Genomic DNA, 107,980 nt, shown 5'->3' with positions numbered 1-107,980 from the left:
AAAGCCCCATTCAGAGGGCCCAGGGCTGGGGACAATGGCTGGGCCAGGCTGAGCCCTCTCCTCCACTCTTCCACCAAAAGATTAATACTTCAGATGGGCTTCCCGGTGGCAGGCAGGGCTAAAAGGAGAGCCCTCCTGTTTGTCACTGGGCATTGTGCGAGTCGCCTGAGAACCAACCTCTTGGATGGGCTTGACAAATGAGAGCCGCCATTGACAGTGAACAGATTGGGCCTGCCACTTTTGTTTTGATTGTGGAGCTGGTATAATCAAGTTATTTGGGCCTCGGGGAGTTTTTGTTTCTTTCTCCAGATGCTCTTGACACTTAAGTCCCACCTTAACAGTCTTTGCTGGCTCAGCTGTGATCTGAGCCTGCTCAAGTTTGCCCTCTTGTTTGTTGTTTCTATTTGTCATACTTGTATAGAGGGTGGAACAGCATGAGGAAGTTAATGTCCTTAGGGTGTGGGAATCTTTTCATGTGTCCCAGAGAAGGCAGTGCAGGTGCAACAGGTGTAGGTGTGTGTGCTGTTGTCACAGCAGAGCCACAGTGCAGAGTTATTGTAAAGTTTTTCAATGCGGACGTCCCCAGGTACACCTGACCTGAATAATGTGTCGAAAGAGGCAGCCCAACCAGAGGACTACAGTAACCAGAAACCCTTTTAGGTAAATGTCTGGAGGTTGAATTCTCGCAGCTTAGCTGTGGCCCCCACCCCTGACGAAACCTTTCTCTGGAACCCTGTGAGCGCAGCACAGGTGTTTAGCCCCCAGCAAGGCAGAATTTCAGGTTAAACTGTAGGAACGCTGCCCCGCCTTCAGACTGGGAGCTGGAAGTGGCCGCAGAGTACACAGCGTCACACCTGCACACCTGTGCTCCTGCTGTGTGGGTGTGTGTTTTGTTAGCGTGATCACATCACAGGATTACACAACAGGAAATATCCTACCACAGAATCTCGTCAGAGAAGAAAGCACGCATTCAGTCAGCATTTTAGATGCAAATGGAATATTTTTCAGCCCCATAGCCAACTGAAACCGACCTAAAATTATTAATTTTCCCTTAGTAACGACAGAGCTATTGTTTTCATGTGCTGCAGCCTCAGGCCTGAAGCAATCTGTCCTGTTGTCCTCTTGTTATTTGCTGAACATCAACCAGCCATTCTCACGGTAAAGGAATGTGTCCTTCTCATAAACATACATCGACCCCCCGCAAGTTCCATCAGCTTCATTCCCTTCCCCTGTTCCCACTCATTCCTCCTCTCTCCCCCGGGTGCCCCCTCTTTTACCCCAGTGTGCATTAGCCTCTCATCCACGCCCCCCACCCCTGGCAACGCCAGGTCTGCGTACAACTGCCAGTCTCCCCGTCCCCTTGGCTGCCCAGTGAAGATCCTTCTCTGGTTCCCACGTAGAGCTGACAAACACACAGCTTTTTAAGACAAGCACCCTGCTTTTTACCCAGGGCTCTCTTCCAGGAACCTGCTTGTGTGAAACTTTGACGCGGCAGAAGGTGCCCTACTTTTAAACTTCATTCTTCTCCCTGGGATTGTTTCGCAGAGTTTTCAACAAAGGGGGAAAGAGCCTAAGTGTGGGTCAGCAGGGGTGTGTGCATATGTGCATCCAGGTTGTACTCATGTGTATGTGTTTGCGTGCACGCTTGTGTATATGTGTGTGTGCACGTGAGGGGAGGGCTTTTGGATTATAAAGAGGAAGTGAATGGGAAGTACACACTCAGTGACAAAATAAGAGGGAGACATTCCTTTGCTGCCCCTCCCCTCCTCCTCCGTGTTCCCTCTTTCTCCTGTCTCCCTCCGCTGTGGCAGGGCCCTGGGAAAATCAAACAGGTGGTTTGTGCCTGGCAGGAAAGCTGGCTGGGCCTGGGGTGGGCAGGCCTACAGGCTGCTGGGGGCTATCAAAAGCTCTTAGCCCCAGCTTTAGGCCAGCACTATGAATGGCCCTGGGCTTCATTATCATGTGAATTCTGGGAACTGCCCTGGGCCCCCAGTAACACCAGTGAGCTGCCCATATGGTGTTCGCTTGGCAACTAGGGAGATCCAACACTCCCCCTCACCCTCACCCTCCCTTCCAGTCCTACTCCTCAATCCCAGCACTTCTAATATCAAGGACAAGGAGACGGGGGAGGCAGAGCCCTCAGACTCACCCCTGTCTTGGCAGAGGGGGGCTAAAGAGGAACTGGACCACACAGAACAGCACTGCTCAGTCAGTGGGCGACACTGCTGCCCTAGGGGGCACTATGCTATAGCACACCCAGCGCTGGGTCGATTTAACTGTGAATTACCATTAAAGACACATTGTTAAGCTGTCAATTTAGCATCAGAAGTCCTAGCTTTGGAAGATAGATGTGTCAACAGCCTCTCCACTCCTTGAGGATGCTCCTAATCTGCTACCCACATTCCATCATACTGTTTCTCACTGAACTTGAATGATTGCAAAAAAAATGACAGAGTATAATTCAGCCATTTATTTTTGTGAAATTAGGTTTCCAAAGTTAATAGAAGGTTTGGTGAAGTTGATCACTCACAAGGCTAGTCTTCAAGTTGGCCACAATAGCTCTTTCAGTTGCTTTCTATCTAATCCTTAATAGTTTGTGCTTTAGATAGTGTATTTTTGAAAGTTCACCTTTTACCGCATCTATAAGAATTAAGAGGATAAGTGATAGCATGATGCTGCTAATCAAATGTTCAAGTTCATGGCAGTACAATTACAAAATGGACAGAACAAGTAAGGTTTTTTTGGAAGGGTTTCTGTTAGAAAGCTCTCTAAAAAGAACATGGCAGCACGGCTTAGGTTTGCAAAGTTTAATCTGGACAAACCAAAAGACTTCTCGAACAATGTCCTTTGAACAGAAGACACTGAACTGGAGATGCACAGCACCAGATTTGGAAAAAAAATGCAATATATCATCACAAATACCTCATACCAACTGTGAAACGCGGTGGTGGACAGGTGATGATTTGGGCTTATTTGGCAGCCACAGCATGATTTGTTTCCCCATTTTTTTTTAAAACATGCCCTGATAGTTAAAATATTAAAACTGAAAGAGGGTGTACTAAAGTTCCAATTGGAAGTTAATTAAACTGAATATTGCATGCCTGCCAGTGCTTTTGTGGGTTCTTTTGACTGTTTTTCATTTCAAAATCACACATCTGCTGTGAAGCTCTTTGAGGCAAACTGGTGATTTATGATATTGCGTTATATAAATAAGTTTGATTTGACTTTTTCAATAGACATGTTTTTATCATTAACTCCTGCCTGATAATAAAACAGTCGCTTAACTGTCGTTTGCTTTTCCAAAGCGGTTTGTGCTGGCAAGTGAAAGTTGGTGGTGCTCCATTTTTGACACTAGAAAGGTCAACAAAGTCAGGACGGTATGCTATTTGTCACCGGTGTTAATTTCCAGAAACAATTCATGCAGATATATTTTGTCCCTGTGAGCAAATCCACGGATGATATGATTTTAAACGTCGGTGTAACAAGAGCTTTGTTGAGCCGTAGCAACTAGAACTCTCAAAATAAAATTTCCTTCCATTTCCATCCACTGTATGATATATCTGCATTAAGATGGTGTACGTGTTCTGCCTCAAAGCAGCCAGATAGCAGCGACATAAATGAGATCCATCTGAGGTAAATAACCGTGTGAGTCATTTGATTTTCCTGGCTGAGGATGAGGACACTTCGACAAAGGAGATGTCACTTAACAACAGAGCAGGAATGCGGCTGCAGCAGTTGGCCACCTGCGCCATAGTGCAGCAGGACTACGAGGAGGAAGTGTGTGAGCAATGTCGGTTATATGTGCCACATGATCTCATGCTGATGAGGACACTTTGGATGGCTCCGGCATTGTTCATTGTGATCACTGAGGTGTATTTCTGTGGGTTTATTTGTAAGATTAGACAGAGAGTTCTTGTGTTGCACATGTGGACAATGTGGTCAGCTTACTTGACAGCTTGCACCTGTGTAAAAGAAGGCGAGGTATGGAAAACAGAGGAGGGCCAAACAGGGAGGAGGGAAATGTATGTGTGTGTGTGTGTGTGAGAGAGAGAGAGAGAGAGAACGAGAGAGAACTGAAAGTGTGATCTGACTTCTGAGGAACTCTAAGAGTGATTCATGCTGTTACACATGGAGCGATTCACTCCCTCTGCAGCTGTGCTGGCCACATGCTCAATATGATTTCACAACATCTTCCCTGTCCTTGGAAATTCTTTTTTTTCATGCAGACCTCTCACCCCCTTCCCTCCTGTCAGTGTGCTGGCGCTGTTCTCCTGACAGAGAGGCAGGTGCACAACTTAGTCATTCTTCTCTTCCGTGAATGGCTCAGTATTTCACAGACGATTCGGCTAGAGAGACTTGACCGAAAAACCCTGTCAGAATCATGTGTTTATCACACAGTAGGCTTGAGAGTGCAGTGGGTGATGGTGTTGTTGTTATCACTCAGCTTACCACCGCTCCCTTGCGTGTCAACAGCCAGCTGGGAGCAGAGCAGAGACCAAAACCTGGGTGACTCAGCATTTCTGCGTATTGGTTCCTGCTTTTGCCCATAGTGATTTTGTTTTCATCTTTACAGCATGAGCCTTTCACTTTGGTGGATTTGATCCTCTCCATGTCCAGTTGTGACCCAGGGGAAGTGTCTGTGGGATCCCACCCAGAATGATGTGTGTGCCGCAGTCATGATTCACTCCTCAGCTGCCCCCTGACCAGCTGCAGCAGAAATACAGGCAAAGTTCAGACTGCTGTTTACAACCAACCGCGGTTTAGAGCAGTGGGGAAAGGAAAGCCGCTTTCTCACTCAGAGGCCGTAGTGATACCGTGTTCAATTATCCAGGTAACATGATTGTTCCGCACAGATTAGACTGCGCTCACATGAGACTTGGCCTCTGCAATGCTTGATTTGTCAAAGCTTTGATGTTATTGCATGGTAGTCCACTTCAGGGCAGGGAGTTAAATAGCTTTGCTGCTGAAAATTCATTTAAACTAGATCCCATAGCATTATTTATGTAAGAGGCTAATAGAATTACATATTTTATCCATGGTACCCTAATCCTGGTTATATGTATGTATATATATATATATATATATATATATATATATATATGTATATATATATATATATATATATATATATATATATATATATACACACACACACACACATTCATACATTAGTTCAGTGTATTGCAGAAAATGTTTTCGTATATGTGACTCCTTTCTTGATTTCATGAATTGTTTACGGCAAAGATCCAGTCTTTAAAAGCTTTTCCATTTAATTGGAAATATCCTACCAAGATGCCTGAAGTTTGAGGCAGGTCCAAACACCAGGCAAGGCAAGTTCCAGTATCTACATTTAGAACACATTGGAGTCAATCCCAATTTAAATTCTGAGAGGAAATCTGAAGTTGCCTGGAACAGCTCAGTCTCAAAAGAAAACATAATGTGGAAGATATGTTTGTTCATATCTTCAAAATGAAATAAATTTGAAATTAAATAATGAAATGCAAATATATCAGTTGGTTGTTCTTATGTTTAGGGAAGCATTGACCCTTGAATATTAGAGAAGCATAAGACCTAACCATGCAAGTTATTCAAACCCCCAACTGTGTTTTAACCACTAACCCACAGCGAAATAGAAAACAGAGAGGACCGTGGATGGATCTCAATCTTGTAGTCTCTTGGAATAGGAATTAGTAGACTAAGAGCCATTTCATTTCCTCATAGATGTATCTGTCTGCATCGCACTCACCTGCTGCAGACAGACATTTTTCTACATAGACGGACGGATGGGCAAATTCTCCAAAAAACTAAAAATGTATTGGCTCCAGAGATGACACACTGCACATTTATCAAATGCTGATTGGCAGAAAGTTAGCTTGAACAAGTTACAGATGTGTGGGGCCGACAACAACTGACTTCATAGCAAAGTGGATGAGGCCCAAAAAAAAGCACAGGTGACAAACAACTCTGCGCAGAAAATTTTTTCTTATTTTACACTTATGTGCGTTTCCAAAACAGATCTTCGCCCACTTTGACTTGTCTATGTCTTTTTCGTAGCAGACCTAAGGTAAAGAGGACTAACACAACTAAGCCAACAGCTTAGATTGTTCCAAATATTTATGACACTGGCCCCATGTGGCAGCAAAATGCAATAACACGTAACCATGTGTTTGTGAGGCACCGACAGAGAGCGTACGGAAACGTATGATCCCTCAACAGTCCTCCAATCATGTGAAATGTGTGTACATTTTCATGTTGCAACACATTACAGAGGAACGTTATCGCATAGCAACACATTGAGAGACACTGAACATATGCATTATTACAAGTGTAATGGCGATGTAGTCCCACGAGAAAAGGTGAGCTGCACCTCTGTATTGAAAAAGGGAAAAGTCGGGAAAGCATTTTCTATTTTTCGAAGCTGAGATTTTCTCTCCCAGTTTCCTACCCCAGTACCTTTTTGGGTAATACTCCATCTCTCCATGAGGACACTTTCTCAGCATGCTTGTAAAAGTACTGATGGAGAAGGCAATATTCCAGAAATAAAGATAAAACAGTTTCTAATTAATTAATAGTATTGTAATTTTCTGTTATGTTCTATCTAAAATTAAAAAAAAGATAAGAATTACCCGTCTAAACTCAAAGTTGGAATGCTGAACTTCCAGTTATTTTGTGTTACAGCCTTCTAAACCCTGGCTGTGTTAACTACTAGTGTATTGTGACAGTTGACTGATTTTGCTTTCTTTAGGTGAAGCAGATTAATAAGAGAGTATCTTGTCTGTGAGGTTGATGTTTGGCCAAATCAAGGAGGCGTCTTTCGAAACTCAAGCTATCACATGGAACTTGGAACATCTTGGAAATCCAAACTACAACACATTTTGATATCAGTTACAGTTTAGATCCCTTTTGTTCCAGATAAAATAGCCAAGCTGGCCATTTGGGTGGAGCAGAGAAGGAACTGTGACTACTTTCTGCAAAATGATAAATAGTAAATATGATAGAGACGCAACAATTGAGAAAAAGGGGACTCTCGAGGGGAAATATAGTAACAGGTTCACCAGTTTTTCAGACAAAGCAGACCTTAACTGAGAGTTGAAAGAAAGTGAAAGTGCAACAAGTGATTTATCAAATCCTTGCTGTTCCCAGGGAGTTGCTTGTGAGGACATGACAACAGCGGGGTATCTAATACTTCTTTGGTAATGACAAGTGCTGACACCTGGCAACAGTTTTCTGCTCAGATCTGTACTTTTCCACATTTAAGTTGACATTTTGGCAGTTTCTGTCAAAACCGAGTTTATATTTATTAAATATGTGCATTGTTTTGTTTTGTCATTAGTCTTTGGTACGTGTAGCTCTAAAGTCTTGAGACCACGTCCAACCCTTGACAGTAAAATATCTTTGATAGTTGCAGGATACGACAATTGCCCCTTCACGTCTCATAAATTAGTTCGAGAATATCTTTCTTACCTTTAATAATCTGTAATGAATATACTTTCTTTACATAGATTTATTTATCTATGTAAAGCACTATATCCTTAATCCCCCTCTCCACCCACCCGTACACACATGCACATCTCTTATCCCTCTTGGCGCCAAAAGAGCCAGCAGGAGAAAGTGAAAGAAAGGAGAATAGGCCTTCGATAGGCGAGGAATGAGAGTTGAGTTGAGGAACAAGTGAGTGAGTTGGAGAATGAGAAAATGAGAAGGAGAGACAGCATTGATTCTATTCTTTGGGGCCTTAAAGACATGTTTCCCTCAGATGTTGGCTCTTCTTCAGATGCTAATGGTTCACTCTTATTCCCAAGCTGGGCCTTAGCATAACAATGCAGTGGAAGTGAAAGAGCTAAACCTCTGCTTTCTTTATGAAGCCAAAGCTGGGCTTTTCTCGTGGACTAATGCCCCTTTCCCTCTTTGTGTTCCCACTGAAAAGCCTGTGGAACGCAAAGGCAAGGTGATCACAGAGTTTACTGAAAATGAGACTGAAACAACACATGTGCCTGGACTAAAAATGCATTGCTGAAGTCACTGAAAGCCACGAGAAATGACCAAATATAGAGCTGTGAACTGACTGGCCCTGAGCCAAAGTACTCACTCTCTTGAGTATGATGACAGCAGTCATTTTGAATTTTATCAGCTTTTGCTTTTAAAGCTGCGCTAAATTATGTCTGTTGGAGGACTCCAACCTAAATGTTATGACTTTGAGTCCCGTGCTGACTCCAAGATGACAGAGTCCCATCTGAAAAGCAGTAGGGAGTCTGAAGGGTTTTTGGATGAACCACATTCTGACCTTGATGAGGCCCTGGCAGATAGGATTGTAAAGCCCTGATAACCTCTGACAACAAACACAGAGCATATGTTTTTTACTTAATCATTTATCAGGGAAGAATGACGGTGATGATACATAAAGGACGTGCAGGAGGACACAAAGATACAGCAGGGTGCACTGGCTGCACAAAGACAAGATGACACGAACTTATCCATGTTTGTGCAGAGTCAAAGTTTTACTTCATATTAGTGTTCCGCCTTTCCTGCAAAAGGTGATTCGTGTGAATTTTAGAGTAGTTTAATTGAACTGAAACATCAACCATTTCATGTTTATCAACTCCCATAATAAAGGATCCTCTGAAAATGCATGTTACACTGACATTCAAAAAGATTTCACCATTTTTAAATCAAGAGTCTGCGTGCTGAAAATGAATGGGAAATAAAATGTAGAAAAGAAGATAAACGTCACGCATTAGCCAAGTTTGATTTAGCTTTTTACCACTTTACTTTACTCCCTAGCAGAGTGTACAAACATGCGCATTTGAACTGCTTCCCAAATTCCAGGTCTTAACCCACTGACACCTCTGATGCCCTCAGTCTTTTCCCTCCATCCTTGCAGCTCCCCTTCACCCCACCTCTGCTTTCATGCAGATGAGCAGTTGGTCCAGGTGCAAAACAGAGAGGAAGTTCACACCTCCTCAGCACAGCAACACACTATTTACATGCAAAACACCGAGCTAAGTCAGAGATGTGTGAACACAGGTGTGTGTGGGAGCGAGACATGGTGGGGATGTTGTTGCTGCGGGCCACTAATCTGTTTGTCCTGACATACTCGTGTGTTTGCTGTGATGATGCTGTTGAATGGCAGTATTGTGTAATTGGATGCTTTGTGGAAATGCATTTTGGTTTTTCTATTGTAGAACTGCAGAAGAGGCAGCTAGTAATATGGCTCGCACAAACAAACACAAAGCCTGTGTTCGCTTGTGCTGAACTGAGCTTTTTGTGCTCTCTCATTTGTGTGCGTATATATATATATATGTGTGTAGGTTGACAGGAAGTCAGTGGTGGCACCCAATGTCATTTGAAGCGGAGCGCCTGGCGCCACAGCATCAGAAACATCACTCCCTGGTGCCAGGCTCGTTTTTTTAAGCACTCAGTAAATGACACACAGCTGGCGGCACAGAGACAGCCGTCACTGCCGTCACTACGCCCTAATCTCTCCCTTTTTCCCTCTCTTTTCCTCCTCTCTCACTCTGGTGTTCAGCTGGGCTGCTTCCCTTCCTCCTCCCTCCTCCCTCCCCTCAGGGTCCAGACTTCATGGAGCCGAAGCTGCAAAAACGCACTTCCTGGAGCTGGCGCTCACTTCCTTTTCTTTTTGTGTGACTTCCTGTGCTGCCTCTGTGATCAAGCCGGTCAGAGCTGACTCTCTGGGAGAGACTTCCTGATGCACAGACAGCTGGGGAGATAATTCTCCCTTTCTGCTTTCGTCAGGAGTTTTTGTTTTTTTCTCTCTCTCTTCTTCTGTATCTCCAGAGGTCTTTTTCCCCCTCTGAAATGTTTTTCCCATTCAGCCTACTCTGTTACGCTGCAGGTTTATCTTGATACCATGCATAACGAATCCGAGCTCCCAGAGATGGATCATCTTCTAAGACCTCAGACCTATGGTGGACAGTTTCACAGGAAAACGAGCCTAACAGATATCTTAGAACCAAGTGATATCACACCAAGGCCAAAAAAAGTATAGTTCATACCTGCTGCTCTGGAGAAAATATCCTACATTAAAGCACCAGGCTGTCCCATCCATGAGGACTAATATTCACCTCATCCAGCACCTCACCCTCCCCTCTGGCTAAGAGTGGAGGAATGCATCTGGTGTGGGTGTGTGGGCCCGGATAGCGAGCAGAGACTGGCTCTAGAGGGTACGCCAAGCCCAAGAACTGGCTTCTGTGATGGGGCAGACAGGACAAATCACAGATAGCCTGCAAAGAGGAGGCCTCAGTGGGTGAGCAAACACATGCCTGCAAAGAGAAACAGGCAGCGATGGAGGGGAAATGAGCATTATGAGTGAGAGTGGAGGTGGTTTAGGAGCGAAAGATACTTTAGTCATCGATGCCATCTTGCAACACCTCCCTCATCATAAATGGTATCTCCACTTGTGTTGCAACATTATTATCCTGGGAGATCATGCGTTGCCAAAATGGAAGTAAATACATTTTCTGCAACCTCTTTCTCACTAGCATATGCTCACCTTATGCTGCCTCTTTCCTGTGTGTCCATCTGGTCACCTGGTGACAGCAGGGTGGCAGGTCTGGGGTCAGGCCAGAGTATGAGAGGGCAACAGTGAACAAGTTTAGCCAAGGAATAGAGGGCTGGTTTGTGGGATTGTAGAAAACCTGACCTGAAGAGAGACTGCAGGCTGTAAGAGCCAGTATGCCACTTCAGCCTCCCTTTGTGCAGAGGCCAAACTGCAAGAATCTCCTTTCAGCCGGAGGGATGTGGCTCACAGATGGGCTCCGTACGCTCAGCTCTATGTTTTGTGCAATGGACAAATGGCTTTGGTGTGTTGCTCGTGTTTGCAAGGCTGCTCTCACACATTTGAGGATCTCTCAGGGAACAACCTGACAGGGGCAATAAATAGTTAGTCTGGATTACTGGTGTTGTTTCACCTAAACACTCAATCTGTAGTCAAACAAGGCCAATATCCATTGAAGTGGGCAACTGCTTAAGGTTTATAGTATCAATGTGTAAAAGAATCTGAGCTATGCAAACAGAGCAGATACTTAACGCAGCCATCTCTGGAGAGACAGTAGCATTTTGTGGCAACCTCTGGCAGTTCCACTTTACTTTGTCAACTAATTAAATTCAAAAGGTGTGATCAAATCTCATTCTGAAACATGCACTACCCCTAGTCTGCCTGGATCAGCCTGGCTCGGTGAGTGCTGAATGACAGGAGAACACTGCATCCTCTCCACACGTCCTTTGGTCCTAAAGCAACTGCTGGGTTCAGCAGTCCTCAGGAGCTCCACATGGCCGCAGACTGAAAACACAAACAGGAAGAGGTGACATCTGAAAAAGCAAATGCTGCGACTGTTTGTTTGTCATCTCACTAAACTGAGTAAAGTTTTAGTGAAACTCAAGTCCTTCTCAGTATTCAAGACATTCACTTTCATGATTAAATATTTTATGTCATGAAAATTCCAGTTTGCTCATCATTTCTTTGGCTGTACCAACTTCTGTCTATGATTAATTTGGCATGTTTGAGCAGGATACAGCTGGGGTAATTATCTAAAAAAGAAAACAGAAAGGAACCCTTCATATAAACCACGTTTTATCTGTAAATGTGTGTCAACAATTACTACAACCAAATTTTGATTTTCTTTTTGCTTCAAATCGTATAAACATGAGTTATGAAAAATTTGAATAACCAATTCAAACACTTCCAAGGTATCAAGCAGCTTAGCCCAAATGTTTTTTCATATAAAAGGAGATACTTTAGAGGAGCCCAGGGATGAATGTGTCATGAGCTCAAAATAACCCAAACCCTTTTTTTTCTTCTCTTTTTCTTTTCTCTGTGTCCTCCCTCCCTCCTCCCCTCCCTGTCCTTTTTTTCTCCTCTTTTGGGAAACATGCCTTTCCCAGCTACACAGCCCCCACAGCGCAAGGCCAGGCCAGGAGCACAGCTGGCCAGACTTGGTGGAGCCAGTCGACAGGCGCATGGAGCGCAGCCCGCCCAGGGCCCGCTTCCTCCGCAAACATGCCCAGGTGTGGGGCCTCTGAGCTGGGCTTCTGATCTCCACCAAACAGCACTTTGTGTGTGTGTGTGTGTGTGTGTGTGTGTGTGTGTGTGTGTGTGTGAAGGGATGAGGGATCAAGAAGGCAAAATGGGGGGGAGGAAGAGGAGGGGGGTTGTCATGGGGGGTGGAGGGGGTGTCCCTGCTGAAGCTGTGTCAACATTGTGTGCTAATGTGTGTGATTGTGTGCATCTGTATCTGCATGTGTTTGTGTTTCGGGAAGTGAGGGGTCACCCCTGGGGGAGACAGTGGGCAAAAACAATTACTCCAGCATTGTAGCTAAATTGTGTCTGAATTGTTCGTCCCTACCCACAGCTGGCTGATGCCAAGGGAGAAATCACTGAGTGGAGACGTAATTACTGTGCAGTGGCTCGTTTGAAAGATCCAACACTGCTTATTAGCATATAACAGAGAAATAAATGGTCACCTGCAGGATGAGTACATGCTCATACAGAGCTCACATGGCTGTTAAAAGAATGCAATCCAGCTAAGGTTACTGATTACTTTTCACTCCATAGAAAATAAACCTGCAACACTAGCTAACTAACAAAGATATACAATGAAGACTATTAATCTCTGTTAGTCAGAAGTGTTGAGTTCTCATGCCTTTGGCTGTTTGCCACATGAGCACCTACTTGGCTGATAAAGTGGCATTAGCACAGTCCTGCAGGGTTTCTTCCACATCTGTTGTGTACTTTCTGTTGACTCCAAATTCCTGTTGTACATGTTGAGCTGCCGTTTTAACACTCTTAAACAGAAACACACTCCTGAACGCATCCCGCTCAGGCCACAAAGCTTGCCTGACTAACTTTCCCATAATTCACTTCATAAATCACGGCTCAAGTGTATGCTTAAACGATTTCAGATTGCGACTTAACAGTAACATTACCTCTTGCTGATCTGAAATGTACCCCCACCACCCTCTTCGACTCTAAGCCTTTATTTTACTGTGTAACAACTGATGGTGACCTCACACTGGCCTGGTTGACATCCAACCCAAGCATTTAACTTTATAACCAGATTCCAGCATGCATGCACGCCTTTGAATGCATGCACACACACACTGCAGCAGATGAAACACAGTCTAACAGGAGGCGTATGAGTTGGGGTCAGATCAGATAAGGCGAGGCCAGACAGCCTCAGATAAGCTCTTTGAATGGCTCTATCTGCAGCGTCAGGGAGACGCTCTCCCCTCTAGCCGTTTCACATGATGACTGCTAGCCAGGCCACTGCTGCTGGCTTGTTTGTGCCCTAGCCCTGCTACTAATTAACTGGGGAACCCAGGGCCCTTTGAGTGACTGCCTCATCTCCCGCAACCCCCCCCCCCCCCCCACTCAGGATTGCTCATGCATGCATGCTAACTGACACTAGTGTAAATACACACACATAGACACAGAGACGCCTATCTTTTGTAGACCCCAAGAGGATCTGAGATGGTGTAGGTGGCCCCCTTGTGGTACAAAATGAAGGTTGTAGATAATAGTAAGTGAGTTCCCTTTGGTTTGAAGGTTTGACTGACTCACAGTGGTTCAAATCTCAGCTGGGCCTTTTTGTGTGGAGTTTGCATGCTCTCTCCAGCAACTCTGGCTTTCTCCCACAGTTGAAAAACATGCATGCAAGCTTAATATGTGATTCTGTACTGACTGAGAGAGAGTGTATGGCTGTTTGTCTCTGCGTTGTTCCTGCAATAGACTGTCCAGGGTGTACCGTGGCTCTCACCCGATGGAAGCTGGGATAAGCTCCAACCCTCGCATGACCATCACATGAAATGGGCATGGAAAATGGATGTTTAGATGTTGATTATTTTCTATTATTTTTCCTAGCATCAGAATCTCACACAATAATGGCAGAACATTAAGCGTTTAATCATTGAAATCAGCAATCCCTGTCCAGGAGTATTACAGAAATTCGCTCAAAAACATATGAGGGAAGTAAGCGGTCACACCTAAATACTAAATAGATATATAAATAAATAAATGCTGACTTACCATTTAAAGTTGCAGTGTTTTGGATTTTGAAAAATGAGTTGACAACTGTTTTAAAAGATATCACCCCCCCCCCCCGTGCGCCTCCATGTTGCGACAGTAGCTCACAACTAAACTGAAGTTCAGTTTAAAGTCAACTGTGCATGTAACTACAATTTACCTGCTTTCATGGTAAAATGAGAAATAAGTGTGTAACAAAGATCACTGTGGGCATGTGCATGGGCATGTGGAGGTCAAATCTTTGACCATCTGCTCAGAAGACAATCATTCTTGTGCCTGAGCCACAACTGTCCCACAAATTCATGTGTGTGTGTACTACACAGATGTGGAAACAGTTTTAACTAAACACCACCATGTAAGTAATTGCCTGCTACTCTGAATAGACAAACGTAGATACTGAAAAAAGATGGATGGATCAATATGGTTCATTGCGCTGAACATGTTTTGAACACGAGCAGTAGAGTTTTTAATATTCATACAGTTAGACGATGTAGGCTTTGAGTCACTGTGCTATTCCAAAATGTTTTCCATATGTCTTTTGTTTGAATAACAGTAAATATAGCATAGCATTTTATAACTCGAAGTTGGAGATTGTGGGCCTTCCCTAAAACAACTCATGTGCCTTGTTTGCTTGTGTTTTTGGTCAGTTCCTGGAAGCCTCCGGAAGAAGGATGATTTTATTGATTTCACACTCAGCAACTGAGCCAGAAAATCTTTCCTGATTCCGAGAAAATGGGGAAAACTATAGACCTCCTCAAATCTACTGTATCACGGAGCTGGCTATCAATGAGATATCAATCTATGTGCTCACGTTGTTGTCGTCATTGTCCAATGTAAGCTTCGGATGACAGTGCGGTCAGAGGTCTGTGCTGTGTTTTAGCAGCGTTCCCCTCCCTCGGTTCCAAAGGTTAAAGCTGGTGCCAGCTGGTTTTTCCTGCAGCGTCCCATTGAGGGTCCTTGGCTTGATGCTGAGAGACAAGAAACGAGGAGCAACTCAATCAAGATGTTTGAACAACTATTAAGTACAAGTGCACGCGCACACACACACATATTCTGGAAACGGAGTGTGTGATCTCTGCGGTGAGTGGAGTCACACAATGAGTGAGAAGAGGCATGTTTAAGAGGATCAGCTGGGATTTGTGTGTATGAGACCATGTGAATAGGTTTATTTGTCTGTTTCAGTTACCATGTTTGTGTCCACTTGTTAGGCTAAAAACGGTGGCTTGCTCACCTGTTCACACACACTCAGGGGACAGAGGGGGAAGTGGCCTCTTTTCACAAAACAGATGTACACACTGGCCTCTAATTTTTTTTTTTTCCCCTCAGCTCACCTGTTTGTTCAGAGGATGTCTGCTGACTGATCAACCAAAGCACAGCGCCAATGTTTCCACGCTACCTGTTTGAACAGCTGAGTGTTGACTTTAGCACTTCGAACAATAGCTCAGTATTGGTTTGGATACACACGGTCTCAGGCTTCTTCTCCATGTGCTCTTACAGCTGCCGTGGGTTTGGATGCGTTAAACGCTGCCCAGTGACCCACTGAAAGATGCGTTTCCCTTTTAAATAGCACACTTTGGTCTAACAAAGTACAATAAGAAATCTGGTTTTAAGTGCATGTTTGTGGTCTGCATTGCTTACTATATATGGGCTTGGCCTCTCAGTCCAACATCTAATTATGTGTTGAGCACTGATGGGAAAGGATTACATGCACACACAGACTCACATCCAGCAGGAATCTGTAATTGTGTGAATATACTCTGTGGATATTGGAGTGGATGTGAAGTTTTGGAAGCAGAGTGCTATTGAAGGAATGCCCTGGTGCCAGTGAGACTAGGGAGCAGAGCAGCAGATGAGTTGTGGTGGAGCTAAATGAGGAGGGAACTGCATTCCTCTCTGATCTATAGGCAGCTGTGCTCTGGTGGGCATCACCCATGTATGAACACCTACGCACGCGTGAAAAAAAAAGCACATTAAAATGAGAGACAAAAAAAAAACATGTAAATGGAAAAGAGTTGTAACTTTTTAAACCTTTCCACCTCATAGCAGAGATGGAGGCTATTATAGGCGCGGCACAGCGGCCTCAACGGCGTCCGTCTGTCGCTGGCCGGTCTGTTTTGGGGGTCCGGGTGGAGGGGTTTTGTGGCTGCGGTGCTGCCTGAGGCCTGGCTGGGCTGATTTACAGGCGGCGTGGGGACATGTGCCGAGGATACTCCCAGAGCAGCCTGGTGGGGGCCAAAACAGCCACACTGCTGCCTGCACATCTGGAGTCTAGACTGAGTGGCTCTGCTGAGCGCCTTGCTCCCTCCCTTCTTCCACAGTCATCCATCCATCCCTCTGCCTCAGCTGCGAGCCTCCCCCTTCCTCTAACCTCCAAACTCAGCCCTCATCCACTGTTTGTGTAGCTGCCAGGGCTCCATTGAAATTTAAGATCAGCTCTCACTTTTACTTGTCTCCCACTCACTTTTCTTCTCCTTTGTCTTCAACTTTCTCTTCGTTGCTCAAACTTTGAACATGTCTGATGAAGGACAAAATAACCAGAGCAAACAAAAAAAAAAAAGGAGAGCACATCATTGAGCGCATGTGGAAGATATCATTGAGGGGATTGTTATTCCTTTGCCTCTGAAAGCTAGAGCCAAGTGTTCACAGGGGGACCCCTCCAGGGGTGTTTCAACCAATTGAAGATCAGGCTCCCAAGCCAAAGAGCGGTCATATAAACATATTTGCTCTGACATACATAATAAACAGCTGTGATAAACATGATACCTTGCACTCTCTCACACACGTAGCCTTGTTTTAATGGTGGCTCCTGTTGGTTTCTGTCAGGACAAATGTTCCTTGTTCCATTGATGACCTGGTAAAGATGAATACAGTCATCTAATCTGACACTCCTGCACTCTGTCCTCCCCTCCTCTACCTTCGTGTTTCTAACATAAACACACACATCTTGTTTCACCACTTATATTCACCATCCATTACTCCTTATTTAGACACAAGTTCTTTTCTTCCCATCTTTGTGACGTAATGCACTCCCTAGCCTGTTGGCCTAACTTTAAAAAGTCGTTCAAACTTTGTGGGGTCCATCATTTTAGGTCTGACAAATCTGTTGGACACAAGTGCAGTGGTTCCCAGTTTCTGACCACACTATTACAATAAAACAAGCTCAAATAAATTAACTTACACAGGCAGGGGGGGAACCTTATTGTCGGTGGGTTTTATTTATTCATCTATTTTATAGTCTTGCATAAATCCCATATGGGCATGCTCATTAGGTTTGCATGTGAGAACATAATGTGTAAACAGAGACATATGCGTTATTGCTCATTACACTGACATGATGGATGAATCTATGAGATAAATACTGTGTGTTTTTGGTAGATTGGATGGACTGGAGGGAAAATTAGGAGCTAACTGGGACACGAATTGTTATGCAAATTATGGATTGCTCCTGAAATGGGCTGTTTTAAATTTTAGGCTTGGCTATCCAGTACAGCATGAGTCAGGCTTTCCCTGTTGGCACAGGAGCTCAATCAAAATCTCTTTTAAACACTGGAAAGTTGCTGCAGAAACTGCTTCTGTCAGAGGATTCCGAGAGGCAAGCATCAAAATGATTTACTGTGGGGAAACTTTCTCTCTATGTAGCCTACATGAACATGAGCATTTTCTTTTCTGTTTCTTTACAGCTGTGTTCACTCTATAGCTTTTGCACTGTGTTACACACTGCATGACACATGCTGCGTTCAGCTCTCTTGAGTTAAACAGGTCATAGGCGGCTACGTGATACTCTCCAAGAAGGCCTAAATCTGACTGACGCCTGCTTCGCTTTTCTCCCCTGAACTGGAACAAATTATGCGGCTTCTCTGGTAAAACAATGTAATATTCATTTTTAGCAAGAAGTTCAGGAAAGCAACAACTACAGATTGCATCTGGGTTGGTGTTTGCCTACTCTGGAAGCCATTAGAAGAAATTATTTTCCTGATCTCCTCTCGTTCTCACGTTTCACTCTGGCTGATCCTTGTACACCCTCTCAGCACCTGTATCAGCTCTGGTTCCCACCCTTGCTTTTTGTCACAGGGCGGGTTTCAGAGGGCGATGGGAGATGGGAGAAAGACACGAGATACAAGAGAGCAAGGGAGTTCTCCATGAAAGACAAAGAGAACAAGTAGTCCCAAGTGCTCGCTGTGACCTCAGCTCTTCAGATTACAGCTCTTCAGGTGCAAACTGTCGGTAAGGCTCTCACCTGCGTCAAGGCCACAGGGCTTGAGCATCTCACATGACAAAATTCAAAGAGACACATTTGCTGCTCTGTGAGAGCCATGCTGTTTATAAGTTCTCGTCAAGTGCCCGCTGAAGTGCCAAGTTGACCCTCATGTGAAGACAAACTGTGCTTTCCTCGACCTAAAATACCTCCTACTGGTCAATGAATACAATACTTTATTCAATTGTGAGTCTTAAAGACATTATTTTTATCTTCAAAAACAAACAAAGCACAGCTGAGATACTATTTTTTGTCCTATTGACAGCCACGAATAGACCTCAATGCCAAGTCATTTACGGTACTATAAACCAAACTGAGAGGCAGCTGAACGTATTTTATAAGTTCAAGGCTAAGTGCTGAATCAAACTGTCCCAGGGAGACCCATATATATTACTCGATGAATGCACACGAGTCCAAGAGAGCATATTAGCTTTGGTTTTCAACTTATGAGTCTGCAGAGCTGAAGAAAGTTGTCTGCGACCTGCCGATTCACAACAAAACATCAACTGGCTGCCTGGGCGTGTTGGTGTGTTGAGACCCGCAGATTGGCACAACAAAGCGTGTGAATCATCAGGCGTACCTGTGCAACAACATTGTCAACACAAGTCTGCCCAACGCCCCACAGGGAGAGGCTCAACAGCCACAGTGCAGCACACGGGCTGGTATTAGCTATATTTGTGTTCAGAGAGTTAAGCAAACACAGGCAGGTATGAAGAAAAAAGCAGTCGGACTGCTGCAGTAAGTGGAAAGTGGTGTGTATATGACTTCTGATAAAATGTTGATGATGTTGTAAAAGGAGGTCGGAAGAGAAGCAATTACAGGGTAATAACTGGTGAAAATAGCCGTCTCGAGTTTGATCAAATTAGCAGTTCTGATAGACAAATTTTCACTTGTAAATGAAAAATGTAAACAATAAGAGTATTAAAAGCATTTTTGATCAATGCAGTAGTCTGGCTGCCAATGGTTTTTTTAAAGATATTTTTTGATATTTCAATATGATGAATTAAATGCCTTTTGAGTTGGAGTTCCAGGCTTCATAGGCTGTGCCCAAGCCTCTGGTTTCAGCCTTCAGTGGGATTGCCAAACCATCATTTCTGTAAAGACTCATTGGAACCCTGATATAGTTCCCATTGTTCAGAAATCACTTCTTGTTTCTATCATGGCCACTGATTAGCCACAGATTCACCGTTGCTGATTCCAAATAGCCCATATGCTCATTTACACATTTTTCATTTTAGAGGGGTGGCTTTCTAGAATAGATCTAACGCGTCTGCCTCATACTGTACAGTGCTGCAGCACTTCCTGTCTTCTTCTGTTTGAATTTCTCCATGTTTACTTAGTAAGCTGATTAGCCAAAACTGGAGAATCGCAAGGCAACTAGTCTTTGCTTGTATTAAGGGTGCAAAACTAGCTAACTATACAGTCATGCAATAACAGTCCTGTTTTCATCAGCTGTTTCTCAAGCTCATTTGGATGTTGTGCAAAGCAGGATGACAGAAAAGCCTAAATTGAAAAGAAATTTAGTTGGCAAAAAGGTGAATATAGGCTTTGACATGGAAAACATTTTACAGATCAGACAGATCACATGAAAAAATAAGTCTTCCCTTATTGAGACAAAAAAAAAAAAAAAAACATGGTCAAAACTTGGTGACATGACAAACTATGCACAATGCATCAAACTAAAACAAAAAAAATCCCTAATCCCTATCTCCATGTTGTCTCTCATGTGGAGCACTGATTACTTTTGTTTAGGACTTCTTGATAAAAGTTTTGTTTCTGGTAGTTTTATCACAGTCATGCGTAAAGAACCCCCACCTTCTGTCGATATGATGTAGCCTAATTTTTCCAAATCAAACAAGATTACGTAGATGATGTGTTTTTTTTTCTTTTTTTTTTTGACAATTAACGTGATATTTCGGGATGGAAACACACTCACTATGGTGTGGACAAGTGAGGGAAGAAAAGCCGGGGCTAAAAACAAAGTGTTTCAAACCGTTCAGGAGCAGTGTCCTCTTTGAGAGAGAATAACTCCCTCCGGGCACTGTTACTCTACAGACCTTTTACACACCCTACAAAGCTGTGAAACACCGAAGGAAAAGGAAACACCTCGAAAGCATCTCATGTCCTCCTTTTACTTTTTTTACACAACATTCAACATTTTCATAGTACGCCATCTCACTTTGCTTTTTGAAAAAAAACTGAAATTGATGAATAGATGTGGCTCAATTTCAGTGGAGATTTTAGTAGAGTTAAAGTTTTTTTTAGTTTTTAAGAAAAAATCATCTTGAAGTTTGTTTGAGATACTCAATGAGAAAGTTATATGAAATCGAAAGCGTGGCGTCAGAGTCATGCTCTGTCAGGTAAAACCTCGCTGACTTGTCTTTATAGCACTCACTCCACTGGGCCATGTCAGAACAGATCGTATCTGCCTGTGTGGTGCTGTCTGCCAAACCAGTCACTCATAGCGACCACGTAAAGTGCCTTTCAGTGCCTCAGCCCCAGTTGTAAACAGCTCCAGTGTGTTAACTTGGTTTGTAACAAACTACCTTAACAGTTATTTTTACGGCCGTGTGATGATGTCGGGAATGGTCTGCTTTCTACAGGTGGCACTTAACCTTTCACTCAACTTTCCTCACTCCCCACTCTCTTTCACTTATAGTTAGTCTAATCTCACAGTTGATTCACGTCGTTCAACACGCAAAGCCAAACAATCTGGGCACTATCCATCATCCAGCTGTTGATACAATCTGCGATCTCACCAAGCCTTTGTCACACTCACTGTAATACCTGTAATGACAGCTCGGTTGGTGGTGATGACAACAATTCACAAAGACATATTTAAAGAGATCATGGGATATTCTCCCTGGCCGTACCCTGTCGTTAAATCTGCAAAGGCTCTACTATCTTCATGAGAAAAGTGACTACCAACACCAAGAGTGAAGCCAGCATTTTCTCTTTATAAATTTTCCAAGAAGAAGAACGGCTGAGATGGAGCGTGTAGTTTGGAAGAGAAGCTGTTTGTGTGTATGAGGCCTCTCCTCCAGGAGCTCAGTGCCTTTGGGAAATAATGAAAAATAAACACAGAGCCTTGATGTTGACTCAGGGAGAAGTGATCCACAGGTTATTACTGCGCTCCTCTTTCTCCTGCTCTCCCATGGCTCTTGGATGAGTTTATGTAAGCTAAGAAGACCCCCCCCCCCCCCCCCCCCCACACACACACACACACACACACACACACACACACACACACACACACACACACACACACACACACACACACCCGCAACCCCCTCCACACACACGCTCTTTGGCCTTCGGGGCAGTGCAAGTCAGATGCTGCTGTTATGTCTCATTTACACCTATTGCTTAGCAGCTATAATAGATCAATTCTATCAATACAAACCATAATCAGGAGCACAACCCACTTTCCAGTAATGTAGCATCAACACAAAGAGATTATGGACCAGCTTATTGGACCCTTAGTCATACAACATCCTGAGGGGAGGATCTGCCAAAGAGATGAAGGATTTTTCTGATTCGTGTTCTTCATTGGAAAAATGGTGTACCTACAAAACACAAGTCTAGAAGCTAGACCTCTCGCCCCTGTGTGCTCTTGAGGCACTGGTTCATGTGAAAATGCGTACACTGGTTGATTGAGACTGTTTCAAGCTATAGGCTAACAATTATGTCACAAATGCATTTGTGAGCTTTACATTCTTTGCCAAAAAGTAGGATAATAATCAAAACAACACTAAAAGAAGGGTCATGGGAGGGAATAGCTTTCCCACAAACCTTAAAGCTGTTATTCACACAGCGGAGTGCAGCATAGACTGTACAGTGTACTGTTGTTATTAGTGGGCTTTTATCTTAATTTGACCAAAAAAAATTACTCTTTTTCTTCAGTCCTGCTACAAGAAAGTACACCAGAGTTTGACCTGCCTGCCTGCCTGCTTGCTAGGACTTGTGCCGCTCATGAGATGACGACGCGAGCTGGTGGCGCCATCTTGTGTGTCAGACGGGTAAGTAAAGATTATGGAGGACGACAGTGTGTCTTTATTTAGAAATTCTACCTGGTATCTAACGACCGATACGAAATGGTCAGTGTATAGCCTATAGCTATGATCATTTTTAAAACCAGCGTGTATTTTTAGCGTCATAAAAGGAAAAGCATAGGTGTAACTCATTAATAGTGGACAACGACTCACCAATTAAAGAGCAATATTCAAATCCAGACGTCACAGAAAGGTTGTGGCTGCAGACACAAGTCCTACTTCTGGCAGGTAAGCTTAAAAAATACAATTAAATAACTTAGATAACACGATAGCACTTATTTAGTATACTTTTAAACTCGTCAAAATGTTTTTTTTTTTTTTTTTTATAAACGTTGTCCTACTAATTTGAAACTGACCCTTATAATAGTCGTTAATTGGTTTTTAATCACAGCGGATATCTCTAAACGTCACAGCATTAAATGCACAGGTGTAACCGATGATGGCGAGTGCGTCGCGTGCTGTTGGGCCTTCTGGTTCGCTGTTACAGTTTACCGGGAGGCGCTGAGCCATCATCAACGTTATTAATTACACCTGTGCCTTTCTCCCTGGACCACGCCAGACGGTTTTTATTTAGGAAGAGTAGCCAGAAGATGTCGCTAAGACACAATGCTACCCCGGACCAAAAAAAATAAATAAATAAATAAAAGGTTTCTTCGGTAGAAAGCACGAGGGAATACAGCACATGTTGCTTCTTCACTTAGCTAAATTTAGACCTTTCACTGTGCAAAATTTTAATTTGTGGTGCAGGACATACACCTGTAAATAAAAATCCTTTCCTCAATTCATCCAACGGCAGCCAATCAAGTTATGCTCCATTGGACAGATCAGCTCAATAGATATTAGTAACATCTATTTCTCAATTTTACTAACACAAATGGCAAATAAAGTAAACTCACCCGAAGCACCATCACCCGTGTTGGTGGACATGGCTGATCTGTCCAATGGAGCGTAACTTGATTGGCTGCCGTTGGATAAATTGAGACAGGGATCTATTGCTTTCTCCCTGTTTACCCGGATGTTGAGTCTGGTTCTTTTTCCACAGAATTTTTTGAAGATGTCGATTATTTTTTTTTTTTTTCCACTGATTTTTGTTTTTAGAAATTGATTTTTTTTATTTTTTATTTTTTTATTTTTTTATTTTTTTACACTGTTGGTTTTTCAAATTCAAAGTCTGATTTTGATGCTGTAAAAATTCAATATTAGAAATTGTATTCAAACTTTGATGGCACAGAAAAACTTCCATAGATAACGTATGTCCCAGTAAGATGTTTACATGTCCGTACCCAGAGCTAGTTGTTTCTTAATTCATACATGAGTTCATCCAAGGGCACATTTGAGTCCATTGGGATTTACACAAGCCTGTTAATTATATTGTGACAAACAGCAGGTTTGAGAAAAATTAGGCAAAACTATGCAAAACTGTGCGAGTAACATGTGCTGACGCAGGGGGACGTTGTTTACCTCCTACTGGTTTTATCCATATCTGTGCAGTTTGTTACTGTAGATTTGTGCCATGAAGGGAATCGCTTCCATCCGTCTATAAGGTTGTGAATTTGTGATTAATAGTTTGTGAATGACGCTTGTTGATTCAATGGACTGAAGAAATTATGGACTATTTGCCCTGGGAAGTGCATTTCTTATCTCTTAAGTAAGGAAATCTTAAGAGCTGATAAGCCTTCTTTCAGACTGCCCTGAGACAATCAGCCACAAAAAGGTCATTCACTCCCTGAATTATTCTCTGATATCCTTTTATAGATGCCCTGTGGCAAATTGTAGAGTGAAGAGGCTCTGCCTGACAGAGGTCTTAACCAAACAGGAACACAGTGAAGCTGTTGAAGTCATCCACAGACAAGATAGGGATGGACAAATAACTTGCTGGAGATCTTTACTTCAGAAACTGGACCAATGATATAATGTAAAATGCTGCCTTACAAGTTGAACCGCAATAGCGGTAAGATGTAAAAGTAGTTTTTTTTTTTTTCTGAGAAGTGGCTGCTTCTAAAGTGTTGGACTCTAAAAGTCAGTTCAATTAGCTCCACATCTTGTTAGATAATGCATCACGTTTAGTTTTGCTTCTTATATGTTTAGTATTGAAGGCCATTTGTTTGAAATTGCATGCAGCCACAGCTGTCAGATAAAGAGGTAGAAGTGTGAATTTGTTCAAAGTTGAAACATATAATGAAACTCGCCATACTTCACAAGTGCTTATGCACAGGATTCTAGAGATCTTTTTTCCCCTTTTTCCTTAGGATAATGGTAAAGAGCCCACACTTAGGCACAGGCACTTTATAGTACCTATATAAGCTTGACTGGATCGTACAAGCACTTTTCTGTGTTTCTCCTTCACCCATTCACACAGAAATTCATGCAGTGCTTCATTATACACATCTTGCTGTTACCATACTCACTTAAGTTTCGCTTGGTTTGCTGTGAGCATTTGTGTTATTTCTTCTGAAGACTGCATTGTGTAGTAGCATGCATTTACCAATCAGCTCAATGCGTTTAATGTGCATTCCACCTTTTTAAGTAAAATACAATTGGATATTCCATATTGCTACTCAGAAAATCTGCTTTCACTCTGTTCAAGGCGAGACTGATGCAGATTTGTTTGCTTATATTCCTGTCCTGTTTCTAAGGTATGAAGGAGAAATGGTGGATTAAATGAATGCCTCGGCGAGGGCAGCAGAAGCCACAGAGCCGAAACGTTATTATTGTAAGGGGACAGGCATAGTGGATTACGCTGTTGTCACTCAGCTGATCTCTTGCTATGTGAAAACACACACTGACATGGTACTACATCATGCCGGCTTGGTTAGCATGAACAATCAAATGTGGATAGGAGCATCTTGACAAGGAAGTCTGCTTTTCAGCTGATATAGCCGAAGATTGTGTGAAAAGTGCTACCCTCAAAACCTGAATAAAATATGCACACATTGTCAATAGTAAAATGCCATGTAACTAATTGGACTTCTCCAAAGAGGCCTTTTTAAGATGATAGATGGGCTCCGTGTAGATACCTCAGGAGGTAGAGCTAGCTGTCAACTTGTCGGAAGGTCAGTGATTTGATTCTCTGCTTCTCAAGTCCAGAATGTCCTCGAGCAAGATACTAAACCTTAAAATTGTTGTGAACTACTTTGGAAGAAGTTGCACCATGGCTGTGTATATGAAGGGAGGGAGTAAAGCACTACTTTCTTTCACATTCATAGTGGTCTTAAACAATTGAGTATGATACTAGAATAACATTTATAAATTCAGTGTATTTACCAGTTAAAGGAAAAAATGTTATTTTTTTTAAACCTGGACCTTATTTCTGGCATAAAATAAGTTCATCTCCTCACTTATAACAGTTTGGTGAAAGTCGGCGTCCTTCGGACAATATTTATATCTGTGTATATCCATATATAGGGGCATTGGCCGATGCCCCCGTTCACTCCCGTTATATATATATATATATATATATATATATATATATATATATATATATATCCATCCATCCATCCATCCATCCATCCATTATCTTCCGCTGGTCCGGGGATCGGGTCGCGGGGGCAGCAGCTTGAGCAAAGAGACCCAGACGTCCCTGTCCCCGGCCACTTCCTCCAGCTCTTCTGGGGGGACCCCGAGGCGTTCCCAGGCCAGCCGAGAGACATAGTCTCTCCAACGTGTCCTGGGTCTTCCCCGGGGTCTCCTCCCAGTGGGACGGGCCCGGAACACCTCACCGGGGAGGCGTCCAGGAGGCATTCTCACCAGATGCCCGAGCCACCTCATCTGACTCCTCTCGATGCGGAGGAGCAGCGGTTCTACTCCGAGCCCCTCCCGGATGACCGAGCTTCTCACCCTATCTCTAAGGGAGAGCCCAGACACCCTACGGAGGAAACTCATTTCGGCCGCTTGTATTCGCGATCTCGTTCTTTCGGGCACTACCAACAGCTCGTGACCATAGGTGAGGGTAGGAACATAGATTGACCGGTAAATCGAGAGCTTCGCCTTCTGGCTCAGCTCCTTCTTCACCACGACGGGCCGGTGCAGAGCCCGCATCACTGCAGACGCCGCACCAATCCGTCTGTCAATCTCCTGTTCCATTCGTCCCTCACTCGTGAACAAGACCCCGAGATACTTGAACTCCTCCACTTGGGGAAGGATCTCATTCCCGACCCGGAGAGAGCATTCCACCCTTTTCCGGCCGAAGACCATGGTCTCGGATTTGGAGGCACTGATTCTCATCCCAGCCGCTTCACATTCGGCTGCTAACCGCTCCAGTGAGAGCTGAAGGTCACGGCCTGACGACGCCAACAGAACCAAATCGTCCGCAAAAAGCAGAGACCCGATTCTGAGGTCGCCAAACCGGACCCCCTCGACGCCCTGGCTGCGCCTAGAAATTCTGTCCATAAAAATTATGAACAGAATCGGTGACAAAGGGCAGCCCTGACGGAGTCCAACCCTCACAGGAAACATGTCCGACTTACTGCCGGCAATGCGGACCAAACTCTGACACCGGTCATACAGGGACCGAACAGCCCATATCAAGGAGTCCGGCACTCCATACTCCCGGAGCACCCCCCACAAGAGTCCCCGAGGGACACGGTCGAACGCCTTCTCCAAGTCCACAAAACACATGTAGACAGGTTGGGCGAACTCCCATGCTCCCTCCAGGATCCTGCGGAGGGTGAAGAGCTGGTCCACTGTTCCACGGCCAGGACGAAAACCACACTGCACCTCCTGAATCCGAGATTCGACTATCCGGCGGATCCTCCTCTCCAGTACCCCCGAAAAGACCTTACCAGGGAGGCTGAGGAGTGTGATCCCCCTATAGTTGGAACACACCCTCCGGTCCCCCTTTTTAAAGAGGGGGACCACCACCCCGATCTGCCAGTCCAGAGGCACTGCCCCCGATGTCCACGCGATGCTGCAGAGGCGTGTCAACCAAGACAGCCCCACAACATCCAGAGCCTTGAGGAACTCAGGATGGACCTCATCCACCCCCGGGGCCTTGCCACCGAGGAGTTTTTTGACCACCTCGGCAACCTCAGCCCCAGAAATGGGAGGTCCCACGTCCGAGCTCCCCAACTCTGCTTCCTCATCGGAAGGCGTGTCGGTAGGATTGAGGAGGCCCTCGAAGTACTCCCCCCACCGACTCACGACGTCCCTAGTTGAAGTCAGCAGAGCCCCGCCCTCACCATACACGGTGTTGACGGTGCACCGCTTCCCCCCCCTGAGCCGCCGGATGGTGGACCAGAATCTCCTCGAGGCCGTCCGGAAATCGTTCTCCATGGCCTCCCCGAACTCCTCCCAAGCCCGAGTTTTTGCCTCAGCAACCGCCGAGGCTGCGTTCCGCTTGGCCTGTCGGTACCCATCAGCTGCTTCCAGAGTCCCACTGGCCAAAAAGGCCCGATAGGACTCCTTCTTCAGCTTGACGGCCTCCCTCACCACTGGGGTCCACCAGCGGGTTCGGGGATTGCCGCCACGACAGGCACCGACCACCTTGCGGCCACAGCTCCGGTCGGCCGCCTCAACAATGGAGGCACGGAACATGGCCCATTCGGGCTCAATGTCCCCCACCTCCCCCGGGACATGGTTGAAGCTCTGCCGGAGGTGGGAGTTGAAACTCCTCCTTACAGGGGATTCCGCCAGCCGTTCCCAGCAGACCCTCACAATACGTTTGGGCCTGCCAGGTCTGACCGGCTTCCTCCCCCACCAGCGGAGCCAACTCACCACCAGGTGGTGATCAGTTGACAGCTCCGCCCCTCTCTTCACCCGAGTGTCCAGGACATACGGCCGCAAGTCCGATGATACGACTACAAAGTCGATCATCGAGCTGCGGCCTAGGGTGTCCTGGTGCCAAGTGCACATATGGACACCCTTATGCCTGAACATGGTGTTCGTTATGGACAATCCGTGACGAGCACAGAAGTCCAACAACAAAACACCACTCTGATTCAGATCGGGGGGGCCGTTCCTCCCAATCACGCCCCTCCAGGTCTCACTGTCATTGCCCACGTGAGCATTGAAGTCCCCCAGCAGGACGAGGGAGTCTCCCGGAGGAGCACTCTCTAGTGCCTCCTCCAGGGACTCCAAAAAGGGTGGGTACTCTGAACTGCCGTTCGGTGCATAAGCACAAACAACAGTCAGGACCCGTCCCCCCACCCTAAGGCGGAGGGAGGCTACCCTCTCGTCTACCGGGGTGAACCCCAATGTACAGGCGCACAGCCGGGGGGCAATAAGTATGCCTACACCTGCTTTACGCCTCTCACCGCGGGCAACTCCAGAGTGGAAGAGAGTCCAACCCCTCTCGAGGAGGCTGGTTCCGGAGCCCAAGCCATGCGTCGAGGTGAGTCCGACTATATCTAGCCGGAACCGCTCAGCCTCGCGCACCAGCTCAGGCTCCTTCCCCAGCAGAGAGGTGACGTTCCACGTCCCAAGAGCCAGCTTCAGTAGCCGAGGATCAGACCGCCAAGGTCCCTGCCTTCGGCTGCCGCCCAGCTCACATTGCACCCGACCCCCATGGCCCCTCCCACGGGTGGTGAGCCCGTGGGAAGGGGGACCCGTGTCGTTTCTTCGGGCTGTGCCCGACCGAGCCCCACGGGCACAGACCCGGCCACCAGGCGCTCGCCGGCGGGCCCCACCCCTGGGCCTGGCTCCAGGGGGAGGCCCCGGTGACCCGCGTCCGGGCAAGGGAACACGGCGTCCAAAAGTATCACTCATCATAGGGGTCTTGTGAGCTGTTCTTTGTCTGGTCCCTCATCTAGGATCTGTTTGCCATGGGTGACCCTACCAGGGGCTTAAAGCCCCAGACAACATAGCTCCCAGACTCATGGGGGCACGCAAACCCCCCCACCACGGTAAGGTGACAGCTCAAGGGGGAGATGTATGTATGTATATATATATATATATATATATATATATATATATATATATGTATATGTATATGTATATGTATATATATATATATATATATATATATATATATATATATATATATATATATATATATATATATGTATATATATATACGCGGAACTAAGTAGCGTCCAAAGGACGCCGACGTTCACTAAACTGTTATCAGTGAGTAGATGAATGTATTTTATGCCAGAAATAAGGTCCAGGTGTAAAAAAAAACCAAAAAAACTAACTTCTCCTTTAAGGGCAGTGTTATTGTTCATGCTGGCTCACCGTCGCAGTCTCGTGACATAATGATGGACATTAGACTTGTCCAAAATCGTCCTTTAACTCTTTCGGTGCCATTGACGTCTATAGACGTCAATTGCGTTTTTTAACGGAGCGGGCTGGGGGACAATCTAGCGGAGTTTGTCACTAAATTTTAGGCTTGTAAACACTAAACAGAGAATATACTGGCAAAATTACCCGCAAGGTGGCAGCAGTGCCACTTTGCACAAAAAAAAAGAAAAGCTTGTTTTCTCTGTTTTTTTTGGTCAAACAGCTGTTTTTGGTGAAACCAACCTATGTTCTCTATCTGTCTATTACTAAAGGACTGAAAATGGTAGAAACAAACTTTTTTTTCCTGATGAAAGAAGAGTCTACTCTTTCGTTTGGTAATTTCGGTGTGTACATAGTCATAAGACACACTTTTCTGTGGGTCTTGGAAAATCAGTCAAAATACTGTAAAACACTTGGCAGTATGGGTGTCTCTGCACTGAAAATGGCTGGCAGCCAATGAGTTAAGTTATTGGTAATTGTTGTGCTTCCAATGATGACAAATGAAAACAAAAGGCTAAAAAGATCAAATCTAGCATCAACCAACAGATATCATGCTTTCAAATTATCTAAAACACAGCCCATAGACTCCTATAAATATCCGGATACATCTGAGTACATTCCAGAAGATGTAAAGCGATTACTTCTTTAAGAATAATTAGTTATAAGCTTACAGTATGTTTCATATTGTAGATATTACTCAACATTGGATGACTATGATTATGTGAAGCAGGTCCCTCAGTGGCCTCATGTTTGAGTGGCTTATTAATTCAAATCATCTCAACAGTAGATTTATCTTGTGCACACTCTGTTGGTGTCCTCTGCTGGTATGTCTTTGTCTCCTCCCCATCACTCCTATCCATCCATCCATCTGCACCCCTCTCTCACTGACTCTGTGCCTCTCCTCTGAGTGTGTTCCAGCCATATTGTGTTTTGAAGTCTTTCTGCTTCTAATGAGCCAATTGTTCTTGTGTTTTGTTCCCTCTTGGGGAGTGTTGTGTATCTAACAACATTCTGCTCACAACCATTTTAAAACATATTCACTGCACCGGGGAGGGATAGGGGCCAGCAAAACAATAATGCCTCGGAGCGTGTACAAAATGAAAAATGTGCTAATGACAGTTGCACAAGCAAAGTGACAGCACATTCTTTTCCCGTCAATTAGACCTTGGTTATTCAAAAGCAATTTGCAACTCCCTGTAGAGTGAAATGTGTGCCATCTCCCAGGCCTTACTTTACGATTGTGTAAGTGTAAATGATGTATTCATTCTATTTCACTGTGTGTGTCCCAGTTTGACACATAGAAAAAATATTAAGGTTGGAGACAAGTCACAGTGCTATATTCAAATGCTGTTCCCTCGATAACAAAGAAAACTATTTTGAGGTGTGTGCACATGCATATGTGCATCCATAACTGTGTTACGGGGGGTAGTGATACAGTTGGTATTCAAGGCCCTGATTAATTGCCATGACATTTGGCTGTTCTCAGTAAATGCCATATCCCATGCCGAGTGCTTGGTTAATGGATGTCTGCTCATTTCAGGCCAAACATCGTCGCTCTCTTTCTTTGCTACCCCTTCACCTTTCTCTCTTCCTTTTCTTGCCTCTCATCTGCTCTCTCCCCCTCCTCTTTTGGACAAAGGTTAGCTGTGCTCAATCAGCAGAAATAGACTCACAAGTGGACTCGTCTCATACGGCTTTCATGTCCAGGCTCTTGAGAGCTTTGGCTAGAGTGGGTTGACCATATAGAAGCTGAGCTTGCTCTCTATTTCTGTAAGCGCCAGTTCAAAGGTAGATAAAGGTTATGTCTTCTGCTGTGACCCTTTATTCTGCAGTAGATATGTTAGGATAAGAACTGAGGAAGAGCCCTATCTTATATAGTTTGAAGTGTGTATAGCTCCTAACACCCAATTTCAGGTTGTCTCTATAACTCGAGAAGAAACGACAGATATGAAGAATTAGCTCTTGTCCTCAAGTGAATTAGTTTGCTCTATCTTAATGAGGTTTGTCTTGTCAGAGGGAGCAGTTCAGACCGTGCATGCTAAATAGACTGACACTGGAACAGCGTAATAGCTCGTAACTGTAAGAATATATCCTTTCTCTGGCTCTAATTCCCACACAGTCACACAATTACCCTTATACACAGTTTTATCTTGTCACTTCCAAATGGGAATAGAGGAGCAGAGGGGAAATTGTCCTTTTTTTTCCCCCCTCTCCCTGTTTCTTTTAGGATCACTAATTTCAAAATCTAATTAACTGCAGAAAAACATGTCACCACTCCGACTGGAAACATCAAATGCAGTTATGCAAATGACCCCACAGATAATAGAATGCGCCTCGACAGAATTTCATTCTGGATGACGTGTGTTCAGATAGAAAGATTACTCAACCATGTCTGAGTGGAGACAAACAGGAAGTGATGAGCCTGGTAATTTACTGTATTGGCATTTCTCCTGTTTGACTTCAGACAGCTCATTAGGGGTGAGGTGTCACCCAACTGGACAGAAAGACAGACAGGAGCATTACTCTCTGGCTGCATCAGCTCTTTTGTGGCTTTTGGGTGGCTTGCTTAATCTCTGAAATGTTGTTTTTTTTTTTTTTTCATATGGGGTGCCATATGAGATTTTACACAATCCATCATCTGCTTCTCATGGGGGAGGGGAGGAGCTGCGTTATCCTCCCACTTGTCTTTAGTCTGCTTACTGGGCTGTTTCAGGAGACCCATGGAGAAGTGGCCACAGGGCTGCAGTAAGGAAAACATCTACTTTTGTCTGTGCTTCATTATATCGGTGTGCAGTGTGTGACAGGCGTCATTCTGCTGCATCTGGGTGGTGTTGCTGTTGGCAGAAAGTGAGACTGTGCAGTGAGTATTTGTATCAGCCAGTGGACGTGTGCTCAAACATACAAACATTGTGGATCTCACATAGAATATTTTAAGAAAGCATCCCTGTGGTGTTGACCTTTTCTTGTGATGTCACTCTTTACAGCAGTCTCGTCAGGAGCCCTCCCCACATCCTGGCAGCTCCTGAATGCATGACAGGGAATGTTTGTTTGCAGACATGAAGTCATACAAAAAAGAAGCAAGGTCCACTCTGTTGCAAACAAGTGATTAATTATTGAGGACCCCAAACACGGCTCCTTGCTAATCTACATAACCGTTTAAAGCCTCTAGATTTGTAATTCAGGCTGCTCTCTCACTCCTGTGAGTGCTGAGATCGAAAAGCTCCACTTGAGGCCACTTAAAACTTCAATGTCCTCCAGTTCAGGGCACCTTTAACACGGTGTGCAATGCATGTGTAAATCTATATTAACATAAAGAGCTCAGCATGTATACCCTACAAGTTCACTTAAATGTTAATTTAATTGCGCTTTAAATTCACTGAAGTTCCTTTTTACACAAACCCCTGTGCACTTCTTATTTAATATGTGTAGCGGATACTATGCTGAGGGCTGCACATTATTGTAAATAACATGGTGTCAAATGGGTTTTGGTTAATTAGCTGGGGCTGTGGCCCTTAGTGGCTTGTGTTCCTGGGGACAGCCGACCTTGACAGGGGGGCTTTTCTATGATCTGTGGATCCCACGGTCTGCCAACAACTCCACAACCTCTGCAATGCTGCCCCACATGGACAGATGGGAACTAGGTCTGTGAGTGAATGTCTACCTCTGGGAGAATGTTTCTGTGACTGATCCAGTTAGCCTCCAGTTTCATTTTACTGAAATATCCTTTACAGTCAACTTCTAAACAGTCACATTGAATAAACTTTTTAAGTTTGACCTCTATTTAGTTTCTTTATTTTCTACTGAGTCCATATAGCTTATTTTCATAAGCAGATGAACAGAGATTTTTCTGTTCTTTTGCGTAATAAATAAGAAGTCTTTATTTTATTAAACCGAGTTATCATCTTTGCCTAAACTCTACATATGAGATGGTAAAAGATTCTGTCAGCAGTAACTACATATTTGTTGACATTAAAAAAAAAATCACTATTTCCAAGGCTAATGTTTCTTTCCGACACCATAGGCAGGTACATAGAGCCATGTCCAAATGGGGAGACTTTTTCAATCAGAACAGATCCTTTCAGTCATCTGACTGACACATCAAGATTTTTTACTCCATCCAGACTTGACTACACCTCTTCCTGCAGGCTAATTATCACACAACATGGGCTCTTTGAGTTAACTTGGCAGGGTGTCCCTGTTCAATGTAATTATGATTGCTAGTACAGCATGATGTTTTGGGCATATGGAGTCCACAAGAAATCAACAGAATACTGTTTTGTATTAACAAGAAATTGAAGCTGCATCAGTGAAGCTACAGCTGGTGAACTGAATTCACTGTGTTTATAATGAATCTCCAAAGATATTTTGATTCTTTAAATGCATGTGTCAAATAACTAATAATTGCTGTGTTTCACTCTCGTTGCTGATGTTGGTGAGTGAGGACTAACAAAAGGTACCCGGGATAAGATTTTCACGAACTTTTTTTTTTTTTTTACATTGCTTTGTTTCTCTCCATATCCATATTTATTGTTTGTTGTCTTTGTCTTTGCTCTGTAAAAACTCTGAAAACAGAGCAAATCGACAATCCATTGTGCATGTAAGTAGACAAAAAAAAGTTGTTGCATGGTATTTTATAAATTCAATTCAGTTCAATAATACTTCATCTCTGAAGGGAACTTGTATTGCTTCAATATTAATTATTATCAAAGATATGCAATCGCAATAGATGGATAACAAAATTAAATGCAAATCAGCTGACAAACATGTAGAAAGTTGAAGTGTAGCAGAGAGGAAGGTGGGTAGATTTTTATAGCTTGAAAACAATTTAGCTGATGAGTACACAAGCAGCGCTGGCAAGTGAACTCACTTAGTAGACAACATGGACAGGAACTCACACCAACTGTTCAACATCTGTGGTGCAGAAGACGCTCCATCTCACTGACATGTGCAGGATTACACCATCTCTTATTGACAAGCTCTGTGATCCTCCTCCTTCACTGTTACCCCTCTGTCTGTAGTCTCTGTCTGCCTGCATAGTCTTAAAGCTGAGTAGAGAGGTGTTGGAGTTGTTCCTGCAGCCAGATCTCAATGAAAAAAAGATAATATTGCCTTTTTGATATTCCTGCCAGTGATCTCACATTCCATGATGATCAAGGAAAGAAATGGTTTCACCTTTTTCTCCATTTTGTTCCTGCTCAGTGTCCTAGACTTCTCCTCTTCAACTCATCTTGATGTTTGGTCTTATTTCAGGCATTACTTGGGCTTGGAAAGCTCAGTTAGCTGCTCCAACAGGTTAACAACTGGCCTGTTGTCAGCAGTTCTTCCTGCTGCACAGCATCCAAACCAGCACAGAAATGTGTTACAGAAATCTGTGTTTTTACAGAAAAAAAGCTCAGTAGAAAATCTCAAAAAGTTGCAAAGGAAGACACCGCACGACCAGAGCTACATCAGCCGGCCGCCTGCCTCTCCATCCTGGAAAAAAAGCCCCTCGTCAGTCTTTTTTAGACTTTCGTCAGTTTCTTCAGCTCGGCAAGTGAAGTTGAAATCCGCACCGAGGAGACTGTTGAAGCCTTTAATTGTTCTAATTGCGCTATTCAAAATTGTGGGACACTCATGAACAAATTATGGCATTACTTCAGGATACAAAACACACTGCTGAACAACGTCAGCTCATAACACACTAATGAAGTATTTATATTTTCAGTAGGAGCGCGTGATATGATGATGACAGCAGCGATGAAATATATTAGAGCCGGATATATACAGTAAGGGACGATGGGACAATGTGGGGTGTGCATCACTGCTGGCAGTGATTGCAAAAACATAAATGGAGGGAACACAGTCCAGGAGCAATGAGTACTGCTGGAGACTGGACTTGGAATTAGCCAAGAGAGCTGTTCTCTGAACACATGTTTAATCTTCTGCTGACTGTACGTGTTGTGGGTCGGCACATTGTTCTTAAATACATGCTGAATACATGTCTATAGAGTGTTTTAACCTATGCAAGCTTTGCAGGAGTCATGGATGGGTGCAGTGTAGGTGTCTGCCTCAAGCAATAATCTTAGAGGTTAGATAGCTACCTGCAACAGCCCCAGTGCTCTTTTTCAGGAGAAATGTTTCGTACTATGATGACTTATTCTAGGTTCTGTCAACCATGCATCCTTGAATCTTTACACTTTCAGCCTCTGGGTTTTCTCCTTTGTCTCTCCATCTCATTTATTTTCCTTTTTACTAGCTGTTTTTCTTCATGTTGTAGCCATGGTGACACACATATTCATCCAGGGTTTTACTGAATGAACAGAGGGCATGGCGCCGGGGATATGCGTGTACGTGTGTGTGATGGTGACGAAAAGTCAGCCTTGAACCAAATGACCCACACCTCAAATATAATGGGAGAAAAACTCTCAGGGATAGGGAGCTGGTGAATAGAAAGCAGTGACGTGGTCTGCCTCATTTACAGAGGAGTCCTCCCCTCTTCATGCAGCCAGCTGACAGTGGATATTTTTATCAGCCTGGCACACACAGCGCAAAAAAAGGAACAAATTCATTTGTAACAGCCCACTCCCAGCCAAGGACAAGATCTCAGCGTGATAGAACATTGCTGTCTTTCTGTGCTATCAGAAGAGAAATCATTCATTTTTATTCATGCACCTGTCCTGGCTTCATCATAATTACGTTGTTTGTAAGCCCTTTCCTGCTTTTTATTCATTGAAGAAGCAAACAGAAAAGCAAGGACTCCAAGGTCTGGACTCTACCTGTGGCTTTAAAGTGTGGGTATTTCTCTCTGTCAACAAACAGACTTTTTTTTCCCCTTTTCTCAATCTCACATCAGTGTTTTACTTATTGCCTCTGTAAGATAAATCTAGAGAAAGTTGCTCAGTTCTTGCACTGATTTGATGGACGATACATATGTTGATCTGCGGTAAACCCGTTAAAAGTCAGCAGGATGACACAGCTTAGGTGTGCATGAGATAAAGTGTGAGAGCGCGAGCATGAATAAACCATGTGTTTAAGTGGTGTCACTGGGCTGCTGTGTTGGCATGTCAGCACCGCTCAGGAAAAACATGGCATTCTCTGGAGAATTGTCTGTAATCCAGCATGTAAGAGCTGCAACGTGGCTCCTTTATATAACTCCCAGACATCATCTTACATGCATACATTGTAGAAATGAATAATTTTCATTATATTATATATAGTATAATATATCTAGTATATATATATTTTTAATACTGCATTAGACCAGCTTAATGCGTTATTATTAAGGGTTCATGGTTCCATTTGGCTTGAATGACAATGTTTTTGTTTTTTACAGGATTAGTGTTGACTCCACATGATGTTAGCACAGGAAATATAATTTTCTTTATCCTCAAATGCCAATGCAAATCCTCTGCCTTGAATAATTTGTTTTACGTCTGCGTTGAACAGTCGTGGCCAGAAAAATACTGTTTGATTTTCTCAAAACGCCGCAGTTTCATCTCTTTGCAGTGACACAAATAGCCCGGTGTGCCAAGCTGACAGATAGATGATCCATTGCAGACACTGTAATTGAAAACACTGAGAGGGGGTGGACAATTAATCTCTTTTTCTCTCACTCCTTCAAATTTCCATGGAGAAATACCTCAAAATGCAGATAATAGATAAGAGTGTTATTGATTAGATAGGATGGGGAGAGAGGCAAAGAGGTGCAGAGGTTCTCCATCACTAATCTTTCTGGCTGTGACTGCATCTGAATAACCTGCAGAGAGGGATAAACAGGCGCATCCATCACGGGATAGCTGGCGCAGACAGAGATGGATGCCTCCGCCCTCTGCCACCCTTTTCGCACCTCTCCCACTCGGTCAGGGATAGGAAGTGACACCGGTTCTCAGGAGGAATACCTGGCTTTAACTGAGCAAGATACTGCCTTTGGTCTAACTCTGCTGAGATGAAGGCACTCTTAGCATTTGGGATTTTTAGAATTGTCTCCTCATCTTCCAGCCCTTTGTCTTCTTGAGTTTGCATGATTACCTATCTTAATGTATCCTGTTTGTTTTGCCAGAAAGGAAATTGGCTTTGTGTGAATGTGTCAACTTGCCCATTTACTCCTTTTGTGTTTGTGTATAAATTGATTTGAGTGCACATTTAATTTCTCTCTGCATGCTCATGCACTGTGAGCCAAATCCTCTGTGCTGCCTGGACCCAGTGAGCAGGGGTGCCCATGCCAGCTCTCTTCAGTGGTGCCAGCCTGATAGATATGGTGTGAGTGCCAGGCTGTGTTTTCACTCCTCAGCCCTGTAGTGTTAAGATTGATCCTTCGTTACCTCCCATTCCTTTCTCTCCCACTCCTCTGTGCGCCTCTGTTTTAATGAGACTGTGAATAGGTGAAGCTCACAGGCTCCAACAGATGGCCAGAGCTGCCCTGGTTCACTGTCTTGTACACACACGCGGTCGCACACACACACACACACTCTCTCTAAGTTTGCTACTGAATGAAATCCGAGAGAGGAAAATTTGATGAGAAGAAAGGGAAAAAATAAAAAGCAACACAGAAGAAAAAGGGCCTAAACAGCTGACTAGTAACACGCGGGAAGGAAAATGGAAAAGAAGAAGGAGTGCTTAAATAAAAACGGGAATATGCTAAAATAAGAGGACAAAAATGCAGCTGAAAAAGAGGGAGAACAAAATTGAATTGTAGATTGAGGGAGCCGCTCTCCTCCCTCTTTCCCTCCCTCTTTTATTTATCTCATGTGAAACCACGCCTCCCTCCTTTCACTTGTCAGTGCATCTATAACAGTGAGCTGTCTGCACCGGGCTGCGTGGGGGGTGAGAATAGCTCGTCACTCTGCCAGCACAGCGGACCACATCTGAACAGACCGGACGGGGCTGGATGTTGCGAGACTTGTCAAACAGGTGTGTGAAATCGTATTTGTGCATAACTGTCTTTTTGTAATACATGACAGAGGACAGCATGTGCATCTCTCAGCGTACAGTCTCTTCTCCCTCCGCAGGACTTGCTTCCAGAGTAGCAGATCTAGAAGGTACAGTGCTGGAGCTTTGCCCTAGTTTACACTTGAATGCTCTGATCCATTCCGTTTGCCTCTGAGATTTATGCATGTTGCTAATGGCGCTGCTCATCGAGGTAAAAGAAAAGAGACCTTTCGTTCAAAGGATACTTCGGAGTAGCTCTAGACTGGCTTTGAAAGAGAGCAGTGAGGAGACAAGGTACTGTTTATTGGATGGAAGAAGTTATTAGTTTTTATGCTGGACACTGTCAACATGTGTGTCTCAGTTCAGGTTTTAAACAGATTTTTTTTTGTTTATGTTACATACATTATCGTTGACACTCCAAGTTTTTTTTTTTTTTTACTAAGCTGTATCTGTAGGAATCTACTTCATTCAGTGAAACAAATCAGACTATCATCGGGTTTAGTTTTCTTTGTCCCTCTGTTTCACCTTCTGCTGTGTTTTGTCAATCGAAGATTCATTGCGTCAGCACTGCTTTGTGTTCACTTGGTCAAATATAATTCTTACTGTTGCTGAATAGGGTGCAGGTTTTAAAACTAGAGCAAAAATAGTGAAAATCTAACTTTTTTTTTCTTCCAAAGACAGGATCGGTCCAGTTTTGATGGGCTTGCCTTTTGGCAACGTTTTTTTAGAAACCGATTAGGTATCCACCACTCAGCGTTCATTCAAGAGTCGCCATTTCAACAGTTGCAGCTGCTGCCGCTCCTATAGAAGCCTGCACAGCTTTGGTCTATGAGGCGGTTTCTAGCAAATGTACTCGCTATCAGTGTTTTGTCAATATGTTTATGGGTCAAAAGACTGTGTCATCATCAAGTGGTGGCGGTTAAGAGCGGTGGAGTGGAGGGAGGTGCAAGCAGCGACCTCGAGGCTGAAATATTTATGACAAAGACAGCTGTACGTCCCTGAATGCTGTTTGTAGCGATGTGGGTGTATGGATGAACAGATTCAAAGATGGAAGGATGGATGGAAAGTAACGAAGCTTTGGAGATTTGTTCTTTAAGCGTTCATTATTTATCACAACACACTCATGGAAACTCTAACCCCCACATCAACTAGCCTCTTTTCTCACTGAGAGGCCCGTTGACTGAAGGAGGATACTACTGCTTAGTCTACCTGTCAGCATGCTTAGCTCTGCACCCAGATGTACATTTTGTCCATATTTATGTTTACACACATTCAAGACATTTTTGCTTGGTTACGCTTGCCAGTTTTATGGGAAGTACATTAAAAATCATAGCTGCTTACTTGCATTGTATTAGTTGCAGATATGTAACTAATGCTCTCCCACTGCATAAATTTGTGCTCATACATAACCCATGCACAGCATTCTAGTAAACATCAGCAATTATTCTCACTTCTATTTTCCTCCCTTGGTTGTCCACACACCCTTTCTGAGACACACAAACACCACACATACAAAGGCGCACATTCAATCAGTGGGGGTGACGACCTTGAGACCTGTTGATGTCGTTTTAGGCGGCCGTGTGGAGAATACATAAGAGGCCATGTGGGACTTCTGGTGAAAATGGGGTGCTTGACATGCTGTTTGTAAAAAATCTCTCAAAATGTGCAGGAGGGCTGGTTGAAGGAGTCGAGGGGAGAAACGAGCATGAATATGAATTGTATGCTAATGCTGCACGCCTTGGCTGTTGACTCCAGCTGTTGTTGAAAGCAGAGGACATGTTCCCCCATCTCCACTCTCGAGAGAAAACATTATCGACAAACCTATTCTCAGCATACCCCCTTCCCTTGGCCACGAGGGCAGCATGGTGGCAGATATCAGCAGCCAAGGTGACACGTCTCGACAGTCTCTGCAGGGCCGCAGGTGGCCTTTCCAGCACCGACGTCTGCTCATTTACCCCCGCCTTGACCTCTTGTGGGTAGATACAGGTTTAAATTAGGTTAAATTAAAGGGACTCAAATCTAATGTCACCAGTGAACTTTATAAAAGCTACAGCTTTCTCCACCTACTCCACTTTCTGCCCCACTATGATCTATACTGTCTAGATAGTTGTCTAGTTGGCATTTGCTTCTCTTGCTACAAAGAGTGAGAATAATGTACACGCAGTAACACACAAAATGCCATTTAAGGTGTGAGGAGGCCTTTAAAAGCTATATGAGATGTCGGTGCTTGATTATGGATGTGGTTTGCTGCTTTCATATTATGATTTTGTCAAATGTGCTTTTAAGCAACATACCAATTCAAATTTATTTTAGATTAAATTTCAACATAAAATGCCATGTTCCACAGCTTTACTGATTTACTTATTTACTTCCATAAAGCCTTTTTAGAATATGTTTAATGTAGTTTAATTTAAGTGTCTCTTACCTGAATCCCTGTTCATCTGAAAGTATCGGCTGCCACTAACGAGTCCTGCAATGAGGCACTTTTGCGGGATCAGTATTTAAATCTCTGTGTTTCTGTTGTAATGAAAGCTGCCTGAAACTGGGGCTTTTTGATAATCACATCTCTGGAAAGTGTGCAGAGAGCGAATTATAGTCAGCATCTGATAGGAGCAAATAACCAAGTTCTGTGGTCCACGTTTGTAAGAGCATGTGACTGTAACAAAGTCAGATCAGCACGCGCAGTGTGTGTGCGTACGATTCCCACTGTTCATGTGTGGACAGCCATTTGACTGCTGTGTGTTACTGCAATCAGATTTCAATCTCCTCCCTCTGTATGGCTGAGCTGCTGCGGCAAAGGTGCCCAATGGGAAAATGTAATTATACCCAGCTGGCCACAGAGTACGGGCTTCACTGCCCTATCTGTCTCAAGAGAGACAGCCGCTGGAGGCCTCTTCTCACTTGCAATATCAAACAACTGAGATGTTGCTAAAGCCCTGTTATATCTGGGAATTTTGTATTAAATCCTGATTCCAATCTCCTCCCTCTAATCAGCGTTCAAATCCTGGGGTTATCTGTGGCCTTTTGTCACAGTTTTGTTACAGCTGTGAATAATTTATGACAGAATTAACTGAGCTGGCTAAGAGCAGTGACTAGGAGAGTTTGGAATACAGCCAAAATCTGATTCAAGTTCAATTCCATTTTTCTCAGCCTTTTTTTCCCCTCTCTGATAAGCAAAATCTTATCGCACCAGGTGCTATTATTACCATAATAACTATTATCTTCATTTTTCCCTCCTGAGTCACTTACTTTTGAATCTGAAGAGTTTTTATTGTTTTTCGTTTTTGTTTTTTTTAAATTCCTCTCATCTCAGCATGTGTTTTTTTTTTCTTTTATGTCTGTGTCTGCTCTGTTGCTTGCTTTCAGCTGAGGTGCATGCTAAGATGGTGCCTATTAGTAAAGCAAAACAAACAGACACACCCCACTCTCCTGAAATCAGGCAAAAAAATCAATGAGAGCGTTCAGATAACAGCAGGATAAGTGGCCCATTGATGTTACGATAAGATGAACGCAGGACACAGTGGTGATGCTAAGACATGCTAACCCAGACCAACGATAATTTATCTGTTGGGAAATTCATATAGAAAAAAAGTCCTGCCCTGTTTTGACTTTAAAAGCAAACAAGGGATGATATAGTAAATGTATAAAAGAGAAGGAGAGCTGTGACAAATTTACGATACCAGAAAGGTCTCTTGAGTCTTTGGTATGACGGGCACAATGCGTTCAGCATCAGTGAGAATGCTAACCATGAATACTGACTGGTATGTTGAAAATTGCCTCCCTGGAAATGTTGGTGTGTTTCCCATTTCATCGTGTTGTACCAAGTCATGGTACCTTATAGGCATCACAGCTGAACCAGAACTCCTCTGTCTTCTTCATTTCCTTGATTTGCTACACTCCAACTCTACTTAATTTCCATTTCTCTGTTCGCCACCTTTTCTCTATGTGTACGTAACAGCCTCAGCTACCTTACCCACCTGCTCCTGCCACTTGCCTTACCCTCAGGGTGTAGTAATCATTGTTGTGACTAATAAGGTTTATGGTATTACAGATCTCTGAAATTGGATTTTCTCACTATACCAATGCAAAGGGATTACAGGCTTCAAGCTGGATACATTGGGCCACAACTAACTTGTCCCTGAACTTTTTTTTTTTCTCTTTACTGCACCATCCTTGAGGTGGGCAGATCAAGAAATGAATGTGCAAACAGTTTTGAAGGAAGACAGGGGTAGGCTGATTTTTCTGTTCGGTGCTACCTCTTGTGGAAAAGCCTCCAATGCTTGGGAATTTAAGTAGAGGACTGTAGTACAGTGCACAGTGAAAATGAGTACACCCCTGTTGAAAAGTAACATTTTGAACAATATTTTAATACACACACAAGTTATTCCCAAAACGTGCATAGAGTAAGTTTAATACAACATCTGTTCAGCTTACAACAGAAAAGAAAGGTCAATAATATAACTTAAATGACATATTTGTCCATTTTTATGAAATTATGCTGGTGCAAAAGTGAGTACACCCCTATGTTAAACTCCCTGAGAATGGGCCGTGTTGGCCCGAAATGTCATGAAATGAAAAGGCATTAAAAGGGAGGTCATCGTTGTACGTTTCATCCTTGCCTTACATTGAAATTTTACATTTTGAGTCTGCACCAGGCTAAAAGAGACGTGTGTGAGATTTGACTGAAATCCTATGGAGAGTATCATGATCTGCTTCAGTAGTCACAGTACATGTTGACAAGCATGTTTCTTTTGGTGAAATTCAGCTTCCTACTGTTGATGGCATCCATACAGCCCCAAACCATGTCACTCCCACTACTATGCTTGACTTTAAGCATGGGGCACTTTTCTTTGTACAAATCACTTTTTACCACCACACATGCTTGACACCATCGAAAGCAAATTTGTTTATCATTGTCTCATCAGAGACAAACAAACTAAGGATATGGATTGCTGGAACCATGTCCTGTGATCTGATGACACCAAGATGAACAAATTTGCTTTCGATGGTGTCAAGCATGTGTGGTGGTAAAAAGTGATTTGTACAAAGAAAAGTGCCCCATGCTTAAAGTCTTTTAATGCCTTTTCATTTCATGACATTTCGGGCCAACACGGCCCATTCTCAGGGAGTTTAACATAGGGGTGTACTCACTTTTGCACCAGCATAATTTCACAAAAATGGACAAATATGTCATTTAAGTTATATTATTGACCTTTCTTTTCTGTTGTAAGCTGAACAGATGTTGTATTAAACTTACTCTATGCACGTTTTGGGAATAACTTGTGTGTGTATTAAAATATTGTTCAAAATGTTACTTTTCAACAGGGGTGTACTCATTTTCACTGTGCACTGTACATTGTAGAGGACTGGATAACAGTTCTTCTGAATGGAATAAAGTGGATATGGAAAATGAATTAAACAATGAGACTGAACCAGGTGCATGCGTCTTCAATGTGCTTAGTGCAGGGTTACAAATAATTGCGTATGAGTGCATGCATTTTAAACACAGGAACTTTTTTTTAAATAATTTTTTTGGGCTTTTATGCCTTTAATGGATAGGAAAGTTCAGAGAGACAGGAAGCAGAGAGGGGGAACGACATGCAACACAGGGCCGTCCGATGTGGGACTCCAACCGGGGCCAGCTGCAGCGAGGACTATAGCCTCTTGTACATGGGGCGCCTGCTCAACCCACTACGCCACGAACCACCCCAAAAACCATCCTTCCACAGCATTTCAATCTTCTGCTGTGCTTGGTTTATTGTCTTGTTGTATGACCCAATTGTTGCACATCCACTTCAGTGGTCGACAGCTGGTGTGTTTGTGCATATATGCTGTGTTTAGTTCAGAGAATATAAACCCAGCAGAGCTCTTAGATCCAAGGACTCAGGTCAGCTGGTCCAGTCCAGAGTCCAGACTAAACATGGAGAAGCAGCATTTAGCTGTTATGCTGCAAACAAGTGGAACAAACTGCCAGTGGAGATTAAACTTTCACCAAATGTAGACATTTTTAAATCCAGGTTAAAGACATTTCTTTTCTCATGTGTCTATGCATGAAATCTACACGACATCTTTTAATTTATCTGGACTGTTGCTTGTTTTTAAATTCATTTAAATTATTTTATTTGTTTCTCTTTATATTCTTTTATGTATTTTTAATGCTTCTTCCACTCCCTGCTGCAATGCTTTTATTTTATGTAAAGCACTTTGAATTGTTCTGTACATTAAATGTGCTATACAAATAAATTTGATTTGATTTAGTTTTTGGCAGATGTGGTCCTGTGCATATGACCAAACATCATCTCATCTGTCTATTTTCATTTTAGAGAGTAGAGGCTTTCTCCTGACACCCTTCCACACAAGCCATACTTGTTCCGTTCTTTTTCTAATTGTACTGTCATGAACTTTAACATTTAACATGCTAGCTGAGGCCTGCAGAGTCTGAGATATAGCTCTTGGATTCATTACAGCTTCTCTGAGCATTACAGTCTGTCCTCTCCTGGGAAGGTTGACAACTGTCTTGAATGTTTTCTACTTGCAAGGATGTATGTCGTTGTTTACACCTTGCCTCTGCATTTTAGTTTGTTTTTTGTTGAAAATGATACATCCACATCCAGGTCATTTTGACCTGGTACGATAGTTATTTTTTGTTATGTTCTGATATTAAAAACCTCAGAAATTAAAGCGTACATTTCAACATGACAGTATGTTCCAGGCAATTAAATAAATTCTGAGTCAGGCAGCATTTTGGCTCCTACGCCTGGATTTCTACTTCTTTCATGTCGACCACTCTCACTCTTCCACTCTCTTTCTCGTGTGTCCACACAACTTTGACTGTGTTTGATCTAATTCTCATCTAATGAATCTTTTGATCTTCCTCGCCTGACACTCAGACACATCCCAGATTTCTACAACCAAAGTAGCTCGGTTCATTCTAATCCTTAAAATCTGGCTGCTGGGTATGCAGCTGATTCCCAGTGATGTACAACGAATTGCACTGTCTACCCCGGACTTAATTTGAGAGAAGTGAGGCTTTCTACTCTAACCTTAACACCCCTCAAACCCCACCTCATTACCAATGCAGATGAGTTCCATTCTTATCGTTCCGTTGTGATAGCACATTTAGCACAGCTGGAGTGGAGGAGTAGTGGACAAAAAAGAAGGGAGAAAGCAACAGAGATTGTGCAGTTTATACAACGCAGAGAAGTTGGCAGGAAGGTTGTGTTGATTAGGAATTGTGGCTTAGTGAACTCTTAATTGGGCAACAGATAGGGCTGGGGATGCAGGATCAATAGAGCCAGGGCAGGGGTCCCAGCACACTGACATCAATCAGCCTCCTCTCCAACTCGGTGAATACACCCAGTCAAAGAAAACAGGGCCTCCAGCTACAGCTTAATTACCCTTTTGGTCAAACTTAATCTGGATCAACCCAAACAAAGAACTCATTTCAATTTACACTGTCTGAGTCAAAAAGATGATTTTAGTAACGTATGCATGGATATTGTTACTCTGTTTGTGTGTACTTGTAATTTGTAAGAACAGGAGAATATATCTTGTATAACACTCCTTATTGGAAAGAATATTAAGTAAACCTCTGGTGTATTTTTACTTCGCCACTAAAAATAGTCACTTTCTACTCTTCCTCACCTCTTGCTATTTGCCAGGGTAATAACCATCTTTCTGCCCTGTCACTTTTTGATGTATCATCCCCTTATTCACACCAAGGACAAGGCCAGGTGTCGCATTTTCTCGCAGTTGCTACGCTTGTCACACTGCCTTGTCACCCACAGCCTGTTCCAGTCCCCTCCCTTCTTCCTCCTCTTGTCTGATTATTTATATTAAAGCTGTCATTCCTCTATTTCAGTGAGAGAAAAAGAAAGTAAATCACTTTTGCAATTTGCGGCTTGCTGTGTCTGCTGAATGCTTATCATTTATGTGGATGTCATCTTTGACCACATAAAATCCTGTCAAAATAAATTACGTCTCGGCTGTTTTGTCTTGTTGTCAACCAACTTAAGCTCTTGCTCCTCATGTGTCCTTGGCTTTAAATGCCTCTGTCAGTTTGGTATTAAGTTATCTAGGAATATACTACAGAGTGCAAAGAAGCCTTGACAGAGATCTGAAGCTTTTTTTTTTACTGCCACAAATGGACAGACAGACAGGCACAGGTGACCAGACTCACCTCTCCTGGGTCCCTTCCCTTTCCTGATCTCACCGCTTTGTTTTGGCTTTAAACAGATGTGTCAGCATCTCTGAGATAGGTGTGTTTGTGTGTGGGGGTGTGTGTGGGTGGGGGGTGGGGGGGTTCCTGTTAGTGGCATCTGGACTATTGCACATGTAGGCAGAATAGAGACAAAACAAGCTTGGATTACACCTCGATGAATCAGAATACAAACATTTTATAATTAAAATATTCCTAAATTGAGGCAGCATGTCTGCCAAGAATTCATTCATTCTGTTTGCTTACAGAATTTGGCAGTCTGAGGCTGATTTCTGAGGGACAGGAGAACATCAGAGGCAGCTTGTTCAGGGAAGAAGGTAAGGTTGTTCACCACGTGCTCACTTTGTTTTTTTTAAGTGAAATTGCCTCTCTCAGCTCTTGCTTTCACAAGTGTGTGGATAGAGGCTTTCTTTCTTCTGCTGTTCTTGTTTATCATTTTTCAAGACATGTTCAATTATAAAGGCTAGCCAGTGCATGCAAGGCCATGTCCTCCTGTTTCATCACTAAAACCGAGTGAGGAAAAGACACAGGATCTATCTTACATTTATGTGTTTCTTGCACCTCTGTGGGTATCATTCCTCCATCTGACCAGAAATATTTTAGATCGGGATTATTATTGCTCTGACAATGGATTGTACACATCCCAAAGGAAATAAACAGAATGTGATACAGTTAGTCACACACTGTTTACTGCAGATTCACTTCCTCACTGAAGCAGACTCGTACTCGTCACTCTGCCTCAGTCGGTCTAAAAATGTTTAATTTAATCAGCAGGCCAGTTAGCCCTTTGTTCAGCACAAATGAGTGGATGGTTATTGTTGGCTCCACTGAAATGGAAGTCATGATCAAAGAGACCTGTATGTGTCGTGTGGTCACAGCACACGCTACCTCACTGGCCATGAGTCCAAAATGGCAATAAAGAGAAGAAAGGAGAGTGAAATGAAAGATGCAGGAGGTGGAGTGAGGCTTTGGGAGATACTACCAGAATTAAGAAGTGGTTACAAAGCTCAGAATTATTAGATCAGATCAGAATGTTTGCACCCCCTCTCCTCCTCACCACTACCTGTGAGCTTTTGGTCTGTTAAAGAGCCTTGTGTCTTTACTGAAGAAGCTGCAGTGTTACAAATATCCTGTAACATGCTGGTGCATTTGCTGTGATCAGAGTCTTTGTGAACAGTTGGGTGGCAGCAGATAAAGCCGCTCTCAATGCATGTGGGCATTTTATGTGCACAGCTGTGTGGAGTTGACTCATTACCACCTGAAAAAACCAACAGTATGGGAAAATATAATCAGTTCTCCTTTTGGATTAACAAACAACTCTACAAAGGGCTGCCAACGTAGCTGTGATAGTTGTTTTTTGAAGAAATATGCTTGACTATCGAACTTTTCATGTAGGTTTGAAGGAGATGCACTCTGATTTTTCTTTTTGAGTCTGTGACACAAGAGCATACAGGTGAATGATGTGCCTCTTGTAAGTATTCTGTTTGAGGCCTGATTTCCACTTCAAATCTCCACTGTGAGGACAAGATTCACCTCTCACTTTCTTCCTCATCTTTTTGCTGGTAGAGGGGGGGCTTCAGCACTACCAGATAAAACTTCAAGAGAAACTCTTCAAAAGTGCAGTTCATCCACTGAGTGAAAACCTCTTCAGTTCAGCTTTTTTGACTCAAACCATTGTCCTTTGCACAGAGCTACGCGTGTCGTCGCTGCTTGTTTGTGAACTGAGTAATGAGATATTCCTCCAGTATTCCTTACAGTAGGTTGCATAAGATGATTTGGTATCTTGTGAGTAACAAAGGGAGATTTTCTCTTAGCGCTTTAAGGGAACACCTTTCTGTAGGTGGCAGTTTCCCCTCCGGTTGGTCCTCATAAGGGGCATGTGACACATGCTGTGGGGCTCCTGGAATATTTTCCTGAGCCTCATTTTCCACATTAGCAAGACGGAAACTGCCAGCTTACTTCCATGCTCCATGCTCCATCCTGCCCTCTGCCCACTGATTAAAAGTCAAATATTAAAGTGCGCTGTTGTGAGCTAGGCCTAATTGATTCTTTCCGCCGGGTGCGCACAGAATGGGCTGACAGCAGGCGATACGAGGCTTTGTCAACATTGGGCATGCTGCCTGAAGCTCAGGACGGCACCCCAATAAAGCCCCCTGTGACTGTGCCAACCTGAGGCCCCACACACAGTGAGGCCACTCAGAGCTCCGGCCATGCCTTAAAGTAACGACACAGTGGCAGTTCTTTCTTTTGCTGTGTGTCAGCTCCCATCGGCTTGCTGGGAAGTCGGCTCCCTATTTGTAAGGAAGCGGCTGGCTGTGACGAAAGTGTACGTGTGTGCTCACTTAAAAAAAAAAACTCTTCAGTCACTTGCATAACCACTCATCTAACTTAAGCAATCTGGGGCAATGGCTCTGAAAGGAGCATTCATCTGAGCTCCACAAAATAACCTCCTCTCTTTCCAGTCCACCATCCCTGTTGTCAAGATAATCACTTTGATATCTTTTAATCACAGCTGTGCCTAAAAAGGAGCTCACAAAAGACATGAGGACATGAAGTATGCCGTCACTGGCCACCATGTGAAAAAGCCTGTAAAGCTGGTGAAGATCCAAATTGAAGTCTTGATAGCTTGTATTGTTTTACAATCCCTAAACTGTAATAGAATAATAATTGGACCTGAACAACAGTAAGACAATATCCTTCTCTCCTTCCTGCTGATTTTACCCCAAAACATGTTTAAATAAATGAGTATTTTAAGCTTTGGTTCACCTGGTAGAACAAGTCTAGCATCCAGAGAACAGGCATGTCAATATAGTATCATAAAGGGGTGGAATTGCATTATATCCTTCAGGCAGTGTTGAACAACAATTTGTGACAATAACAACTCTGTGTTAATCAAGCTAGTTTGCTACTTCTGAGTTGACCTCAGACATCAGCCCCACACAGCTGGACGGTGGATAAGCTTTCAGTTTTCTTTAAAAACGGGTTTAAAAGAAAGAGAAAAATCGATCAAACTCATTTCTTTTTGCCCGCAAGTTGTTGCTGTCAGTTTCAGAGCCTCCACGTGAGATGGTTAGTGTGACATCTCACATGCCCATTTTTTCTTCTTCTTTTTTTGACCTCACTACAGCATCCTCAGAGAAAATGAACGTGTACATCCGGTGGTTGTGTTTCCATTGATGCCGAGCTGATAAAAGTCTGCCTCAGCTGCAGAGTCATCTGACTGAATGTTGACAATTCAAACATTTTCACATTACACTCAAGAGCCAGATGATAGCATGGGTGTGAAAGTTTCTTTTTTCCCTGTGTAAAAAGGGCCTTTGATTAAGGTATTCCAGTGTTCTTTTCCCTCTCTTACCTACTTATACTATGACTTTGCTGGCCATTTTATTGCCATCATGAAAAGGCTTTACTCCCCATTTTCTTTCAGTACTTTGTTGCTCCACATGTAGGAGAGTGTGACAGTAATCTTGCTTCAATATAGTGTTCATTAAATGCAGACATGCATCCACAGCATTTTCTCATGAATCTATTTGACCTTTATGCTCCATGTGATCCACAGTAAATGGGCATAGGTGCCTGTTAATCCCTTCATGGTTGAAAAGCTGGATCCATCTCCACATTATATCTGGTGCTTTATGTTCTGTTTGAGGTGATCGATGGGGGCTTGGAGTTGTGTGGGGGCAGTGGTCAAAGAGCTGGCTGATGGTGGGATAATTATGCTATTAGGGAAACTGTGCTCTGACACAGCACTAATTGCAACACAAGGTTGATGAACTTCATCAAGGCCACGCTCATTCATTTTTAATATATGAGAGAGGGACAAAAATACAGCAAAAGGGGAGCAGCAGGACACCATTGACTGTGTGTTGAAAGTTTATTTTTAACTGGGCCTAATCAAAATGCATACCTTTCCATCTGTGATAATCCAGCATTCAGTAGTGGAGGTTTTAACATCACATTTCGGTGTGACCGATTGCAAGCACGGTGGAGTGGTCTCTCAGCTGACAAGTAATCACAATGTCCTCTCCTCTGAGTACTGAGCTGGGTTTAATTTCTACCTCCATCCTGTTCCTTCCCTGCTGAAGATCCCAGGGGGGGTCCAGGGGCTGAGAAGGGGTCACGATCACAACCGCAGGGGGGTTGACAGCTGGCTAGCTCTCTGACATGAGCCTAATGGAGGGCTAATAGGACAAAGTCAAGTCCCAGAGACGCTGCTGTGACCTTGGTACGAGCTTGTGGAGACAGGTAAAGATAAAGAGGAGGAATGAAAAGGTAAAGTTCAACAGGCAGTTGGTTAGATATCTCTTTCCCTATTTGACTCTCTCTTGAACTGACCTTTGCCTACCTATGTGTCTACACAGGCTATGTACACACGTAGCCGGGTATTTTTAAAACCGAATGTTTCCCCCCCTCCGTTTATAAAATAATTTATATCCACATTACCTCGTTTTTGAAAAAAAACACCTTCCACACATAACCGAACATCTGCGTTTTCACCTGTCTTGACAACCCAAATGCATTTGCTGTTTTGCCCTCGTCAGCTAAATAATAAAGTGTGCACGTCACTTTTTTGAGCACACTGACAGGTGATCGCATGCTGCCCCTCGATATGAGGACGTAATAATTCCGACAGCGACAGGAGTGAGGACACCGGGACATGCGAAATTGTCACGCCATTCCTGGGAGTACGACTTGGGCGTGTAAAATCAAGGCAGTAAACAGCGCCTCCACAATAATAACCACCACAGTTCTCAAGACATCCATGCTTCTTCAGTAAACAAAGGTCGCACTTTAGACTTTAAAGCAGATTTGTTGTTGTTTTGGCGCATATTGTGACGTTCGAAAACGCAAAACTCCGGTTATCTCTGTCTACACGCAGCTGCATAAACGGAGTTTTCAAAAATCTTCACTTTGCCCGGAGTTTTTAAAAACATTCGTTTACGATGCGTTTTTATGCGTTTTCATGTGGATGACAGGTCCAAACGTAGAAAAATATATTCGTTTTAGCAGATACCCGGCTACGTGTGGATGGGGCCTTATACTCCACAATAAACTTCAGCAGTAAAGTAAGAGATATTACACACAGAGGGTGTGTGGGTCAGTTTGTCAGGTGTACATGTATGTTTTTAAAGACACAAGTCTGAGTAAATATTCAAATAATTTTCTAAATGTCTCTTCTTTTTGTTTTTATTTATATGAGTTGTTCAATTTGCTTGATCAAGATAAAAAAATTTAGGGTTTTTTTTCTGTGAAATTGCTCATTGCATACTTTTTCTGACATACAGTTTGTCAGAATAATGATTAAAATTGGATCAAGTAGATATTTTATTATTACAATATGTACACAAGTAATATTTTTTTTTAATCTTTCTTTCAAAAGGATCTTAAATGTGACTGTAAGTTCACTGTTGGTAGTATTTCAAAGCTACTTTTGGTGACAGATTTAAACAAATGATACTACTTTAAGAAAATGCTTCAGTCGTGGAATAATATGATCACAGCTAATTGTGGGTAAAAAACAGACAATTTAATTTCACAGTTTGTCCAAGAAAATCTAACAGTCAAGCAGCTTAGCTTGATTGCACTTTGACTGGACACAAAATGCGGTATATGGATCCAAAGCGCAAGAAGCCTTTAATGACTTTAGTTTAGTGGTCTGTAAAATCCCCTAAAGCAAAATCAAAATTATTTTTGTTCAAAAGTAGCATAAATATTTAATATCAATCTTCATTCAGGAATATTTAATGTTCTTATGTTTGTAAACAACTAGCCTATGTGTGTGAGTTTGTGTAACACAGGTCTGAGGGATGTCGGGGCTGCAGGGACAGCCAATAAGCATCATCCATAGTAAAGGGAGAGCCACTACTGCCTGATCAATCTGAGCGCTCATTAAATGGCTGCCAAGCCCTTTGCAATCCGATACAATATCAATACTGTAGCACCACAGAGAGACCTCCAGAGCTGTTAGGTGAGCTGCTGGTGGCTTTGCTGTCTTTACTGAGTGGGCGACATGCCAAAGATCCCCTTCATGGGCCACTCAGGCTCCCTATGCTCCCAAACATGGGTCAGGACAGACAGATGGGCTGTCTGGGAAGCTGTCCCAGAGACCAAGCAAAGAGATGGATCCCTACCTGTAGAGGCGCAGACTGCCTGTGTTCTCTCACACCACAGAGGGATAGGCTGTGTGTGTGTTTAGTGTGTGCACGGTTAGACTGCATCACAGTCTCACCTGAAGCTCGTTTTTTCACCATGGGCCTTTCCTGTGTTAGTATGCTGTTACCAATGCAGACTATTGCAAGGTCAATCAAACATGTTTGAGTTTAAACAGAACGAAAGACAAAGAGTTTGCCTGAAAAACAGATTCAGTTGAACTCCGTGTTAGGGTTCAGAAAATCAGGAATTTGGCATGCAACTCAAGATTCCTGCTGGGAAAACCACAGGCGCTGAATATGCCTGTGTGGTGATCATAGTAGAGCAAATGGGTGGGATATAAGTGGTCATACATAGAAAGTCTCTGTAATTCAGATCATTGTGTGGTGGTCTCCCCTCGGTGCCCCAGTCTTAACCTCCTGTGTGGTTCCGATAGGGGAGGGATGGATCAGTGTGTTCCTCTCTAAACCATCAGTAATCCTCTGACAAAAGGGCCAGGAGAAAGGCAGCTTTTGAAAGTGGGGGGTAAGGACAGAGAAAGGGAGGAGTAAAGAAGTACAGAGGCAGTTGTTGCCTCTCCGAGTCCCAAGGGTATGCTTAACACAAGATAAGATGGCTCTCACTGCGGCCACAGGAGTCTGCATACACTCAGTGTAACACCCTGCCATGGAGAGCCTTTGTGATTAGTCCAGAGCCAAAGTTCCTCAGTTTATTTAAAAAAAAGAAAAATCTCAAGTCTGTCGAGCCGATGGCTTCTGCAATTTCTGGTCAGTGTACTGATTTATCTCAGCTGTCTGTAATTTATTTAGTGAGCAGTTGTTTACTGAAAGCTGAAACCGATAGTGTCTGTAATCATCATTAAGTCAGTACCATTAGGAGCAGTCCCCATTGCCGGTGCTAATTTGATGATGGGGAGAAATGTCATGTAATTAAAACACAACAGATGATGGCTAAAAACATTTGAGCCCTGTGGAGCAGGATCTAATTTCACTGACATGTGTGCAGCTTGCAAACGAGAGGCAGACGTTATTTAGAAAAATTGCTGCAATATTGCGAGCACCCCCCTGCCTCTTTAGTGTGATAGAGTTGTTCACAGATCACATTCTGAGCAAAGTTTAACTTGTGATTGGTTTAACAGTTTCGCAGCATCTTACAGAAGTCAGTTTGCTGCTCTGGGATCTCAATAAGGTAGTTAGGTCGATGGAACAGTGAGTCCTGTCTGATGTGTCTATGATCCATTTAGTTGAGATGTGACACTGTAGGGGGGCTTTGACTCTGGTCAATAAGTGCCAATAAGAAACAGTCATCACTCAGCGGGCTGTCCTGTCCACCAGCTTGCTCACTTATTTCAGCTGTCAACCCCTGTGTCAAAGGAGCTGTCGGTTGTGTCGCTCTTTCAGGACACATCACAAATGGCTTTCCCATACAAACCTGAATTGGACAGGAAAAACAAGGATGCTCGTAGACTGCAAAGCAGGCGCATTTCCAGAATAAGCCCATCTGAAGTGAGAACAGCTACGTATTTACAGAACACTATTGACAGCGGCTCAATCTGTCAATCTTAAACCCCTAGAGTTGGAGCTGTGGGGGGTTAAACCCAAGTCAGTGACAATTCAGGCTCTGTTTGTATTTTCTCTAACACCTCTGTGTTCTCTTTGGGCTCTCATGGAGCGTACCGCAGGGGAGGAGGGGAAAAGGCCTGACCCTGCCGTGCCCCTTCGTCGAAGCCCTCTAAAAAACCTGCAGACCACCGCGGCAGCCCCACATACCGTGCGGTTGCTGCTGGAAACGGAAAGGAAGCGCAAAGTGGACGTGTGAGAGTGAAAACTGGAGCGAGATTAAGACTGAGTTCAATCAACAAAACATCCTCACAGTAGCAGGTTTTGACATTGTCATTTGATGTGTGGCTGCAGTTCACTCTTATTAATTCTTCAATTAATTAGTTTCTTGAGGGTAAAAAATAGATCAACGGTAACTGTGTGATGTCCTTCTAGTCCTGCCTCCTGCTAATTTAAAAATAATTAATAATATGATGTTTTTCATTTCCTCCAGTTTTAGAGAAAATGAGCTTAACTGTTGTTTTCTCCTTTTATGTCCCCATGTTGGAAAGTTTGAAGTCTGATACACAGAGTGTGGGTGTATTTCTGTGTCTGTTGGTTTCTGTGTGTGTGTGTGTGTGTGTGTGTGTGTGTGTGTGTATTTATAGTCAGCCGAGTACACTGAGGGAGTCTGTCAGAGCTCTTTGTTCTCCAGTGAGAACACATCATGACTGGGCCTTTTGTCTGGACTGACACCATCAAACAGACTCTCTTTTCCTAACCTGCTCTTTCTCTCTCACCCTGCCTATATTCTCTGTTCCCAAATCTCCCATTTCTTTTTTAGTGCTGAAGATGATTTTCCCCCATTCTAGATGTGGGTCAAGCTCTAAAAGCCAGCTCATGGTTTCCACAAACCCGTCCTGATGTGGACTTTCAACACAGATTGTGGGCATGCATGCAGTTCCATTTATAGTATGATATGAGTGCTTGTTGTTTGTCATATTTACACGTTTCATGCATGCACATTGGAAAAGTAAATGTTGTATTCATGATAACAAGAAAAAGAGCCCTCGTGGTTAGTTGAATGTGTTGCGTCTTGGTAGGAGAAAAAAGAATAATAGAGAAAGGAAAAGAGAATAATGTAATTTCTGCAAGGGTGTGGATAATGACAAGTCATCTTGCACAACCTCTCATAAAAAAGTCCATGAATGTACTCACAGAACTGATGTTAAGTCCAGAAACTACTATTTTGGTGAGAAGCAGGATGAATACCTCAGCAAAACGTCCCTGCGCACCATAATGACAGTCATTTGGGTACCTCTGCGCACACTTTCTATGAAGTCAGCACTAATTTTGGTTGTTTGCGCAGACTTAACAAACTGGTGAGGCACAAATATCCACAAAAAGCCTCAAGTTCAACCTCTGATTAACCCTAACAGATCCCACACTTCCAGATTTTCAAAGTAAAATCCTTTTTTAACCCTAACGAGACAGCAAAATGAATACTGAGGACAGTTTTGCAGTATGTTTGCATTCAAAATTGATCACGTTATTTATTCACATTAATTTCATATTCTCAGTCTAACTTTCAATCACACCACACTTATACACTACCTCATAGATACTTTTTGCACTACTAGAATCTTAAAAGGACCAGTTAGATAATGGTTTTAGACCCAGTGTTGCAGTCATGGCAGGAAAAGTTTGTATTCTCTCACATTGTGCACCCATTTTTTAAGGGATCTGCCCAGGAAACAAACACCCTTTCTGATAAACAGTGACATGCAAGGCTTCTCTGCCTTATTTAGTTGACCCAAAAGTGGGCCAAGAGTATTTGCGCACACAAGTTTTGCAGCTTCTTTTCAGGGAGTTGGCACCAGTATGAAATTAGTGCCTCAAACGTCAAGCTCACACCTAACTAACTCATCCTATGCAGGCAGCAACCTCTCGCCTTCAGCCAATCAAAATCAGAGATGGGCTGGCCTCGCCTTATTCTCTCTTGGGGAAAAAAAGACTTGCAGCACACTGCTGCATCAGAGAGGATTTATATATAATATAAACTGATATACTGACACTAATGCTGAGATAAAAAGTGGGTTTATTCCATATATCTGAGTATACCATGTGCTACATCACTGTGTACAGTGCATGGCCAAAATTTGAACAGGTCAAAATAACACCCAGAAGTGATTATTTAAGCTCTTATTCTGAGACTATGGACACTGGTGTGACATCTCTACAGTTTCCAATGATTTGTGCATTTTTTTTCATAAAATCAGTTTTCACTGATTTAGTTTTCTTCCATTTGTCCCAAAGAGCACGAGGCCGGCCACCTATGAAGCCTGGTTTGCGGCGCCATGCACCAAATACCCTCAAAGTTGTCTTCGGCTTCATCACTCTTCTCAGAGCAACACGATCACTGCATTAATGATGTCTTATTCAACAAAATGATTAAAGATTAAAGTAAAAGAAGAATATTATATATGAATAAAAAAAATACATCTATAGGCAAACCTTTTAAACAGTATCTGCAGAGAGAAATATTTCACACTGGAGTCATTTAAACTCGGCAGAAATCTCATCCTCACTTTTCAAGTCTAACCAATGCTCTTTTGTGCTGGTGTATTCAAACTGAAAATTGCTATGCAGGTTCTGACTGTCGCCTAAAAATGTCTGCAAGAGTGCCGAGCTTATCGGAACCCAAGGGAAATCTAAATTAAATCTTTGCAGTGAATGGGACCAGACTCCCCATTATCTATTGTCACTCTCCACTATTAATGTTAGTTATTGGGAAGTCAAGGCACATTTATCACTGGAATGTGCAGGTGACATTTTCAACCACGGAGCTGTTGGAGAATTTGATTGAAGAGTTTTGGTCAGAACAGACCCAGCCAACCTTTAAACCCTTAAAAGGAGCAACCATTTTTAGATGTCATCACGCCACCATTTAAAATTGATGAGCTGTTTGTTTCGAGTTAAAAAAGATTATCTGGGATGCCGAGTGCAACAAATATGCTCAAAGCACCTACCAAGGCAAAAGTGTTCCCTCCAAAGAAAAAAACAGCTGTGGTTACAATTTTAGATAGGTGATGGGTACAAAAAGAAAAAAAGATACCAGAAAGCAAGGTGTGCTCACTCATAAAACAGCAACATGTCAGTGAGGATGTCAGCTTATCCCAAAGTTTAAAAGCAGACAAAGGGGAGTATTCCAAAAAAAAAAAATGGGGAAAAACAAGATACTTTTATAGAAACATTCTCACTGGATGAGTGGTTGTCTATTTTCCTTTAAAGTATTGATTTCTTTAGTTTATTCTTGTTTTTCTATGCTAAGAATCAGTGCTTAATTTGTAAATCACAATGTGCCGGAACGCAAAGTACATATGACAGCGCAGGGATGACGAGACGGGCACAGGTCCCGGAACGCATGCAGAAAACGGTGCTGAAAACAACATACAAATGCCCACTGACAATGCTGTGGGACTTACAAGCCTTAATTTCAAATAATATCCATGGTATAAATATTATGACAATAATTTAAAATTATTTTAGGCTATGCTGCACAGCACAGGCTGGCGGGCAACCTGACCTGCTGCTGCCGCGGTTACCGGCCTCTTGCCCTGGCTTGGCTAGCTGTCGGTGAAGTTGGCTAGCGGTTGCGGCGCTAGTCTCCTGCTGCAGCCGGTTTTGCTCGTCAGCATGACCGCTGCAACTGCCCTTTGTTTGCTTTTCTGACTCGCTTTGAAGCGTCATGCAACTCTTCCTTCTTTTTGAAAAAATTCAACTGTCTTTTTGACATGTTTGCATTGAAAAGGTAGATCTTTGTTCCTCTCTGCGGCTTGCTCCCCAGATGCCGCAAATTTCAAAAGTTTTTTGTGTGCGAAGCGGGGTTTGATGACCAGTAGTTTTCAGTGCATCAACAACAGATCTCCGAGTCTTTCAAATTACGTCGTTTTATTTTAATAAATAAATTGAAATAATAAATACTTTCAGCTGTAAAGGCATGTCTGTTTTACACACATTGACGCTCCATCTGATGATTTGGTACCATTACATAAAATCTGGTGATGCAGCACCTTCCCGTGGGCTAGTGCAGAAGTGTGGACATGTTCCTTTCTGTTTTGGAATGTAACCATGGTGTAATCCTCTGAAACAATTGGTATTTATATTTCTCTGGTTTACTGTTTTGTTAGACTGGCCACAAATTAATAAACCAGCTTGGTGGCCTGATGAATGTTAATGTTGAAAGATGCTAATATTGCCCTGCATCTGCTAGATTAGTAAATAAACTTAGGTTCCCATTTCAGCTGATGATATGTCAGTACTGTAATAAGTTTATATCCCCCCGGGTGTTACTAAAATTCTGTTTTTGCAGTGTGTAGAGAAACCAGTCTCTCAACTGTGTGACAATACTCAAACAATCAATTTTGCACTGTCTGACAACATTCTTCATTATTCATATATGAGTTTAACAACCCAGATAGAAAATAGCAGTTTTGCAGCTTATTCTGATCTTCTAGAATCTGGTGGCAGAGCAGAGATTTGCAAGCAGAGAATGATAAATGAGAGATGGCAACAAACCATGGCTTCTTATTATCATGTAAAAAGCATTCCATACTGTATTGAGAATTACAAACCCCCCTTTTCACTGACACATATTCACTCACACAAACACACACCAGCACACACACACAGAGACATGCTCCTCTGAGAGAAAGTTACTCTCACATAGATGTATGCCGTTGCAGAATTTGCATCTGAATACCAACTTTTGTTGGTAAATTCAAGGGTCCTTGGAGATTTTGGACTTTCTGTTCAGAGCCAGGCAAGCTAGTGGGAACAAAGTCACACATTAGCAAAGCCCTGCCAGCCTCAATTATGACCAAAGGGATGGGCTTGATAGTGTTGCAGCAGGCCTCATTCAGCTCTGCATCCATTTAAACCTTTCTAGCCACTTCCTTGATTTTTCTGTTTTTTTTCTCATACCAGGAAATGGTGGATCCTAGTTCTTCACTTCTGCGTGGTTTCATTCTGTTCTGCTTCATACAGAAGTCTTGCTCAAAGTCTAGTTTTCATGTTTTGAGAAAATACATCTGCAGTGGAAGCGCTTTGCCTTTGTTCTCTCCAGGCTGTATACCTAGAGTTTTTTTTTTTCCCTCCATCCTTTTTGCTCTCAGAACATTTGAGACAGAGAAACCAAGAGCGTGACTTCAAGCTTGTAGGCTTTTGGCTCCATATTTTATGTGCATTATGAGACACAGTTGATTAAATTGCAAGTATGCTATGACTCGCCCTCCTTTAATATGTAATAAACCTCTTTTTTTTTCTTCCTGTTTTTCTCATATTCTGTCTGTGTCTTGTGCATTCTCAGGGGACTGCAGACTGAATGAATCAGACTTTATGCCTGTTTCAAAGCCCAGGGTGTTTTATTTATGGGCAAAAAAGTACAATAATGCTTCTAAAAAATCTGGAAGATTTATCAACTACTCTCTCAGCGTCTGTAGTACCTCACTTGAACTGTGATACTTTAAGTACAGATGTAGTTTGCTGGGCAGTGAGAGGCATACGTCTGTTAACCCGGTGTGAGTTTTCTTCCCTCCACAGTTGCTACTGTCTTAACATGCTGCCCATGCTATGACATGGGCAGCTCCGTTGTTGCTACATTTATTATTCAGTCTTATCAATAAAGTATGGGATGGCATTAAGTTTTTATCTGGATATGCAGTGCTGCTGTCTCTTAGAGCCTCTTTACAAGCACATGACTGAAGAGCAAAGCTTTCCCTCCATGTTCTTACTTCCAGGCATCACTTGGCATAAGTATAACCTCAAATGATCCTTGTTCCCTATACATGCTTTTAGAGGCTTATTCCCTGTGATCTCATATTCTGCTAGCTTACTCCCACATAACTCCTCTCTAGGCCGCTGGCTTTTAATGAGTTTTGCTGGGAGATATATTTACTCATGTTGTCTTCTGCTTCTGTCTAAATGGCAAAAATTTCCCCACTATCGTTTTGAATTATCGAGCTGAATCAGCATTGTCGTTTCACAGTTCACTTACTGCAAAGAGCTGATGTGGGCATAGCTTTGTCAGGAAAATGAGTTCGAACCATCACACTGGTCGTGTTGTTGGAGACAGAGAGAGCTTTTCCTAAGAGTTGCTGTTTCTCTTACCGTTGTCCATTTCTGCATTCCCATACATCTTCGAGGTGTAAAGGCTTCAGTTTGTTTCAACGTTGTGGTTTCATCTACTTTTGATTTTAGTTACACGCAGCATCTGCCACCCAGTGAGATAAACAAAAAGCGCAGATAAAAGAGGTGGGGAGCGAGCAAACTGGGAAGAAAGAGCTGCATGTGTCAGTCGGAGCTGATGAAAACCTGAAAATCCAATTAGTCCTCGGTATCAGGGGGGAGAGGGAGGCTTCATGGGAATAACATCAGGAAATATCCACAGCAGTGGCACTATGGCAATAACACATAATTTACATATCTGGCTGCTGATAGACCAACATAAAAACTCCACATTGTTTTCTAACAAGATAGTAAGAGTATAGCTCTTTGATGTCTTCCTCGATGGTTTTGCACAGTCGAGCTTTTCGAAGAGATAAACAGATATCAAAGGAAAGTACTGTACCTTCAGCATACACATGCCACTCTGAAAGTGGAGCCAGTGGCAGAGGATGAGATCACAATCATCACAAATCTATTCTTCATTATGGATGTCCTGGAATCCATTTGTGATGCATTCCCCACAGAATGGTGATGGAACTGGTCTGTTCCATCACCATTAACTATTTGCATTCTTTCAGATTCTTTTCTTTTTTATTTTTTCTTTTTTTTTTTGAACGGTGGATTTCCTTGCTGTTGGTGCCTTATTTTCATCCGATGCCAGAAATGAAGACAGAATTCAGACAGGGAGAGAAAACACAAGAAAGGACCGAGGACAGTTTCAAACAGCACAGCGTCGCAGGTCAGAGCTCATATGTTCCCCCCAGAGAAGAACCACATGCACTGGGAGGGGGAAACCAGAGCAACACAGCTGCTGTCATACATTTTATGTGTATGTACCTGTTCTCTTCCACATATTGTGGATTAACGTGTAGTTGTGTGTATTTTGTGCAAAGCAAGACTGTGGAGGAGGGTGAAGGACATGTGTGGGTGAATCTTACTGAGCACAATCAGGGTAGCACGTTAGACCAGAGAGGAGCTCTATAACATTATATTTGCGTCATTTGCATAGAGGTAAAGATTATTTGTGCATGTGTGAAACCAGACACAGTCGCATGTTAATTTGTTCCATCTTTTTTCTGTGTGGCATTTCAGTAGGGTTGTTGTTGCAGAGGAGTTTAAGTCCCAAAAAACAAAGCTTGCCATTGTTTTGTTGTTATTGTCGTAATTTCCAAACACGGGCTGCCCAGGCCACATACTCCGTGTGGACTCACATACATGCAAACACACAAAGATGGGAATAGCTCATATCTTTGGAAACATATTAATACACTCCTAAATCATAAACCAAAGCATCATAGAGACATAAAGGAACTTAGTATTAAAGGAACGATTTCCACTAACATCAAGGAAATAGCTAATGAATTAAATACATACTTCATACAATCTGTAGATGAACTTACATCGAATTTCCAAAAAACTCTCAACACAGATTAACTTAATTTAAATTTTCAACAATTACAAAACTTAAACAACGTTGCTAATGGTCGGGCTTCCTGCTTTAACATTGAAGAAACTGACCGCACCAAAATTCAAAAAATTATAATGCAATTAAACAACTCAAAGGCAAAAGATACATTTGGGATCGATGTTTTATTTTTGAAAAAACATAGTGCCATCTTGATAAACCCATTACTCCCTTTGATAAACTTGTCCATTAAAGAAGGGAAATTTCCACAAAGTTTTAAAAAGGCTATTATTACCCCAATTTATAAATCTGGTGCATTAACTGATGCCGGTAATTATAGACCAATATCAATTCTCCCAGCAATGTCAAAAGTACTTGAGAAGGTTATCGCTAATCAATTAATGAACTATCTTGAAAACAATCAGTTTTACAATTCTAAACAGTTTGGATTTCGTAAAAAATGTTCAACCGAGATGGCACTGTGCCATATCACAGAGGGAATAAAATGTTCCCTTGACAACGGGAATGTGGTTGGAGCAGTGTTTTTGGACTTGAAGAAAGCCTTTGACACTGTAAGTCATGAGATACTTATCAGTAAACTAAGACATGAATTTAAATTTTCTGCTCTTGCTGTTAGTTGGCTTAGCTCATATTTGAAATATCGACAACAGTGTGTTTGTTTACAGAATGTGAAAACATCTCCTCTGAACAGTAAGACTGGTCTGCCACAGGGGTCAGTTTTAGGCCCCATTCTTTTCTGCCTATACATAAACGATTTACCTGCTATCTGCACAGACACTGAATGTCAGATGTATGCCGACGACACAGTGTTTTATGTTTCAACAAAGAATCCCTGTCAAGCCTCAGATATCTTAAACAGAATGGTTACAAAGGAATCACTTAACATTTAATCACAAAAAAACAGTGTCAATGTGCTTCTCAATAAGAAAGAAAGCCTTAGAGAAATTCCACATCACTATTGATAGTAAAGAAATTGAAGTGGTAAATGATTTTAAATACTTAGGTGTAACTTTAGATCCTTCACTTAAGTTTGAAGCACATATAAAGAAGCTGTCTAAAACGGTAAAAACTAGTCTGAATTGTTTCAGACTCATCAGGTCATGTCTTTCTTTTAGGGCAGCTCATTTATACCTGCATGCTATGGTCCTCTCACATTTGTCCTACTGCATCACTGCCTGGGTCCAGGCCACTGACTCAGCAACTAGACCTTTATTCTCACTCCATAAACAAGCTTTAAAAATTTTAGATCAGAAGCCACAAAAGTGGCACCATTGTTTTTCCAATTTTATCAAATTTTCCAATTTTATCAAATTCTCTTTTTTGAAAGTTGTTTTTAAATGCGTAAACGGACTGGCCCCACAAGCGATGTCACAGATTTTTAGTAAGTCAGACAACTGTAGGACAATAACAAGAAGCATGAGCAAGCAAAATTGTAAAATTCAAAGACGCAGGACAACATTCGGCCAATCATCCCTTTCAGTGCAAGGTACACACTTATGGAATTCTTTACCACCAGAAATCAAATCCCAAACAGAACCAAAGATGTTTAGTGTCAAAGCTAAACATTGGCTTAAGCAGCAGCAGAAATGTGAACATTAACTTCTTTCTCGTCACTGTCAATACAGCACTTTATTAATGTTTAATATATTTATCTTGTATAATTTTTAATCTAAATTTTGTATCTGTGTTCATTTATTCATGGTACCCATTCACTATATTTTTCACTGTATTTGTATTATTGCACTTATTGTGCTCAGTATTTTTTATCCTTCTCTAACCTGACCAGGGACAAAGACTGCAAATTATCTGAAGCTAGACGTCTTGTATGCATCGCATTTTTCATTCTTTGTGGCAATGCTGTATGTATCGTCCCTGTTAAATAAACATTAAAATAAAATAAAAATAACCCCCACCTTTGCGAGCCAGTGAAGCATCTCAGTGGACACTCACGTGCTGCTGTGTGTAAACTGTGTTTATGATTATCGGTCGCTGCGGTGTGCCGCTTCTGACTATGTCATCATAAATAAGGCACGACTTTTAAAAGATTCCCTTTTGCCCACAAATATCAATTGAATGATAAATAAATGTCAAAGAACAGCTTAATGAAAGATATGTTAATTAGACTCATAGACACAAACTGTTGGCTCATGTTTAGAGGTCATTAGATCAAAATAAATAAAACTTTACAAGACAGGTTGCTTTGTTTTATTAACTTTAAATCTAATAATCACGGGTGATCAATGCATCCAATTCATCACAATGGTCCTGACTCAACTGATGTGTTTGATTTGATTTTCACTAATACGTCTATATTTTTCTGGTACACAGTGCATTTTCTTTCGTGCTCTTGTCTCGCATCACATTGTCACCCTGTTCATTGACCCCTGTCTTCAGTTTGCACATCTCATCCCGTCTCTCCTTCACCTCTGCCCCCCACTTCTCCTGCTAACCCCACTGCCCCCCATCCCTTCTATCCACAAAACCCTCTCAGGGGGAGGTGAGTCTTGAGCTGGCCCTGGGCCCAGGCCCATTAGCCCCAGCCTGGCAGCCATGTGCTCATCACCAAAGATCATTACAACCAGCCAATGACACCACTCTAATGCATCATTAATGATTGATTAACGAGCTGAGCTCAGCCCGAACGGGTGCATTTGCACGGAAGAACACCCTGTAATGGCTGTGCAAGGCTTGCATCTGCTCTTTTTCAGTGCGTCTCGTGTGACCATGTGTATGTGCATTACGTTGTATATTTTATTCTCATGCGTCCCCTCCTGTGTCCCGTTTCATAGGAAGCGCTACAGAGCTGCGGAGTCCCCGTGTTGTAAATGAAGGGCTGAGGAGGTGACTGCAGGGTAGCGTCATGGCTGGAGGGGGGCTCCTTCCCCCTCTTCCACTTCTTCTCTTTCTACTCCTGGTGGGAATCCTTCCTGAGACCCAAGGCTCTGGTTACCTGTCTGGTTATCGGCTTAGGTCTCGTTTGCAGAAGGACCGCCAAAGTCGCAACATCCGACCCAATATCATTCTTATTCTCACTGATGATCAGGACATAGAACTGGGTAAGATGGTTCGTCTGTTTACTGTCTTTAACTATGTGATCGATGTGCATCTGCATGTCTTTGCTTTAGTTTCAAGACCCATTGTTATGGGTGTTCTATCCATGTGTATCTAACAGTATTTTGCAAAGAAAAGTCAGCCTAATGCTGCCTCTTGGCAACATAAGAGCTGGCTCACTCGAAGTCATGTGCTTTCTTTGCCAACTTTGTTGCTGGCATGAAATGAGGGCGGCCTATGGCTTTCATTGTCTGGTTGCCAAACTGTGGCCATCTCCCTACCCGCTCTTAAGTCCTTTAGCAGCATATTGGATTGGAGTAGCTGCATAATGGCCTCTGTGACATGCTTTGTCCTCATGTGATTGCAGTGAGAAGACTCATTGAAAAGCAGGAATTTATGGTCAAGCATCTGTTTCCCCAAACAATCACCATCAGCCTGAAAAGGTTTTAGCACACAGGAATCCAAATGGGTTACACTTTACCAAAAAGATTTATTCCCTCATTTAACTCCAATCCTTCTTTTTCTCTTACCATTTCCATAATGATTTTACCCCCTCTTGCCCCATGTTTATATTTTTTCACTTTTAAGCCTCTGTGTTGCTCAAACACTCCCCTCCAACTGTTTTATATCCCTCCAGATCCCTTTCATTTCAGTTGTTTGCCTTTGAAACTTACCCTTCTATCCTCTCATATAAATCCCCCCTTTCTGTCCCTGTCCCAACGTTTTCTCTTAGGCTCAATGCAGGCCATGAACAAAACGCGGCACATCATGGAAAAAGGCGGCACGCATTTTTCCAATGCTTTCTCCACCACACCCATGTGCTGCCCGTCCCGTTCATCTATCCTGACCGGGAAGTACGTGCACAACCATCACACTTACACCAACAACGAGAACTGCTCCTCACCCTCGTGGCAGGCACACCATGAGCCGCACACCTTTGCTGTGCACCTCAACAATTCTGGCTACAGGACAGGTGAGCGCTGCCAAGTCTGCCCAAAGTGGGTTACAATATGCCACTTAAGCTGAAAGATTCACAGATAAATTGTGACTTACATATTTCTCACATATTCCTCACTCAGCCTTTTTTGGAAAGTATCTGAATGAGTACAATGGCTCCTATGTGCCCCCCGGATGGAAAGAATGGGTAGCATTGGTGAAAAACTCCCGCTTCTACAACTACACACTTTGCAGAAATGGAGTACGAGAGAAACACAGCAGTAACTATCCGAAGGTAACAATGCACTCTTCTCTTTGCAAGACAAATCACAACTTGTTTTGCAGACTCATTTCCCACATTGTGAGAGTAAATATCATTGGATTTTATCTTAAATTGTTTTGAGAATTCTTCATATCTCTGCATTTTAAACATTTCTAATTAAGTGATATGTCTTAGATCATAAATATTTAATCTAAAATGCAACACTTTTACTACATTCAAACCTTTTTGAATAGCTAAACACTTCTTGTTGTTTTTAATTAAATCTTGTTTACCTCCTAAACCTATTTACTGTTCTTAAGGATATTCTAGAATTCCCAAAGATATCAAATATATCCAGGATGATTTTAGAAAACATCCATGAGGTATCATAAAAGATACTCAAATATTTCCATTTGATTAAATGATAACTATTTTCTTCAGTTTTGGCAGTCCAATACAATATTTAAATGTATTTTAAAAAACAATAAATATAAATGAATAAGATTAAGGGATCAAAGGATAAATGGCTGCTCAAATCTACCGTGTGCTTTTACTTCTGTCAGCGATGTTTTTGGATTCCACATCATTCTTTGGCAGAGAGCCAGCGCAGCAGTGCAGGCTTTAACATCTGCTCGTTCACTATTTCTGTCACTTACTAAGTGCCTGATGGAAGATGTTTGCTTGTTTTACAGGACTACCTGACAGACATCATTACCAATGACAGCATCAACTACTTCCGTACGTCTAAGAGGATATATCCTCACCGGCCTGTCATGATGGTCCTGAGCCATGTTGCTCCACACGGTCCAGAGGACTCTGCCCCGCAGTACAGCTCTGCCTTCCCCAACGCATCGCAGCACATGTAAGCTTCAAATAGTCAAAAACAAGCTATATATAGGCTCTGCACTGTTTCAGGTTTTTGGATATTCTATGATTATTCGTGCACAGAAAATCTGCGAACTGTTTGAATGGTACTGCTTTTGCCTAGTTGTGGTAATTCGTGTTTGCTTCCTGTGGGACAAAACTGACAAGTACAAGGGTACATTTGTACATTTTCACTGCTGCTTGCTTGCATATGACTCATCCCTGCATTCACGCTTCCTTTCATTTGACCCAGAATGACGCAAATTCCACAATCTCAGTGCGATCTCGTCTTCGTCTACCTGTAGTATGTTGTCGGCAGCTGGGGCTTCCACTCGCACTCGTGTGTTTTGCTCTAGTTTTTTTGGCTCATGTGTTGTTTGCATTAGTCTTAACACCATAATGAGCCCTGTTCACTTTGTACTGTTTTGTCAGCCATGATCAAAGAGAGGCATAAATGATGTATGTTTAGTGCATAGGTAATGATTATGATGCACGTACACCCACACACACACATATAGACATACTGTACAAACACACACATACACACACATATCTTTGACTTCAGCCTTTGTCTCTCTGATCCTCCATATTCCGGACTGGCTTTCTACTGCTGTTAGCTAATGGCAAGCCCACCATTGGCCTCCAGAGATGTACATAAGGCCAGTAATGAGACTGCAGTTTCCACCCCCCCTCCCGCCAACCCCCTCACACACTCGTTCTGCTTCATCTAATCCCTCCAGTATCATTAACCTGTGCCACACAGCTTTAATACATAGAATATTCAGAAAATTCAGCCCCAGTGTCTTTGTGCAAACTTTTAATTGCTCTCTCTCTCTATAAATGTGCTCTCCCTCGGGTGATGTTAGCCAAGAGCGCCTTGTCTGGCTATTTTTCTCACTCCATCTCCTTTTGTCCTCATCAACCAGAGGAGGGGAGTGAGGCAATAAAAATCCTGCACTACTCTGGTGATAACCCCCCTCACCTTGGCACTCATTTTTACACTTCATTAGAGTTGCAGACTAAGCTGCGTAATATTAGGGTTTTCAGTCAGATCAATCCATCTAAATGTTACCTATTTTCTCCCTAACCTCAATATCCATTAAGCAGTTTTTATTCTCAAATGATTAACGCTCTGTATGGCTTGGAGTTAGATATTGATTCAACCATGCAGGCCTATAGATTGCAACACTTTGCATTTTAAACATGGTTTGCAAGCTCACGTTTTACATTGCGTAAACTGTTTTCCTTCTCTGGAAGGACATTAGCCAACATCGGCAGAGGATATTGCTGTATATGTACAATATAGGATTTTACTGCATTTCCCATATCCAATTTGTTATTATACAATAAAGAAACATCTAGGTACAAATATACAGAACACAACACCTTTATGTACAAGCAGAATTTTTTTTAGATCCAAAATTTGAAACTTATAACATTTAGTTTTGTTCTCCATACCACAAGTTTGTTGTTTTTATTTTTTTATCTTAACATATTGTTTTCTATTTTCTACCTTTTTGAAGAACCGCCAGCTACAACTATGCTCCCAACCCAGACAAGCACTGGATACTCCGCTACACTGGACCTATGAAGCCCGTCCACATGCAGTTCACTAACATGCTTCAGCGAAGGAGGATGCAGACGCTGCTGTCTGTGGATGACTGTGTGCAGAAGGTAGGCAGACAAGCTTAAACACACATACACACTTACAATACATCCGACAGTCTCAGGTCCTGGGAGATCTGTGCTTGTTCTGACTGGGACTCGATAATGAATTCACTGACACACTTGATAAATTGTTCAATTCCTTTTTCCTTGAAACTGGCACAAGAGATTTAAGCTAGCAAATATAAACCAAAACTTTTTTTACTATATGGCTGCAATGCGTTTTATTCTCCGCAGGTGTATAACATGCTGCTGGAGACTGGAGAACTGGACAACACCTACCTCATTTACACCTCAGACCATGGTTACCATATTGGCCAGTTCGGTTTGGTGAAGGGCAAATCAATGGCTTATGAGTTTGATATCCGCGTGCCATTTTATGTACGAGGACCTAATGTGGAGCAAGGTTCCATGTGAGTGACTCAGATTGTTGTTTTTCTGTCATTTCCGTTACTCTGATATTGAAGGTACTCACTAACTGGTGAATGTAGCAGAGCATTTGGTAGCAAACAACCCAGATGTGTTTCTTAGGAGTTGGTTGATCTAAGATGAGTGACACCGAGAGAATTTCTTTGCATCAATTTCTATGTGAATTGTATTCTTACTGCCCCTCAGTAATCCTCACATAGTGCTAAACATTGACCTGGCACCGACTCTGCTGGACATGGCTGGTATTGATATACCTGCAGAAATGGATGGCAAGTCTATCCTCAAGCTGCTGGCCACAGACCGGCCAGTCAATAGGTGAGACATTTTTTACTCATTATTTTTGCACTCCATGGAGAGTTTGAGATTGATATTTAAAAGGCTAGAATTAGGTTGCAGTGTATCAAACGGTGATTTCCTGATTTATTTATTTATTTATTAAATTTTTTTAATTTTTAATTTTTTTCCCCAAAACTTTCCTGTATGTAATTAAATTTGCAGTCCAAATATAAATGTGTCACAGAACTCTCTTTTCAGAGAATGCAAGCATGGTGTTTCAAAATGGCATCCATGTTTGTTCAGTGCAAATACCACAGTGGTATTTTTTACTTTTTTTCCAGGTTCCAGTTGAACAGGAAAAGTAAATCGTGGAGAGATTCATTTCTGGTGGAGAGAGGGTATGTTTTATTGATTGACCTTTTCCAAGCCATGTTCTCATTCCACGCATTGTCTTCTGGCATTATCAGACTCCCTCTCAATGTGTTTTCTTGGCTTTCAGGAAACCTCCGCACAAGAGAGCTGATGGGAAGGAAATGGCCCAGGAGGAGAATTTCCTGCCAAAATACCAGAGGGTGAAAGACTTGTGCCAGAAAGCAGAGTATCAGACCTCCTGCCAGCAGCCAGGACAGGTACTTGACCTGCAGGAGCTAAGATTATTAAAATTTCAAGAGACTGAAATGGAGTGTAGACGGAGCGGGGTGATAATTTACAATCTGGTTTCAAATTTATTGTCATTGTACTCTCGAGGTTCCATGTGACATCAGAGTCTACGTTCTCAATTCTTCAAAATGAAGAGCAGCGTGTGTGGCATGTGTGTGTGCGTCTAGGGATTGTTAAAGATTTAATAACTGTGGGTGTGGAAACTGTCCTTTTAAGAGCTCTACAAAGCACACTAAACATCTATGCACAGATCTTTTCAAATCAAATCAAATCAAATTTATTTATATAGCACATTTCATGTACAAACAGTTCAAAGTGCTTTACATAAAATAAAAGCATTGCAGCAGGGAGTGCAAGAAGCATTAAAAATACATAAAAGAATATAAAAAGAAACAAATAAAATCATTTAAATGAATTTAAAAACAGGCAACAGTCTAGATAAGTTAAAAGATATTTCATGCATAGACACATGAGAACAGAAATGTCTTTAACCTGGATTTAAAAATGTCTACATTTGCTGAAAGTTTAATCTCCACTGGCAGTTTGTTCCACTTGTTAGCAGCATAACAGCTAAATGCTGCTTCTCCATGTTTAGTCTGGACTCTGGACTGAACCAGCTGACCTGAGTCCTTGGATCTAAGAGCTCTGCTGGGTTTATATTCTCTGAACATATCACAGATGTATTTTGGGCCTAAACCGTTCTGGGATTTGTAAACCATCAGCAGGCTTTTAAAATCTATTCTGTGACTGACTGGAAGCCAGTGTAAAGATATTAAAACTGGTGTGATGTGTTCAGATCTCTTAGTCCGGGTTAAAACTCTAGCAGCAGCGTTCTGGATGAGCTGCAGATGTTTAATGCTCTTTTTGGGAAGTCCAGTTAAAAGAGCATTACAGTAATCGAGTCTACTGGAGATGAATGCATGGATGAGTTTCTCCTGGTCTTTTTGGGAGAGGAAACCTTTAATTCTGTTGATGTTTCTGAGATGGTAAAAAGCTGCCTTGGTGACAGCTTTGATGTGGCTGCTGAAAGTCAGATCTGAGTCTATCAACACTCCGAGGTTACGAACCTGGTCAGTGATTGTAAGGTTCCGAGTCTCAAGATATTTACCAACGCTGACCCTCTTCTCTTTGCTACCAAACAGAATGATCTCAGTTTTGTCTTCATTTAATTGTAGAAAATTCTCTCTCATCCAGGTGTTTACTTCCTCCAGACACTGACACAGTACGTCTGCTGGGCTGCAGTCGTCCGGTGACAGAGACACATAAAGTTGTGTATCGTCTGCATAACTGTGATAATTGATGTTAAAGTTCTGCAATATCTGACCCAAAGGGAGCATATACAAGTTAAACAGAAGAGGTCCAAGAATTGACCCCTGGGGGACTCCACAAGTCATGGCCACTCGCTCAGATTCATAGCTGCCAATTGTAACAAAATAACTCCGGCCTTCTAAGTAGGACCTGAACCAGTTAAGGACCGCTCCAGAAAGTCCAACCCAGTTTTCCAGCCTGTGCAACAGGATTCTGTGATCTACAGTATCAAACGCAGCGCTGAGGTCCAACAGGACCAGGACTGAAACATTACCAGAATCAGTATTCAACCTGATGTCGTTTAACACTTTGACCAGAGCTGTTTCAGTGCTGTGATGACGTCTGAAGCCTGATTGAAAGTTATCAAGACTTCCACTTTCATTCAGAAAGTCGTTGAGCTGGTTAAATACAACTTTCTCAATAATCTTAGATATAAAAGAGAGATTAGAGACAGGTCTGTAGTTGTTCATCATAGAGGCGTCTAGAGTTCTCTTCTTTAGGAGTGGCTTAATGGCAGCTGTCTTTAGTGACTTGGGAAAAATGCCTGTTGCCAGTGAGCTGTTAACTATTAAGCATAATTAAGATAAAAATATATAATAAGCTGAATATTAACACCAAGACCCACTAACCTCCATATGTCCTGCTGCTTTGTTTCAGAAGTGGCAGTGTGTGGAGGACCCAACTGGCAAGCTGAGGCTGTATAAGTGTAAGGGCATGGCTAGTCTGTTTGCCCCACGTATGCAGGCTATGATGGCCAGCAGTGACTCTCAGCTGTCTCTCACGTCCAACTCTGACATCTGTAACTGCGGTGATATGGGCTTCAAAACATCTATCCTGAAGAAGAAGAGACTGCTAAGCAAAAAGAGTAAGGCCTCCCTCTCATTTGCATATACTATTGTTCTGATAGTTAATTATAGATTCTGATTTGTTCAGAAATTTGTTCTTCACATGAATCCACCCTGCAAGAGGCTACAAAGGCAACCATCAATCTCAGGCTAAACTAACCGGCTTTTGAAGTATTCATGAGATTTGAGCCATGTGTCAGTGCTGCCACCAAGTGGTCCAATAGAGCAGACACGTGAGCCTTTAGTAATGAGACACAATGAAATAAAATGCATGGAACTCTCACAATACACCCTGATCTACAGTATCAAAAAAGTACCTCTCTCTTTTTGTCTCATTTAGATTCCTCTGTCTCGTCTTACGCAGAGATGAAATCCAGTAAGTCTGTGTCCAGGAGGCGCTGGGCCCGCTCTGTCTCGTTTGAGCTGGACGGAGACCTGTATGCTGTAGAACTAGAGAGGAGCTATCAACCCCTGCGACCCAGGAACAGCAGCTGGAGCATATACAGGAGAAGAGGAGCAGGGAACGACGAAGACGGGGAAGAATTCAGTGGGATGGGAATTACATCCAAACCCACCGCTAGCAACAAACTTACAACACCTGCTGCCCTTAAAGTCACTCACAGGTGAGTTCATATGTGTGTCCTTAAGTCTCTGTTAATATGTAATGTATCTGGAGATAAAAGACTGAAAAAACTAAATAATTTAGACATCAAAATTGATTGAAGTTTTAGTCATGCTATATTATAAATGTACTGCGTGTGTGCTGCAGGTGCTCCATCCTTATGAATGACACAGTTTATTGTGACGGGGGCCTCTATAAATCCCTTCAAGCATGGAAAGACCACAAACTGCACATTGAACATGAGGTTTATAAATTATTAATTCTACAAAATAAAATTTGACATCTTGTCAGTGGTGCGGAATGAGCCTTGAGTAACTGTTCCCGTTACATTCAGATTGAAACTTTGCAAACCAAAATCAAGAACCTGCGTGAGGTCAAAGGTCACCTGAAAAAGGTGCGGCCAGAAGAATGTCAGTGTGACCCTTCCAGGTAAAGAACTCAGTTCCACATTGAGACCAGCACAGCAGTCTGCCAGATGTCACAGCTGTCTTTTGTCTTTCAGTTATTCCCTCAAGAATAAAGAGGCTTATCGAATCGATGTGGGACAAACCCGCTCGCTCAGGTAGAACTGGACACTGATGTAACAATGACTTAGTGGTTTTGATTTCCTCACCAAAGCCCTTACTCTATTATGTTTGTTTTTTTCTTCTTGTCAGAATCCCATCCAAGCAGAAAACTCAGTGGCTTCAGAAGGAACAGAAACGCAGAAAAAAACTGCGGAAATTCCTCAAGAGGCTTCAGAACAACGACACCTGCAGCATGCCTGGCCTTACCTGCTTCACCCATGACAACCATCACTGGCAGACTGCCCCCTTCTGGACAAGTGAGGAACAACATATGACTGTTGGAAGTGACGTCATGTAGTCGTTTTCAAGTCACTTTTCTTTTGACCTCTAAGGAAAATGTCATGAGGTTTAGAAAGAAAAAGGCAGCAGAAATTCATATGAAAAGGCAAACAAGCACAAAAAGATCTGAACCAAGTCGTGAAACTGCAGCCGTTCAAAAAAATATTCCACAGATAGCATATAAAGTACTTTTCTGATGCGTTCATGTCACGTTGTTTCACAGAGGCTAAACCATACATGTGATGTTAGTATAATATGGTTTTTAATAAAGTACTACCTCTTTATCAAGGTCAATAATTCAGAAAAGTGTAGAAAAGGCCTATGCTGCTCACAACCACGCTACTGCCCCGTTTATTTACGTAAAGCTGAGTAAGTGCAGCTGTAGGAAAATATTTGAGTTTTGATTTGAATCTCGTGGCTGCAAGGAATTTAGAAAGACTTTCTGTAGAAAGATTGTCTTCACTCATTTCATGAAGGATAATCTGGGGGAGAAAAAACTCCATTCTACCATTACGCCTGCCACTCAGATACTTACCGGTTATTTCATTCAGTTCAGAACCTGCCTGAGCAAAAAATAGTATCCTAACTATCCAAGCAAACCCGGTGTTTTTCAACATACCTTTTGTCCCCGGCACTGTTTTCCACAGCAGAAATGACAAAAACAATATTCTGTCGCCCTCTTTTAAAATGTCTTGTTTTCCAAACTTCCCCCTCCCTTCCTCGTCTCCTCCCTCTCTCCCTCAGTGGGTTCATTCTGTGCGTGCACCAGTGCCAACAACAACACATACTGGTGCCTCAGGACCATCAATGACACACACAACTTCCTGTTCTGTGAATTTGCCACCGGCTTCCTGGAATACTTTGACCTCAATATTGACCCATACCAGGTATTTCATTTGTACAGAAACGCATATTATGGCATATCTAAATACCTCAACAAAAATAACAACATAACGATCCCACAACATGATCCATGTGGTGCATTCCAACGTGCACAGGGGGTACAGTTTTCCAGACATTTTCCAGAGTTTCCAAAACCTTTGCTGACATTTTGTCCTTGCTGTCTTGTTTTGCAGCTGATAAATGCTGTCAGCACTCTCGACCGCAATGCTCTGAGTTCAATGCATCAACAGCTCATGGACTTACGGGGCTGTAAAGGCCATAAGCAATGCAGCCCAGAGAAGGGTGAGTAAAATGTCTCTCAGGTAAACATGATTTATTATCGTGTCTCCGGTCATTTCAGACTGAGATTGATGTTCCCTCCACTTCCTTTTAGGAGGAAAGGAGCGAAACCACTTCAGTGAATACAGGTATTTCTTCCTCTTAACAGCTCGCAGCTGATTACTTTTACAAACACTCCAGATGGAATATAAGTTACAATGAGAATTCAGGAAGGTTTCTGCCTCCCTAGTGAGTCTTTGGTTATGTTTCTGCTTATTGCGAGTTGGTCTGGGGAGTCAAAGGAAACAAATTGCTCTGAAACCTTACCTCTTTAAACTGCCACGGTTCCTTACTGTCATGATCAAAGTAAGCCACAGAAGGTTAAGATCCAGGCCTGCTTTACAGCTTCTGCTGCTCCCTTTTTTTTTTAATGACGCCTAATTGCTTGTCTCTGCTGTGCGTATGTGTGTGTGTGCTTGCTTGTGTGTACGTGTGTGTGCATGTATGTGTGAACACTTGTGTGTGTGTGTGTGTGTGTGTGTGCTCTGTGTGTATATACCTGTGTGTTTGTTTCCATGCACGTGCATTTGCCCTGCGCGTGTTTACGTGCTGTGCATGCCTCAGGCCAGTTCATCGTCGAAAGAGGCCAAAAGTGAAGAAGCCCTCCTCCAAATCACTGTGAGTTTGTCATAACCCATCTGCTCCTTTGTAGTCAGCCAAGCGCTACCACTATCTCCTTCCAGATTTTTTATTTTTTTTTATTTTGGTCAGGTGACCTAACAGCATGCTTTCCTATTTACTGTAGCTCTGTACGCATCCACTAACAGTAGCTCTCATTAACCTGCATTGCAAATTCACACCATATTCTGCCTCATATTGCCTAATATAAGTAAAGCAATGCAAAAATGGCAGCATCAGTATGTTGCGCTTTCAGTTTTGAGACTATCATTTTTTACTTTTGTTTGTAGGAACAGACCACTACTGGAGCCATGGTTTCCAGTGAATGCTTTAGGCGGCACATTTAACTTACCGCACTTGTTTCCCATGCACAGGGGGCAGATTTGGGAAGGATGGGTTGGCTAACCACCTACACCCCACAACCAGTCTCATAGCATCTTCACCAGAGGGAGGAGAATGTGGAGTAATGACCTAAGGACCTCGACCACACTTCGCTGGACCATAATCTGAAACGTCTCTAATCTGGGTTTAATTTGTGAGAGCTGCTCTTTGTAGCCCTTCCCCACGTCAAGGAAATACTAAAGCTGAGGGGAAACTTTAAGACTCTTCTTCAGTTATCTGTTCTGGAGCACATTTCATGTCAATTTACATCGGTTAGACCCCACCTGTCAAGACTAACAGCAACGGGATGCTATATAACAGGTGGGGGAGTTTGGCGTTCACAAGCCATTCAGTCTGGCAGTAACGCTTGTAGATAATATACAGTATATTGCTTTAATCTGCTTTCTTGTGTGTCATATGGGACTGCGTAGAAGCATGATGAGCTACATGTCAACTCTGCTGCTACACAATGATATCATGGCCTCATGACATCTCTATGGCACATCCTGATGATAAAGGAAAAAATTAGGAGTAATTTTTTCCTCTGCACCAACCTGTCTTCACATAGAAGTGACATGGACTTTACGACAGCAACTGTATCCAACTTTTTATCATATTCTTTTGTATTATAACTGATCTTAACACTGAATGTCTTTTCTGAAAGGTCATCTTTCTCACAGCTGTGAAATACGAGGCGGCCAGAGTCTGCCTGCAAAAGTTCAACCCCATACACAGACTAGGTCTGATCATAATTTGAACAGGCCTGCTCTAAACAGTGTTTCACAGTCCTACGATCGTCCAGAATGTTTGACCATTGACACAATGCGTCATTAATGAGTACCATTTGTTTCCTTTGTATTGTCAGTCGCACACTGTAGACATTTCCAAATAGCTGGGCTTGCTGTACACGGTGCTACAGGATAACAATACAGAAATAAGATCTTGCTGTACAGTACAGTATGTATTTGAATGTATGTTGTGCAATTAATATAAATGTTTACAATATTTTTTTATAATACTGAAGAGGCCGACCTCATTGTACAATATGAGTTGACAAAATGTAGGGGAAATTAAGCTTGAGAGATGTAATTGCCCATGATTTCTATGTTTGTCATTTTCTTATTTACATGAGAAAAGCACTTAAAGGGTTCACTGTGACAAGATACGCCGTGTACTTGAATGAATACAGTCTACTCTGTGCCCCAGGAAAAACACAATGGTGTATTACTTGCTGATGTGATGTTTAGCTACTTGGCTTTGTTTTTGTTTTTTCTCTTCTTCAGATATTTTCATAGAGCTAGTTTACTGATAGTACTTGTAAATAAAGTGTTGGTTGTCCAGAAATATTACACGACTCACATCCTGGAATCGCATGGGGGGGGGGGGGGGGGGGGTGTACTTGTTTTCCTGTCCAGCAGGTGTCTCTGTCTGCTTGTCCGCGGGCTAAAGTCTCACATTGTAAACCTGTAACAGCCACAGTCAACGCAAACAGCTCCTTGGGTAGCAGCAGTGAACGCATGCTGCCTATAATGAACCTAAGATGGGTCCCCACTTCTTTCACCGGGTGAGTCGAGTGAGAATATGTCACGAAAGAATTACTGTGCTGTGCAGCCCTGATATCAAATTCAAATGACTCAGATAACTTTAGTGTGCCACTGCAGAGACTCAAATACAAGGTGAACCTTTTTTACCTGGACATTTGAATAGCTTATCTAAAAAAATAAAAATAATTGTGTAAATAGGCTGGGGAAATTTGATCAGATCTCATGTCTCCTATGAGCTTGATATGGTCGCTTTGGTCTTTTACTCTGCATCGCAAAGCCAACCGAGACACTAAATGTTTAGTTTATGGTTTGGCTCCTCTTTTCGGACAGCCAGCGAAGGACTCCGGGATGGGGTGGGCATGGAGTAAAAGGGGAGGAGTTCATATACAGTCCCTGGGTGGGGGTTGCAGACTGGGTGACCCCCATCCCAACCCATGACTCACGTGCAGAGGCGGAGACTCCATATCGGATTCACCATCGCCGGGTGGACCATCCCGTCCCTCGCTGTTCTGCGGCTCAGAAAACTAAACTCAGAAGCACGAACAGCGTTCCCTCGTTATTTAGGCCTCGGTTACAATGTGAAGAAAAATGGCCGGGACCAGGTAAGTTTACTCTCAGTTTAATTTCGACACGAAGCAAAACTTAACTGGTGAAAGTTTAGAGGCCACAGCTCTACTGCCTCGCTATCATCCTGCCGCCGAGGGCTCGCGGTGAGCAGGACCGCGCGACTCACCGGGAAGTGTCATTACTCCACTCAAGTCATTTTAAACCTTGGATGTTAGCAACAACAAAAAAAAAAAAGATGACAGCAGAATCTGTCTAATGCGAAGCTATCGAGTTGAAACGATTGTTGGGGACTGAAATGTCACGTCTGTACCGTTGCTATGTTTTTACAACGCATGTAATGTTTGGAGAGGTGCAGACGATTCAAACCGCTCGCGCGGAGCTTTGAAAACGAATGAAGGAAAGTTTGACGCTTAACAGTATGAATTTGCCCAATTTTGCTACTTGTATTAAGAGTTTGACCAGCTACAAAAAAAAGCACACTGTAGCGGGCTTCCATCTTACTTTCTTTATGTATCACATTATGTTTCTTTTGGTTCTTACTTTGAAGTCGTCCACTAATTGGCTGGACCAACTTCCCTCTTTGCTGTGGTTTAGGAGACCAGTAACCAGAGCCAAAGGCAAATGTTCCATAGTCCCCATTTGTTGCTCCAGTTTTCACTGGTGGCTCTTTGGTCCCCGCTACTGGTTTGATCTCCTTATGTCGGATGCTTTCACCATCTGCTTTGACTGCAGATGTGCTATAAAACTTTGTTCAGTTTTGCTGGAGTTGGACGTCCTCAGCCCCCAACAGTCTATTAAAAGCTGCTGAGATGTGGAGGATTTGTTTCCAGTGTAAATACTGTAGTTCCTTTGACAACATCATGTTTATGATTAAAACGATAATTGTTTTTGGTATGGGATCATTTCGTTTAGGAAAACACTCATTTTTATTAACAATTTTCTTGATTGTTAACAGTAATCCTGTGCCACATATTGCTTATATTGCCTGAAGGTATTAGTCTGCCCTGCCACACCAGCCTGGCTTCCTGGGTGCAGCTTTTGGTGCTCCTCTCACAAATATTGGTAGTGCACGTAAAGCGTTCCATCAGCTTCTTGCACATCTTTATCCGTCCAGCTCTACGTCACAGAGAAAGCAGGATGGCATCCACTTGGTGCTGCCACCTCACGGAATGTCTCTTCCGTTCATGAGCTTGTTAATATGAATAGCTGGAATCACAATGGCATGTTGTCCCACAGTTTACCCTAATGGCTCACAGCAGTTGTCAAACAAAAAGGAGAACAATTTAGCCCCCACCCATCCCCCAGCAAAATTAATCAAAATTGGGTCTTTGGACAAAGACTGGACCGGATGTCCGTCCTATAGACAACTTGACAATGGAGAAGTATGTTTTAGAGCCGAGGGGAAGGGATTTTTGGAGCTCGTGTTCCACTGACAGCACTGTGATTTGATGTTATTTGATGATGTTATTTTTTTTAACTGCTTCAATCCAGATGATTCAGCAATAACATCCTTCTTTCCTGTCCTGTAATCCTGGTCACATCCTCTGGGATCAGCACTCTTAAAACTCTGCACACCCTTTTCGTTTGACTCTGATTGTCTGCGGCCTGCCACAGGGACTCTGTAATGAGGTTAAGGTGATTTGGACAAATGCGGTTATCCCACCTGTGCAACCTGAGCTTGACGTTTCGCACCTTCCCTCACTGGAGATTAAGGGCTGCTTTAACTTCCTGGAGCATACTGGGTTGACGCTAATGCTCAGAATGCTGATCATCACTCAGTAGCATTACGCAGGATAATAACTTGTTGTACATTCAGATGTGAGGATGAGCGAGTCGTCTGCTTAAAAAGAGTTGGAGAGTTCACTGTAACGTTAGTGGGCTGTCACAAAGTGTAAGCGTTTGAAAACACACACACAGGAATGTAAGGGGGAAAAAAACATGACTAAAGAATCCACCATAACCTGAAAGTATGGCATTATTAGGAAAAATGTAATCTCCCTCCATGGTGATCCCCTGTGATGGCCTCTTAAATCCACTCCTCCCCTCAGGCCCACGCAGACCCAGCGTTAACATCTTCACCAGACCGCTCTGCATTTCTAATTCTGGAGGCTCGTCCGTCTGCACCTTCGCTTCCTGTAGAGGGGTGTCCGGGCGTTCCTCTCCTCTGTGGCTCCTCGTCCAGCCACTGCCCCCCCCCCCCCCAAACTGACCCTGTAACTCTACTCTGGGATTAGACTCTGGCCTCGTTTGTCATGTCAGCATGGGGGGGAATCGGGGGATGGTGCGATTCTTCTCATAATGAAGTCACAAACTGTTTCTGGTGCCAGGCGAGCAGGTCGGATACTAATGAGGGATGCTGCTTCGGTAGCACACGGATCACCAGAGGCTGTCATAAAAAGGCCGTGCTGAACATGTACACATGCATGACCCTGGATGATTTTACCAGATAAAGTTTGAACAGTTAAAGTGCACAATTCCACCCTAATGGATCGGTTAATTTTTCTTGTTTGGGCAAGTGACCCCACTGTTGGTGCACGGACAGCTGGTGTACTGGACAGAAAGGCCAGCCTGCATGCGGTAAACAACCTGATCCCATCTTCAGCTTCTCGTGCACATGTTCACTCTCGTCCAGAGTCTTATCCGACCTAAAAAAGTCTCCATATGCTCTTCAGCTTAGGAAGGGGTGGATTCTAGGAAGGACAGGGACTTGTGTTTGGTCAGACTTGCTTCCTATAAAAGGGAATTTAGTTGTCCTGTTGCTTCGCGTGCTCTCACACTCGGACTGCTCAGCAGAACAGTGAGGAGGCTTTCAGCAAGATTTCTGCAAGAAGACAGGACAAGACAATACTCTCCATACAGAACATCACAGAGCATTGCTTCTCTGCGTTTAGTTTGTAGGCAAACTACAACTCGGGTCTCCAAAGTAGCGTTCAACTGCAAACAAAAATGTTCTCCTGGAACCGGAGTGGAGGTAGGCACTTTTATTTGAAATCTCATGGAGAATCAGTTTGTTGCAGTGGGAGGCTGAACATTTTGGCAGCTAGAGGGAATGAATGCATTTAGGCCATGTAAAATTGCTTGTTGGAAAGAAGCATGGGAAAAGCTGGCCTTGCTGAAGGTGGCTCAGTGACCTTGTGAGATCCAGTCTAATCCAGCGCCAGTGAAGAGGGGAAACTGTCTCTAGTTTTGGATTAGGGCAGCTGTTGAAGGAGGTCACCCCAGACCTTCTTTTGCATGGCCCAAGCCCCTCCCGAACGTTGATCTGATTGGCTGAGCTCCCCTGTGTGGAGGCAACACGGAGAGTTCTCGTTGAATGGCGCCTGCCTGTTGATCTGACAATGGTCTGCATTGTTCTGCACTATCACAGGATTCAGAATGGGGCGCATTTAACAGGCTTTGTAATGCATATAATTGTGAGCCATCAGAGGACATTCTATTCCCAGAGACCCTGTAGGCTCCTAACAAAAAAAAGCAGTTGGTGATTGCAGCAGATATGATTTTTATTTTCATTTTTTTATTTTCTCAAGCAGCTACGTTATCTTTTGTTTCATTTGTCATCAGAGACGCAGTAAAAGTTTTCATTGTGCAGAATGTACATATATACATATTTTAATTCTGAGTAAACATCCAATTTGCATTTTATTATTTTCTTTTTTCTTTTTCTTTTTTTTTTACCAGCCCTTTATTTGCATGAGACTCCATGTTCAGCGTCGTTCGTGAAAGCTGAGCAGCGTATCGCACGGCAACTGAACTGGTTCATCTGGTCGCCGCTGCAGCTTTAGGTGTGTCATTATTGTGATGTCAATCAATCTCTGGTGATACAAAACAAAAAGAAAGGGGGGATTTTGAAATGCATGTGCTCATCTTTACCAGGTGATGATGACGATGATATTCTTTGTTAAAGAGGAACTGCTTCTGTTTACATATAACTGCTTGTTATTATGATCATCATCATCATTATTATTATTATTATTTATATTTGTATTTTTAAGTTTAAGTTTAACACCTGCAGCAGCAGACGGTTTTCAGCATGACATGGGTGCAGTTGTTTTCTTGTATCTGTGCACCACTTTGCAATGTGGGCCACTTTGCTGTCTTAAGAAGGCTGTCGCAACCGGCTTCGGCAGCTTGTTAGCATCTTATGGGACTTTTCGGAAGGGTTGACAGCTTTGGAGCATACCCCAATCCTCCCACTCTGGTTTTGTGTGTCTCAGCACGGCATCTGGCAGCTCGGATTTTAGGTCTTAAAGTGCTTTACCTCTCTTCCCCTCCTTGGCAACGTGCCACCGCGGCGCCTTGGTCAGCTCACATAAGGCAGCTCTGTCGCGCCCCACGTGGTGAGCGTGAAAGGCCACCCCCCCAAACTTGTGTGCCGGTGTCAGCAGACGATGGGTGAGAAATGGAAACGGACAACTGTTGAAGTTTTTGGGGAGGGGGGTGAAAAGAGGAAAGAGGAGAAGGTCTGAGGTGAAGAGAAAAGCTGTAGACCCATTTGAGGCCTTGTCTGTTAATTAGCTTCACTTTGAAAACATCCCTTATATACAAAGCTCTAGTCTTTTTTTTTTTTTCTCATATACTTTTAATGATTTTGGTTCTTGTTGTCGTGGTAACCAAAAATAGAAGACAAATTACAAGATCAGAAGGGAGAAATGTGAACCAAAACGGGAGGCGTGCAGCCCTGTGTGGTATACAAACACATGTCAAAAGTTTCATCCTAAACTTGGCGTTATTTTTTTACGAGGGCTGTTGGGAGCAAAAAAAACGTCCTTTACACTCTAACACGATGCGGTCCTTATGGCGAGTTGTTTGTTGTGAAATCATCTGCCGTGCACACACGAGCTGTGCTGTGTGGTTTCTGACCCCTCCTCCCCCCGCACTGGTGACACGACAGGAACGGGAGGTGTTAAACAAAAGGGCCGCAGAATGTGTGAATGACAGGTGCTGGACCTTTTTCTGTCATCCCAAGCATGTGCACTCTCGCCTCTCCCTGGGATTGTTCTGGACACCCTGGCGGTGAGTAAGACGCCTGCTCCCACTTCCTGCACGACCCGTACACACCCGGCCCCCGGCTCTGTTTCCTACAGAAACACTTTTTCTTTTCTTCTCGGTGTAAGCTTTCAGGAAGCCGACCGATGCCTCTGTTAAAGCTGAATTGTGCCTGTGATGAGGAAAAAGGACAAGAGGGGGGCCTCTCCATTAGTTTAGGTGTAGTTTTGTCTTGGCGGCGCAGCTGATGAGGTTACACACACTCCAGAGCTGCCATTGGAAAACAGGATTGTGACCACAGCACCGAGCACGCCAGGTTTACGGTTACGCTCTCCCGTTTGGCAGCAGTTTCATTAGCTGTGCCTAGCACTCGGTAGTCAGTCCATGTATCTGCTCTCGGTTTACAATATTTAGATAAGCGGGTCGCCTAGCAGCCATGCTGAATAGACTTTGTACATGGTTTATCCATAACCAAGCTGAAGTCTGTGTTTTTTGGCAGCTCACTCTTCGTATTACTTTGAGGTACAGGTCCGTGCTTTCTCCGTGAGACCTAATAACAAGTTGTTTCTTAATGTTGCAAACATTTTTAATAGTTTGGCATCTGTGTGTCAAGCTGATTTAATATTCCTGCCTTTCCTCAAACAATAACGTATTTTTAAGCCAGTATCTGAGGAGAAGGGATGTTTTATGTCTCCGAATAGAAAGCAGCACTTCTGTAAATATACCGGCATGGGTGGACCTCAGCACTTGTTGCTTTGCCTGGTGACCAGAGTGCTAAGGTTTCCTAGATGAATGGCAGACCCTGTGTGAGAACTCCGCCTGCTTTGGCCCCTAAAGGAAAGTCACAAGCAGCGGCTCAATGTCATCTGTTGCTGGGAAAGGTACCATGTTACCTTAAAGTGTAACTGGCTCACTGATTCTTGTCTTTTATGTCACTTTTACAGGTTTATGGACAACTGAATTCAGTAAACCCACCCACCCCCGTTTGGCTCAGTGTCTGGGGTTTTTCTATCTGTACATCAGAAATGCCTCGGTGGCACCCAAGCATAAAGCTGCAGTTCAGCCATTACGAGATAATCTGATGGAACTCCGCCGCTATAGTTGAGTCAAAACTTTATGCTTCCCCAGTGAAAACTTTTTCTTGTCTGTCTGTGTGTTTTTATCTCTTTGTTGAAATCAACAACCACACTGGTATTTGAGTTTGTTTGAAATCTGGAGCTGGACAATGACACAAGGCTGCTCGTTGCCCTATTTCTAGTGCACGCATTGTCCAGTCCTCTCTGTTTACCGCTACTGGGAAAAGTGCCATTTACACTTTGGCGTTGGCTTCAAACAATGGGGCAGATTCCATGAGCCGTGTTCTGTTGTTTCCCTCACTCTGGGAAACTGCTCTGTTCCAGTTATTTTTGGACCTGCCTGTAAATTGGGTTTGATCGATCGTAGTATTTTCTCTGTCAGAAAGCCTCGGGCGCATTGCGACTGTGAGTTACATGATGGTCAGGGAGGTGTGTTTGTGTGCGTGTTTTCTTTTTTTTTTTTTTCGTCTTTTGTCGGCCGTGTTAGTTTTGGCCTCAATGGTGGGTTCTGTTTTTGTACAATTTGACCAGCTTTATTTTTAGTCGCTGCGGAATAACCATATGCTGCTGAAATGTCTCCTTGACCCAAATGGGAGACAGAGACCGTGTGTGCCACGGGGAGAGCTGAAAGTGTGTTTGCCCACACGAGTAGAGTGAAAAGGACATGAAATTTGGCACTGTAGTTCCTGTAGGCACTTTTCTGCTATCCCCAGGTAATCGTTCTATTGGATTGTAGAAGTTCAGTTGAATCGGTACAAGTTAGAAAGCGGAAGGATCAAAGCAAATTTTCACAGATGGATTCTGCTTCAGAAAAGGTTTCCCAAAAGGTCTTTTGTTACTGCCTGTAAACAGCTCCCCAGTCCTCTGTGTTAGAAGCGAAGGCAGCTGCTGCATTAGGCCGGCAAAAAAACCCACAACATGGATCTCTGGCAAAACAGGTCTGCTTCAATTAGATTGAGTCTCCCCAGAGGTAAATCAGGTGATGTATGCTTGGGTCATCGGACCGCGTGTGTAACAAGTTAATTTTAGATCAATATAAAACATCTCTGTTGGAGTTTAACTCCGCTGAGCCGGTGCAGACTGCATTCCAAGCCATTTATGAACATTTGCAGCGTGAGGCAGATTGTCTCAGTTATTTGGAGTCTGGAGCCATACTTTTATGCCTGCTTTACTAGTGAAGAGTTTGCCTGAAGCTGAGAAGACAGATAGACGTAGTATCCCATAAAGTACACATATAGTAAATAATCTCCACTAGAAATGTGCAACAGAGAGAATTCTGCTCATTCAAAAATTCTTCTACTTTCTGTTTCTGAGGTAAAGCCATGGAATGGTCAGGTTTTTTTTTGTTTGTTTGTTTTTTTGTTTTTTTTCAAGTTCTTCTACAAGTGATTTCAGAACCTGGACAACAGCCTGTCTTCCTGCTTATCTGGTCATGTCAACAGAGCCCAGCAGGCTGGCTCTCAGCTCTGACTGCTGTTTATTTACCAAAGGGAGCAGCCCTTTTGCAACTTCTACACCCTGTGCTGCTAATCTCGTCAGCCACGGCCTCCAGTGCTGACCCTCAAACCCTGGTTTCCTGTTGGGACGTTTAGGACACGGCCCTGCGCGTTAAAATTCATCCCTGCTGTCGAGTTTTGGAACAAAAAAAGAAGGGGGCGGGGGGGCAAAATGCAGAGTGTGCCACATAGTCTTTTTAGATTCCATGTTCATCTTTATAGTCCATAAGGAACGGGGTTGTTTGGTTTCAGATTCAAACATTGCTTTTACAGAGGGCGACGATGAACACAGCAGAGAATGCAGCATGAAGAGATGAGTCTCTTGCTGTGGGAACGCCTCTTTAGAAGACCGGGGGCAATAAAAGGATGAAGGCTCTGGTATGTGTGGGCTGCTGTTGACTGCGCATTGAATGCCCCATTATATTCCAGGCCTCCCGCCCATTAAGTGTTGCGTATCTAATCACTCTGAAAGTCTGAAAGACTGGATTTCAACATAAGACATCGTATCTAAAAGCTTTCTTCAATCCCTATCCCTAATTTCAAATATTTAAAATTTTATTGTTTTTATATATATATATATATATATATATATATGTGTGTGTGTGTTTAAAACGCACTTAAAAAAAACCCCAAAAAACATGTCGAGTCCTCTGAAGGTCAGAGCTGCTTGCCTGGAGTGAGGGACTGCACCAGATGGCTTCCCAGCAGAGAGCATGGGGCCACATGGGTAAACGCTGTGTGGAAAGCTCCTATATTCTCTACATGCTCTTTCTATGTTTACCCGGGCCGTTATATCAAGGTGTGGAGAGCCGGGGGCCTGCTGCTGGCAGCACATGAAACGGAAAGAGACTGGTACTTGATGCTTGATGAACAGGTATCGGTGTGACTCGAGGCTTTGCAGTTAAAACAGAACAGCTGTTGTTCCCAGTGAGTTGCAGCCAACAGGCTGACGGTGTAAATCTGCCGGAGCTGACTGGCACCACACTCTTCTGCATCTATTTCTGAGGGCCGAGTGTGCGCAGGGGTGGTTCTGCAGGAACATGAGAAAGGCTTGTGTGTATTTTGTGGACATGGCGGGCGCTCTTAACCATGCTAAGCCTCTTCCCCCCCCTCTGATCGTCGCAGGTAGCCTGGACAGCAGGCTCGCACTACAAGCTACCGTGACGGCGAGGAAAAGGGCCTTTCTGTCTTCAGAAAGTTGGGAAAACATCCAAATCTCGAGCAGATTCTTGTGACACTAATTCCTCCCTACTGGCGATTTCTGCCAAGGATACTAAGCAAGAGTTGGGTGGGATATTAAAGGATGGAAAGGACCTAGCTTTTGCCATCACCCTCAAGTGGTAATTAGGAAAGAAGACAAAGAATCCTTGTGATTTATTGGCTATTTTGAAACAATCCTGCGCTGTGATGCTGACCTACAGCAAAGGGCTCCTCCTGGCTGTTTGCAGCAACCCTCTTCCCGCATTTGCCGGCACATTTAAGGTTCCCTCTTCAAAACTAGATCAAAGGAGACATAAACTGAGCTCGCTAAAAAAAATAGCCTGACCCGATTCTATACGTAGCACTGACAGTCCTTCTTCTTTTGTGTGTGTCAAACGTATTGACCCTGATTTTTTTTTTTTTTTTTTTTTTAATGTCGGTATTTGCGGCTCATACATGCAATGTTGCGATATCATTCAGTAGCATTTCAGTGCCTCACACTTTAACACAGTTGTATTGTATGTTCGTGTATTGGCTCTGAAACTCAATTCACCGTCTAATTGTGTGTAATTTGTTTACCCTTTGTACTTTTCTAGAATGTGCCATTTATTTTTTTTCTCTCTTTGCCTCAGTGTTTTTTTTGTTTGTTTGTTTTTGCACCTTCTCCCTCCACTGTCTTATTTGCGTGTTCTGGATGCATTGTGCTGAGCTGGCAGTTTAGCCCTCTGATTGTAGAGGAGCTCTTTGGTTTGTGTCTTAGATCCATTCTGAGCGTATGGCTCCCTTTGGGCCCCGCTGACTCCATGCCTGGCGTCCCTCTGAGTGTGTCCACCTGTCTCCTTATTCAGGAAACATACATGCGCACCGTCACTCCTGCAGCTCCACTGCTTAGAAGGTGACATCACTTCTAACACATACACACACACACATACGGATGGATGCGTGTAGGAGACATCCATATGGGCAAGTGGGCATCATTGAACCTCTCAGTTTGTCAAACAGTGTGAGTTGTTTACTGCATGTCGAGTTGATTCGTACTCAGGCGTGACTGTGGCCTCTAAAGCAGAATTGTCCTGTTTTTGAATAACCTGCCACCACGTTCAGCTGGAAGCAACTCTTTCTAACAGGCCTTGTTTCTTCTCATTCAGCTCTGATTGGGTGGAGATTCTGGAGCCACGCTCCCGCGAGCGTATGTATGTGAATTTGACCACAGGTGAGTGCGGCTGGGATCCTCCTTCAGGTCTTCCTGTCCGCCAGGCAGACGGCAACCAGTGGTGGGAGTTGTTTGACCCCCAAAGCAGCCGCTTCTATTACTACAACTCCACCGGGCGCCGCACAGTCTGGCATCGACCCCCGGGAGCCGACATAGTGCCCCTCTCCCAGCTCCAGGCCATGAAGCGATGCAGTGAGGCCAAGCAAGTCGGAGGAGGTGTGGAGAAGCACCACCATGGGACCACAGGGAGTATCAGCAGTGTGGGGAGCCAGGGGCGCTGCACCCCCCTCCCTGAGCAGGATGGTGACAGCCCGGTCCCAAGAGTCCTGGAGCCCAGCGAGGAGAATGACAACTCTGAGCTGGACCCCGCAGTGGACAGACGGTCGAAGGGAGATGGAAGCAGTGCAGAACAAAGCGAGGATGGCAGCAAAGACTCTCAGAGGTAAGTCTTACTTAACTTCAAGTAGCTTATGCAGAATTTATGCTTAATCATTAGCGGCTCAGATTACCAGGAGAAAAGAGGGGGGGGGGGGGGGGGGGTGAAATGTGATAGTCATCACAGCATGTGCCACAGTGAGCTGTAAAGACTCTCAAATGCTGCTGCTGTGAGAATTTGCAAGATTATGTTGACTTTTGACCGTTTGGGCCTGACTCAAACTGCTGTTTTGTTTTCCTTCTCACTTATCTGAACATTCCATATGTCCCACGTTTCCATACGATTGCCTGTGAACCATGCCCAGCCATTTCAGCAAATCGCTACCAAATGGGGGGGGGGTAAAGCGGTCACTTATATTAGAGAGCATGACATTTCCCCTTACGCCAGGTTTGCTGGTGCAGAACGGGCCCAAACAGTAAGTTATTCAGAGCCCCCATCATGCGCTTGGTGTTGTGGCCTCATCAAAACCACGTCTCCTCCTCCTTCCAAGTCAAATACCAGGCATGCCACTTGTGTTTCCCCTGGCTCAGGGCCACTGGGGCCATCTCAGTGTCCCTCTGTGTGCCGACCACCACCCTGCACTGCTCTGCTCTCCGATACTCATTTAATTTTCCTAAAACAAATCCCGGCCCCAGGCCATAGAAAACTATAACCCCTTTTATGTGCACGCATGGCAGACATGTGAGAGAGTCTTGTTTGTGGTTAATAACAAGCAGAACCGCCACATTCCAGCTGCCTATGAACAAGGCGGACTCTGCTGGGTTTTGGAGGGTCTGCCGTGGCAACTGTGGCTCTCCGGTTTCTTCTCACTTCTCGTTTACCCTCTGATACTTTAGTATTGTCTAAAGGTGAAGGGGGAACTAATTGGTAGGCTTTGGTTTTTTGGATGACACTAATGGAGGCCTTATTGGATTGCATCTGGTGTATGTGGAGGGAGATCGAACTCCCTACAGGGTCCCACACTGCCCCAGTGACTCAACCTTTCCCAGAACCCTTTTCTGTCTCCCCTTTAAAACAATGGCCAGCTGTGTTCCACAGAGGAAAGCTGAGTAGTCTTTAGCTGACCGGGGGCTTGATACCCTACTTAGCCATATGGCCCATCACATGCTCACCCTCAGTCTCTGAGCAGGTAATTAGAAACCATCAGGAAATGCACGGTGAGGGTGGAATGCGTCAAGCTGAAATGGATGAAAACAAACTCGGGGACACGCTCGTCTTCGGCTTATTGATAATGACAAGGGACGAGAGCGAGTGGGGAAAGTGTAAATGAAGAACTGGAAGGGTCATGGTGGTTTGAGGTCTGCTAATTGTTCTGTCCAAACCCAGATCCGAGTTGGTGTGTTAGTGTAGGGACTCTCCTGTTTTTTGTAGTTTTTTTCCCCCTTCTTTTCAAAAATGCTTCTCCTTTTTGTTTTGTTTTTTCCATTTAAAGTTGTTCAGCAGTTGGTTTGAACATCCCAGCAAAGTTTGACATGTCTTTACATGTTCCATTTCTCTTCCTTTTTCCCCCCTCAGCGGAGATTAAACGTTATTAACTTCTGACCTTTTTTAAAAACAAAACTGCTCTTTGTGGGGATCGGACAATCTCAGTTCTTCCAAGGCTAGTTTCCTTTTTGTTTTAGGCTATTAATAAACCTGTTCAAAACAGATAGTTTCCTCACGACACATTCTTTCTTTAAGTTATTGTAAGCTATTCTTGGTCCACGCGGCTACCTTTCTCTGCACATTCCTCTGTGCGTGGATCTCGGATCTGCGTGTGTGTTCGTCCACATTAATGATAAGTGAAGTTGTAGAGGAACCCTTGCATGTCTACCTGAGTGCCTTATCTGTTAATCATTGGCCAAGGTTTATCACATGCCATGGGAACTTCTTGGTACTTTCAGGTCTGCTCTGCTCATCAGGGAAGTACCGTGGTCTCCACAGATAAACATGTCAGTCACAGGTTGTATGCAAGAAACTGTGGCAAACGGGTCTCTTTCCATGATGAAGGAATGAGAGGTGTTACAAATCAACCGGTTCATAACATCTGTTTTGATGTTTACTCGCGTGTGGATGTGTCTTTTTTTTGTTTGTTTTTTTTGCCTGTTAATGACTGGCTAAGTTTGTAATTTAACAAAAGAAAAAATTAATCTCTGCGTGGGCTTCTCGTGCATGGCTGTGCGGGAGCTTCCTCTCGGAGCGTTTGACCTGCGCACCTGCTGAGGTTCGGTAGGAATTTTAAAAGTATGGGTGCTGCTTGACGGCGTGTTGCAAGGCGACCCAGAAATGACTCGTTGGGGGGGTTTACACGAGTGTCATCGCTCTTTTGTCTCGTGGACTTCCCTGAGGTGTTTAACAGACCATTCAAGGGAACAAAAGCCCTCACTTAAACCTGCCTGTTCCCCCGGGGTCAACTGAGAGCTTTCTGAAAGCAGGAAGTATACGTATGCTGAATGGAGAGGAACACTAAACGATTTGTATACACCCCTCTCATTTAGCCCTGTAATGATATAGCTGCGAACCAGCATTCATTCTGAGGCAGACACATTGATATTAGGCGCCTCAAAACTCAACTTTCCTGATTGTTTGCTGCTTTTGAATTCCTCTGAAATGATTCAGAAAGCTGAGCTATTAGTTTATCAGTGCCTAAGTGAACTTTGTTTGGGTTGGGGCATTGTTTGGGCCTGTAATTAACCTCTCTGTGGACTATAGCTGGTTTTATGAGTGTGCAGTGATATCAGTTAAAGCGATGTTGGAATTGGCCTTTCCCTCGAAGGTGATGAGTCCGATGAGACGACAAATTAAAAAAACTTTTCATTGTAAAACCTATTTCAGTTTCTGTTTGGGGAATCTGGGGGGTTTTATAAAATGAACCATTCAGACAAAAGCAAAAGTATTTGAGAGGAGTAAAAACGGCCTAAACAAACCAGCTTCCCCATACATGCTTGTGACTAACCGGCTGTGAGCCATGTGGGAGAAATCACCAGTGGGGTTTATTTAGGAAATGAGGGGGCGTCTTATGGGGTAGATAAAGTTTTTAATGACTCACACATTCTGTCCATGTTCACTGCCAGAGCAGAAGTTTTTTTTTTTTTTCTGCTTTTCATCTCCCGTCACTGAAGACGTAGCCACAACATTTTTACGCACGCTGGAAGGACTTGTTTTATCTCGGCGCTCCTGGTGTGGTAAGCTCATTTTTATAGATGCCGTTTTATGTCTGCCTCTAATGATAAAAAGCTTTTTGTTTTTCCATTTAAAATCCTGCACTTTGGTCTGGTTAAAGTTGACAACAAGCTCTTTTTTTTTTTCACTGCTCTTTTTCTCTCTACACATTCCACTTTTCACTCTGCGTTTCCCGTAATTGCTGAGTTTATGGCTTCGTCAAGAACTGGATTACAGACCAGCAGTGTATCCAAAGCCTCTATTGTTTTATTTTAGCCATCTTTCAAACCCTCTTTTTACAGTTCACCTCTTTTTGTTTCTGTGGTGTGAAGGAATACTACATGAAGAACCAATGACGCCACATGTAAACTGGCCTCAGGCATACAGCTCAGACCTACCTCAGCTGACTGAACTCTGACCGAGACGGAGAATTTGTTCGTCGTAAAATTAGGCTTCCACCATGTGTACTGCTGTTCTTTTTTGCGTCTGATCATATTTCGTAGAGTAGAGACCGACAGCAGTTTCAGTAATATCATCCTGTGATTGGATCTCACCTCACTAAAGAAGCTACAGATAAACTTTCAGATTCCAGAGACGGCGTCTCTGTGGAATCCATTTGGGTTTGGTTTTACCCCGTCCCCCTCGGAGTCCTCCTACTGGGTGTCCTCTGACCCAGCCCAGCACTCCTCACAGGGCCGGGCCGGGCTGGGCCGGGCTGCGGGAGCCACAGATAGACGCAGCTGCCAGACGTCTCGGCTCAGAGGAGGGAGGTGCGTCAGTTCAGCTGTTGCTGGACAGCTGGCTCTCTGGAGGTGTCTTACAAGAACTAGGATGCTACCATCTTTGCCCCAAAACCCACACTGTTGCTTTGTGGCGCTGCTTAATATTTTTATGACGGACTGTGTAACTTTGAGCCGTGGCCAAGTGCACGCAACATTCTCCATAGTAACTCCTCTGTGTGTTTTCAGTTTCCTTCCTTTTACGCAGATCGCAGCGATCCCATTGGTCTGTGCTCTGAGGTGTTTGTGCAGCAGTACCTTGGCCCGTGTGACCTCATTTCCTCTTCCTGTGCAGCCAATGTTAATAATAACCCCTGCTTTTGGATCCCCTTATTCTCAGGAGATATATTTAAGAATTTCCCAATTCAAATCCCTATCCGTTGAAGTGACTCAGCTGATGGGTTTTCCAACGACTGTTATTCCAGGCAGGAAAAAGGGAGAGACTTCTGCTGAAAGTAACCTTCCATAGTAGCATGTAAAGAGCTATTTGGGACAAGCCGACTGCGAGTATATTCAGAAGACGTGACAGAGGTATCTTGGCTATGTGTATGTGGTTACGAGGCACCAGGGCTGCTGAGACTAATTGAAACTTGCTGACCGTTAAGTCGATTTGTTGCTCCAGAGGCCAATCAGATTACCCCATTCGTTCCCAGAGGGTCCTCTAACTTTATTTTATCTTGCATTTTATTAATCTTCCCAATGATCTCACATGCTACCACCAGGCTTTGAATGAGAGGGTTTGTGACCACATATGTGGGTATGCTATAGGTATGTGAGCTTGTGATGTATGTGTCTAATCATGTGTGCCTGAGAAGAGTTGGAATGGAAATGATCCGCACGCAAACAGAAGGAGATTTGGAACAAATCTTGAGCAAGTTCATACACTCCCGATAATGATGATCATGCCTTTTTAACCGCTGTGATAACATAATCCCCCTCCTTCAGCTAACATTCAACCAACACCTGACGGATGGAAACGCACCCTTTCTAAACAACTTTCATTGTTGTTCCAATGACGCTGCGGCACGCTGAGCGTTGCGTAACCTGGACGTTGTCGTGACTATACACTGAAGATGATTCTTCCTCTGCCCCTTTCTTGATCTCCGTTTCTGTCACTGAGGGAGGCGTCTCCGTGACGATGGCACAGCCATGCATTGTGTGAGGCACCCCTCATCACTACAAAGGCCCCTGAATGAGCCCTGAGGAATTCTAGCTTTCCCGCTCATTCCCTTGCTGCACTCTCCCACGACTAATCCCCACCCCTTCTCATTTACACACACTCACGCTATCGTCTTTCGGTTCTCCTGGTCCTACACACCACCAGCCAAAACCACCACCACCACCAAATGCCTCTTGTGTGTTGTAGCTGTTGTAGTTTCTCACCATTGTACTGTCTCGGTTTTTCTTTTGATCCAGAATTTATAATCCTACTTTAATTCGACCTTGGTTTCACTGATTTGTACGTGTTGTGGGATTACAAGCTACTGAATGGAGGTCGAAGACGCAGTAAACTTTAGTTGTGATAACAACAATTGTCGTTCTGAACTGCCTGCTGACACCCAGTATGTTGTGCCAGTGCTGTGGGGGGTAAACATGCGAGACCTTTGCTGAGCCTGGCTGGGACAATGGTGGGCAAACAACGATGACAAAGCTTCACAAAATTCCTCTTCCCCCAACACTGTCAGCTCCTGCCTACAGACCTATGTTTAGTGTTCAGTTTCAGTGTCTTAGGGACAACCTTTTTCATTTAGCCACTGAATTAATCATGATATTACTTTGCAATATGTAAACAGACAAAAATGATAAAGAATAATACTTTTGAATATCCAGCGTCCGGTGAATTTTGATCATCAGGAAGTATTAATAAAGCCCCCCCATTCTGCCCTGAATGCAGCGTGTGAACCTTACATTAAGCATTTCCTGTTTGTATTGAATATGGAGAAGCCCCCTCTCCAACCCTCCATAGGACCTCCCCCAGACAGGAAGTGGTGGTCACTACTTTGTCAGGGTCAGTCCTCATTTAGTTCGTCAGCAGCGATAATAGAAAACACATTTGTGTTTTATTCAGCTGGCAGTTGCATAAACCCAAGAGATTGTTTCATGTTCGGGAGACGAGCTTTGATTTGTCTGTGGAGCAGTTTTTAGTTTGAAATGCAATTATCTGAACAGCCTTGATGTTTCATGTGTGAGCTTTTCCTGCCATGGCAACCCAGTGCTAAGCAGTCAGCTGTGTGTCAGTGGCAGTGATTGTAGTTTTGTGTCGCCTCTTCCTGTTTGACAAGACCAGAGTGAGAAAACGTACACCGTTTCAAAGAGCCCAGACAGTGGCTTCATGTGTTTAACAACTACCACCTATCAAACCCCCCCCCCCCCGACCTTCTTGTCTCACCGTACACACTGACACTTGCTTGTAACAACCAAACGGTGGTTCGTCAGAGCTCGTCTTCACACGTGTCTGTCTGGGAGTGTGTTAAATGGGCAGTAAACTGTCTTGATTGCCTTCTGTGTGGCAGGGGCAGCATGTTCAGGTACTGTGCCAGGTGGCTGAGGCCCAGCTGTGGTTGATGAATCTGTGGGAATGTTTGAGGACCAGAGTGTTTACATTCAAATGGCTGAGGTGGCGCAAACAGGGGGGGGGGGTTGGATCATACTGTGTCCTGGCAGAAAGAAAGGGAGATGAAGGGCCAAGCTGTAGCTGAGAGGGCTAAAGGAAATTTGCCGTTAGAATGAGGGACCTCAGGGGAATTGTTTCAGCATTGTTCCAGTGAGATGTGGAGAGGGGGGGGGGGGGGGGGGGGTCGCTCCACCTCCTTCTCTCCTCCCTCTACGTCCTCTTCCTGCCGTTACAGCCCAACTCTCAACTAACTCGTAGTGCTCTTGGAAAAGGGAATCCTTCAGCGTAAGTTTTTGTCCCTTCATTCAATTTTTTTTTTTTTTTTTGATTGTTTGGATTTATTAGGACAATCAACTGTGATATAATTAGTTACCCTACTGAATGTCAAGAAGCAGTTAGAGAGCACGAAGGTACGTCAGCTTTGCCTGATCATAGTTGTTTTCCTGTCTGACCTTTTTGAGCAAGCAAGAAAGTATATTGAGCTGTTTCACATGTTTCTCAGGATGCCATCTGTGTCCATGTATGCTGTAATATCAGCTTTATACACAGAAGTTGGTTTGAGAGCGCAAGTTTCAGCCCAGTTTAAGAATTAGATTGCAGGGGAAAATTATTAGGCGGCGGGAGAGCAGAGGGCAGCAGATCTGGGCAGCGTGACCAGATTGATGGCAGATTGTTTTTGGTTGAAGAGATTAGCGGCGAGCTCTTGGTTTTGAATTTTACCTCGTTGCTCAACAGAAAGGAGGTTTGAAAGTTCATTCTGTGGTTCTCCATACTGTACAACTTCCAGCAAATATTTTGTATTACACTCTCAGACATGTGAGCCACACATGTTAAGAGGAACTGTGTCAGATGTATGTTCAGCCTCTTTATTTTTAGGTAGTTGGTTTGCACAACACACGCTGGAGTTATTGTCATGTGGCTTTCACAGGGCTGGTATGAATGCCAGAGTAAAAAATGAGGTTAAGTCTTTGGAAGTCACTGAAATGATTTGAAAATGATTATTGGGCTGCTGTTGATTTTTCCCAGGCCTGTCATGCCTGGGATGATTGTATGTAATAATGTTTTTATGGTACCCTCGGTTTACTTTGTGGTGTTTATTTAGATTCTTTTTTTATTATTTTTTTATATATATATACTTTATTGCCTTGACTGAAGTTTTTTCTGTTTCAGGGATATTTCCCAAAGATGGCAGCCAGTACCTGGTTCTAAAGCAGCCATGTTGGTGAAGGTGAACAGCATGAGCCGTAGCCAGCCCATACCAGTTTTGCAGCAGCACCCCCAGCACAGTTCCCATAGCAAAGCCAGTACTTTTACCCTGCACCCCACCTGCAGCAAGGCCCAAGGAGGACACTCAAGCTCCAGCCAGGGATATAAAACGGCCCCTGCTGGCAAAATGGCTGTTGACACCCGTCAGGCCCATCATATAAGAAAAGCCAGCAATGGCAGCTTTTGCTTGGCTACATCAGACAGTAACCACCCCAGTCCACTCCTTCACAGGTCACAGACCAGCACACCACGTCCCGTCTCCCCCCAGTATGGGTGCACCGCCCCAATCTATGATGAGCCGGTTTCAGACTATCCTATATACGATGAGCCTCCAACAGACATGGAAGTGGAGGCGGCGCATCTTTACAATGGACAACCTCTATCTCGCTTGACACCTACCCACAGTCTCCAGAAGCCTCGACACCTCCAACACCCTGGTTCGTCTCTTTCAGGGTCCAGACACAGGAGGAATCCTTCTTCCTCTGACTACAGCCCTGCTGGTCTGGAGTGCATCAAGCACATGGTCAATGTGGACCCCAAACAGGGGCTCCCGTCCAGCTCCCCAGTGCCCACGCGTGCCCCTTCCCCTACCTCCAGGCAGGACCCTGTCTTGACCCAACCACAGCCACATCCCCAGCCCCAAGCTCAATCTTTGCAACAGTCTCGAGGCCATTTGAGGGACAGAGAACCAGGATCTCAGGGCCCGAGTTCACTGGACAAAAAACAGAACTGGCGGGTCCTCGAAGCTACTGTGCAACGCGCCATGGACGCACGACACAGCAGGCAGAGCAGCCAGGTCTCGCAGGACTTTTCCTCATCGACCCCGCAAGCCATGGCAAACTATCAAGACTCTGGTTACTCTACCGGCCCTTCCCCGAGTCTGAGAAGAAAGAGCAGGAGGAGGGTGGGAGCCGGAGGAGGCAGGCCGGGGTCAGTAGGCAGCAGCGGGGAGCTGTGTGCCCTAAATGAGAGGCTTATGGCAGAGATGAGGGAAGTGGTAAGTCGCTCAAACACCATGAGGGAGGTGAGAGCAGGGCTGGACCCAGAAATGGGGGAGAGGGTTGTTGTACCTCGGACACGCTCCCCTGCAGACTCACTCAGGTGGTATGGAGGAGGTGGTGGTGGATCAACAGGCAGGTGCCCATCACGAGAAGACGTCACCGGGGCCTCGCGGTCCCTGAAGGGGACCGGTAACTATGGCAACCCTGCTCTGACCCCTCTGGAAATACCAGGGAGGCAGAAAAGAACCTATGAAAAGGTGGACACCTTGGAGATGAGCATAAACAGCCAGGCCAGCCTATCATCTCCAGAGACCCCAGGACCACCCTCCCAGGTAACCTCCTTTTATGCTTATGTGTTTGATGTGTGTGTGTACGTGAGAGCAAAAAGTTAAAATAGTTGTCATTGTAGCTAACCCAATTATGTACTTTCCTGCCCGATTAAAGACTCAGACATGTCTGCTTCTATTTTTGTGGTCTGTTGATCGTAGCAGGTTTACTTGTTTTCAACTTTCTTTGAGTTGTTAAGGCTCTGATTACAGAAAGATTGACTATCAGATTAGGAAAGAATTCAGTTTCACTGTCAAATGAGGCTTAGTCATGCTTGAATAAAGCATCTTTGTGTTGTGGGAATCTCAAGCTGTGCTTTTGTAATGTATCTAGTCGTTGTCAGAAGAATGAACAGATTCTTTTGCTGAGCAGAAATGTCCCTTTTGCTTAATCAATCCAATTAGATTTATTTTTAAAACAAAACTCCAGATAACACTGAGGATTTGGTCGTATTTTGCAGTTGCAGAGCAGCTAAATGCATGCAGATGAAACATGGCGTTGGTTAATCGATGTTGAGGACTTTTACAAAAGGGTACATGATTGATGATGAAAGAACTGTTTGACTTCTGGAGACACTTATGCAAGTGGCAGCACGTGGAGCCAGTTCGACAGTAAGATCTGCTGCTTCTAATCTCCAAATACCCTCTTGAATCAGAATTGCGCCTCTTACATTATTGTGTTTTCTATAGCCATTCAACTGTGAATGTGTAATTGGAAATGTTTTCTCGAACAAAGAGGCTCTCTTTGAAAAGAATATAGAACATTTCGTAATGAATTACATTCCAGTCGTGGGTGTCCCAAAGTCCGTTTAAGACCTGTGCTTATTCCAGTAATCTGACAAGTACTGAATCTTGTTTACTGCAGTTTTACTAGATTGGACGTTGTTACGTTTTAATTGTAATTTTCACTCAGCACAAATCGTAACCTCATGCAGTCGTTCTAACCAGTGAACCCTCACAGTGGTGGTGAGTGTTGTTTGGATGACAATCTGCTTAAGGCAATAACTGATTTTACAGGAAATAGAACTTGAGTTACAGCCTTTTGGGTTGGGCTGGGCGAACAGCTCATATGATATGATGGTGAAAACGGTGTCGCCGGTGTCTCAAACATCTTGAGAATTATGCTTATTTCAGTCAGACAACTCACGTGTAAAATGTTGATTTGAACTTTTGATCCCATCACTCCCTGTGAACCTGTTTTCCTCATGATGGGTGGATTTCTGCCCCACAGTCCTCTGCTAGATGCTGGGGTGGTGGTGGGACTGAAAAAGGCGGGCCGCAGTGGCAGCAAGGATGAGGCTCAGAGTGATATAGGAATCTTGCAGCTTAAATAGATCACCCAGATTGTAAGGGTAGTTGCAATAGGGGGCAGATCACGTTAGAGGAAGTGGTGCAGCTCTAATTGACTGCCTGATCCATTCTTTTAAGTGCAATGAAACACTTACAAGTAAGAAACCAGTGCATTTCCAGTGCGTTTTAAACCACCGCGCAACGCTTGAAAACTGATTGTGTAAAGACTTTTCTGTTACTGCTCTGGAATGTCAGTGTAAAAGTGAGTTCCATTGCTCCAACAGATCAATGAAGCCGTAAATGTTGCGTATTTCATGTCTGCAAAGGGCTTAAGTGTTCCCTGGACATTAGACAGTGAGCAGGCTGAGCACCACTGACTATAATGGCCACAGTCCCAGCAAAGGCTGTCATCCTCTTACCTCCGTCCATCTGCCCCGCGCGGCAGGCGCTGTTTTCTCATACGCCAGCTCTGCATTTGGATGGCGAGAGCCGTGCCAGGCCAGAGAGATTCAGGACATGGCTTCCCATGGTCAGGAAGGAGGGCCACTGCGGCCCATATGGCCCAGGTTTGGCAGGGTTGTAAGGAAGAGAACGGGAGGCAGGCTGGTACCAAGGCTTACTGGTACCACCGTGGCTGTACAGTATTAGAAAACAGCCAAAGAGCACTGAGTGGGCCCCCTAAGTCTGTACTGGAATGTTCCTCAGACCTGCTGTTACGTCACTCGTACACACTCAGAATATGTGTTTTGTGTACGTGCGTATCTTTCAAGAGCCTGAACTCTCACTTTTAAAAAAAAAAAAACATTCTGTTCACTGACTCTTTTGACTTTACAAATCCAAACCTCAGATTTGGACATGATTGAGAAACAAAATCTATAATTCAGTTTATCTGGCGCCCATCACTCATTATCTAGGGGCTCATTAAGTAGACATGTCATGCATTTAATGTTCCATTAATAAACTTGAGCTCTGATTTTGGCTCGTGTTTCGTGTTGTTCCTGGCTGTTTGTAGAACATATCTGGGTTACTGGCTGTCTCTGTTCAGGGAGCTCGGGAGCACCTTAAAGTACATAAAGTCTACTGCAAGGATCACAAGGAGGTCTTGTGTAGAGCACAGCTTTGTTTTTGCAGGGGAGGTGAGCCTGGCGTAGGGAGGGGCAGGGGTAAAGACTTTGGTGCCATTATGTGCCCACTGACTGCTTAGGCCAGGGTTCAGGGGGATTTAGGGGATTTTTTTTTTCTTGTTACATTTCTGGCATTAAGAAATTAATGTGCAGGTCCTGCAACAGTTTCCCTTGAGTCCCCGGCACTGCAGAGCGGAGAATAGTACGGAGAATGCAGCGCAGCTCGTAGTGTGACACAGTAAAAACTGCAGCTACACACACATAGTTTGCACCTCTGCTACTCTCCCCCTCTGTATCCACTCCATCCACCTTCCATCCCTTTCCTCTTCTCTGTTTCATGTCCACCTCTTTTTTTTTTTTTTTTTTTTTTTTTTTTTTTTTTTCCCCACCTGCAGGCGGGCACCCTAGAGCTGCAGGCTCAGTTGGAGAGCAGGAAGAAAGGCATGGTGGATGGACGGACCGCTTCGCTGGGCCCTCACCGCCCTGCCAGCCATGACAATAGAGAGGGAGGTGATGGGGCAAGAGGAGGAGGATCCGCCTACCAGCTCTCCTATGCCACCCTGCGGCAACCCCCTCCTCCCGACATGGGCATGGAAGACTGGGCCAGCAAGCACCTCAACATGCACACGCAAGGACTGTTCCGGCGCCGCGTCTCCATCGCCAACATGCTGTCCTGGAACCGCGGATCCATCAAAAAGCCCATGCTCGTCACCAGCAACCGCGCCATCAGGAAGGAGGCCTGCGAGATGTTCAAGCTGGTGCAGGCCTACATGGGAGACAGGCCTTCGCGACTTGACCGCCGGCACAGCGCCCTGCTCATAGTGACCAAGTGCTGGGACATGCCAGGGCTGCGGGACGAGCTGTACGTCCAGCTGGTGAGGCAGACCACAGGCAATGCCACCCCCAGAAGCTTGGGGGCAGGTTGGGAGCTGATGGCTGTCAGCTTGGCCTTCTTTGCCCCGTCGCCCAAGTTCCGCTGCTACCTGGAGGGCTACATCCAGAGACATACAGAGCCCACCAGCGACAAGAAATGTGAGTCTCAGACTGAGCTACAGGGTGGGTCACCTTTCTTTATCTTGCATCTCCCTGTCCTGTCTGATTGTCTGTGTGTATGTTGACAGGACAGATAACTTTGTTTTCAATAGAAATCCCATTATCTTCTTCCCTGCTCTATTTTCCTGCAAAATTCTTCTTTAATTCTATTGGTCATATTATTGGGTATTAGCCCAATAATATGACTGCTGTCACTGCCTGGCTACCAGAAATGTGACCTTTTGCCATCTTCTGTGTTTCATAGTGACTCAGTTCATATTGGAACAGCAGGAACTAAAACTGAAGAAGAATTCAAAGTCCAGAAAGAAGCGAAAACAGAACACAGAGGAGGAGGAAGGTATATATTTTACTCAGTTGCTTTCAAAATGATGCCAAAACCTTTCTTTCGGGACGATGGATCCTCAGTATCTCCCACTTTTGTAACCTTATCTGTTGGATGGAGCACATGTGGAGTCCCACATGTGTTTTTCTACTCTCTTCAGAACTTGTCAGTCGTCTCTAAGCGGTGCAAACCATTACAAATCAAACACATTGCTCCCTGTGGAGTGACCACTGTGAGTGGGATGGAAAATTCAAGACTGTGCAGTTTGTCAGATGAGTACATGCTGATGTGTTTCCACACAGTGAATAGGTTTCCCAGAGAGTCGAGAAGGAAAAAAAAAATGTAGGATGAGAATTTTAGAAGAATCTGTACATGCACAATGGACCACACTGTGGATCATCCTAGCTGTCTCTCTTGCCCCCCTGTGTGTCAGACTGCCATTTAAGAGAATAGCTACTTATCAGCATGGGCCTTCATTTGACCAGACCACACTGCCAGCACTGGTGATGATGTCACTGGGCAGGAACCCAGTTGTCTCATAGCGGTCACCAGAGCAGTAGCCACACGCATTGTTCTTCAGTGACTCAGGATCACTGCTTTAGCTGAGTAAGAGGTCAAAGGGAAAGCCTGCTGGACACTTCAGAGATGACAACAAGAAGAAAAAACAGTCCAATGGCAGCTGCTGTTTGTTTGACCAGATGGAGGAGCTGGAACATGTACTTTGTGTCTGACCAGAGCAATGTACAGCTGTGAGCAGCAGGAGTGGGAGGTGCACATGGGGACAAGAGATCTCTAGTCAGGCCAGGCCAGGCCAGGCTTGGCCTAGTTGGAGGTAAAAAAAAAAAAAACTTCTGTAGGCTTGGGACCTGCAGTGGGTCATTCTCAGCCACCTCCTAAACAACCAAGACATGACAGAGGTTGTCTCCTTCACATCATCCTTTAATAGCTCTGTGTTTTTGTTGTTAAGTTTAGCTTCAGCTCTTATGTAGACAGGTGTCATGCCGTTCTCAGCCTGGTACGGTGCACCCGAGCTCCTAATGAGCTCGTATTTCTCCCAGGCTTTGGTTGCTTGGTTGTTGCTGTTTTCATAGCTTCAAAACTGATGTAAATATAGACCTCCAGGAGCGTTCAAACCTATCTTCTCGTTGCTGCTCTGGGATCTTGGTTTTTTCCCAGTAAGTGTTTAGCTTCTATGCTGGGAGCCTTGGGAGGAAAGAAAAAATGCCTGTCGTTGCCAAGATCAAGGGCAAATTATTGGTATGATCTGTCTAATTAGATATAATTATAGTCAGCCGTGGTCAGATTAGCTGCATTTGCAGGCTTGCGTAGGAGTCACCTGTTTGCTACAAATCTGAGCTTTCACTGAAGGGAACAAAGTGTTTGTTGCTTTTATAAATCCTGTCGGTAAAATTCTCCTCTTGGCTCCGGTTCAAGTGCTTGACACAGTGAAGATTCTAGGAGCAGGAATAGACCCCACAAGGGCGTAGTGTTTGGTTCAAGTTACAACAGCAGTGAAAGATGGGAATGATTTTGGTGATGGAGCGTCAATGTTTTCTTTCTGTTTGAGAGCTAGGAGTGGAGAGAATTTCCAGGGACACTTTTTCCAGGACAGGTCACGTTCTTCTGAGCCTTGTGTCTCTTGGGGTACATATCCGGTCTCTGAAAAAAACTTCTTCTAATGCATTTCTCTTCCAAATAAGGGCTTGGCCATACAGTAGCTGCTTAATGCAGGTAGCGGACAGGAAGCCTCTTTGCTTCTGTGCTTTCCAGTGACCTCCAATTCTGCGAATGCTGACGAATCACTTGAACACTGAATGTGCAGGCCGGATCCTGTCTCTACAGCTTTTGTTCAAGAGCATTAAATCTTTCCTCTGCCTGACAGTTTAGCCGGGTATGCTCTAATCCCCGTTGCTGGAATCACATCATCAACATGTCCCTCTAGTTACCACTGCCTGTCTCTCATTTGACATCTGTGGGAAATGAAAACACTGCTGGTGCTGCTCATGGGAAAGAATTTGAATCATTTATTATTTTGTGTGTTCACTAATGTCTGATGCTTAAGGGTTTTACTTGGGGTCTTTGAGGTTCCAACAAGGGTGTGGTTTTATTTAGTTTTCCTCATTCCTAAGTCTTGAATTTGTGTTTTTTTTTTTGTTTGTTTCTGTCATCCTGCAGGCCTTCCCATCAGCACATATGCCAAGTTCTGCCATCGGAAGCTGCTGAAGGTGGCAATCACTGGTGGCAAAAAGGTGAGTGAGAGAAACATTTTCATTTTCTCATGATGACGGTGGTACACAAAAGTTTGAAATCTGAGATTCTCGTCTGAGTCATCTTGGCTACAGTGGCTGAGGGAGACATAATTGCAGGTGTGCTGAAACAGTCACAGGTAGAGACATAAACACAGACCCTGTCATCGCAGTGCAGCTGCAGACACGGCCACTATTAGTAACATAATCCCTGACATACGTGGGTCGTAAATCTTCCTTTGCTTACCTGTCTCCCTCCAGGGTCTACGCAAGCCCACCTTGGAGGAGATTGACCACAGCAGACGGGCCATCATCACCCCCTCCCTTTTTGGCAGCTCTCTAGAGGAGGTGATGGAAAGGCAGAGCGAACTCTTCCCGGACAGAAAGCTACCCTGGGTGCAGGTTCAGCTGTCCCAATATGTTCTGGCTCTGGGCGGGGCTCAGACGGAGGGCATCTTCAGGTGAGATAGACCCAAGTCTGCCAGTAACACGCCTCGACTTGGAGCAGTGTGACAGGGGTGCAGTCTGGCGAATTAGAGGGGGATCTTATGAAGTGCATGTGCGTGTGCTTTATTGTATGTATAGTGTGTATAAACAAATGTGTGTGTGTGTGTGTGGTCTCCCGTATCCCTTAATTTCTGAGTAAGCTCCCCCTGTGTACAGTACACAAAAAAACCCAGAACAAACACAGCCCTCCTTTGCTCATGAGGGCAGCGCTGTTTAATTTGATACTTGGTGATATGTGTTTACATTACTGCCTCAGCTTACAAGCACGTGGGAGCCTCTCAGCCGTGTGTTTGTGTAGGGTTTTCTCTCGCAGATTTAATTCTGTAGCATCTCGACTTGTTTAGAAAACCTTTCTTTTCCATCACACTCACTATAAACGGATCTCCCTGTGAAACACCTCTAGTGCACGGGAACTTTCCTGGAGAGTGGGTTGTTTGGTTATGTTACTCTGTTATGTGTTTTTCTCAAGTAGAACTGCTGCAAACAGGATGGAGAACTTTCAGCCACTATGCCGCATTTAATCAACTGGTTGTGCTTGAGTTTTGCTGCAAGGCGAGAATGTGAGATGGAGGTAGGGGTCCCTCCTGTGGCCACTGAGTGTAACTGTGGTGTTTTGTTTTATCCACAGAGTGCCTGGAGACATTGACGAAGTGAATGCACTGAAGCTCCAAGTCGACCAGTGGAGGATTCCAGAGAATCTCTCTGACCCCAATGTTCCTGGTGAGCAAGAATTTGTTTATTCATTTAGTTGGATTGCATGTACACATATGGGATTTAAATATGTGTATTAAAAAAAAACAAATTATCTTCACATGTAGCCTCTCTGATGAAGCTATGGTATCGTGAGCTTGAGGAGCCCCTCATCCCCATGAACTTTTACAAGCAGTGCGTTAGTAACTGTGACGACCCAGTAGCGGCCATCACTGTGGTCCAGTCGCTGCCTGAGCTCAACAGGCTGGTTCTGTGCTACTTCATCCATTTCCTGCAGGTAACCAACATCAGCCCCTCACACACAATCCTCACCCTGCTTTAGCCTAGCCCAGAGTTCATAATTTACTAGATTCAAACAATATCTGGACTTGTTTTGTCATAAATAAAACCTCCTAAGACTAAAAACTGCTGCGCATTACCATTTAAAATGGTTAAATAGATATCAGGATGTGACTTCGCAGAGGTCTGTCTGTGTGCTGCATGAGGCCTTCCTCATTGTTTTTTGTCTCCTTGCTTCCTCTAGGTGTTCGCCCAGCCATCCAACGTTGCCATAACCAAGATGGATGTGAACAACCTGGCCATGGTGATGGCTCCAAACTGCCTCCGCTGTCAGTCCGACGACCCTCGGATCATCTTCGAGAACACACGCAAGGAGATGTCTTTCCTGAGAATGCTCATCGTTCACCTGGACACCAGTTTTATCGAGGGGGCGGTGTAGACACTTGGACCAGTTACATATTTACAATCATGCATAAACACTGTTTCTGTTTAGGCCACACTGGAAGCTGTTGGGGGTGAGTGTGTGTGAAAACCATTTGGACTTTGGGCCCTGTGCTCTCGTGCGTTTTTTTTTTTTTTTTTCTTTTTCTTTTTCTTTTTACTGAGAGACAAGACATATCACCTTTTTGGTTTCACTGTTTTTGATACTAAAATCCACACCGACTGCTCTCAAGTGGTTCACTTTTATGTCTGTACTTTCTAACCACTGCATGTGAAAACATGTTAATCCTTTATTTCTTACAAGGGGTATTACTACACATATATTTGACAACTGGGAGGTGCAAGGTGAAAGCTGAACATCAATATTCACTTGCACACACAAAGAAATAAGAAAATCAAAATTTCATCAGTGTTGACACATTTTCCAGCGTTGTGATTTTATTCAGGTGTGTCTGTGGGTGTGATTGTCAGTGTGAACAAAGGACAGCCTTCCTTTATGTACAGAAAACTGAAAAAAGAAAGTAAAATAATTATTTTAATTGTGTCTTTATTAATAACCTTTTTAGCCTGTGTTGTTTTGAGTAATTGTACCGATGACTGGTTTCCTCGTATCTAATTTTACGAGGCCCGACAACTTCAGAGCTTCTGCTTTCGAAGCACAAGCTGTGAGGATTTTACTGAATGCTCTTTGTGAAGGACAACGATGATGATTTTATAAGCAAATAAACATGGGGCGTGCTTTGAATTTTCCAAACGCAAACACTCACTGAAGTCCGACAGACGTGTTCATGCTGTAGCGATGTGGGAGGCTGGTTAATCAACCAATAATACGCTTTCTCAGTTATTTATAAGCATTGTTTCATTTCATTTGGAATTGTGTTCTCTTTTGTCCGTGATCTTTACGTCCTGTGTTGTGTCTCAGGTCTTCTGATAAAACGGGTGTTGGATGTAATGACTGTACATGACCTCTGTCAAAGACTGAATATTTGACAAATCTATCGCAGACCCCTGCAGTGAGAATGGAGTATTGTTCAACTGTTGAGCACTATGAGACTGTATATTGAGCTTTTTGTGTCCCGTCTCGGGCTAAGCTGATGTAAATAAATTATGTGTGTAAAATAGTACTAACTTTCCTTAATTGTAATCTAATGATCCCGGTTATGGGGGAAATTTTTCTGCTGTAACCGCTTGCCTTTTTGAACATAGGAATGATTCAAACCACTTTCCACGTACCTGCGTGTATGTGTTTGCAAACCGTCTTGTCATAAAATGGAATGGCTGTCCATAAATAAAGGTTTCTTCCATTGTTTATTGTTGTAGGGTTTTTATTTCTTTTTTTCTTATGTGAAGATTTCACAAAGTTACTTAAAAAACTGTTCATTATGACAAGATCAAAATGAACTCAGTGGCCTGAAATGTGTATATTTAGTAGTTTTAAGGTTTTTAAAGAAAAAAAAAAAAAAGATCAAATATTGACCGAAAATGAGTTAACCCTGTTAACCCTGAACTTTCATCTGAAGCCCTATAAAGATAAGTGTCTTATCAATTCACTTTGTAACCCAGTAAACGATCTTTAATTGCTCTACTTATGCACATAAATTATATTTTCTTTTAAAAATGAATGGATTGATTTTAAATAGGTTATTTTATGTTTTGTAATTTATGTAGTCATGATAACATAGTGTCAGCTGTGGATAAACAACATTCATAAGCTTTTTGATTCCCTGTAAACAGAGTTTTGAAGATGTTAACAGACGTATACAGGCAGCCAGGAGGCCTGTATACGTCTGTTAACCACGACAAGTATGTAACAGGACCTCTGGCCCCCAGACTCTGGAACTGGGACTGGTTCAAGACAATGGAGCCAGGAGCAAAGAAAGAAAGACGAGTAGCCTCTTTTCTTATGTTCGTTCAGTGACAAAGCAAATAGAAATAGCAGTTCTTATTTAAAAAAAAAAAATAATGCAAAAATATTTGGTATTTACTCACTGTGACATACAACTATAGTAGATCAGACAGACAGCTGCTTGAATTCTACTAATATTCGATAATATGGGTTTACATTTATGTTCTATTTAATTTTTTCAACAATTTCCAAAGTAAAGTACTTTTCTGTAACAGTATTGATATGCCTGGGGTTTTTACTCATTCTTTAATTTCTTTTTTTGGTATATAATAGACTTTAAAACTTTAACTTTGGTATTTTACCCTTGGAGGAAAATTAATCCTGTAGAGTAGATGTATTTGATCAAACTTAACCACTGAAATGGATTTTTAAATCCGTTGACATTAGCCGCTTTCGGACCGTAGGAACCTTTGGCAGTTCTAATAACGTTTTAATCCGCGGGGCCGTTT

General features: G+C 43.5%; 2 protein-coding genes across 8 annotated transcripts; both read left to right on the top strand.

The window, feature by feature from the left end:
• The first annotated feature begins 38,332 nt into the window (after positions 1-38,332).
• sulf2a (sulfatase 2a) lies at positions 38,333-77,343 on the top strand. 6 transcript variants are annotated; one of them, XM_075460347.1, is made up of 22 exons: positions 38,333-38,449; positions 46,934-47,002; positions 64,814-65,080; positions 65,809-66,048; positions 66,155-66,306; positions 66,966-67,135; positions 68,661-68,811; positions 69,040-69,215; positions 69,418-69,546; positions 69,849-69,905; positions 70,007-70,136; positions 72,133-72,340; positions 72,685-72,943; positions 73,090-73,186; positions 73,277-73,371; positions 73,445-73,504; positions 73,599-73,765; positions 74,532-74,674; positions 74,864-74,972; positions 75,064-75,097; positions 75,573-75,626; positions 76,001-77,343. In XM_075460347.1, exons 3-22 carry the CDS (start codon positions 64,885-64,887, stop codon positions 76,029-76,031), a joined length of 2,658 nt encoding a protein of 885 aa, XP_075316462.1. In that variant the 5' UTR covers positions 38,333-38,449; positions 46,934-47,002; positions 64,814-64,884; the 3' UTR covers positions 76,032-77,343. The 6 variants fall into 6 exon arrangements, with proteins under 6 accessions (XP_075316462.1, XP_075316459.1, XP_075316461.1 ...); XM_075460344.1 differs by having other exon boundaries at positions 72,661-72,943; XM_075460345.1 differs by lacking the exon at positions 38,333-38,449 and adding an exon at positions 38,527-38,577 and having other exon boundaries at positions 72,661-72,943.
• A 659-nt stretch (positions 77,344-78,002) lies between these two features.
• Positions 78,003-106,928, top strand: arhgap46a (Rho GTPase activating protein 46a). 2 transcript variants are annotated; one of them, XM_075460342.1, is made up of 10 exons: positions 78,003-78,153; positions 88,025-88,531; positions 96,230-97,658; positions 100,462-101,098; positions 101,364-101,456; positions 103,617-103,690; positions 103,949-104,148; positions 104,823-104,914; positions 105,013-105,182; positions 105,429-106,928. In XM_075460342.1, exons 1-10 carry the CDS (start codon positions 78,140-78,142, stop codon positions 105,621-105,623), a joined length of 3,411 nt encoding a protein of 1,136 aa, XP_075316457.1. In that variant the 5' UTR covers positions 78,003-78,139; the 3' UTR covers positions 105,624-106,928. The 2 variants fall into 2 exon arrangements, with proteins under 2 accessions (XP_075316457.1, XP_075316456.1); XM_075460341.1 differs by having other exon boundaries at positions 100,462-101,122.
• Positions 106,929-107,980: the final 1,052 nt, after the last annotated feature.

The sequence above is a fragment of the Odontesthes bonariensis genome, chromosome 3, assembly GCF_027942865.1.
Source record: "Odontesthes bonariensis isolate fOdoBon6 chromosome 3, fOdoBon6.hap1, whole genome shotgun sequence".
Taxonomy (NCBI): domain Eukaryota; kingdom Metazoa; phylum Chordata; class Actinopteri; order Atheriniformes; family Atherinopsidae; genus Odontesthes; species Odontesthes bonariensis.
Note: the sequence above shows the minus strand (reverse complement) of the source record. Positions and strands in the feature narration are given on the sequence as shown.

Coding starts and splice junctions, on each gene's coding strand:
- sulf2a (XM_075460346.1), top strand. CDS start 64,885: ATGGCTGGAGGGGGGCTCCTTCCCCCTCTTCCACTTCTTCTCTTTCTA. Junction 69,547..69,848: donor ACAGACCGGCCAGTCAATAG/GTGAGACATTTT, acceptor CTTTTTTTCCAG/GTTCCAGTTGAACAGGAAAA. Junction 69,906..70,006: donor TCATTTCTGGTGGAGAGAGG/GTATGTTTTATT, acceptor CTTGGCTTTCAG/GAAACCTCCGCACAAGAGAG.
- arhgap46a (XM_075460341.1), top strand. Junction 101,123..101,363: donor GTCTCAGACTGAGCTACAGG/GTGGGTCACCTT, acceptor TGTGTTTCATAG/TGACTCAGTTCATATTGGAA. Junction 105,183..105,428: donor ACTTCATCCATTTCCTGCAG/GTAACCAACATC, acceptor TGCTTCCTCTAG/GTGTTCGCCCAGCCATCCAA.